The following is a 144,179-nucleotide window of genomic DNA, read 5'->3' on the forward strand; positions in this document are numbered from 1 at the left end:
GAAGTTCTAATTGTTGGTTAAGTTCGGAGCTCGAGCCCAGCCTCAGGTTCAAGCCCCCTTCGAGGACAGCAAGCCAAGTTTGTTTACCATTATCTATTAAGACTGAATGGGCAGGCGAACTCATGAAATGTAATTTGCTCACAGATTGCTTTTATGGTAAGAAACTCAGATCCTTCAGCCACTTGTTGAGTCTCTCTATAGAATCTCATCTCTGATGATGATTTCACAATGATTTACCAAGCCTGTGGCAGTGTCTAGGGGTGACGTCTACCTGGCCACCCTGGATGCCACTCCAAAATTGTATTTGCTACTGGCAGTTTGATATTGATTGACATCTGACTTCACCTCTTGTAGAAAGAAGCTTTTATTTTGACATTTGGCGACAGTGTAGTGCAGTTTTGAAATAACAAGAGAATACTCTGGTTTGGCGAAGGAGATATTTAAAGTCAGTTACACCTTTAGCCTTGGGTTTAGGATTCCTCAACAACTTTTCACTGTGAAAATTAGGCTCCATTAACAGATAACAACAGAGGGTTGGAAATTAACAGAGGCTTTGGAAAAATGACAACAAGATGAACAAAAATGCCCTCCAAATTCAAGATAAAAGGGGAAAAACGACCCCTATAATCAATAATTACTGCGACAGTCGCAATCTAAATAAGATGATGAACCGATGTTGATAACAGCATTACAGTTACATTCATTTTTGATTTTCATGTTTAATGTTACAAGAGAATCAGTGTGAAATCTTGAGTCATTCAAAAACGTTTTGATACATTATAATATCTGACAGTAATAGCTCATTTAGAATATAAATTAAGGGCAATAATCAGCATTAATGGGAGTGTGCATATGTTTTATATTGATGACATCTGATCCACATCAGTTTAAAAACACTTCTGGTGCTGCTTTGTTTTTAATTAAATGTAAGTGTTATACTTAGTTTTTTGTCATTTTCATCATTTATATTTTATAATTAATATCCTCTATATACATTTAGATTTGACACATTTTTCTAAACTCTCAAAACAGATAACACAGTAATCCGAACACTTTATAACTGTCTTAAACAGACTGAACAGAAGTTTTTATTCATTTCATACAAATTTGAAATCATACTAATCATTTTCTCCAAACACAAGCTACGTTTACATGGAAACATCGGATTGAATTTGTTCAGATTTGTTCAGTGTAGTGTTTACATGAAGATCATCTGATTGATGTGCGTGTTTATTTGACAAGCTTCAAATCTGTTAACAATTTAATCTGTTAACATGCGCACACTGCACAAGTGTTCAACTAAATAAAGACAAACCGCTAAAAGGGTGTTTAAAAGCACATGTTGTGTTTATTTGATTTTACAAATGGCAGGGAAAAAAAACACAGTTCCAGTTTATAAAGGCAGAGTCTCGTGCCAATGTATCGTGTAAGCACGAGCGCCTCGCATGCGCTTTTACAAATTGCGCCTGTGTTTTTTAATGTGCGCCTTGTTAGTAAATCACCTGAAGAAATTTCCACTCCCGCTATTTTGCTCTGTTTAGTAAATCTGGCCCAGCTTTTTGTCCTCTGAAACCTAGCTCATGTCTATTCATCTGACACATTCAAAATATTTCGCTTTGGCCCATTGCTGGGCTTGACCCCTTAATCGCTGCTTCCAGTTATATTTATAAATGTGATTGTTGAGTGCATATTTGTAGTCCTCCTTGTACAACTTCAACTCCAAACAGTTAAGAATTGAATATTGAGAACTTTCAGGTGGACAATCAAGTTTTAAAAGGAACATGAGCATTATTGATATGGTGGTGTAGAACAACATCACCAGCCACGAAGAAAGCGGCCTGTGGAGATCTTGAGGAGCTTGTCAAACATGGATTCAACCTTCTTACATTTTTCCCCTATAATGGAAACCAAGCAAGAATGTAGTGTAGATAAAATGCAGCGCAGATGAAATTCTCTTTCAGATGTAAATGAAATCAAGATTTTTTTATTTTGTTTAGATATACAGTACATAACACAATGTATGTATAAACAAAACTCCCTGTTAAAGAACTTTGCAATAAACATGTATATTCATTTGTGCATCTACAGCTGAATATGAAGAGTTTGGTTCCAAAATGAGATTACTCCGTTTTAAAATTGTTTCAAAAATCATGTTTTTATTATGTTATCATGTTTTTATTGTTTTTTATTGCGTTAGTTAGCTGTATTTTTTTAGTTATAATGGCTTAAATCAAAAGAAACCAATTGCAGTTTGATTGGTATTAATTGCAATGCACAATAAAAAACATGATATTTGAAGATATTTTGGAACCAAACTCTTTATATGTTTTATAATCAATAGAGAACACACCTACAGAACTGATGTTAATATTTAATTATAAAACGGTCAGTTCTGGTCCTTGATTCTGATTGGCTGAGCCGAGTTCTAAGGCGTTATAAAATACTCCGATTTATAACGGCTGACAGCCTTAATATCACTTTATTGACTTTATTTCATGAAACCTTGCTACGCATATGTAATAACCATTTTATAAAAGCAATAAGCCCCGTGAAGCAGTGAGTTACAGTGCACTTTATAACAGCTGAGGGGGTTTTAATGTCGTGCCACAACACCCTTAGCTGTTATAAAATGCACTGTAACTCACTGCTTCACACGGCTTATTGCTTTAATTCAACGTCATTTGCGATGTACAGCTTTCACACCTGAAAGAGAGGCTTATACACACTTTCTGTGCGTACGTTCATTCTATGAATAAAGAAGAACATCTTAGAGGGCCAGCGGGATGGATCTGAGGAGGGACAGTAGAGAGAGATAAGAGGAAGCAAAACAGACCCACAGACGCAGTGATCAGCTTTGTTGAGCTATTTTTTTTATAATAATTAGTGGAGGCCAATTTTTACATTGTGATTACTGTGCGTGTGTGTTAAGCGCAGGAGTGGAAGCGGATGTCTGACAAGATGGTTTGATGAAACAACAACGTTACAGATCTTTTTTTTAAGTGACCCGGGGCCGGGCCAGGCCTAGCCACAACCACCCCGCCCCCTGCTTCCTTGATCCATGGTCTACAGCAGGGGTTTTCAAACTTTATGATGCCAAGGACCCCCAAATATGATTAACCTTTTGTGAGGGACCCCCTTTTCTAAAATATATAAATCTATATTTTTTCTGTGTAAAGAAACGTTTAAAATATGTTAGATAAATAGTAAATAGGATATTATAAAGACAACACATTGTTTCTAAACCTGTTTCTAAAGTCCTAAAAAAGAAACGATAGTGAGAAAAACTCGCTAGAAAGATTCAAATATAAACGATTCTATCAATAGCAAAAGAAGAAGATAAACACTGTGGACTTTTATCATTGTTCTGGGGGACCCCTGGGGGCCCTCGGACCCCAGTTTGAAAACCCATGGTCTACAGAAACACCGTTCTGTGCGTTATTGTTTTGGGGTGTTTAGGAAACCTTTGGTCAGCCAATAATAATCTAAATGTGATGCAGAAGGGGATGTTTTAACAGCCAAATAGAAGCCTTCTTCTATATTCATTTGGGGCGGTGGAATAGCTTGAATAATCCACTTGAATAGATTTGGGCCGTATGACAGTATATTGCAGTGCAGCACCCTTCTATAATAGTAAAAAAAACAAAGCGACTGAGATTTGACTGGACAGTTGGAATATCACAGCATAAGTTTGTCATGGGAATGGATTTAAAGAAGAGGAATGTGTTGACTCTCTCCATCATTGAGCTGTACAATGTATATACTGTACTGTATACCTGTATATATCCTCATATAATATGATATATGTTACGTTGAGTTCAAGCATTGTTAGTCTGTTAGAATGATTTACTGGTCTGTGTGTTTGCTGTCATTTAGTCTTCAGTGGTTTGTGTCGTGTCTTCAATCAAGTCAAGTGATTATTTCTTTCTTCTCTCTAGCTGTGCATTTTATTCAGTCAGGTGAAATACAGAGTATTTTATGAAGTGAAAAGGACACATTATCTTCTGCGTAATCCATGTCATTTTATTCCATTGTGTTAGATACAGCACATGATTCAAGAAGCAGATAGTAAAGAGGCAATGCTTACTGACTTCGAAACCTTATTTCTGTACATAAGCCATCATCTCTCGTCACACTGTTGCTCATAGAGGCTGTGTTATTGTTTTAAAATATCACTCTTTATTGTCTTTTCAGTGTTTTTATCAAAAACAAAAATGCAGGCAGAGGTAAGAAAAAGTTCCATACGATATCAGGGGGAGGCGGGGAAGGACGGTGACTGACAGGAGCATCACTGGGTGGTTTCGCTTGTACTAACAAAGCCATCATCAGATCTGCTGTGTTTGCATTCACAGAATTTCAAGATAAACAGGTCGAATCCCAACAGCAGTTTTTCAGCATGACCTTCATCGGTACAGTTTCACCTGGCGTTCGTAAGAGAGGACCAGTGGATCATGTTCACACACAACTGTCATTCTGCTCCTGATGACATCACCACTGCGCTTCCCAATCAAGAAAAACTTGCTTTGTTCTCCTGACCGGTTTCTAATGATTTCTAATCTAACGGTCAGACTAAGCGAGATAATAGGAAACAAAAATGCTCTAAAGCACTAAGACTATTCTCTATGAGCATGGATATGATATAAATATTATAGTCATGTGAAAACTAAGCAAATACCAAAAGATAATAGCTAATGATTACTTACATTCAGAATATGAGACGCATTCAGTTTGTTCATTTGGACTTATATTCACGCATTATATTCAACTCAGATCTTCATTCATTACATACAGACACGAGAAAGAACAAGTGATGATATAAGACAAAGAGGACATCGAATATATTTCAACTATTACAGGTTGTTAGTAATAAATTTGCATAATCGCACCGAATGAATGATATTATTATTATTATTTGCAAGCGCAGGACTTCTGTAAGGCAATACGACAGGCTTTAAGCCACAACCAGCGAGTTTTCACAAGAGGCATATCTCATGCTGTTAGTTACTGCACCAAATGGCCTTCTGTCAAATCACCATGATGTTTGGCTTCAGTGTAACTGTGCAGTTCCACAGGCTTTGACATATCACCAAAAAACACCGTACTTATAAAAAAATGACACATTTACAATACAACAATACAAATGATGTGTGGTTCATCCTGATCTTTGATTCCTCTGACATAACTAGAAGAATCATAACGGCGTACACATATAATGTATCAAAAAGCAAAATAAAATGAGACATCAAGATAAAATCGAACTCAATTCTACAGCAAAATATATTAGATGTGTTTCATTTAAAAAAATAAATTCAAATCAGACAAAACAATGCTACAGAGGACAATGGGATCAAATCATAATGAAAGGACTTGCTATTTTCAGCCATTAAGACAACGGTTTATCGTGTCACTGTACAGCGATATGACCTGATTTCTTCCATAGCAAGGCATTGTTCAGACAGGCAGGAGAATGGCATGTTTGGCATACTCAAGTCTAGTTGCAGTATTAACAATCAAACACCCGCCGGATTTGAAATGGGATTTTGGGATGCTAGCCTGAATTGTCTGGTTGAGTTCTTTATGTCGTTTTTCCTCATTTGCCACTTGACCTTTACATAAAGTAGCCATACAAAGTAGTGCAAGGATTTCCATCGACTCGCTTACTCTCTACATAATCAATGCGACGTGGCGATAAATAGCTAAGGCGCGAGCGGTTTGTCTTATCTGATATGGTGAAACGACAATGAACAGCAGGCACGTACAGCTTCCATTGCTAAAGCAACCAATGACGACAACTTTACCAGAGTTTCTCAATTCCAGTCCCCCCCCACCAGAAGGCTCTAGATGTCTGTCTGTATGAAAGCTTGTTAGTGAGTTAAATAGGGAGCCTAACTAACATTCCGAAAGGAAGTGTTTCATTGAGAGAGACATCTAAAATATTCAGAGAACTGGAGTTGAGAAAAATGGATCCCATTTCATTACCCGCTACAAAGATTTGTGTCATGAACGAAGCCCAGATCTGTTCTGCCGTCTGTGGCTTTCTAACCTCGTTCTACAGAAGCTGAGCGACAGAATTCAGTGAAATAAGCGACCCGTTGTAAACTCGGAGAAAGCGTAAACAGTTTTTCGGGGAATGGCATGGACATGGGTGTGGAATGTTTGGCAGATGCTATCCGTGTGTGTGTGAGCGGTGTAGCATGTCTGCGGACATGTGATAGTGGCTGTACGTTCTGGAATCATCAATATCCTTTCTAATACCATCGGGGCAGTGTCGTGTAGCATGGGATGGTCCTCGTATCAGTCTGTCGGGGCCTGCGGCCTCAATTCGGCCCCAGGATGCCTGTAACAGAGTTGGGGAAACTCATGCTGGGCGGCGGCATGTTGGGGTTCATCGGAGACGTGGCGCCCGAGCTTTCGTGCCCCCCGCGGCTCTGGGGATCTCTTCGTCCGCTGTACTGGCCGATAAACGAGCCGTCCTCATTGAACTGGATGTCAACACTGTCTCCGTAGTCAGCTAGACTGTCATTACTGCTGTGCTTGCTCTCGCAGATGGACGGCTGAATGATGGAGCGCTTGTCCTCATTATCACTGATGACAGAGAGACAGAAGGACGTTACTCTCTCTAGTGAGTAAAGTGAGCCAAAGATCAATCAATGTGTGCCCGTCTTACCTCTCCAGAGACCTGTGTGCACGTGAGAGCGTGAGAGATGTTAGACGGGAGAGAGAGAGAGATCACTAGCGTGTCAGTAAACACACACACACACACTCTGTGACAGCAGACACACTGTTGACTTGTTTTGAGAAAATGAAACCCAATTCAGCATCATTACGATACGTTGCAATTTTATGACAACTAACCACACAAATTGTCATGACATCACATGAATTATTATTTCACAAAAAAAACATGTCTGATCATTCTAAACAAGAACATTATTTTTAACAAATAACATTAGTTTCTTATTTCTTTTAATATTTTAATTTGGCTGCTTGACATTGCTGAGGTCAGGTGGTACAAACCGGGAGCTCACATGTTGTAATAACCAGTTCTTGGAGCATGTGAATGCTTTTTCTATTCCAACCACAAAGAAAAATCAATCAAATGTACTATTTAACCGACCTAAAACATGTTTAGAAACATTACGTTTAGAGGCATGATGGAAAGATATTTATGTTTCCGTCCATCAGATGAGACGTTAAACCGAGGTCCTGACTCTCTGTGGTCATTAAAAATCCCAGGATGTCTTTCGAATAAGAGTAGGGGTGTAACCCCGGCATTCCGGGCCAAATTCACCCATTCGCCTCTACACATCATGGCCTCCTAATCATCCCCACATGAACTCATTGGCTTGGTAACTCTGTCTCTTCTCCACCAATAAGTGTGGTGGGCGTTCTGGCGCAATATGGCTGCCATCGCATCATCCAGGTGGATGCTGCACATTGGTGGTGCTTGAGGAGATTCCCCCTTCCATGTAAAGCGCTTTGAGTGTCTAGAAAAGCACTATATAAATGTAACAAATTATTATTAATTATTATTGCTGCACTTCTGTGCTTAATGCGAGACAGCAAATGCACATTTTGAGGAATGTTAAGAAACTCACTGGGTCTATGATAAGCGCTCAGTACCAGTGTCAATGACTTTCATTTAGACGGGTCAAGATCAAGACAAATCCTGTCTGTCAGAATTACTCATATGAAAAGTCCAAAACATCTAATTGTCCTGTGATACATTAATAGCAAGCGATAGCAAGACTATTTTCTAGAAATTTGTGTAAAAATGGTGTAAGGTATAGGCTTAAGTAAAATAACACAATTCACTGGTATTATTCATTACTGATAGTTTTTTTTTTTAAATGGTAATGTTTTAGAAGGAAGCTTCAAATACTGATTCTGCTCAGAGTGAAGCGATTTTCATCAGGTTTTTACCTCGGCTTGAAACCAATGAACCTTCTTAAGCTTAATCACTGCAACCGGCAACATACAACATGCCACAGGACACGTCAGGATTCCAACCCAAAGCAAAACAAAGAACACGTGACACAATGAACCAAACCCATGACAAGAGCATCAGGACGTGAGACACAGAGAGGTAGACTGGATCTTGACAATCCAGGGTCATGACGTGATGGACTGACCTGTACTCTCCAAATGCATCGTCCTTCATTGTGCGAGCTCCGGGCTCGGCCTGACATTCTTCTTTCTCTTTCACTGGAACACAACAAAGAACGTTTTTTCAAAATCCATAATGCACACCGAACCGCTCCAGAAGATTCAGTAGCACAGATCATTTTTCATTCTTAAAAACGTGTTTGTGCGTAGAAAGGATATGTACTAACTAAGCTCTTTCAAAGGTTTATGTTCAGCCCACTGTCATGTGGCACTTGACATGAAATGAACATCTGTCACACCGAAGGCCCATTTCAAACAAACTAGTCAAGATTATCGTGAAAAATATCTATAAAATGTGAAGTGGTGTGTGCGTGTTACCTGAATACTTTCCTCCTTTGCTCCTCTTGATGAAACACAGAATAAGGAGAACCAGCAGAAGGAGAACCACGGCTGAGATGAGTCCAATGAACCAGGCTTGAGTCGCAAAACCACTGGCCACTTCCCCCATCACTGAGAAACACACGTCACATGAGAAAAACATGCAGTACACAAGTGTGAAAAACCACAGAGCGAACTGCTCTCAGTCCTTTTCTCAATAAATAAATACAAATGAATTACAAACCTCTATCCCAATCTCTGTTTAAAGTATTGATACCCAACATATTTAAACCAAAATAAAATCCTCAATCATTCTTATACGTTGGAGAACTGGCCCTCTCAGCTCAGTCTGATTTCTCACAAGGTGGTTTTGGTATCTCACAGGAAGACTGCACACATTGACTTAGTCAAGGGGTTTTATTATATACATAAACATTTTCTAGTTTCTCTGTTCTCTTTTTGCGTGTAAAGCTGCTTTGAAACAATGCAATATAGTAAAAAAGTGAAACATAAATGTGGCATTGAATGGCTCTCTACCTGGTTTGATAGTCTGAAATGTCCATTCATGTGTAGTGTTTCCAGATTGGATCTGAAGGTGATATGAAGTTTCCGGCTGAAGACCCTGGAGCTGAAAAAACGCCGTGCTGGAGTTCACCTGCTCTGACTCCTCCCACTCACTTCCGCTCACTGTCATTAGAACATACACAGAGAAACAAACACTGGTGAGATGAAACACCACCACATCTGTCTGTATCCGATGGAGCACCTCCCACATAGATTATAAGATTACACAACACAGTGTTTTCTCAACAGACTGATGTTATGTCTGTTAAGAAATGACTTTGCTCTCATGGGTAAAAAACGGATTTAAAGGCACTAAAGGTCGGAAAACAATAGCACGGCACAGTGCTGATGGGAGTTGTAGTTTTGCCTGTTTTTACACTGTGCGTAGATGAGACTCACAAGTTATGATCATTGATGACTTTGGGTTTTATAACGTTTACGTATTAACCTTACTAAAATGCTCCGGACCATTGGAGCCCTTCAGCGAGAAAAAAGCTACATCACGCCGAGTAGGATGGAGTGTTATTGTTTTGGGAGCCTGTCAAGTTGTGTTTCAATCTTGACAGAGAATAAGTAATATGGAGAAGGGAATTCAAAAGGAAAGTGTTCTCTACTGCGAGAAACTGAATGTCAATGACATATGGACAAATACACAACGCTTTTGAATGCTGGATTTTGACATTCTAAGATTTGTCCCTTTTACGACATTTGGACTTGATACCTCATGACAGGGGTGTTTGCGTGATCAACTGCTTTCCTGTAGCTCAGTGATTAGGGCATAGCACTAGCAACGCCAAGATCATGGGTTCGATCGCAGGGATTGCACACACTCAATGTAAACAACTGTATAGTATCACGGAATGTAAGTCGCTTTGGATAGAAACATCTGCCAAATACATAAATGTCAATGTAATGGTCTCGGGGCTGATGTTACCATAGTAACAAGGTCACTAAGGTGCCTGATCTTTTGCATATTTGAACTATGCACATTGTTCAACCACACAAAATAAAGTTTTAGTTTTTATTTTATTGTCAGGCACAGTTAAGTAGGCTATGACATTTTCCGCTTGGAATTTGTGTATTGTTACGTTACGATAATATTTCTGATCATGCTTGTACTGTTCTGTATGTTTAAATGTGTATGTGATAGCTGTGATGCTGATTCTTTGTTATGAGTGTCAATCCACCCCTATTGTTGGTATGTTCCGCTAGGTTTGGGCGGGAAGAATGATATGCTAGCATAAAAGTTTGTGGGAAGGAGGCCATGTGCGGCCAAGGTGCTGCTGCATGTGAAGTCCCACGCTGATATTATGTCTGAAGGGAAATGACTGTGTGGAGGCTAGGTCTAATGCTGTAGCTCAGGGGTGTCAAACTCAGTTCCTGGAGGGCCGCAGCTCTGCACAGCTTAGCTCCAACCAGCTCTAAACCACACCTGCTTGGAAGTTTCTAGTAATCCTGAAGATGTTGATTAGCTGAATCAGGTGTGTTTGATTAGGGTTGGAGCTACAAAACGTTGTGCGTTTAATTCAACTTTTTAACCACTGAACACCAGTACACCGCAACATGAACATAAACTTATGTGTTCACTGAACTTAGCTCACTGAACAGAGTAGACACAGAGAGAGGCGGTCCTGCACTGGGAAAGCAAAAACTCACTCTTGCTGGGCAGTAGAAGTGAAGCAGAATGTATCACTAATTCGCTTTTTGAAAAACAAGTCGCCAAACAAAAAAGCCAAAACAGAAAAGTTGCTAAATTTAGCGACAAATTGCCAAGTTGGCAACACTGAGTATGTGCACTATTTAGGGGGCAAACTTCAAGCATAAAAGTGGGTGGTTATGTCTTACATCAATGACAAAGTGAGGCGATATCATTCATTTCAATACAGAGCAGGCGACACGAGCAACAGTGACCGTTGGCGACAGGAAGTGGGCGTATCTAGTGACACGACAAAGTTGAGATTTGCTCAACTCTACGCAAATGATGAGTGACTTTCGGGAGCGACTACCAATAGGAGTAAAGCAGCGGAGCTCACGTCATCCGTCTTTCGTCAGCTACTGTAGGGTTTGTTTGTAAATGTTACTAGAGCAACCAAAGCTAGGAACGCCTTCTAACCACCTCGTAGCAACAGACTAGTGACACACAGCGACACAGACTCTGGCGGTCTGAACGCACCTTTAAAGAGTAACTATTACTTTTATACTATTATAGTCTATAAAATTGCATTTCATGCAGTGTGTAATGTTGCTGTGTGTGAATGTAAGCAGTCTGCCAAGCTGTAAAGCGAATAATAAAGTTATTGGCTTGGGAAAAAAAGGAGTCGACTCTGAATCAAACGAGTGAGTTGTCTGTTGTTCTAATTTCAGTTCCGGGTCAGATTTGCTCAGTGGTGTAAAGTAACGAATTACAAATACTCAAATTACTTTAACTGAGTAGTTTTTTTCAGGAAATGTACTTTTTAAAGTAGTTTAAAAACAGTGTACTTTTACTTGAGTACATTTTTAGTGCTGTATCTGTCACGGCCTGGGTCTGGTCGGGGTATTATCTGCACGTGGGTTGTGTTGTTGTTGTCGAGCACGTGGAAGACCGCCGGCTGACCGCGTGCTCGGTGTCTGCGTATTTCACCCCGCCCTCGTGTCTCCTTAGGCTTTCCCGCACTGGAGATTTTCCCCTCCGCACCTACATGCCTGCAGACACGTTACTCATTAACACTCGTTTCCGTAATTACCCCTCACCTGACAACCTTTTCAGTCTCATTATGTTTCCCCTTATATTCCTTCTGTGTCTCTTGTCTGTTGTCTGATCGTTGCTTGTGATAGCCAGTTTCAGACTGCCCCAGACGCTGCGGCTCGTCTGAAGAAGTGTTTTCTCTTAGTCGTGTCTTAGTCTTAGTTACAGTCTTGTCTCGTCAAGTATAGTCATTTATCCTCTCCTGTTACCTCGTCTGTATTCTTCCTGTTTCCCGGCAGCTCTCGTTGGCGCTCATCTCGACCTTTTTGGATCTCAGGCAGCTACTCGCTGGAGGAATCCGGATTTCCTTCCTCATCATTGTCGTCCTCCAGACTATCTGCACGGGTCCCGGTCCGAGTGAGGTCCCCAGATGATTCCCTCCACATCCTATCGTCGGAGACCTATCCTCTGTTAGGGTCGCCGTGTTCAACCCCTCTGGGGAACCCAAGTTCTCACCACCGCGGACAGCACGTTCGCGGTTGGGTTTTTTCCTCTACTGACTTGCTGCCTGTTGTTAAATAAAAGCCTTCGGATTTCACCGCACTTGGGTCATCCTGTGTTTCTGTCATGACAGTATCGGTACTTTTCCTCACATTGTCGTCGCTAATTTATATGTTTAATTTTCATGTGATTGGCTAAGGAGAATAATCAGTCCCGTCACGTGACCCCGTCCACTCAAATCGCGTATAGAAAACTTGCGTCACACAGATTTCAAGACATCTGCCGCCAATTTAGTTTAATCATGGAGGAGGAACGTGTGCGGCAGGCAGGGCGCGTATCAAACGGCGGTTTTGCGCACTTGAAAGTCACTGCGGGAAAGGGACACAATACGAAGGCTTGTCTGAGATATGGAGAAATACTGAGTTCCTGTATCACTCCGCTCGCCAAGTTTCATCCAAACGGCTATATCATGAGGTAAAATTGTCCATCTCTCTCCAAAGTCTCTACACTAAGTGCTCTGCCCTTATACAGTAAGTGAGTAGGGAACATAATGCGATTGGAACGCATGCGAAGCAGTTTTGCAAACTGTGCATTACCAGTTATAATGTTGTAAATAACGTTCAGTTTCTTGCACAGTTTGATCAACTCGCTTAAATAAGACGTCATTAATACATCGAAAGAAGCTGCAGGGATTACTTTTATGTTGCCTCTATCTGTATTTTGAACTTTTAAAGACATGAAGCATGAAAACCCATGGACCACAACTCCAGGTAAAAATCTTTATTGTTCTACCTAAGAAATAATGTCACATACATCTTGGATGGCTTGAGGTTGAGTTATTGATCAGCCAGCTCCTCTACAGATATGACTGTTAATGCTCATCCAATGCAGTTTAGGTTACAAATGTTTTGCATTTTTTGCATGCAGTACTTTGGGCTCTTGTGTATTAATTTCTGCATTGTGGGGCCAAGTACACATGATTGAACAGTGTTGGAAGTGCATAAATAATTTTACATGGAAAACTGAGCTCATAATAGACAGACAGACAGAACAACACATTGAATGGTTATTTTGTCTGAGTTGTATCAAGTTATGCTTTATCAGTAAGGTAAAGATGTGTTTTGTTATAAGTAGCTATTTTCTATATAAATCTCCAAATTTGATTATTAATAATTATTCTTAACTCAATAAATAACACCGCCTAAAAAGTAACGAGTAACTAGTACTTTGAGAAGAGTAATTTTTACTTTTACTCAATTACTTTTTTAACACCAGTACTTTTACTTGTAATTAAGTACAATTTCAGCAATGTAACAGTACTTGTACTTAAGTACAAATTTCCAGTACTCTTTCCACCACTGGATTTGCGTAATGCCGCCTACGTTCCATTTGCGACGCAGTATGCAGTAGACCAATCACAGCAGAGTAGACCATCTGACCAATCTGATCAGAGTAGGCTGACAGAAAGGAGGGGATTAGACAGATGAATCACAGAACGTATCATTTGAGTCAGTTAAGAAGTGAGGTAATAATAACTGCCTATAATTATAAAATGAATGTTTTTTTACACGGTGTATGTACGTAAACTTGTTGTTGGACACTCCATAAAGCAAAGTAGTGCCTTCAAAATCACAAAATATTTACTCTTTAAAGGGCAAACACACAAAGCAGAGCTTTTCAGTCAGAGAATAAAAACAGGGTGGAAAAAGGGCACTTTGTATGTAAAAAGGAAGTCCTGAAACGTGTTGGCTAGGTATTGCCCTCACGTGTTACTGGACTCAATCTGAATAAAACTCACTGTTTCTCTGGTAACGGAAGCTAAAGGCGACGTTTCGTTGTCTGTCTCCGGGCACCCAGCTGAGGTTGACGGTCTTCACACCAGTCAATATGTAGAGTATAGATGGGGGTTCTGGAGAAGAAAAAGTGCCAGACTAAACTAAATATTACAAGCTCGTTTAACAGTCCAAAGCTGAAAATATATATCACATATGCAGCGTTACCTCCATCCAGCATGGTTTCACCCTCTTTCTTTATGAATTCTCCAGCACCAGCACTGTTCTGAGCCCTCAGGTAAAACCGATAGCGACTCTGTGGATTGAGACGGCCCACTCTATATTCAGTAACAACGGGCAGATAGATGATGGACTCCTCCGGCTTTACATTTGAATTTTCATCCACAACTGACAGGGATGGAAGAGAAACAAGTCTTAACAAATAATTGAATTAAATGGACAACAACATTAATGTTTTTTTTACCATATAACAAACACACATAAATAAATAAAAGAAACAACACAGTACAGCCTACATATACAACATTAATGTTTTAACATATCTTGTTGACGCGTATATAACATATCATAGTGGAATTAGTGACATGATTAGTGCCCTTGTCAGTAGGGATATCACTATTATTGAATATATTAGACAATTAATCTTCAACCAGATTGCATAACTGTAACCTGTCTCATTCAACCTGTCTACCTGGCAAGAGTGTCACAAGAGCATTTACTGTAGTAACAGAGGCCTCTACGCTAATATCAGTTTGTTCTGTCTCTCATGTCTCGTCCTCTGTGTCCCTGAGAGCACCAGATAGTGTGTCCAAAAGGGGGAGTCGATGGCCAGACAAATTCTCGCCACAAGCTTTTAGATGACATTTTATTACACTTAGACTTTAATGATCTTTTATTTCAGCCAATTCTTAAAGTCACCATGAAATCAAACAGGAAAAAAAGTGTTTTACACAGTAATGCAGTGGTTATAAAGTGGTTATAAAGCAAAATAACGCCCGCCCTATATTTCTATCTAATTTCAGAAGCCGTTTCAGGCAGATACATGTCACGATCAGAGGTGGACGAAGTACACAACTTCCTTACTTGAGTGAAAGTACAGATACTACTGGTCAATATTACTCCACTACAAGTAAAAGTTGTAAAGACAGATTCTTACTTGAGTAAAAGTACAGAAGTACGTGCTTTTAAAAGTACTCAAGTATTAAAAGTAAATTTCCTTTATGTCAGCTGTGCATTGTTTTATTGTCGTATACCTTATGCCTCTGAAGCAACCTACTGAATACACCGAGTAGCTCACAGTATCAGTTGTATTAAAGGAGTAGTTCACTTCAAAATTTGCCCCCATTGACTTTCCATAGTAATTTTTATTCCTACTATGGAAAGTCAATGGGGGCAAATTTTGCAGTGAGGAACTCCTTTAAGAGCTTTATATGTTTAGCACATATATGTTTAGTTTAGATATAATCCTGTATGATCATTTAGCCTAATTATCCTCATTAGCCCCCTAGGCCTATGTATTTATGAGCAGTGTTCTTTTATTTTGTATATTCCCTTTACCAGTTTTAGCAGCAATTTACCAGTAAGTAGTAAGGTTCTTGTAAATAGTAAAGTGTAGAAGCCATGTGTTTGTTGGATTTATTACCATTTGTATTACCATAATTTAACTACAAACATAAACTATAGCTAGTATAATGAAACTATGGTATGTTAGTTGCTGTGGTTTTACTAAAGATTATTAATTGGAGTATGGTTCCTATATTTAGAAAATGGTAAATTTGTGGATACTGTGGTTTTACTGCAAATACCATCCCTGCTGAAAAAAACAATGACTTTTTTAATTAGAATGAGATTTTTAAATTAAATTCCTCTTTGTAGTGTGTTTTGGGTTTTATTCCAATAGGATTTACCATCCCAGCAATAGAATCCATCACATACAACTAGACAACAAGTATCCATAGTACAATTCCCATTATAACCATTAAATCCATTACATTTTATGTTGTATTTTGGGCAGGGTTCTATTGTTTTTATACAGATATACAGGAATACTTCAACTATAGTTACTTCAGTAAAAACATCATTCATTTTCCAAATCGCTTTAAATGATATAACAGCAGATCAGAAGTTAACACGCACGTGTAGCTCAAGGTGTATGTGATGCTTATTTACCGTTTAGCCGTTATGCCGATCATTTTCATGACAATGTTTCTATGATCTTTGACTGATCGTAACTCACAGATGATTACACCACACTTTAACATGTGCCTTTTTCCTCTTTTAATGTTCTATTTGCCTTTTCAGAGCGCTATCAACGATGTAGCAGCGTCTACGTTTACATTAGTTTAGCGGGGAAGATCCCAGAGTTGCCAGATTTGCGTTAAAAAAATCTGCCAAATGGCCATTCAAAGCTGCCGGAAAACCGCGAGCTTAGAAAAACTGAAATACTTGGCAACAGTAAAAGGTCCTGGCAGATCGCAAGCCAGATAAATTGCGCACACAGGAAAACCCGCTGCATAGAAACCATTTTCTACTTTTGGACCTTTTTATAAATGTATTGGAGTAAAAAGTATGATATTTGTCTTTCAAATGTAGTGAAGTTAAAGTACAAGTACTCAGAAAAAATAATACTCAAGTAAAGTACAGATACTCAAAAAGTGTACTTAAGTACAGTACTCAGGCAAATTTACTTCGTTACTGTCCACCTCTGGTCACGATACAGAAAAGAATTCAATCGCAACTTCCGTTTCATGGTAACTTTAAGATGAATTATTCTACCTATTTATTTATTGATTTGCAGCGCTGTTGTGTTAACAAGCCAGCGGAGAACTGGCTCTCCTGCTGGAGTCTGGCTTCTACCAAGTTTTTTTCTTCTCTGTACAGTATATACTGTACATCATTGGAGTTTTGGTTCATTTGTCACTATTTCCCACTGTTGGCTTTGCACTGGGAGCCTGCTGACATCAGGTTTAGGGTTTTATACTTAAATATTGCTCTTTACATTATAGTCTGACTAAAATCATTTAGACTCAAAACAACTTTTTTAGAGTAACGTTAATAGTGAAATTATTGCAAATTCTCTTTTGTGGAGTTAACCCATCTCAAAAGTGTTTTGGTCGAGCAGGGATTGGAATGGGTCATGTGACTCACTCTCATGGTACCGGAGCAGGTAATTTGTCAGCACTCCATTGGGTTTGTGAGGAGCTTCCCAGTTTAGGGTGATCTCTGTCTCAGACGGACTGTCAAAGGTCAGATGGGAAGGTGGTCCAGGAGCTACAAACCAAAACAACACAGATACACATATTTACATATTTTTAAAACTGACTCCTGACTACAGCTGTTACAGTACTGGCTGATGACGGCCGATGTGTTCTCAACATCTCAACCCAATCTGATCTCATGAGAAAACTTAAAGCAACACTTTGTAGTTTTTCGACCTTAAAATATTGTCTCCACGATGATTTCAGAGGTAGAACCACTCTTAACCGGATGAATTCTACTTCCGCTGCTACCTGAGCTGCCTCTACAGGGACTACAGATGAAATTTAGCTCTGTAGCTAATTCTGGTGCAGTCACTGACTGTCTATTGTCCCTTCTAAATAAATAAATTAATAATAATAACCGGACAAATTCTACTGCCGCTGCTACCTGAGCTGCCTCATAGCAGCTACAAGCACACTCTGTAAGTTCTGTGTTGGGGTCAGTACACACAGCCCCACCCATCCCCTGCCTGCGGAAGAGTGCCACATGGTTTCCAATTGACTTTTCTGCATTCGCCGGTTCCATCAGCTTAGTAAACAAATTCACGTGTATTGCGCTGCCCACGGAGAAGCTTATACAGCCACATTATTTACAACACTGGTAACAAACAATTGTAACAGACAAATGGGAGAACCGTGAGCAAAAGTTATAAAGTGTTGCTTTAAGTATGTCAATTTGCGCTAGAACTATTGCAGGTCCTCCACTAACTACACCCGTAAACAGATCACACGAATACCTACAAATGACACCTAACCAATTGGCTAAAATGTAAATGAGTTTGGAATCCCTTGGGACTGTGTTGCCGCACTGTAACAATAAAATGTTGTCTAAAGAATGGATGGGGACAGTAGGTTTGCTGTGCTATTTTTGGTTGTGGAGAGCATTGGCCAAGCAGACCCAGTTACGAATACTTCATTGAGTGCAGTCACTGTTAGGTCACAGCGTTTATAAAATGCCTGTGAATGTACAGCAACTAGTAATGGGAATGTGTTTTTCCTGACCTCCCTCTGGCGTGCTGAAGTGATGCGGCTCTGAGTGCGGTCCCTCGCCTTTGCTGTTGAATGCCGCCACTGTCAGAGTATAGTTAGTGTAGAAGTGCAGGCCGCTCACAACCTCCTCCACTTTATTTCCATAAACCTTCACCACTCTCCTGTTGTCGTCTCTGTCATGCTCTCTGCTCTTCGACAGAAGCGAACGCTTTTCAAGCCATCTGTGGACGTGACTTCTGGGATGCTTTCTTCTCAGATGGATCTCAAGAGATAAAATTGAGCTGTGAATATCGAAAGCTGGATGATTGCCATCCGATTGAGGTTTATGGGATTTTGTACCTTGTAGCCCAGCAAGTGTCCCCGCACAGATTCCCTGCTGACCGGACTCCATCTCACTCTGATGGTGCCACTTTTGTTTGATGCCAGTTCTACCATCACCACAGACGGAGCATCCAGAGGTGCTGAAAGAGATGGAGAACATCAATACAGGCCCACAATGAATGTTCAAATAAAGTGGACTGCTGTGGCGAGCAGGGCTGGTGACGCCTGTGACTCACACATCCTTTCCATATTTTATGACCGTTGTGGGATGGCACATGTAAATTTGATTTGTTTTTTATTCATGGCAGTGGATGTACACGTACAAACTTTAGTTTAAGCTATCATTCGTACAAACTTTAGTTTGTCTTGTCTGTGGAAGAATGGCTCAAGTCAACATCTTGGTTATTTCCTTGTATTTACAGTACCTTTTCGTTCCAATGTCTTTTATGTGGATAAAAAGCTAAGCATTGCAGAAGCTCCTCTAACCCTACATCACCCGAACCCTTAGAGGTGTAATCCTCTATAACAAGGTGAACGCGATGCTTTGTATCTAAAGATAAGTTACTTCCGTCATGACCAACGGCAAACCAGCCTGGACCACTCCATACTAGGGCTGTATTCAAAATATCGATATGGCGATACATCGTCATGAGCTCCTGACGATGCGCGTATCGATACATCTGCCTCCGTATCGATTCTCCAGCACTTTTGAAATTAGCCAATTATTACGCAAAAATATTGTGTAACAATTATTAGTGGTATAAGGAAAAAAAAAAGATTAATCGCACATAACACAGGGCAGTTGTGGCCTAATGGTTAGAGAGTCGGACTCGTGACCAGAAGGTTGCCGGTTCGATTCCCAGGGCCGGCGGGTAACAACTGAGGTGCCCTTGAGCAAGGCACCTTACCCCTACTTGCTCCCCGGGCGCTGCAGTGATAGCTGCCCACTGCTCCGGGGGTACGTGTGTTCACTACTCTCTGGATGGGTTAAATGCAGAGGTCACATTTCGTTGCCTTGTACCTTCGTACATGTGCAATGACTATAAATTGAATCTAAAATCTAAAAAATCTAAAAAAAAATCGGAGTTTATCCGTGATCCGTACAGATCGCCCCTCATGATTCTATAGTCACGTGACCCTCATGTGATCATGAAGAGCGCGTGCTCTCACCTTCTCTCTGCATCCGTGAGCGCAGTAAACATGAAAGCGCATTCTCGTATCATTCACTTAAATGGATGCGTTTAAGGCGAAGTGTAAAGCGAGTGTCATGTAGGCGCTCATTCAACACACACATGACGCAGCATTGCTTCTGCCTCATCCACTATAAAACTATTGCACGCGATTAAAATCAATGAAACTCCCGCCGCTGGAGGGATGCAGTGACGCGCCGCTCGCTCATAATACATGAAAAGTAAGACGTGGAAGAGCGACAGTAAATGTGCATGTGATTGAAAGTGTAGCAAAGACCTGCTTAAATCTTACAGCACCCATACATTAATAATATTATATCTAGAAATCTGACATCTAGAAAGAAATACGTCATCTATTTCAATTCAACACTTATTTAATTAAATCTGTTTACTCTGACTGCACGTCAATGCATATATTCATATTTATTCGTTAGACATATAGTCTACTGTATTTGTAAAACACATGCACACATATGACGTAGCCTAGAAACCCTGTTGTAGAAACAAGTGTCTCTGTATAAGGACTTGATCTTTTGCAACTTCATACTCATTCTCAATGCTACTTTATGCAATGATTTGTCAGATTAACTGATAAGTAGTTATGAATGGCACTTTTCTGCAAGTATATTTTGCTGTAAATCTGTCGCATGATAAATGTAATAAAAAAATTGACTAGTATCGGGACACGTATCGCATCGTGGCCTTGTATCGGGATGCGCATCGTATCGTAAAGTTGTTGGCGATACACAGCCCTACTCCATACTGTTCCGTTCTGGTGTTTAGAGCAGGACAAAGGAAGAAGGACAGTCTGACGGAGATAGGACAGAACTCACTGTCTTCTCCCGAGTGGCCGAGCTTTGCCACCGGTTCGGGTCCTTCGCCGATGTCGTTGACTGCCTCAACTTTGATCTCAAAGGGAACGAAGGTGCCTGTGTCGTTCACTACGAAGGGAGGGCCGGAGACGAAGCTCTCCTTCCAGTGGGGACCCATGCCTGAAGCTTTTCGCCAAGACACCTTGTATTTGAATCCGGGCCCGTTGAACTGCCGCCGCTCCAGTTTCTTTCAAAGACAAAAGTTGTGTCAACAGTCACGTCTTCATTCACTTGGAATCATTTCTTTTGTGCCGCAGGTCACCTTCCACGTGATGATCATGCTGTTCGGATCTGTGGATACACTCGTCACGTTCTTGGGATTCACGTCGGGCTCTGTACAGAGGATAACAAACAGTTCATCACCATATCTTAGTGGCGTGAATAAGAAAAGATTATTTATGACCGGAGGGGTCTTGGAAAATAAAAACCGTGCGGCAGTCTACATTCAAAGACGTTATTGGAGATTTATGAAAGTCATTTGTGTTTCTCTCTATCATTAGAGTACAGCAAGATGAGCTCACCAGCAGCGGGAGTGCTGTAGGGTTCTGAGGGTAGACTGCCGTCGCTGGTTCCTATGGCATTAACAGCTCGCACCCGGAAGCTATACTTGCAGTACGGCTGCAGATGAATCTCGAGGTGTTTGACGTCTTGAGAAACTCTCTCGTACTCCTTCCACGTGCCTTCGGCTGCATTCTCGTCCTCCATCATCTCTATGACAAACTCTGAGGGACGGCAGAGAAGACTGCCGGTGTTCACACACGCACACATACTGTAGTGGCACACTGTAGGAGAGTTGCTTACCTGAAACAGGACTGTTGTTTTCATTTCCTGCCGTCCACGAGAGAGTGACGCTACGCTGCTTCTTCTCCAACATCACCACTGAGGCAGGAGCATCTGGTTTATCTGAGGAAAATCAAAGGCATTGATATCGTTGAGAAGAGATTCAGCAGCAGCACTTGTCAGCAGCAGCGTGAGTGTCGGCGGCTTTACCCTGCACTGTGATGGAGCTGTTGGCATTGACAGAATGCCATTCAGTGCTGATCTCACAGCTGTAGACACCTGAATCATCCATCTGAACGTCCGTCACCTTCAGAGAGCCCTCTACATCATCTTGACTGTACCTGCAGTCACAACACATGACAAATGCATCTGTACACAATACAATCAGTTTCAGTTTATATTACCCGATACTTGAGGTCAACTACTTTTTCTTCTTTTAAATCTAAAGATGATAGAGTATAAAACTGTTTTGCTAAAGATGGTCCGAGTCATTGGCCTGGTGGGTATCTGAGTCTGTTAATAGTCTGAACTGTATTAGATGTTCTTACTTGTCATGGTTGGCAGATGCCGAGATCTTATGTCCGTCCTTCTTCCACTGAATTGCGGGAGATTTTAACCGCTTGTCCCAACTGTATTTGCACTGTATAAGAGCGTCCATTCCACGAATAACCTGCAGGTCCTGGGGAGGAGCCACGATTTTTGTTAAGTCTGGAAAAACAGAAAGCCAGCATGAAACCACTTTCACTTCCATCCTGTGAAAACCTCAGGTGTGTTGCAGTTGTATTCATGGATTGGGTTCGTGACGGAGATCCCACGCATGCTCACTGGGGGACTGCTGATGTCAGGTTTAGGGCTTTACTCTTCAATATTGATTAATATAAAAAAAAACTGTTTAATATATCTAAAGTATATCTACCTCATCTTTTGTAAGACTTGCAATAATACCATGAGTAATATTTGTAATATTACATCGTACACAATGCCTACAGTGTATATGTGTGTACGTATGTGTATCGTAAATGTGTATGTATTTGTTTTGTTTTTCTTCCCTTCTCTATTATTATATTACTTATTCATATGATTAATTATATCATTATTACATAAATAGATTTTTCTTTCTTTAAAGTGGCTCTTTTGGTCGTCCCTACACAGCGTCACATAATAAGCCACACATTTAGAGAGAGAAAGCATTTCTTCCTGTCACATCACAATAACAATATAACGTGCTCGAGTCTGATCATCACTAGTCTGATGAGTACGATCCTTCATCTGTTTCCCCAGTAAACATTATGTTCAGCTAGGTCTTGTTTACTCCAAGTTTTTATAATCCCCTAGTTTTGTTCAGTTCTTTGGAGTTTATGTGAAAGGTGTTGTATGTGTTATAAAGTTCAGGATCTCCTCCAATGGTGATGACGTGTCACTTACTGAATACTCGCAGCTCAGCCCTGATGGTCAGTTTACTGTCTCTCACTGAGCAGTTGTAAACACCAGACTCTTCTTCACTCACATTACTGATCTTCAGATTTCCATTGATCATCTGGGACATTTTAGGATTAGACAGAGCCAGACTTGAGTCTGAATTCTTCCTGCAAACACAAGCACGCACACACACACACACACACACACACACACACACACACACACACACACACACACACACAAACAAACAGCAGGTTAAGGTGTGCCACATGCATTACTGTTGCTCTGCTTGATCTCTTTAACCTCGATGGAAAAGTTCAGCCAAAGTGACAGTTCCCTCATCGTTCATACGGCCTCGTGCCATCCCAGATGTCTATGACTTGAACACAAAGATAATCTCATTTGTGTCCCATCATAACAAAATATCTGACAACTAGTGTGACGAGACAAGAGTCCGGTTTCAATGTTTCAGTTTAGGGCTTGTACGTGTTGGGCTTCATAAGGTTTTAAATCTGAAAAACTCAAGGTTTTTACTTATAATTAAGTCATTTGGATTACTTTAACTCTTTCTCCACCAGTGCAACCATTTTTGATCTTTTTCACTAAACTTTTATGGCGCTCAGAATATTTTCTTTCATCAATATAAGAACATACAAAATATCACAAGAGAGAACAGAGTCTCCGCTTCCTTTGTTCTTTTTGATCTCTTCCTGAATGTGGCACGTTTTCTTAAGAATACAAAGTTCTAAGTAAAATTTGTATTTTTGTCAAAGACTTCGTCCAGATCAGTTTTGTACTGATGATCAAAACATAGAGCAGTAGTTTGTTTTTGGATGTGTAAACGCGGTACTCTTTCACTAGATGTATAACAGCACCCCCTACTGCATAACAGATAAACATGGACAGCTGGATAAAAACTCTTTATGAATGAAAGAAAAACTTGTCAATGGATGCTGGTCATCAGCATCGTTATTCCTCCCATGTTTTTATATTTTCTTTTTTTTTTAAACGTAGTATGTGCTTTTATAACACTATACTTTGTATTACATGACCTGTGCATCAAATTACAACAAAAAATAGTTAACACTAATGTGAGGGTGTTTTTTATACAGCGTCTATGGAAGTCACGGTAAATTTGACATCACTCTCTCTTTTGACTGCCGTCATCAGACTCTCTCATTTTTTGTCGTTGAGTGTTTCTATTGCTATTTGAGCAAATGAGAATGCAAAACATATATCTGTGGTAGTCTACCGTTCACCGCAACCACGAGGACCTCCGCTGCTGAGAAACCTGGAAACGTGAAAAGGGTCCATTGAAGGGAACCTTTGTGTGTTCTTGTGAATGACGGGGCAAGAGTTAATGATGGATGTTTCATGCTTTACCACTTTAGAGATAAAAAACAAAGCGATGCATACTTTTATAAAAAAAACTTGTGTTCAGCTGAGGAAAGGAACACACCCGGGATGAGTAAATAATGAAGCATTCCTTTAAACTATCCAATATCTTAAACTTAGGCATTTCAATAAAGTCCAAAATGTTCTTGTCTTGTTTGCGTTTCACTGCCACGTGCAGACAGTCCACATAACGCACATCTGAACTGGTTGTTTATTGCATTAGCAGTGCCATGGCTTTGATTTCCAGTAAACACACAAACTAAACAAATAAACACCTCTGAATTGACTGTAAGTCACTGTGGTTAAAGCAAGAGCGTTGCTAGACCTAGAGCTCTACTGGGGCACAGGCCCCCATTACTTTAAAAAGCTGCTGTGTGCAAGAAGTATGCAACAGAATGCACTGTACAAACTTCCCTTGCTTAAACCACTATTCCTACAGTTAACAACTAACAAGATTGCATGCACTGCATGGAAATAATTCAAGCAGAGAGATTTTTTTCTTGCACATCTGCATTCATTCTACATTCTACAATGATAACAATCAATAATTACATCTTTTCATGAATTTACAATTACATTATTTCAAGATACCAGTCATTTTATGACTCCAACTAATATAAAGAGCATATTCTATCTTAAAAAACACAATATTTTCCGGTTTCACAGTCAAGTCCAAACAAAGTTTCCTCATTTTTTAACCAACTGTAAATTGTAAATTGTTCAAACTTAAAATGTATACTGGGGCACAGCAGATTTATACTGGGGCACATGCCCCAGTAAAAGGGGTCTAGCGACGACCCTGGTTAAAAGTGTCTGTAAATACATGGCTCTTCATGGATTTCACGTGACGTCACACAGTGGTGGGAATGCCATTCGTAGGACAGCAACATGCGTCTATCTGAGATAACAGCAAATCTCAAAGAAACAAGTTCATGTTTTACAATATCCTCGTAGTACGGACCCTGCAAGGTCCCTGTTGGAGACATGCACTGCTAATCCATGGCCACAGGTTTGTTATTCGTTCCCTCGGTTTATTTCTGAAATCTGAACAAATTTCAACCGTGCTCCCGCTTTTGATTCCTTACAAATGTAATACAATATTTCAGGGCCAGTTTGTTTTGGATGTTTATGTAAAATACAGAATTCATTTACTTTACAGAAAGTTATGAAACATTTTAAAACACACTTCAAAGTAAAATCTAATATCAACAATAATATCAAGAAAAGTAATAAATAGGCTAATTATTATTTTTGCCATAATCGTGGAGGCCTAAAATGTGTATTTTGTGAACGTTTTTCTGTTTCAATATTAAAAAATGGTGAGTTGAGGTAATAGATTACTGTATAGTTCACATGGACTTTACTGCGTGGACAATAAAACCTAATCAATGTTACAATAAATAGCAGAACATCTAAAAGCCAGGACAGAAAACACTTATCGCTTCTGCTTCAATGTTTCTCGCGCGGTGGAGCTCACCCACAATAACTCGCGTGTTTTTATTATTGATTGATTGTGAAATTTTATGAACATAAGGTGAAATGCCCATACCATTAACAAATTGTTATAATTAATAAACAAACAGGGAATTAATAAAAATCGGATTAATAGCCTACATGATTGTTTCTTTACTTAATATTGAAATTATTCATTATAAAATGTTCTTATTTCTTTAATGTAGTTTCAATAAATTCCTATCTATAATCTAATTCTATAGATGTTGTCACTGTCAGATGCAGAGAATCTGGCTTATTACAAAAACTCCAACTGGTCCAAAACGCGGCAGCTCGAGTTCTCACACGTACAAAAAAGTATGAACATATTAGCCCGGTTCTGTCAACCTTGCATGGTTACCTATAAAGCATCGCGTTAACTTTAAAATCTTGCTTATTACCTATAAAGCCCTACATGGTTTAGCTCCTCAGTACTTGAATGAACTCCTTTTGTATTACAGTCCTTCACGTGCATTACGCTCTCAGGCGTCCTGTCAGTTGGTAATACCTAGAATTTCAAAATCAAGTGCAGGTGGTAGATCCTTTTCCTATCTAGCGCCTAAACTTTGGAATAGTCTTCCCTGCACTGTCCGGGAGGCAGACACACTCTGTCAGTTTAAATCTAGACTAAAGACGCATCTTTTTAATCTTGCATACACTACTCTTCCATAATATAAATCTTCAGAGGGTTTAGGCTGCATTAGTTAGATCAACCGGAACCAAAAACACAACTGATGTACTTGTTGCATCACAGAGTGCAGACAGTAATCTACTCTCAGCCAGTCTTGTCTCATTGTCCAAGGTTCCACAGCGAGCAGGATGCAGTTCAATGGCCTGACCTGATGTATAGAGCAGAGAATGGGAAGTGGGGACCGACAAGAGCGATGATAGAGCTGGATAAAGAAGGACGCGGTCACTTGACACTGCTTCATATACAACATTTCAAATGCTATTAGATATTAATGATAATCTTAAATTTATTAATAAGTTTATTTATTTTATTTAGTCTTGTTGTGCAAGCTCTGTGAGCATGTGCAGAGGCAGCAGCTTTTTCCAGAGGGGAACTGGAATCCCCTGGTGGGCCTGGTGTCTCCTGAGTTTTTTTCTCCATTAGAGTTTTGGGTTCCTCGCCACCGTTTGCACACTGTTTTGCACTATTTGCCTGGTGGGGGGGCTGCTTTAGAATTTTAAAGTTTTACTTAATTAATATTGCATATAGGAATTTATAGTCTGTTTAATATTTGACTTGTGTTCTCTCTCCTTTATCTTAAATGTGTGCTCTCACGTGTGTGTGTGTGTGTGTGTGTGTGTGGTGTTGTGCGTGTGTGTGTGTGTGTGTGTGTGTGTGTGTGTGTGTGTGTGTGTGTGTGTGTGTGTGTGTGTGTGTGTGTGCGTGTGTATGTGCATGCGTGTCTGAGCGTGTGTGTGTGTGTGTGTGTGCGCGTCCATGTGTGTTAGTACGTGTGCATATTGTGTGTGTGGAGTGTTTTGTATGTGGGTATGTCTGTCTTCTGTGTTTTCACCTTTTTCTTGTTTTTACAGGTACAACTTTAATTGTTTTGCTTATAGTCACTATGTCTTATGTACAGCTGCTTTGTAACAATTTAAATTGTAAAAAGCGCTATATAAATAAAGTTGAGTTGAGTTGATATATTACATTTTTTAATTTCAAGGTAAATATTAGTGTGTAGCCTCATGTGCAAAACTGTGGGAATAGATGGTGAAAACGTGAGCACAACTGATGTATTTGTGTATACGGATTTCAAAAATTCATGTTACGGTTTACAAAACTAAGCATGGATTGGAGCATGGATTGGAAACTTGTGGGTATGGTTTATTAATCCATGGACACGATTTGTTAAACTGAGGGAACGAATTACAAAACTGTGTCCCTGGATCTGTGTGTCCTCATGAGCTCTGTAATACGGCGAGGCTGCGCTAGGACCTAAAGATGACGTCACGTGTCTGAAACTTATGAATGACCATCACAGCTGTGAGTGCTGCCACCTAGTGGAGCGTTTCACCCGCTGTCAATCAATCACCTCTCTCCCAGCGTGCACGAACCTCACCACATCTCAAGAGGAAAAATAATATTTACATTCACAGCTATGCGTTTATCAAAACAACTTCAAATGGAAGCAATGTTCTACACTTGCGTTACTAGTATCATACACCCATTCATTCATTTAATAATAAGTATCAAACAACGAAGACTCTGTTTGTGAATAATTGCCTCTATAGAAATATATGTTTGTGCTCACCAGTCCACCTTGGGCCTCGGGGAACCAAATGTTCTGCACTCAAGTTCAGCGGTGGTTCCCGCCATTTTCTTGTACACCCACTCATCCACTGTCAGGATCTGAGGAGGAAGCTCTGACGGACGACAGGTGAAGCGGCATATTATTACATGACATATACTATTAACATTTCATTCATCAAATATCAATCTGAAAACATGAGCTGCTCCTTACAAAAACGGCAAAATATATTCATCTATGAAATGTGATAAATAGATTCGCCTGTACTGAGAATAAAACTAAAGCTCACCGACGACATAGACGTGTGTGTTGATGAGGATGTGGCCGTGTTTGTTGGTGGCTTCACACTGGTACACGGCTGTATCGTTGTACTGAGCGTCATTCAGAATCAGAGTACCAGAACTTACACGCCGCCTCTGAGGCAAATCTACAGACATGTGACGGAATCAACGGAGTTTAGTGTGTACAATACATTCAGTTCTGTAAAACACACACACACACACACTCATATAACATACATTCAACACAAAAGTAATCCCTGCCCCTTGTGACGTTAAATAAGCATCTTATAAAGCGAGTCAATTGATCTGTGCAAGAATCTGAACGCTATTATCACATCTTCGGGTGAATCCAACATTCATGTGCCCCACGCACTTATAGGGCAGATCCTTTGTATAGTAAGAGTTCTGGGGGAGATGAACAGCTGTTTTTCGTAAATATAGCCGTTATTCATAATGAATGCAGTTATAAAAACAACACCGTTTTCCCCTTATCTGAGACAACCGTTCACGTGGTGTACCCTTCCTACAGTTAGCCTACTTTCAAGGGCACAAAACGCGTTTTAGAACACGACCTATCGCGTGCGCAAACCGATTGCCTGTGGCTGCGCAATGCATTGCTGATTATAACGTTGTAAATTACATTAAGTTTCTTGGACTGACCGATCAAATCGCTTTATAAGACGTAAAACATTATGAGCCGCGGGAATTACTTTCGTATTGAATGTAGCAGCGTTTTGGGCTTTTAAAGATGTGGCGTCTCAGGAGGACGTGCATTTAAAGCACACCGTTCTTAAAGTCTCGCCACTTATTTGAAATGTTAAGGCAGGCCAGGAAAAGATGATTGACGGGCAACGTTTGGCCCGCGGACCGCCAGTTGACTAGCCCTGCTGTAGAGTATGTACATGCAATTCCTTATACCCTGCGTTTTATAAATACTTTTATATTGGAAAAAATGGCAAAACATTTGCGCACTGTCATTTAAGACACATTATTATAATAATTTACAGTATACATTTTTTTTATTCTAAGCATTTTCAAATATTCCTCTAATTCAAGGGCGTGCAATTAATCCCAAGGGGCCACATGAGAAATGGGACTGTAGTGGAGGGCTGAACCACAAGGGTAAACTTAAAACTTCAAAAAATTCAAAAATCATGTTTTTTATTATGTTATCATGTTTTTATTGTTTTTTTTAGCTGTATTAGTTATTATGGCTTAAATAAAAAACCAACTGCACTTTGATTGCTATTAATTGGAATGCACAAAAAACATACATGATTTTTGATTGTTTTATAAAATGGAGTTATCTCATTTTGGAACCAAACTCTTATGACGGGAACCAATTCACACTCTGTGTCACTCCGCCCTTACTACAAAACTAGTAACGTGTGTTAACAGAGTAAACAGGGTGGGTCTTGGGGTTGACTCTGGGACTTTGTGTACACACTTGTAAGTGATGCGATGTCTGGTGGTCTGTTAAAGCAGACCTTTGGCAGGGTCTCTCTTACGTCCACAAGATTCAAAGCATGCAGTGGTAACTCAAATGTAGACCCAGATGATATGAGACACTGGCGAGCAATTCTCAGCTGCCTTTTGTTTCCAAAATGTTTGAAAAAGAAGCTTTAAATCAGTTACTCTTATTTTTATGCGAGCATTGTATAATTGAAATGTTTCAGTGTGGTTTTACAACAGCCCGCCCACGGCACAGTATCAGACTCACTAAAAGTCATCAATGATTTTTGGCTTAAGACAGAGGAGATGAGCTCATGTTCCTATCGCTTGATTTGAGTTCTGCCTTTAACATGGACATCCTTATTTCCCATCTAACATTTGATAGGTTTGAAAGTGCGTTCCTGAAATGGTTTCAGTCATATTTAAATCACAGGGATTTTTCAGTTAATTGTCAAACCTCAACCGCGGGGAAAAGACATCTTCTTGCATGGTTAGATTGTTTCTATTACACATTTTTTTGCTTATATTTGCTTCCGTTGGGTACTATTTTTTAGAAAGCATGGATTGTCATTGTCCAGTGTTACACCGATGACACCCCTCTGGACTTCATCGATCTCACAGGATACACTATTAACTTTGTCTTTAAGCTGGCGTTCCTGCAGCAGCTCTGGCTCGATTACAATCTGCGCAAAAAGCGGTGGAGACTCGTAAAGAAGGTTAAAAGAAACATTTAAATCCCTAACTCCAGTACTAGCCAAAACACTGGCAACATTTTAGTGTTTGTTTATGAATCAATTTAAATGACCAGTCTCTAATGCAGGAGGACCGTAGCCTTCCAGGAGCATCTCTATAATCCCTTCAGAACATTGCACTCAAAACTTGAGAAAACTGTTCTGGTGTTGCTTAGGACAGATGATCTCCAAAACAAACAAAAAAGGATTGATTATTTGCAGTCATACAGCCAAAAGTGTGCAATGAGCTGTCTTCATCCATCAGGTCTGCTAAATCTCTACCGGTGTTTAATCGCCTGTTGAAAACTCATTTTATGTTGGAAGCTTTTAATGTCTAACTGTGTTTGTGTGATGTAAATGATGTTCATTTTTACTTCTGTAAAGCTCCCTGGTCAACCTTGGTTGTTTTATCTGTGCTATATACAGTAAATAAACAAGACAAGATGGCAAAAGATAAGTCAGGACTAGTGAAAGTGAGTGTTGTTTCTGCTGTTACACTAGAATGACATTTAGAGGAGTTTACTGAACTGTAAAGGGGGTCAGACACCGGAAACTCCGGGTCACGCCATACAAACATTGTTTTCTACAGTACAGTACACACACTGGCTCCGCCATGTCCACTACAACTCAGAATCGGCCGTGCCACGCTTTAAAAACCTTCTCAGGGTCGGTTCCACATTTGTGGGATGATCTGCCCGCTGCTACAAGATCAGCAGATTCTGTGGCCATCTTTAAGAACCGTCTGAAAACACATCTCTTCCGTCAACACCTGACTGATCAGTTCTGACTTCTATCTCTTTTCTACTCTTTCTATATAAAAAATAAAATAAAATACTTATCTCTCTATACTGTGGTAGGCTATATGAGACCCGTTTTCTTTTATTGCACTTATGCTTTTTGTTGTCCTTATGCTGTTCCAATTACTTCCATTGTTTCCCTCATCTGTAAGTCGCTTTGCATAAAAGCATCTGCTAAATGACTCAATGTAAATGTAAAAACAGCTGTGTTAAAACAACAAAATACATTTTGTGTTTAGTTAAGGACAACACATTAAGTGAACTCATCTCTGTGTTATTTCTTTCGACAAACCACTTTTAGCCAGGGATGGGCTTTACTGGTCCTGGAGAGTTTAGCTCCAACACACCTGAAACTGAATTTACACATTAAAATACGGCCAATGGAAACACGTCAATTTCACAAAAACTCCCATATTTCGCAAAAAGCTTTTCACACTCGCTTGAGGTGTTTTTTCAGTCAATACAAAAAAGGCATATATCACAAAACTGCAATGGAAACACTTTTTGTCGCATTTACAAATCATGCGGGGTGTAAAGTCACATGACCATTCGCAGTGTGTTTGGCCAGAACATTTGGAAAGATAGGATGTAAGGAATTCACATTAAAGCCGGCATGAAATTAAAAATGTTATTTTTAATCTTATTGTTTTACACGGTGGTGCAGATTTAGTATGAATTATGTATTAGTGCACATCATTGTTTTGAATCAAAAACGTTAATCTCCTACCTCTCTTCACTTCTTGTCACGAGGAATAGCGCGAGGGTGGGGATTCAATGACTGACTGAATGCAAACTGGTTTACGAGTCCATTTTGTTGGCAACGATCCAACTTTAGACGATCCAATCAGAACTAGATGAACAAAATCAAGTCCCGCCCTACATTTTTTTCTCATTTCAGAAGTTGTTTCACTCGGATATACTGTATGTCACGATATGGGAAAAAAAGACAATCGCTACTTGCGTTTCATACCGACTTTAAGGCCGCTTTCACATCTAGTTCGATTATAGGATGACCCAAATGCAGAAAAACGAAGGTGTGCAGTATGGAGATTTATTAGCAACATTGAGTTAAATATATAGGGAAATATAGACATGTATCTTCCCTCTTTCATCATAATAGGTGGAACTGTGCACCTCTAACCTAAAAAGAACTATGGCCAGAATGATTTATCGTGAGAAGAAATATAACATAACATCGTTTAATGGAAATATCTTTTAATTGACATTTAGAAAATATCATTCAAGTTTTGTGCAAATCTGTAACGGAAACCTGACTCTCCAGGACCAGAAATGCCCATCTCTGCTTTCAACACAACTTGTATTGTCCCTTTCATTTATTTCACATAAAATCAACACAATAATAACACATGATGTTTTTATTAACAAAGTTCGGGAGAAGCCGGAGCATATAATTAAGACCGGCTGGTTCGTTATCAGCAATCACGACTCTACCCTATCAGCTCAAGCGGACCAGCACATAAATAGACCAGGAATCCTACCTGAAACCATCTCTAAAGGATTACACATCCCACCACCTCCCCGGCTCCTCCACTTGAGCTCTTGTTGATAGCAGGACTCCGGGGGGTGAGTTCTGGGTTCGGCCGTTTCAGAGCTCGGTGCACTCGCCCCTATTGGGGGGAGAGAGCGTACCGGGTTCGGAAGGAACCAGCGAGCTCAGAGCCCGCTCCCGGACAGCACGCCAAATACGCATACCTTTACTACCCCTGCTATTTTTATTATCTGCACAGGTGAACTCGTGAAATAGGCCCGGTTTCACAGACAGGCCTTAGTTTAAGCCCGGACTAACCCTTAGTGAAATTATGATATTTAAACCACTTTTATAAAAATTCCCTAGTTAAAAACATTACTGGTGTGCCTCTTGAGACAAAACAATGGCACTGACATACTTTAAAATGTTTTAAGGTGAGTTATTTTCAGTTAAGACTGCTCAAACATCAGTTTTAGTCTGGGATTAGCCATAAACCTTGTCTGTGAAACCGGGCATTTATGTGTTAAATAGCCTAGAACGGACAATGTGTTAATATTACATCAATTTTATATATTTATCTGTTTGGGATTAACAGGGCATTAGAAAATGCTTTAACCGATAAAGGAAAACAATAACGGATTTTCTTGATATAGAGCCTATTCGTTAAATAACGTAGAAATCATTGGAAGTTTAATAGAACTTTGCTTAAAAGTGAGGCTTTCTGTAAATCGATCATTTTAATGATTAAAGAAGTAAAAAATAGGTCAGAATTGTCTCCAACTGGGAATGGGTCAATTTTAATATTAAAAGATTGGCAATTATATAAGGGAAACATATTGCATATCATAGAAAATCAAGACTGGTATCAATAATAACAAGATTAAATTTGGCATTAAAACCTATTTTGATTTAAAAGAGCAGGAGGAATTTCAACTTCTTCAATCTGAACTGACTTTTACACAGAAAAGGAAAATGGGGCTTTTATACGCTCTAGAGCCAGGTGGATTGAAGAGGTGAAAAATTATTAATATTTATTTAATTTAGAGAAACATAGGCAGTCTTTAAACAAAAAACTTAATATTAATAATCACATAAATGAAGATAAGAAAATGATTGATTATTACATTTATTCTTTCTTCTAAATTTTCTGAGAGAGATTGTGATCTTTTCTTATCCTTCTTGAAAGATAAAGTTTCTATTATAGATGGTGATTTTAGTAAAATTATGGAAGCTGATATTAGTTTTGCAGAATTAGATTGAGCTATTACACAGATGTCCAACGGTAAGTCCCGGGTTTTGATGGTATCACTGTGGAAGTATATAAACAATTTTGGCCTGAAATAAAAACTCTAGTGTGTGAAGCATTAAAAGAGTGTATTGACAAAATTGAATTATCGCCGTCAATGAAACATGGTTTAATTATTTTAATTCCAAAGCCAAATAAGGATAAACTGCTATTAGATAGTTGGAGACCGATAACTCTTTTGTCCAATGATTACAAATTGCTTTCTCATGTGTTTGCAAATAGACTTAAAAAACGCATTGGTACAATTGTTAGTGAAACTCAATCAGCCTTTATTAAAGGAAGAAATATTCACAATCATACCAGACTTCAACTTGATATGCTCGATTATAATTATTTAATTACCAAGTCAAGTTTACTTCTATTTCTAGACTTTTTCAAGGCGTTTGATACGCTCGGACATCATTTTTTGTCATTAAGTCATCAGAAATGTTTGGTTTTGGACCGGTGTTTCGTAAAGTAATTTACATGTTTTATAATGATGTTTCTAGTAGTATTTCCCTAAACTTAGGTCCGTCACCCAGAATTCTAATTAAATGAGGGCTCCACCAGGGATAGCCCTATTTCACCTTTACTTTTTATCTAGCAGTGGAATTAATGTCTATATTCATAAAAAGGTTTTAAAATAGTATTGGTATTGATATTCTTGGTAAGACTTTTACCATAAGTCAATTTGCAGATGATACTGTTTTATTTCTCAGGAATAAAGAGGTGCTTCCTTTTGTTATTGACAAAATGTCTACCTTTTCTAAGGCATCGGCTCTGACTTTAAATCTTAAAAAATGTTAAATGATGGCTATCCTATAAAAGAAATTGTCAAATATTTAGGCGTTATGATTACCAAAGATTTGAAAATAGATAACATTTAAATGTTGATGAACAGCCGGTTTGAGTATAAATGAAGTTTTCAATTAATTGCCTACTCTCAGTTTTTTTTGTCGCTTGCTCCGGTTTCGTGTTTTGGCATTTTAAAGCAGTACTTACACCTGGTTAGGATCCACCAGCGAGAAATGCGAATACTTGTAATGTTTCCCCGGTCTTAAGATTTTGTTCAGGAGTGTATATGTGGCGAGGGGGGGGCGTAGTTCAGCGAGGTCTGCAGCGGGAGAGAGAGCTGGGAGACGAGCGGCGAGTAAGTGGGTCAAGTGCAAATGACGAACACCTCCGTCTCGTTTCAGTAAGGGCATGGAGAGACCGCATTTAAGGACCGTGACAACAGAGTGGGATTGAGAGAGAGACAGACTGCTTTCTGGCCTTTGTGTAGAAACCCTGAGGAACCGAAGGAGCGATCTTGGAAGAAGCAACTATCGAAAGACTGTTATATACTTCCGATTTAAAGGGGGTGCTAAGTGAACACCCTTATCTGTTAAGTTTTGTATCTATTTTGATCTTAATAAAGCCAGTAGCAGTACAGCCAACCTCGTCCTCTTCCTTCCTATCTATTGAACTCGTTACAGTATATAATTGGATATTAACCAAAATTGAGAAAATTCCTCCTTTTGTTTTGAAGGATATTCAGTTTTTTCAAGGGTGATCTAAATTCCTCAATATTTGATGTTATAAACGTGGTTTTATTGTTGGGTAAATATCATATTCACATATGCAAGTAGAGAAAATGTAAACCATCATTTAATTTGTTTAAGAGCTATAATTATTGTAAGAAACCAAATAGAAAATATCTAAGTTTATGTGCCTCTCTCTCTAAATGTATATTATTTTAGTGTATTAGTGTTTGTTTGTTCTTCAGTTGTTAGTCTAAATTCCTGCTCCTCTAAAATGTAATAAAAAATATATAATTTGATTTTTTTTTATGTGTACAGTATTAACTATGTCATTCATATCTGTGGCCAGTGTGTTGCGCGAGTGACGTGTGAATAAATGAAGTGAGGTATTGGATGAAGCACCTGTGTAAGGGTCACCGTTGATCCTCCAGGTGATGTTTGGTGTGGGGACGCCCTCCGCCTGACAGTCCAGTCGTATGGTCTCTCCAGGGGCGTACAGGCGATCCTCTGGTTTCTTGGTCCAGTATGGAGCAGCTGAAAATGTGTCGAATAATCAAATGACAAAACCTTCTGTAAGGTTTGTAAAAACTGCTATGGGTTGATGGTGCATGTGAATGTCGTACCCTCTACTGTCACAGTGTAGTAATGCGTGACGGAGCCCTGACTGTTTCTGGCAGTGCAGGCATACTCGCCGTCATCCGCCTCGGACACGTTCTCAATCTGAAGCCAGCGGTTGAAGTTCAGTAGCTTGGCTCGTGTGGGAGAGAGAGGGCCATCCTTTCGCTCCCAGTGCACGGATGGTGTCGGCCTTAAGCCAAAGAAGGAAAAAAGAACACCCAAACAAATCATCAGAAGCCAAAATCTCACTCATTCCTCCTCTCAGACAGTGCCATAGCAGATTCAGCGCCTCTGCCATAATGTATCATTTATAAACGTGAAAAGAGCAATGCAAACAAATGCTGCTGGAGAACGACGGCCAATCCCACGTATCTCTTTTCCCTTTTTTTGTTTCTGTTAAGCTGCCGTGCAATGATATGAAAAGCACCATCAAGCAGAAATACAGTGAAATGACATGATGATATTAATGTATGATATTTATGAGCTCATTGACTCAAAATAATGTGACCTTTGCATGTGAACAAAGAAAGAAACATCTTAACTATTAAAAGTGATAGTTTACCCCAAAATGAAAATTCACTCAGATTGTAAATGTCACTTGTCATTTCAAACCAGTATGACTTTCTTCCGCAGAACACAAAAGAAGATATTTTGAAGAAAGTTGGTAACTGAACAGCACCGGCACCCGTTCACTTCTAATGTATATGAACACAAAACCAATGCAAGTGAATTGGGGCCAGTTAACAATATTTTTCGAAATATATTTTAATTGAGTTCTGCAGAAGAAAGTCATACGGGTTTGAAAAGACAAGAAGGTAAATAATGACAGAATGTTCAGTTTTGGGGAACCTATCACTTTAAAGGCGGGTCAACTTACTGCTAAAAGATGCTAAAAGACGTTGTGATGTCATCCGTTCATAATGCTGATAGATCATAGGATCTGAATTTCTTAAAGCAAAAACTTCTTAAAGTTTGTGTGTGTGTATTTCCTTAGAATGATGAAATTTTGACTTGAGAGTACAGACATCCATTTTGTGTTGTATTTCATTTCTTATTTCCTTATCCTTTTTATTCTTTATTATTATTATTCTGCTATATATTTACTTTATTAGTTATAGATTATATTCATTTCTTATTAGTTATTATATTCTATATTACTTTTCTTAATGCTATATTCTACATTCTGTTGGATGCTGCATGTGTATTGTCTTCACAAGTAGTGATGAGTTTGCAGTGGTCTCATACTCAAGGTTCATAATAATGTCACCAGACAATGTTGTGAAGCAGTAATTTTCCACTGTCTATGTTGGTATAATAACACCTGCTCAATGTGTTTCTAGTCAGATGAAGTCGGACAAAGAGAAATTACCATTCTAACTCTGTCTAGGACTCTAGTTAGACGGAGATAGAGTGAACTAGAGTCCTAGACAGAGTTAGAACTTTGAACTACAGTAACCTTTGTTCATTTTTCTTTTTGTTTGAACTGCCTGCTGTTCTTCCCCTCTGACATCCAAGTCTGCCGGATAGTCAGATCTATCAGTTTTGGCGTATGAACAAGATGTAACAACACTACGGTATCATTTTGATCAAAAACATCACAGCTTTAGAGATGTGACCACGAGTGTGTGACAGAAAAAATCACTTTTTGTGTGTAAATGTGTACATCATTTGAGTCACTTTTCAAGAGTTGCTTAAAGTTGCCAAATAAATCTTAATTAATAGCTCAATTTGTGTATAGGTACATTTTGAAGAAAAGTGTCAAGGATTGGCAGAAGAGAACCCAAATGCAGGCAGGCGGTGAAGGGGTTAACAAACAAGATGAAACAGGAACAGGGAGCACATGGAACGTCAAGCAGACATCAACCACGGGTAAGCTCGGCAAACGTACACACTCAACGCAATGACCGACACAGGACAATGACACATGAGGGTATTATATAGGGAAGACAGACAAAGGATAACGACACGGGGCAGGTGTGGGTAATTAAACACTCAGGGAAAGATAACGAGGAAACGAGAGGAATGGGGCCAATGACAAGACACTGGAGAGAACGTATATTATTGTCAAAAGGACAATAATATGTCTCTCTCCACACATAACCAAAAGCTTTGCCATGGCTCTGCTACAGGACCAAGAAAAACATGACTAAGGAAGCAGAGCCATGACAAAAAGTTGCAACACAATTGTATGAAGTTAAATCAGTAGCTTAACTTCAGAGCATGTCGATTTTAAATTTAGGAACAAGTATTTGTACTTGTAGACTAAGATGTGCACTCAAAGCCTGATTGTGAAAACTAAAAAAACTGAAGTTAAAATGTGCTACTCGTGGACAAAAATCACAAATCTGTGTTCTGAATTTGAAGTTGCAGATACAATGTGTAAACTGGCATTCACAAAAATACTGTCATGGCTCTGCTTCATTTAAGTCATGTCTTTCTTGGTCCAGTAGCAGAGCCATGACAAAGCCTTTGGTTATGTGTGGAGAGAAAAATATTATTGTCCTTTTGACAATAATATACGTTCTCTCCAGTGCCTCGTCTCTGTTTCCTGCCATCTCGTTTCCTTGTTATCCTTCCCTGAGTGTTTCATTACCCACACCTGCCCTGTGTCGTTATCCCTCGTTTGTCTCCCCTTTAAATACCCTCTTGTTTCTTTGTCTTGTGCGTGTGGATTGTACTCTGTACTATGTTTGTAATGCGTGTACTTCGTTCCTTGTGTGCCTTGTTCGTTCTGTTCCTGCTCCCCGTCAAGTGTTGGTAATTGTTTAGTTTATTCTTTTATTTTGATCGTGTTCTGTCTTGTCCCCCTCGTGGGAAGTTTTTTTGTTTTATGGTTGTTGTTTTTTCTCAGTTTAGTTTTTTCCCCATTGTGGGTGTTTTTGTTTCTGTCTTGTTTTCAATAAATATTTGTTAACCCCTTCACGTCTGCCTGCGCTTGGGTTCTCTGCACCTCAACCCTGACAAATACACTGACAGATACAAATATATAGCACATATTTACACTGATTCTTACTGTTTTTAATGTTGTTCATATATTTATGTGGTGCTTTAAGACAAACCATGTGCCCATTTACAATTTTAAACAATTGCTGAGTATCTTCTTCATAAAACTGCAGTTTACCAATGGCCATGGATATTTTTATAAACAGAGTTTTTCCTTTTTCGTTTGAAAAAAACCAGCTTCCACATGAAAATGCAAAAACATGCTATAAAGCGCTGTCAAAATTACGCCAAACCAACAGGTGGCGACATAACCCTAACCATAAATCTGTGTTGGCCAATCAGAAGCCTGGAATCTGACGTCAAACACATTCCAACGTCATACGCCAAATCTACGGTTTCACTGTCTGCACAACAACACTGAAACCAGAGTTTCTACAAATCTTGACCCTGGAAGGAGTTTTCAAAAAAGTTCAGTTTCATTGACCAAGTACTGCATTTGCGTGTAGACAAACGGCCAAACCGCAAACACACTGGTTTTGAAAATACCTGTGTTCATGTTCAGTTTAAAAAAACTGCTCCAGTTAATGACGTCATACACCTGTAACCAATCACATCAACTCATTTGACCAGTGCCGTCGCAAGGGCTGTGCAAAGTGTGCTAGTTCACACGGCCTCGTGCCTCCACATGGCCTTGCGCCTGCCCGGCTGTGAGGGGTCTAATGAGTCGGCTCCTTTAAGATCCAACTTCAATTTGTCTTTTTTTTTTAAAGAACACATGAAAGAATAGAAGACATTTTCGCCATGAAAACTCAAAGAACTAATTAAATGTTGTTTTGATGTGCGTGCATCTGCTGGTATACTGCTGACATTCTCCCGTTCCTCCCATGCTGTGTGCACATGCAACGCAACAGCAAGTGCATGGAGTGCGCTTTAGAAATTTCTAGTTAGAAAACAAGATGAGTAAAAGTCTTGCATATCTTGCAGTATCGGTAGTTAAATGGCCATTTTTAATGTTATCAGTATCAACTGATAATAAAATGTAGGCCGATATATTACAGCTGATAAATCATAAATTATTTCCTCTGGTTACGCTTCTTCATCTACACGCTGCTCACAGTTAAAATACAGTACCATACTGTTTTTCTGTAGTGATCATTCACTTACTGCTATTAACAAAACATTGCTGATGTAGGTACAGTAAGTAGATATTTATGATTGTGTAAATTATAGGAACAAAAGCATATTGTTTGAATCAGACTGCTGTCTGAATGCTTTCTGTCTTCTGGAAGAACATCTGGAATTTGTTTATTAAATAAAAAATACACCAGAAAAATTTGAAGGTCAATGAATCGTTAACTAGTGTAAAGTAGGCTTGGTACATGATTTTCAGGGGGGGAAAAGTGGGGGCAAACTAATGGATACCCTGTTTTCTGCAGTCAATGTTTTCAAATAAAAGCAGTTGTCCACTTTTTGCCTTTTGTTTCAGTCTTAGGGAATTTTATATTAATATTTAGATACTGTATATAGGCCAATATACCAGTTATCGGCTTACAATGTTAAAGAATTATCGGTTATCGTTATTGGCCAAAATTTAAATATCGGTGCATCCCTAATTTGAATGCATTTTAACAGTCTGCCCGAGATACAACTGTATGCTGCTGTTTTGCGTATTGTTATTTTTTATATAAAGGTTTTAAGTTTGTTCTATATTTGCACGCTACAAAAAAAGAATATTAGGCTAATCTGGATATTTTAAGATTTTGTATAATTACATTGACATAATTTAAGTGATACATGCTGCTTACTAATAGTTTTAAAACATTGGTAAGTTTGCGTGAATTTTAAAAGCGAGACTGTGATTCATGCACATGCACGAAAGTTGCATTCGTTAATATAGCAACAGAATCACTGCACGTTTTCTTTTTTTTTGGCAAATCATCATAAATCATGAAACCTACTCAAAAACCATTCTCTCCTCCAGAGGGCCTCACACCCCTCTTGCGTCGACCCTGCATTTGACCCCTGTGGATCACCAGTTTATGGCATAAATATGCAAAGATGCCCCATTGATTCGGGCTGAAACAGTCGCTGCATTGCTGTGTCAGGTCTCAGTTCCCTTTCTGTCGGTCTCTCGACATTGTGTCGAACCGACAGATGGGGTTTGACTTGAGAACCTATCATCTTCTGACTAATTTTGAAAAGGCCAATAAAATTGGCGAATTAAATTTGCATGCCGGACTCCGCCCCGGATATCCGAGTATAAAAGGTAGATGGCGTGCTGCATTCATTCACCTTTTGTTCTTTGGAGCCTTCGCATCTCATGACAAGACTCACTCAAATTGCCAGATTCTTATGACGTGGTGCAGCGGATTGTCCCTCGGCAGTGACTTCCCCTGTTCTCATGGGTGCAACACTCTCGTAGAGGAGGGGGACGGATACGACGTCTGCCTCAAGTGCTTCGGCACGCAGAGGCAACATTCGTGGATACGTCCTGCCCGCACTGCGGGCGGATGACGATCCAGACATTGCGGTCATGGGTGGCTGTGTTCTTATGGACCCAGCCACCACCTCGTCTGCTTCCTGTCCCATGATAGCAGCGGCTTCGGCCCTGCCATGTGCCACGGCGAGCAGTGAGAGCGATATGGGGATTATCGTGAGCGCTAATCCGTCAACCACAGGCTTGCGGACCGTTCGCGCCCCGTCTCACTAGTCTGACCATTCCCAAAGAGACGGTTCCATCTTGTTCCTCAGCCACGTATTCAGAAACGATGTGTGATGAAGATGAGAGGTCGAAGGCAGCATCGGAGGCCGACCCACTGGTGTCCAACTCCATCGCTTCGGCCCCGGTACCATTTTTTCCCGGAAGTGCATGAGGAAGTTTAGTAAGACCTGGAACACCCCCCTCTCGGCACGTTCCCGTCAAACTAGCTTCGTCGTCCATACTTCCCTCGAGGGGGGGCAGCTAGGGGCTACGTCGACTTGCCCCAGGTGGAGCGTGCAGTCACGGTGCTTTATGCCCGCAGACGGCGGCCACCTGGGGAGGTCAACTCTGCCTCCCGCCCAAGCTTTCGGCATCTCTGGTTTCGAGGGCTTACAATGCCGCGGGCCAAGCTGCCTCCGCTCTGCACACCATGGCTATCCTGCAGGCCGAGGTGTTGAAGAGCTCCTCGAGGGTAAGACCGATCTTGTAAGGACTTGTGCAGGAACTCCGCTTCGCCACCGACCTCGCCCTACGGGCGACCATGGTGACATCTGCTCCTCAGCAGCACTGGACCTCTTCGACGCCGAATCCGGCTCCGGTGTCCCCTACCCAGGCGGCCCCATGGGAGAAGACGTCGAGGAGGAGACTACCGTCCCATCACAAGCCGCCGCAGAGTGGCCCTGACGGGACAAGTCCAGGGAGATCGAGACCACATCGGGCCTGACCCCAGCCATTCCATCGCTGGTCGGTCGGTCTGGGATGGTTCCTGCCCCGTCCCAGCACGTGCTGGGCCCTTTCTGGGGCCTTGCGCCCATGTTCTGGGAGTTTTGTCTCTCTTCCTCAGGGTTTTTCTTCAGCCACTCTCACCCTCCAGAGGACAGTTTTCGTCAACTCTACATTGCGTCATGGCGAGATGCAATATCGGGCATACACTCCAGCAGCCCTCAGCACTCTCAGTTCGACGGTGTGCTGAGCTGCATTATCGGTAAGTCAGCAGAGCCGCTCTCCTCCCGGGGGGCCCCCTCCCCACGGCGAGGGAGCCGCACTGCTAGCCATCGAACCACCCTCCGGGGATTGATGAAGCAGATCGAACCTAGGGAGGGCGATCTGTCTCGGCTATGCGATCCAATTCGGCAGACACCCGCCTAAGCATGCGAGGTAGGAGCTCCCGTGCATTGGGCTGGGGTCGCCACCCTTTTTGTGAAGGAAGCGATGGGGCCGAGATGTTCTGCGGGTTTTACAGCCCGTACTTCATTGTCCCCAAGCGGGGGGTTGCGCCCCATTTAGATCTGCATACCCTGAACAGGCACTTGCACAAGCTGCCGTTCAGGATGTTCACACAGAGGCGCACCCTGACGTCTGTTAGATGTCAGGACTGGTTCATGGCAAACGACCTGAAGGACATGTACTTTTATGTCTCGCGAAGGACGGCATATCAGTACAGGGTCCTCCCCTTCGGTCTGTCCCTGTCTCCATGAGTCTTCAGGAAGCTCGTGGAAGCCGCCCTCGCTCCCCCAAGGGAGAGAAGCGTGCTCATACTCAACTATCTCGATAACTGGCTCATCTTGGCACACTCACGAGATCTGTTGTATACAGACAGGGACCTGGTGTTTCGGCACCTAGATCGTTTGGGATTACGGGTCAACCGGGAAAAGTGCAAGCTCTCCCACGTGCACAAGCAACAGCCAGCGGTCCCCCTGAAACTATTTCAGAGGCTCCTGGGACACATGGCGTCCTCAGCAGGGGTGATCCCCTTCGAGTTGATGCACATGAGACCGCTCCATCACTGGCTACAGAGTCGAGTTCCCTGGAGAGCTGCACACCAGCAGCAGGCGTGTAGTCACGCGTCTCTGCCGATGCACTCTAACCCCTTGGTCTTCAATGACCTTTTAAGGGACGCGTGTCATGTCGAATCCACCCCCTGCACAGTACAGCTCATTGGGTGCAGTTCGGGCGGGCGCAGGTATACCTGTTCGCCTCCCTGGACACCACCCATTGCCCGCTACGGTACTTCGTGCCCGAGGCCCCCCTCGGCATGGATGCCCTAGCGCACAGCTGGCCTCGGAGCAAGCGGAAGTACGCCTTCCCCCCAGTCAGCCTCATTGCACAGCTCCTGTGCAAGGTCAGGGCAGAGGAGCATCAAGTGCTACGAGTTGCGCCGTACTGGCCCAACCGCATTTGGTTCTCAGAGCTAATGCTCCTGACGACAGCTCCCCCTGGCCAATTCCCCTGAAGAAGGACCTTCTTTCGCAGGGGAAGGGCACGTTGTGGCATCCGAGCCAGACCTCTGGAACCTCCATGTCTGGCTCCTGGATGGAACAAGGAGATCCTGGCCTACCTATCCTGGTGGTGGTTGAGATCAACACTAAGGCTAGGGCCCCTGCCACTAGGCGGCTGTACACCTTTAAGTGGCATCTCTTCTCGAGGAGAAGACCCGCGGAGTTGCTCGATCAGGAACGGGTTGTCCTTCCTACAAGAGAGACTCGAGAGTAATCTTTCCCCTTCCACACTGAAGTGTATGTAGCCGCCATTGCCGCTCATCACGAACCAGTTGCTGGAAAGTCTCTGGGACAGCACGACCTGATCATTATGTTCCTAAGGGGCGCGAGAAGGCGGAATCCGCCTCGTCCGCTCTCCGTACCCTCTCGGGACCCCTTCGAGCCCCTGGGATATGCCGCTCTTTCTCTTACGATGAAGACGGCTCCCCTGGTGGCGCTCACCTCCATCAAGAGGGTAGGGCATCTACAAGCATTCTCTGTGTCCACTGATTGCCTAGAGTTCGGGGCTGGAGACTCTCATGCTATCCTGAGATCCCAGCCCAGCTACGTGCCCAAAGTTCCCACCACTCCCCTTCGGGACCAGGTGGTGAACTTGCAGGCGCTCCCTACTGGGGAGGAAGACTCAACCCCATCCGTGTTGTGTCCAGTACGCACGCTGCGCCTCTACTTGGACCCCACGCAGAACTTTAGGAGCTCTGAGCAGCTCTTTGTCTGTTTTGGAGGTTAGCAATAGGGGAGAGCTGTCTCCAAACAGAGATTGGCGTACTGGATCGTGGACGCTGTCGCTACGGCGTACCAATCCCAGGCCGCCCGTGCCCGCTGGCGGTGAGGACACTCCACCTGGGGAGTAGCCTCCTCGTGGGCACTGGCGCAGGGCGCTGCTCTGGCAGACATCTGCAAGGCTGCGAGTTGGGCTATGCCCAATACCTTCGAGAGGTTCTACAGCCTCCGCGTGGAACCGGTGTGAGCCTGAGACTTGCCAACAGGTGAGACGGCTACCAAACCGCTCTAGTTGGTTCAGAACGCAGCAGCACGCCTCATCTTCCAACAGCCCAAAAGGGCTCATATGACACCCCTTTTCATCTCTCTCCACTGGCTACCGGTTGAAGCCCGTATCAGATTCAAGTCACTAATGCTTGCCTACAGGACTATCACTGGATCTGCACCGACATACTTTTACACCCTCCTACACTCCTACACCCCATCAAGATCCCTGCGTTCAGAAATCCAGCGGCATCTTGTATTGCCTTCTCATAAGGGCAGTAAATCGCTTTCCCGCTCTTTCTCCTTCACAACTCCTTCCTGGTGGAACATTCTTCCTAACTCGGTCCAGGCAACCACATCTCTCACAACATTCAAAAAACTACTTAAAACCCATCTCTTCTGTGAATACTTGACAGAAACTAACCCTCTCTCTTTCGCTCAACAGGTATTGGTCTGGCTTTTGTTGAAACCAGTAAATTTGTATTGGATTATTGTACAGTATTGTAACTTTGTAACCTATTGCATTATTGCTCCTGTATGACATATCGCTTATTGCTCCTTAAACTCTTTGTAAGTCGCTTTGGATAAAAGCGTCCGCTAAATGCCTAAATGTAAATGTACAGAATTCACTATTATTCTCATCCGCTGTTTCAGTGGGGTGTTATCCACCAGGGTGGGCCCCGAGCAGGCTCTGGTCATAGAACAAGAATTGTATACTCTCTTGTGTAAAGGGGCAGTAGAGTTTGTTCCACCACACAGGAGAGAAGCGGGTTTTCACAGCCGCTATTTCATTGTCCTAGAGAAGGACGGAGGTCTGTGTCCCGTTTTGTTCTTGAGACAGCTGCCCTGCTCTGTTATGTGGCTCGAGTTCAAAATGCTGACATTGAAACAAATCGTGACACAAATCAGATCCAAGGACTGGTTTGTCTCGACTGATTTCAAGGATGCATACTTTCGTGTCTTCATCCTTCCACATCACAGGGAGTTCCTGAGGTTCGCTTTTGGGGACATAGCGTACCAATAAAAGGCTCTTTATCACCGTGCACATTCACAAAATGTGTGGATTCAGCCCTGGCTTCCCTGCATATAGGGGCACTTGCATTTGGATTATATAGACGATTGCCTCACAATCATTGTTCTTGCCCATATGAGAGTGCTGATGCTGCGGATGAATCCCAAGAAGAGTGTGCTTTCTCCTGTCCAGAGAACCACTTTTCTGAAGGTGGTATGGGATTCCACAATGATGGAGGCACGTATTTCTCCTTTCAATGTGAGCCAATAATAAAGAATAAAGCTTTATAAAGCATTATAATTCACATACTGTAACTATGTGTTCAGATGTGTATAAAGACCTTACATAATGAAGCATTATGTTTTATTACTGTAATAAGCTCAATAAAACGGGAAGGAAGGAGGCGGGAACCGGCGAACAATCAAAAGACTTTAATCAAAATAAATAAACAATAAATCCAGCAGTAAAACAGGCCGGCAGCCCCTCGCGGACGACTGGCGGCCACACGAACATAAACAAAACTTAAATATCCGGGACCAGTCCTCTCTCGCCGTCTACTCCTGTCGCTCAACTTTTTATGCTTCCGATCTCCTCGGAAGGCCGGTGTGGCGCCCAGCTGACGCTCATTATTAATCACATCACCGGCCTCGCTTCCTCCTCCCATGGCTCTCGTCACGCCTCCCTCGTCACAATTACCTTAGGAAGAGCTATTTCTATCTACATACACCGTGGGTCAGTTTGCATAGAATTCACTATGTTGTTTCTACAGTTGTTTTCTACAAAAAAACATAATTTTGTTTCAAATTTCAGTGAAACCGTCATACTTATACTACTCTATACCATGTATTATTTTGTCAGGTACAGGCATGCTCAGGCTTTTTAAGTTTTCACATTGGGTCTGCGAGTGCACATTTTGTTCTCAATTCAATTCAAGTTCTCAATTTAAAATCTACAAGCTCTCAAGTTTAGCTACTGCTTTACCTTCATACAATTGCATCAATGCATCAAAGTTGGCATCAATGGATATGTTCATATATGTGAGCCAGTCTATGAAATCCAGTTTTATAATCTAGATATGACATCAAGAGCAACAAAGTTTGATTTCATCATCAATTTCATTCTGATTTCAATCTTTGACATTAGTCGGTATAACAGATGTCAATCTTATATTTTTACAGAATGTTCTTTACATTATGTAGAATGATTTTATGTAGAAATCACAAAAAAGGCCAGCTGGGTTGTCAAATGCATGTTTGTAATTGATGAAGAGTTACAGGTATGACACGTGGAATGATCACATTGTTAATTGTGTTGTGTTTGAAACTGGCAGGGTGAGACAAGCGTGTGGTTTGTTTTGTGAACTCACAGTCCATCAGGGATGCACTCCAGCGTCAGAGTTTGACCTTTGAGGATCAGGTAAGAAATATGACCTCCCGCTGGCTGCTTCATCTGCGGCCCACGATTTTCCACCACTGAGTTTGCTGTGAAAACAAAACCATGCGGCAAATATTATAATGCAGTTTTGAGTCCATAGTTATTTTAGTATTCATGTCTATAAATTGGCACTTCCGGTCAAAACGCAGGGTAACATTTTTCATGACAAAAATTCTTGAGAAATTATTTCTGCACAGGTTTGAAAATTGAGTGTTATAAAAGATAAAAAATATGTAGGAAACCACATAAAAATCATGTAAAATAACTAAATCCATTGCAATACTAAACAGGACAAAACATATTGTGAAGGAAAAAACATATATATTATTGTCACGATCCCAGTCCATGTTTCCCCTGTGTTTGTGGACTTTTCTGTCTCTTCCTGTTCTGTGTCATGTTTTGTAGTCCTTTGTAGTTTTTAGTGTTAATTAGTTCCTCCAGGTGTGTCTTGTTATATTGTTAGTTTCTATGTATTTAAGCCCTAGTGTTTCCTTTGTTTGGGGTCAGTCTTTGTTTCATGCTTTGTTTTTGTGCCTCCTTCGTTCTGTGGATTACCTTGGTTTGTCTTTGTTTGTTTCATTAAATTCAAAACCGCACTTGGATCTGCTTCTCTGCCTGGATTACTCACCGTTACAATTATATTGTGCACTCATAGTTCCAAACATTAGTCGTTTTGGTGTAATGTCCTTCAGAAGATTTAAGAATACATAAATGTTTTTCAGGAAATTAAACACATTTTTTACAGCAAAACCATTTTCAGAGGTTTACACCCACCTGACTTTAAACGAATCTAGTTGACTTTGTGGGCAGCACTGGATGTTTCTATCTATTGTAATAGTGATGTATGAGTCTCTTGATTGTCCTCAATGTAAAAAGAGGAATCTCAACATCATAGTTACTGCTGGACATGAGCCAAATATCCAGAAATGCTGAAAAAGCAAAGACTGTGGAGGACCTGGGTGATTGTTTTGAAGATCAGTAGACAGTCTAATGACTCATGACAAACAAGAAACCCTTAAACAACTATGACTAAACATAAAAACTGTCATTGGTTGTTTAGGTAACCTCATACAGTATTAAGAATCAGGGGCATGTAAACTTTTGCCCTGGGCTATTTTTTAGAAATTATGTTATTATTCTTTAATGTGAACTATATGTTATCATTTCTTTAGTGAAATAACTTGCTCAGGGCAGGACTAAATTAAAAATAAACCTTAATTTTCAAAAATCCTCTTATTTTTCCAAAAGTTTAAGCTTTTTCCAGATTCTGCAAGGGGTGTGTAAACTTTTGAGCACAACTGTAATTCAACATGAAATCAGTACACCTTCTGGAGTCATTGTCCGGCAGCGGCCCTATCGAGTCCCAGAAACCCAGTGGCAGGCTATTTTCAAGAGGAGGTTCAGCGGATGCTTTAGCTGGGGGTAATTGAAGCATCACGTAGCTCGTGGTCCAGCCCTGTCGTAATGGTCCCCATGCAAGACTGCACCCTCCGATTTTGCAAAGACTTCCGAAAACTCAACGAAGTCTCCTCTTTCGATGGCTACTGCTGGATCGACTAGGAAGAGCCAGGTACATCACCTTAGATCTTACCAAAGACTACTGGCAGGTGCCCCTGAGTCAAAAGAAAAAACAGCGTTCAGTACACCTAGCGGCCACTGGCAATACTGTGTCCTCCCGTTCGGCCTGCACGGGGCACCTTCCAACGTATGATGGAGATCCTGTTACGGCCCCATCTAAGTAATCATCCGCTGGCAGGACCATCTTGTGCTACTTCGGAAGGTGCTGAAATGGTCAAACGGACACTTCCGGGGCCGGGTTGGGTGCAGTTTTGTCCTAGATCCAGGAAGGAGAATAATACCCAATAATCTACATCAGTCTGAAGCTCATGGCCGCAGAGACAAGGTATGCCACATTCGAAAAAGAGGCAGAGATAACGAGGCAGGATCAGTGTCGCCATGGAAACCAGTCACAGAGCTCACCCAATCAGAGTGTGTTGATCATCTGCAGCTGAAGCCTGTTAGGAGCAGGGCTTTTAAGCAGCACCTAAACAAAGCCAAGTGAGCTAGTTCTCCCAACACATATTTGAAAAATATGAAAAGTTTTCAGAGAAGACAGAAATAAAAATATATGCTGTGGGAAAAGGCAACATATCCACTACTAAAATTTAAATGGATGATTTAGAAGGAATAATAAGGAATTCATGTGAACTTCAATCCTGTTGAAAAATCATCTCCGGGTGACACCTCAGGAAGCTGCTTGAGAAACTCATGAGAGCACATTTCTGCACATTCACAGAATATGATCGAATATAACATGTCATTTAATCATTCTCATAGTCGCATCAGTGATATTGTGATATTCCATCAGGTTAAGAAATCATAATTGGTAAAGCATTCTGTCATGGCTTCAATGGGCAGGAAACACAAATTCTGACCAAATTTGCAGAAACAATGTAAATGTAATAAAGATAATTGACACTGACCGTTTGACTGAATATCTGATGTGTATGTCTAATGGTTTTTGTCTAATGTAAAAAAGCATTTATAAGTGAGTGTATGTGCTTTGAAAAAGTGCTGGATTCACTGGCGGGACATCTGGTGTCCCTCCCACATTTCTAATGAAGTTTATTACAGTGTTACTCTTCAGAAAAGTGTTTGAGAAACACACGTGATACTCACACTGCATGACAGTGAAGGCTATGGGTTCTTTAGGCAGGATAATGCTGGCGTTAATGTAGTGAGCATTGCAGGTGTAGTCGTCTCTGCTGTCAGTGAGCAGTAAGTTGGCGAAGTACAGGTTTCCATCCAGTGCCGTAGTTACACGCTCGCTCAGGAGAATGTGACGCCAGTCTGCCAGTCAAACAGAGAAATGTCATTCATTTCAATTCACTTTGATGCTGCGACTGCAGTAAGGTTTGTTGGAAGACGTACGTTTGTCCATCCAGTGTATTTTCGGAGTGATGGAGCTCTTTGGCGGATTGCAGGCAAGCATCGTGCTCGCTCCCTCCTCAAACTGCAACTTTTTCTGACCCTTCTCTTTGGCCAAGGTTGGCACCGCTGTAAAGAAACAGCACATTCATCATCAATCAACATGAAATCAACATTTACTTGATAAATACACAACTCATCATCAAAAGCCTGCTAATAACTTGAAAAGCACCCTCAGTATCTTTGCAAACTGTTGTCAGATCATGATCCATTGTGCACACTGCGGTCGCAAAACTCTGGTCTGTTATCAGTTCCCAGAATATCGAAGACTTTAGTTTTTTTACTTGGCTTCTGAACTCTGGAACAGCCACCTTTCAAACTAGACTAAATACTCCAGAATTCACCTAATCCACATTTTAAGAGCAGTGTTCATTCTCGCAGTAGTTGCAGCAGTGTTACACTAATATGCAAGAGGATCACTGGCCCTCCCGGTTGAGTCTGGTTTTTCTCCAGATTTCTGTCAGTGTGTATGGTGAAGCACACATGATCGGCACAGCACAGGCAGAGAACCGCAGAAGTGAAGCCCCCCTATTCCAGTTTTTGTCTTGGTGTGCGATGAGTGATGATAAAAATAGTAAGTTACCAGTGCCTTGAATTTACAGCTAATTATTCAAAAGATAAAAGCAAAATATGAGTAATTAGTCTTGCTAACTCATGAGCTAACATGTAATAAGTTAGCTTACGCAACCTTTCTCAAATCTAGCGCGTGTTCCCACGGGACTCAGCCACTACCTCGTCTGCTTCCCATTCCGTGACAGCAGTGGCCATGGCGAGCAGCGAGGGTGATATGAGGATTACAGTGTGTGCTAATCCGTCAGCCACCGGCTCGCGGACCGTTCGCACCTCGTCTCGCTCACCTGACTGTTCCCCATGAGATGCAGTGCAGCGCTTATGCAGGAACTCCGCGCCGTCACCGACCTCGCTCTATGGGTGACCAAGGTGACCACGTGGGCCCTGGGTCGGGCGATGTCCACACTTGTGGTCCAGGAGAGACACCTCAAGCTGAACGTTGCACAGATGAGTAATGCCGAGAAAGTCCGCTCTCTCGACGCACCCATGTCGCAAGGGGGGGCTGTTCGGTATTGTGTCGAGCAGCAGTTCTCGACAGCAAAGAAGCAGACAGAAGCTATCAAGCATATCCTCACCCTCCGCGATTCGGCCGCCCTCCGGCCGTCGAGATCTCGTGCACCATCTGCTTCCCAGCAGCCCTGGTCCTCTTCGACGCCCTCCGGCTCCGGTGCCCCCTCTCAGGCAGCCCCCCGGAAGAAGACATCGAAGAGGAGACCACCACCCCGTCAGCAGCCGTGGCGGAAGCCGAAGCGGCCCTCATGGGAAGACCCCAGGGACATTGAGAATACCATCGAGCCCGACCCCAGCCATTCCATTGTTGGTTGGTCGATCCAGGACGGTTCCTGCCCCGTCCCAGCAGCCCACTTTTAAGAGTTTCCTCTCTCTCTGGGTGTTTATCACAGCCGCTCTCACCCTCTACATGACGGTGTTTGGCAACTCGACGTTGCGTCACGGCGAGACCCAATTTCGAGGATAATCAGCAGCCCTCAGCACTCTCAATCGACGGTGCGTTGTGCTACATCATCGTCTGGGTTTTTATCACAGCTGCTCTCACCCTCTACACGACGGTGTTCGGCAACTCGACGTTGCGACGAGACCCAATGTCGAGGATAATCTACAGCCCTCAGCACTCTCAATCGACGGTGCGGTGTGCTACATCATCACCAGGCAGGTAAATCAGCAGAGCCGAGGGATCCGCACTGCCACCCATCGAACCACCCCCTGGGAGGTCGATGAAGCAGAACGTACCCCTAGCCTCCCTGTCTCGGTCCCTGGGAGGCTGACAAGAGCTTCCCAAACCGTCACGGTGACTACGGGATACGATCAGTCTCGGCTACGCGATCCAACTCCCCAGACGCCCGCCCAAGTTTCGGGGCATCCTCTCAAACCTTAGTCAGAGGCAAGGATGCTCCCGTGCTTGGGGCCGAGGTCGCCACCCCTCTGGAGAGGAAGCGATCGTGCTCATCCCTCTAGCCGAGATGTTCAACGGGTTTTACAGCCCGTACTTCATCGTCCCCAAAAAAGCCGGGGTTGCTAGATCTGCGTACCCTGAACAGGCACATACTCAAGCTGCCGTTCAGGATGCTCACGCAGAAGCGCATCCTGGCATCTATCAGATGTCAAGATTGGTTCATGGCAATCGACCTGAAGGATGCTTACTTTCATATCTCGATTTTCCCTCGTCATCGACCGTTCCTACGGTTCGCTTTCGAGGGTCGGGCATATTAGTACAGAGTCCTCCCTTTCAGTCTGTCCCTTTCCCCATGAGTCTTCACGAAGATCGTGGAAGCCGCCCTCACTCCCCTCAGGGAGAGAGGTGTGCGGGTACTAAACTATCTCGAAGACTGGCTCATCTTGACACACTCGCGAGATCTGTTATGTACACACAAGGACCTAGTGCTTCGGCACCTAGATCGATTGGGACCACAGGTCAACCGATAAAAGAGCAAGCTCTCCCATGTGCAGAAAATCCTCTTTCTTGGTATGGAACTCAACTCTGTCTCCATTACAGCGTGACTGACTACAGAGCACGCTCAGTCAGTGTTGAAATGCTTGGAATATTTCAAGCAGTCAGCGGTCCCCCTGAAACAATTTCAGAGGCTCCTGGGCACATGGCATCCTCGGCGGGGGTGATACCCCTCAGGTTGATGCACATGAGACCGCTCCAACACTGGCTACAGAGTCGAGTTCCCTGGACATCGTGGCACATCGGCAGCAGGCGGATGGTGATTACGCCTCTCTGCCGATGCACCCTAACCCCTTGGTCTTCAATGACCTTTCTACAAACAGGGGTCCCTCTCGGGCAGGTCACGGGGCGCGTCGTGGTGACGACAGACGCCTCCCTGCAGGGTTGGGGTGCCGTGTGCAACGGGCACGCAGTGTCGGGGCGATGGACTATCAACTGCCTAGAGTTGTTGGTGCTACCTGCACTGAAGGGGCTACAACCTCTCGTGCAGAACAAGCACGTACTGGTCTGGTCGGACAGCACAACTTCCGTAGCATATATCAACCACCAGGGTGGTGTTCGCTCACGGCAGCTAACACGACTCGCCCGACACCTCCTCCTGTGGAGTCCGCAGGTGATCAGCTCCCTGCGAGCCACACATATCCCAGGCGACCTGAACCAGACAGCTGATGCACTCTCTCGTCAGTTGACGCCTCGCGGAGAGTGGCGACTCCACCCCCGCGCAGTCCAGCTCATTCGGGTACAGTTCGGGCGAGCTCAGGTAGACCTGTTTGCCTCCCTGGACACCACCCATTGCCCGCTAGGGTACTCCCCGTCCGAGGTCCCCCTTGGCATGGATGCTCTAGCACACAGCTGGCCGTGGGACAAGCGGAAGTACGCCTTCACCCCAGTGAGCCTCATTGCACAGATCCGGTGCAAAGGGAAGAGGAGCATCAAGTGCTACTAGTTGCACCGTACTGGCCCAACCGGACTTGGTTCTCGGAGCTAATGCTCTTGACGACAGCTCCCCCCTGGCCAATCCCCCTGATGAAGGACCTGCTTTCCCAGGTGAAGGGCACGTTATGGCATCCCAGGCCAGACCTCTGGAACCTCCATGTCTGGTCCCTGGACGGGACGAGGAGACCCTGAGTGGCCTATCCCCTGCAGCGGTTAAGACCATCACTCAGGCTAGGGCCCTGGCCACTAGGCGGCTATACGCCTGTAAGTGGTGCCTCTTCTCATCCTGGTGCTCTTCTCGAAAAGAAGACGCACGGAGTTGCTCGATCGGGAATGTGCTGTCCTTCCAGATACTCGAGAGTAATCTCTCCCCTTCCACACTGAACGTGTATGTAGCCGCCATTGCCGCTCATGGGCAGTCGTGGTCTAATAGTTAGAGAGTCGGACTCATGACCAGAAGGTTGCCGGTTCGATCCTCAGGGAGGGTAACGACTGAGGTGCCCTTGAGCAAGGCACCTTACCCCTACTTGCTCCCGGGCGCTGCAGTGATAGCTGCCCACTGCTCCGGGTGTACGTGTGTTCACTACTCACTGGATGGGTTAAATGCAGAGGTCACATTTCGGGTATGGGTCACCATATCTGACTAATAGGTAACTTTCACTTATCATGACCCAGTTGCTGGTAAATCTCTAGGACAGCACAACCTGATCATTTGGTTCCTAAGGGGCGTGAGAAGGCTACCGCCTCATCCGCGCTCCGTACCCTCTCGCGACCTTGATGCGGTCCGGGCGGGCCTCAAGAGGCCTCCCTTCGAGCCCTTCGGAGATGCCGCTCTTTCTCACCTCACAATGAAGACGGCTCTCCTGATGGTGCTCAAGAGGGTAGGCGACCTGCAAGTATTCTCCGTGTCCACAGATTGCCTAGAACTTGGGCCCGGTGATTCTCAAGCTATCCTGAGACCCCTGCCCGGCTACGTGCCCAAAGTCCCACCACTTCCCCTAGACACCAGGTGGTGAACTTACAGGCTCTCCCCACCGGGGAGGAAGACCCAACCCCATCCATGTTGTGTCCAGTATTCGCATTGCGCTTCTACTTGGACCACACACAGAGACTCAGGATCTCTGAGCAGCTCTTTGTCTGTTTTGGAGATCAGCAGAGGGCTGCCTCAAACAGTGACTGGCGCATCATGATTGGTTCCCACCTTGGTAACCCATGACCTTCCCTAGGTGGACCTCCACCTCGCGGTTAACTCCTTCAGTCCGCACATTCCTCCCATGAGTTCTCCCCTAAACGGCGGGACCATGTTGGTATCTCCACTAAACTCCTCCCTACGGTAGGAAGTGGTCTCTGTAGCGCATCCCTCCTTTGATGAAGTAGCGCTTACCCAGTGGCCTTACGGTACCGGGCGGCTTCTCGCTGTTAGAGAAACAAGGCCACCGCCCGTGAGGGCCAAAGGCAGGGGCCTTCCCACCTTCAAAAGAAGCTCTGGGACCCCTTACCTATCCACTGGTAGGGTACAATTTCGCGGTAGCGCTCACGGCTGACACGCCCTGGCCAGTCACCGTCGCTTCACTAGAGATTGTGACGGGCACAGTGTTGTGGCGTTTTCCATAGGAACCCCATCTGTCGGCTCGACACAACGTCGAGAGACCGACAGAAAGGGAAGGTCTTGGTTACGGATGTAACCTCAGTTCCCTGATGGAGGGAACGAGACGTTGTGTCCCTTATGCCACAACGCGTGCTGCCCGTTGCAGCAGTCGTGAGAGGTCTCAGGCTCCTCAGAACAAAGGTGAATGAATGAAGCACGCCGTCTCCCTTTTATACCCGGATATCCGGGGGCGGAGTCTGGCATGCAAATTTCATTCGCCAATTTCATTGGCCTTTTCTAAACTAGTCAGAAGTTGATAGGTTCTCAAGAGCGAACCCCATATGTCGGCTCGACACAACATCTCGTTCCCTCCATCAGGGAACTGAGGTTACATCTGTAACCAAGACGTTTTGTTTAAAAAAAAATTTGAGAAGTGCCCTTTTTTCCACTTGAGCCCCTGCCCCTTAATATGTTTGTGCCCGTCCCTGACTGGGAGACTGCTGATATTGCTATTATTTTATTGCAATATCTTCAGGTTTATTGTAATTTTAAGTTTCTAGTACTGACAATAAACATATTATTAACCATGTTTATTGAAATCACGTTGATACCCCACACATTATAATATTCAATTCAATTCAATTCAATTTTATTTATATAGCGCTTTTCACAATGTGCATTGTTCCAAAGCAGCTTTACAGGAGCAAATAAGAAAAACACAGAAAGGTAAAACACAGCACAGTGCATGGTGTTTATAGACCAAGCAAGATCATTATAATAAATAATATCTAATAAATAAATGAATAAATAAATAAATGCAGTCTCCCGGTGAGCAAGCCAACACTGCACTGCTCTGCTGTGGCGAGGAACCCAAACTCCAATGATGAATAAATGGAGAAAAAAAAACCTCGGGAGAAACCAGGCTCAGCCGGGAGGGCCAGATCTCCTCTGACGTGTCATAGCTGCACTCAGTGACCCCGACCAAAGCCACCGAGCAACGTCCACGAAGAACAGGGAGAGCCCACGAGCCGCGACCCAGGAAGCCCCACCCACCGAAACCATGCAGGTCCAACCCGGTCCCATTCCGCGATCAACAACAGACAACAGAGGAACAACCAGGGAAAAGTAGTAATGGCATAATTAACTTTATTCCTCTGTTGTCCGACATCGACCACAAAACAAGACCAACCAGACCAGACCCACACAGTCCCAACAAATAAAACGCCCCGAACCACAACCAACAAGCCCCCCCACTCCCCACAACACCCACCCAGCTACCTCCAATAATATGATATCATATAAATAATACACACATTATAATACTGTAAGTAACAAAATGAAAGTATGCATGATATTTCGGATGATACTATGGATACTGTAATATTGAAATGAATCAATTGTAATAAGGTTAGTCTAACTGCAGCGTAGAAGTGATTTAATAAATCCAAAAGAAGGTCAAATCTGAACCAACTCTGTCTGACCTTTCTTTAAAGAACTTACACTCTGTTATCAGGTGCACCAGGTTAGAGACGGCTGTTCCCAGATCATTTTTCGCGTGGCAGCGATATGTTCCCTGATAGAAGCTGAGCTCCTCTGTCCTGTTTGCCGTCAGGGTTCCAGAGTCCTGCAGATCCTCACCGAACTGTCTCCCATCTTTAACCCATCGAAATCTGTCCGTGTGAAAGAGTCAGAGACAGATAGACAGAGACTTTGAGAAGACGCTTACATGTGCACAGACAATGAGATTGTTTCCAGCAATCAGACTGCAGACTTGATTATTACTCATGATTATTTGCTATAATGTGCAGCAGAAATGATGAAGTCACATACAGTCCTGGCCACTGAGCAGCAGAACACGGGCGATGGTGTGATCAGTTTTTTTTGGGGGGGGGGTGATACAGTGATATTAGCTCTTTCCCCGTCATTAACAAGTTTTTTTTCAAACCAAAATTGAGGTCCCCAGGGGCAAAAAAGCTAATAAATTGTACAGAACAATATTTTTTACAAATCTAAAAATGCAAAAAGTGTTCTATGATCTTTAGGTTTAGGGATAGGGGATAGAATATACAGTTTGTACAGTATAAAAACATTACGCCTATGGACTGTCCCCACAGGGATAGTCAACCAAAGCCGTGCGTGTGTGTGTGTTGTGAAAATGATCAAGGATGATAATCACAATGCTTGGCTGGCAACTTTATAAAAAAAGCTGGTGAAAAAAAAAGAAAAGACTGAGTTAAATAGACATCTTATATAGAGCAGGTGTTTTATATATGGAGACATGAGAACTGGAATGAACAAATACTGATAGGGAGCTGTCAGGATTATGGACTTGTGTGGGCCACTAGAGGCCGCCATTGAGATTTGTGTTTAGGTTTCTTCTGGTAGGATTATAGAAGGTGTTGTCCACTAGAGGCCACCATTGAGTAGTTGTTCAGTTTTTTGCTGCCTTTGTTATTTGTTATTGTTTTCACCTGTGCCTTGTTTTCTTCATGTGTACTTAAAGGCGCAGTTCTTGATTAACAGCGGCCACTAGCGTTGTATTATAGATTTGCAACGAATCGCTCACACCAAACACGACGGTGGCCACCACAGTACAAAAAGATGTCGTTCTCATGTTGACGCAGGGAAGAGATTTTGCGGGCATTAGAAAGACTGTAGAAAGAGCAATGTCTTATGTATTACATAAAATAAAAGGTTTGTGGATTTTAATTTTAAAACGAAGGATAAAAGTCAGGCAGGAGCTAGGACCTGTGCTAATATTATAAAGACTTTACAGCAGAGAGAGACTTTGGAGAGAAAGATCGTCTAAAAATCACCCCCGAGGATGCTTTGATTCAGATCAGTACGTGAGTAACACCAAGATATGTTGTTGTTGTAATGTTAGCTGTGTGACGGAGCAGTTTTGAGCGTAATTGTTTTTCTGGAACCGCTTTAATATTGTACTCGTCCAGATACTGGAGAGCGAGCGAGAGCGCGTTTTACTCTTTTACTCAATGATGAATAAACTTTCAGTAAATCCTCGGGTCACATGCGTTCCGCACCGGAGAGCACAATCCGTACGGATTACGGATCATCCCGCGATCCGTTTCACCACAATACCGCAGCGGAGAGGAAGAGGAAACGCGCGTTGTAGAGTTGTTTGTCCATTTAGGGCTGCTGTACAAAACATGGCGGCGAATTCAATGTATGTAGGGCTGCTCTCTGTTTAGATATAAACAGCTTATTCTAAGGTATTACAAACATAATGGTTCATTACGTAAGGTCCTTATACACCTCTGAAGAAATAGTTTTGTATATTATATTGCATTTCTGTCAATAGATCCTCCTAAAAATGCAGTATTGTTCCTTTAAGTGGCTCTGTGGAGGAGCCTACCTCTTCGCTCGAAGACATGACCAGCAAATCGTGCACTATTTTCTCTAATACATTAGAAGCTGTCGCACCTATGAAGTCATAAAAGATTAATGAGAAAAACGTAGCACCATGGTACAATAGCACCACTCGCGCCCTTAAAAGAGAAACACGTAAACTGGAGCGCAAATGGAAACAAACCCAATTAGAGGTCTTTAAAATTGCATGGAAAGAGAGTGCAAACTGTTATAAAAAGGCACTAAAAGCAGCAAAGGCTGAGCACCTCCGTAACCTCATAGAAACTAACAGAAACAATCCAAGGTTTTTATTTAGTACAGTTGCTAAATTAACAAATAAACAGACTTCACCTGACCTGGGTATTCCGCCACACCTTGGTAGCAATGAATTGAATTTTTTTACAGAGAAAATCGAAAACATACGAGACAAAATAGTAAAAACTCAACCTCCAAGTCTGTCCTATGAATTAGTACCAACCATCGCCCCAACAGAAAGGCTACAGTGTTTTTCACCTATAAAACAGGAAGATTTAATTAAACTTATTGCAACATCTAAACCTACAACTTGCTTATTAGACCTCATACCAACTAAATTATTAAAAGAGTTATTACACGTTGCAATTGAGCCCATTTATAACATTATCAACTCGTCAATTCATCTAAGCAATGTCCCAGGACCCTTTAAGCTGGCCGTCATTAAGCCTCTTATCAAGAAACCAAACTTAGACCCCAATGAACTAGGAAACTATAGACCGATTTCAAATCTCCCTTACCTGTCTAAAAAACTAGAAAAAGTCATGTCCACTCAGTTGTGCTCTTTCTTACAAAATAATGACATACACGAAAAATTCCAGTCAGGCTTTAGACCGCATCATAGTACTGAAACTGCGCTCGTTAAAATTACAAACGACCTGCTTATAGCATCAGATAAAGGTAACATCTCACTCCTAGTCCTGCATGACCTTAGTGCTGCGTTCGATACTGTAGACCATAAAATACTTCTAGATCGCTTACACAATTATACCGGTATTCAGGGACAGGCACTACAATGGTTCAGATCTTACTTATCAGACAGACATCAATTTGTCCATTTAAATTAGGAATCATCAAATCTAACGCAAGTAAATTATGGATTACCTCAGGATCGGTTTTAGGACCCTTGCTATTCTCCATATACATGCTGCCCCTTGGAAACATTATTAGAAAACATGGAATTAGCTTCCGTTGTTATGCAGATGATACTCCGCTATATATCTCATCAAGACCAGATGATTCCTTCCAACTATCCAAATTGGCAGAGTGCATCGAAGATATAAAACATTGGATGACTTGTAATTTCCTTCTTTTAAATTCTAATAAAACAGAAATATTACTTATTGGACCAAAGACACGTGAGCAGAATATTTCGGATTATAGCCTGCAAGTTGAAGGCTGCACTTTTACTCCAACAAATACAGTTAAAGACCTAGGCATTATATTAGAGAGCAACCTGTCAGGAAGGCGTGGAAGAACCCAGATGCAGGCAGCCGTGAAGGGGTTAACAAAACAAATTACAAACTAAAATACCCCCTAGGGGGTGTCAAAACCGAGAACAGAACTGGGATACAAAACTTGAAACAAAAGACTTGCCACATTGGGGAAAAACGTAAAACAAGAACAGCAAAAACTAAACTAAAGTGCAGTGTTGTAGTCGAGACCAGCTCATTTGAGTCCGAGTCAAGTCCGAGTCCAGAGTAGGTCGAGTTCGAGTCAAGACCGAGTCCAGAGTAGGTTGAGTTCGAGTCAAGACCGAGTCCAGAGAGGGTCGAGTCCGAGTCAAGTCCGAGTCCTAGGACAAGAGATCTGAGACGAGACCTACAGTATAGAAATCTTCAAGAATATGTTAAATGTTTGGTGGAAACAATAAAACTGTTTGTGTCCTGTTGTGTTACACAAGGTTAGCATAACATCAATCAGCTAGCTCATAGAGTTCTCAGTGCATTAAATATACTGTACCATGGCATGTGCACTGTGTTTTATTTACTTAGACTGATATTAGTTTAAAAATATTATTAGTTGAGGGTAAAAAAGGCCACATAGTAAGTGTTGTAAAGGTAATTTTATTACAATTATGACTTCCCCCTGACCAAAGATATGTCCAAAAGACGTCTTTTCTGCATCTTTCGATGTTGAAAAATACGTCCCTTTATTGGCCCATTATTACGTTTTCTGAACGTCTGATATTGATGTACAGGGGACCTTGGTACAATGTAAAAACTGGTTCAAATCTGGAGTTTATCAGACTACTTTCAGTTTTCACATGGAAATAAATGAAATGAGCCTCTGTGAAATGAGTTTTGTACCCACAATAATAACCATTATTGTGATCAGTGTTTGCTTTAGTTGGGCTCTTGATCCTTGACTTTTGTTAAATTAATTTGTTCAGGGCATGTAATAGTGTTATAAAAACACTTGTGCACTGTGACATGCTTTTACAAAAGTTGGGGTTGTTCTCATGGAAATTGTCAGGCTGTAATAAAATGTATTAGTTTTAAACATTATTGATCAATTGATGACTGGTCTGAGTGCTCTGGCTAGTCAATGCACAAGTATTGAGAGAAAATAAACAAACATATTTCACTGACATCAACCCTCATCATACAACCCTCAACAATGATGACAATCGTCAAAATAATTCAGAAAAACAGATCACCCAGCATGCATTGCAGCATGAAGCTTTCTTTTGTTGATTGTCACCATTGTTGAGTTTCATATGCAGATTCTTGATGTCATTGTGTGTTAAAGTGGTTTAACAGATTGCGAATATGTTAATTCCTAAAAAATCACAGTATATCAAACTACAGATCCTCAGAGCTGACACATTAATAAAACAAACCCAATTATTAACAGTGATCTAAACAATTTCAAAATGCACGCATTACCATTCTGTAGTAGTCATCTCTTTGCTACAACTAATTTATTTTAACACACAGTTATGGCTGAAGGAAACCTAATTTAACATTAAAATAGAAGAGCCAAGAGCTCAACTAAAGCTAAAAAAGATCACAACAATGGTGATTTTTGCAGGTACAAAAGTGATACTGATTCAATGCAATGAACATTGACAAATCATCCATTTTTAACCTTGATTCAATGGTTGCTTGCTATCTTACTGCACTCAAATCATTCAGCTCAGTTTTTTTCAAAGAGTCTCACTTAATTTATTTCCATGTGTAAACTCAAAATTTCAAGCAGTTTTTACTTTGTACAGACTGGACATCAATATTAGACAATCGGAGACGCCATGAAAAGCTATAGAAACAACTTTCATTTTTGGCCCATAAAGGGATGTCTTTTCAATGTATTTAATATTTTTGATGGGACTCGAGTGGACTCGGGCATAAGTCCAATTCCGAACATGTACGAGTCGAGACCGAGTCAAAATGCACACAAGTCCATGACAAGACCAAGACCATTAAAATAGGGTCTCGAGACCGAGTTCAAGACCGAGTCCGAGTCTCGAGACTTCAACACTGCTAAAGTGCACGACCAAATGTCTTAAACGAAAACACGGCAGGGTAAAACACAAAACTCACAGTCCAGGGATAAGGCAGGGAACAGGCACAAGTACATAAACGCACGTACAGGGTACACGGTTCATACACATCCACATACAATGACCGAGCACAGGACAATGAAACAAGAGGACATTAAGTAGGGAACACAAACGAGGGATAATGACACAGGGCAGGTGGGAAACATAAGACACAGCAGGGAGGCAATACATGAAACGAGAGGGGCGGGGCTAATGACAAGACACGAGAAAACACATGGAGTGTCAAAAAATAAACACCCCATGGCTTTCTCACATTAAACACAAGGCTTTGCCATGACTCTGCCACAAGACCAAGAAATCCATGACAAGATAAAGCAGAGTCGTGACAGCAACCTGTCATTTAAAAATCACATCTCAAATGTCACAAAAACAGCCTTCTTCCACCTTAGAAATGTTGCCAAATTGCGAAATATTTTATGTGTGGCTGACGCAGAGAAGCTTATTCATGCATTTGTGACCTCAAGACTTGACTACTGTAATGCACTGCTTAGTGGTTGTCCTGCAGCATCAATAAACAAACTACAGTTAGTTCAGAATGCAGCTGCCAGAGTTCTAACCAGGTCCAGAAAATACTATCACATAACCCCAATGTTATCAACCCTTCACTGGTTACCCATTAAGTATCGTATTGACTTTAAAGTTCTTTTAATTACTTATAAAGCCTTAAACGGTTTAGCCCCTACCTACATAACAGAGCTTCTATCACATTATAACCCATCACGCTCTTTAAGATCTCATAACTCCAGACTTTTGATAACACCTAGAATAACTAAATCCACCAAAGGGGGCGGAGCTTTCTCATACTGTATGTAGCACCTAAACTCTGAAATAGCCTCCCCGATACTATTCTAGGGTCAGACACACTCTCCAAATTTAAATCTAGATTAAAGACACATCTTTTCAGCCAAGCATTCACTTAATGCATAATATGCTAAATAAACCACCGGGAGACTCATTTATTAGACATTATTTACTAGAATAATCGTGCTTGTTCTATGAACACCATGCACTGTGCTGTGTTTTACTGTTTTTACGTTTTTCAGTTTGTATTCTTTTCTCCTGTAAAGCTGCTTTGGAACAATGAACATTGTGAAAAGCGCTATATAAATAAAATTGAATTGAATTGAACATCTAATGTGCTTTTACCTTCTCTACCTTTAGTATTTCTCGTTGTAAGCTTTAGCTTTGTTAGCTTATCAGTTTTTTTTTTGTCTAAGAATGCTGAGTTTTTTGTTTTGTACTCCACTTTTGCCACTCTTCTGTTTATTTTGTGTGGGGGCACTATTGTTTTTGTGAAGATCCTTGCCTTTTCTTTTAGTGGACTATTGCTTACAGTACTTCAGTGGATTTATATTTATTGGACTTCCTTAACTCGTTTCTGCATCTGGGTTCCTTAACTCTCTCTTAGTCCAGCCTGAGCCTCATTGCTGACAGAACACACTTTGCACAGTTTTAGGTTCCATGGAAAAAAGCTTTACGGGACTTTGGTGTGCCACATTGAGATATCGAGTCATATTTAAAGATGGAAATGAATTAATACATTTTAATGTGTACTCCCAGCGACAAAAAATAAATATACATCATTTCCACCCAACAGAAACCCTTTGTTTCAAAAATATTTATAATACAGAAAGGCGAGATAGTGGTTTTAGAGAAGTAATGTCATTTTTGTTTAATATGGGGAATGCCGTCCCCTCTTATCCCCCCTCAAGTCGAGGCCTGAGTTCATATAAACATATGACAGTGCTCATTGAATCTGAAAACATCACTGGCAGAGCTGGCAGGGGTTTTGTTTTCTTCGAACTTTCATGAAACTTTAGACTTGAAATCACTCACTTTAACGTCTACAGTGTTGCAATAATGGCCAGCTAAACAAATGAATCGAAATTAAATCTGACTCACTTGGGTTTGGGGTTTCCGCTGGCTTCACAGTTCAGATTGATATCATCCAGAGAGAAAGCTGTGTGGGACACCGGCTGGCTTGTGATCTTTGGAGGTTGTTTGACTGGGACAACAAACATTCATTAGCATGAATACATGAGAGCAATCCTCACTGTGTTATGAAGCCTTTTTAGCCGTTCAGCATGTCTCAAATATCATACACTGTAGAGTATACATGTATCATTTAAAGACACATTGATGTAGAGACACTGTTAGAGGAAGATGATGCACTTACGGTCATTATATTTGTCTAAGGGCAGCACAACGGGAGAGAGAGAGAGAGAGAGAGAGAGTCATGCATCTGTTACTGTACAGTATAAGTCATGAGTTACAGGAATAAAGCAGCTTGTGTTTGTAAGTGAAATGTGCCACTGAAGAGATGCTCATGATGTTTACAACAAACACAATTGTACTTCACTCACTGGCTATATTTGATTTCATTTTCATTTTTACATCTATGCCTTTAATCCAAAGGAACATACAGTGAATTCAGATATTCAACTAAACTTGTAATTGTTATAACATGAGTTAATGTTCTAGTTAACATAAACTAACAATGAACAATTATTCGACAGCATATATTCATCTTACTTCACGTGAATTTACTGTTTGACATTTTTTTAAAATCTAAAGTTTGTAACTGTTGACATTAGTTAATGCAGAGTAAACTAACCTGAATAGTTGTATGGGCATCAACAAGGATCGTTCATTGTTAGTTTTTGTTAGTCATTTGCATGCTGGAGTTAATATTTTAAGTGATGAACTATAAACCATATGGTAGGGTCAGGTTTAGGGTTAGTCGCCCGTATCATTCACTGTCACTACTAGAGTGAGTACATGGAACATGTGTAAGAAAGACTTTATGCATTTATGTGTCCTCTGTGAAAGAAGGTGAGTAAATAAAAGCATCGTGTTCATTGTTGACTTCAATGTGTGTGTGAGGTGACAGACGGGTGAACGATGAGCTTCTTACAGTCAGGAGGAATTTGGATGTAAGCGACTATCCGTCCCACAAAGAGAAAGAGGAGCGGCAGATGAAGAAACGGCTGACGGTGCACCGGAGACATTGTGTATGACACCAGCAGCCGCCGCTCTCTCGTACATTAACACGCACACACCACTGGAACGCTGAAAAACACAACATCATTTACAACATGAGAAGCCACACTGAACAACTTGTTCTGTTTTATCTCCACCTGTGCATTTATCTGTCCCTATGATTGAATATGATTCAGAATGAATACTTGAGGAAAACAAAAGAAGAACCCAGAGAATTGACCCAATGAATGCAGAACACACACACACAAGCATGGCGGCAGGAGGGTAAGATTATTGGATTATCTTGAAGAGAAAGTGCTCGTCTTTGAGCTGAAGGCTAATGGCTTTGATGGCTCTGTCTCTGGCCTTTAAGAGATAAACCTTCAATCTGATCTTTTCCGATTGAACGTCAATCCAAATGATCTCACGTACACACACACACATTAGACATCAGACCAAAGTCAAAAATATGAACATCTTTGCCTAACACTTTCTATGAAACGTGCAAAAATGTTATGTATAAAACAAACAGTGTCACATGTCAATGACACACGATGGCTCATAAATTTGACATTTGTAAACGATGCAGGTACTGCTGGGGGAAATAATGGCGTACGGGACAGACATGACAGCTGTGTCCTGATCACCTCCCCCCCAAACCCCATAATTACACTCCTGTCCCCTGTTACTGCCCCCTCTATTTGCCCTCCCATTCTCTATTGTTGTCAATTCCCATGTGCTCGTGTCGTCACACACACACGCACGCACACACACAGTTCATCACTTTTGGGGTTCACTGCACACTGGGTTACAAACAAAATAACACATCTGTCTAGACACACAAATGTTGGGTTTTTCACAGCCATGATGATTCTTACACCGTATAAACTGTATGTTGTATCCTGTAACACTCACACAACCCCTGAAACAAACCATTACAAGAACCTTTCAGTTTTACATTTCCACATAAACATCATTTACTATCATAAGTAATCACGGGGACTGCTGACCGCTGATTCACACAATGTAGATAATCTCAAATTTTACCATTGTGGCAACATTAGGTCCTCCTTCACACACACACTTTACATGTCAGGCATGTGTGCATGAGTGTTTGCATTCCTGTAGCCCTTACTCCAGGTCCATGCCTGTGTCTGCTCTTGTGTCAGCTGTGTGTGCGTGTGTCTTCATCAGCATATGACAGTGACTGAACGTGTGTGTGTGTGTGTGTGCGTGTGTGTGTTGAAATATTGAACAGGGGCAGCTGTGCTGTTGAGACACATTAATGGATGAAAACGGAGGAGGGGACATAAATCAGAGCCCTCCCACAAACCCCGCCCCTAAACCACATGAGACCTAAAAACATGAAATACTAATAAATGTCTCAATCTCTGCATATGTAAATGTAAGCTTTAGCATAAGTTCTGCTGGGACTCATGACCTATAGATCGAGCTAATCACCTTCCCACACTTGAATATATAAGATATGTGTTCATTCATGTTTGCGTTTGCAGATGCGTTGATGCCGAAATTCATGCCCATCCTCCGCAACAAACCACGGTCAGTCACTGTCTATTGATCTTCAATTTCAGGGAGGAAGTCCTTAAGAATCTACGACCCTCGTGATTCAAGCTACAGACAGGGGGCTTTGCCAAATTTCCATTTGCTGGTCAGTTGTTAAATTAATGTCATTGCAATGTCATCTTGTCTTTCTGGTACTATTATTAGTTTCATTGTTTTTGATATTTAAGATTAAGATTTTTTTTAAAGATTTTTCACATTTTACAAAACAAATCCCCATGCCGGCACAATTACAAAACTAGATACAGCGCATATGTACACGTACATTAAGATATACATCAAAGTATGAACATACATACAGTAAAAAAAGTATATATATAGTTTCCGCTAACATCTCAGCTAGTTAAGCCACTTCCGCTCTCATAGGGCTGCGGTTATTTGTTACCAAGTGATAAGAATATGTTTACTAAAAAAAGTTCAAATTTCAGCGAACTGACAGCACTGCCGCTGAGCATGGTTGAGTGCCTCTGTGATCATGCCTCAAGTAAGTGCAAAAGTTTATGCAGTTTTTTATTATATTTGTGGGTGTATCTTAAAATGGGTAGACCGAAGCCTTTCCGCTTTTTGCTTGTTGATGTATGATGAAGTGTTTGGATAATTTGACTGACGTCGTTGACCGTAATCCGAGGTGCATCTTGAGTGAAAACTTCATCGTTCCCAAATGGACGTTACGCGCACCGGTTGTAACTAAGCGGACTGAGACAAAACGCGGAAGCGATCGTGCATAGAGTCTATTAGGAAGAAAATCAATAGTAGCACCTTACTAGACAAGAAGTTCACCTTGTTGGAGACCACTGATTTAGATGTTCAAAAAAGGCCTCTTAAATCTTTAAGAAGTTCTTAGGGTAACCAGCTAATTCACATCTAATATTTTCCATATGTAACAACAAGGGGATCCTGGGGAAAATCAGTCTTAAGTACCTTGGAATAAAAACAAAACACTTCAGACCAGAATTTACATATAATAACCAGAATAAATGAGCAAGTGTACCCTCATTGGACTTGCATTTGATGCACAAAAGAGAAACAGAGGGATACTTAGAATGCAGCTTGGAACGAGTAGTGCAATCTATGCAATCTATCAACAACTTTGTATTGAATCAGCTGGAAATTAGAGCTGATGGAGCAAGAGCTAATGCTTTGAAAAGCTTCTGTCCAAGTGTCTTCTGAAATATCTATAGATCTTTTACCCAAGACATTTTCAAGAAATGTGTTGAAGGAGTTGCTAAAACATTAAACTAACCTAAAAACCAGACCCTTTGTGGCAAGATCAAAGTCATGCATCAACAGAAATATTCAGGGGGCTTGTGAGTTTCAAAACCAGGGAAATTATTTTGAACATATTTCTGTACTTGTAAATAGCTGAAACAGTGAGAGGAAGGTCATCCAAATGTTTATCCAAAAAGTTGAGCAAAGGAAGCAAATATTTTGTCAATGGATCCCCTAAGGATGTCATCTTATTTTTCTTCCCATAATGAAAAGGTTTTATCAAACTGTGAGGGAGAAAAGGCATGGTTGGAGGCTATAGGGGCAATAGTGCAGGTCTTAGGGAGTTTAAAAACATTTCTAATTTTGAACCAAATCTTAAGTGAGTTCACAACAATGGGGTTTGATTTTTTTAAATGTTCCAATTGATTTGTTATTTGCAAAAAGCGGCGCAGGGAGATTAGATTGGGGAACGCAGCAAGCCAAGCAGGGATGGTAACTCCGTCAATACATCGAGGCCCTTGCATTAGCAGCCCAATAATAGTGTTGAAAACAACGACGGCTAAGCCTCCTATGGCTTTTGTTTTGCAAATATGTTAGTAAGATTTATGACGGGCTCTGAAATTCAAAATAAATGGCATGATCAGTGTGTCAAGATCAATAAATCTAGGTTAGGTAACCATTTCAATTCAAATCATTGCTAACTGAAGTACTCGCCAAATCTGTATATCATTCTTCAGATTATCTATTATGACTTTGTCATTTGTTTCATATAAACTTTTATGATGTCTGGGAACATTCTGGCTATCTTATTTGTGAACTATGACACAGAGACACACTGACATGTTCATTGACATGAGAGATGAACTAAGGATTAAGTTACAGGATTTTGCATGCATTCCATGATGTTGAACATATTCTTTAGGGTAATGCACTCACTGTATTAAGATACAGTATATGGAGAAATACAGGAAAGTGTGTGGCAAGAAGCGTCTCCGACAGCAGACACATTGTGTAACGTCACACATGCTCAGACTGGGACACAGCTCACTGGATCAGCTGTCTTCCTTCTTTTCACTCTTCCTTCAGATTTTGTATTTTTCTTCTAATGTTTTCTTTATTTATGCAGTGTTTATCATGAATAATTGATCTGTGTCCTCTTTCTTTTTAAATCAAGTGTCCAAATCAGTGGCAGGCCTGTTTTTACTCCTCCATCCGACGTTCAGTCTGCTGCCAGTTACATTTCCAAACGAAATACATACTTTACATGCAATCAATTTGCAGCGGAAAACACAGACCTCACCTGCTATTTTTCTCATTCGATATTCCAGTTTTGTCCCAAATGGCATGCTATAAACTATACGCTGTGTACGTCTATCATCTAGTGTACGAATTGAAGAAGGTTAGTATCATCTCCAATGGAAAGCAGTTTCCCAGACGAGGGCAAGTGACGTCAGACACATAACACAATTCATGTCCTCTGGCGGCTAATGTCCGAGCTAGAGTCCATAAAAACAGATCAGTCTGTACATTCTATATACCCTCTTAATGTAACAAAGCATCCTAGACTACTCTTTCATCTTAACTCTGCCCTTTCACGTTTTAGAACAGTTTTATATGTAGGAACAAGTAATACCATATTATGATCTGAAGTACCCAAAGGTGGTTTACCAAATGACTTATAAGCACCTTTAATCCATAGCACAGATCCAAACATTTATCCTTACCTGTTGGGCAAGTCACATACTGATTAAAATGGCCTAACGATTTCTCCAATGTACAATTCTCCAAGAATAAAACCGGCTGCGTCAGGAGATGCAGATTACAGTTCGTGCACCACGCGTTCAATCTTCCTTACCGCATTATCCTCGTTTGCTCGGTAAACATGTAAACAACTGTGACAAACAGCTGGGGAAACTCCTGGGGCAAATACTGAGGTCTTAATGCCACAGTCAGTAACTCAATGTCTTTCATGCCACCTCCTTGCACTTTACCAGCTACCATCCCGGTCCATACAAACAGGCACTCCGAAATCATCCAGTCATAGGCTCGAATCTGATACCCCTTCAGAGAGCCAAGTCTCCGTGAGCGCCATCACGCAAACGTTCATGCTGGAATTTCATAGCTTGAAGCTCATCCGTCTTTGTCCGTAAAGTCTGGACATTAGCCAATTTTGCTAATTGTAGGAAGAGGAATTTTAAAAGGACTTTTTTCAGTCTCTGACGAACACCTCCTTTTCGCCCTCTCTTCGGTATTTTTTTTTGTTGAATAATTTGGTCCAGAGCAATTTTGATTTTGCTTGAAAGACGAATAACTTCCCAGGTGATTCAAACAAACACAGATCAAAGTCAATAAAACAATTACCCCACTTTCTCCATTTACTCCTCTTCAAATTTCTTCAAGGAATCTCCACATCGAACAGTGTTGAGGAAAAAAGTCTTTAAAAGAAAGAAGGAAACAAAGAAACAAAGCACGCTGACAGCTGTAGCTGCGAGTCGCCGCATGCGCAACGCCTTCAAATACTGTACGATACTAGTATGTACTGTAGTAACCCGTATTATAACTGTATTATTACTAAACGTATTTAATGTAAACCACAGTATATTGAAGTGTTGAAGTGTATGAAATTGAGCAGCATCTAGTAGTGAGGTTGGGAATTGCAACCAATGACTGACTCATGCAGTCATGCAAAACATTCTTTGATGCCGCACAAGCCCTCAGAAAGGATTTTAGCATTATAAAAATGTCCCACCTTCAGCCAGGGCTGGATTGGTAATCAGGCATAACGGGCATTTTCCCGGCCCATACATCTCATATACTACTATTTTAAACTGGTAAATTGATTTGGGTGTATATTTTTCTGGCGATGCAATGCATTTGTCAAAAAAACAAAAAACAGACAGACCAGCCCATGAGACACTTAATCAGCAGCCCATTGGCTCTTTTTTTTAACGGACATCCGGCTGGCCCAATCACACAATTCCCTGGCCTTTGTGAGACTGCAGCATCAGTGTGCCATGTGCGTCAAAATAGTCAGAAACCTCATGAAGAAAAGCAAATGAGGCGCAGAGATATTACACGACACCGGCTGTTTTGCGGACGTTTTATGCAGCAGCTAAACCTTCATCAGGTCTCGTGACTGAGGCTGATGATGGTCGTGGCCATAGAAACACCAGCGCGCAGAGAGATGATTGGGAAATAGGGGAGGGAGAATATAAAGCCTGCCCAGCAGTAAGCAGAACTGCTTTCAAAACTGCTCTTTCTCTCCTTCATTTTAAATGTGTGCTTCTCTGTGATAACCACACTGTGCGTGCGTGTGGGAAGGGTAAACCCTACGGTATGGGGACAAAATGTCCCCACAAAGATGGCAAGATCCAAAATCCTTGTCCTTGTGGGGACATTTTTTGGTCCCCATGAGGAAACAAGCTTATAAATCATACAGAATTCACTTTTGTGAAAATCTAAAAGAGCAGACAGTTGTGTGTGATTGTTAGGTGTAGGGAATATGATATACAGTTTGTACAGTATAAAAACCATTGCGTCTATGGAATGTCCCCATAAAACATGGAAACCCAACATGTGTGTGTGTGTGTGTTTACATGTATAACTTTAATGTTTTGCTTTTAGTCGATATGTTTCATGTAAATTGTGAAAATTGAATGAAAATTGTAAAAAGCGCTATCTAAATAAAGTTGAGTGGACTTGATTCTGCTTGATAAAACTAAGCTCAAAAACGCACGTGATTGATGGCGATATCACCGCAATAAAACCATTGCACTTTTTGCTCTGCGACTACATAAGTTTGTAACATTTATGAGCGTGGATGTGGTTAGTTACCAGACTAGAACATCGCTGACACTAGTTTATACATTGTGCACTTTCAGCTAGTTCTTTCATGTCGTCCCTGCGGAGTGATTTTTAACTGCTCTGCGGCTCTGATAGGTTGCTTTACTTAAATTGAGAACATTGTTGTTAACCACCATTCATCAACATTAACAGTGAGTTTTGTTCATTATTTATTATAGGCTCTATAGGGTCAATAGTGTGGCTGCAAGAAAATGAATATCGAAATGAAATCGAGACATCCAAAAGACCGTATTTGGTTCTTTATTTCACTTTTAGAAGATTCATTTCCTATATGGTGTTGTTATACCAACGCAGCTTTGCGTGGCACTTTATGGGATAATAATTCTGGATCTGACTGCATTATGTGGTATACTCTCTGGTTCTGCCTTTCTGAACCAGGTTAGTGATAGCTGAGATAGCTTCATCAGAAGAGAAAGTTTTAATAAATGACATTTTTTAGAAGTATTTAATGTGTCAGCTCTCACTCTTTACTACTTAATATATGGCTGTAGTGATTTTATGGAATAGGAGTTGGGATTCATATACTGTATAAGGGTGTTAGTATTTGTGATCGTATTTTTTTTTGTCTCAGGCCAGCCCTGCTTTCAGCTCTCTCTCTCTATGCCCTATAGCTGTGATCTCACTTCCTAAACAGTGACATCATTTAATCAGCTCTGATGTCATCAGACACAGGCGGCTCCCAGACTTAATGAGGTTCTCAACGGACCCCTGCCATGATAACTTAATAAGCGTGACCGCTGCGTACAAAAGCCGAGGATTCACACATTCATCCCTCGTGTGTTTTCTATTCAGCCGTCTCCTCATGAATGTGAGCATCTCTATTAGAGCCCAACATTGACATGTCAGCCTGTCACAACTCTGAGCTGAAGAGCCCTCTCAGTGTCAGATGAAAGATTTCTGAGCGCGTGATGATATATTAAACACTCCATGTTTTCACAAACATCACTAATGGATTTCCATCTGGCTTTAATGGACGCTTGACTGTTTAATGCTCTTACACCCACGATACAATGCAGAAAGATCCGGAAACTAAACTCAGGCAAGGTTTTTTGCATTTTATATGGACTGTTTGTTGTGGCCAATGATGACAAAGCATACATTGTTTCTCAAGAAATGATTGGCTTATGTTTCACTGTAGTGTTGTGAATCATCTGTCTCTGACACACATCAGCACTTCACATCCAGAAGATTCACACGAGCACCACTGAGCTCTTTGTCTCCACACACACGCACGCACGCACGCACACACACACACACACACACACACGCACACGCACACGCGCACACAAACACACACGCTGGGATTCCTTGTTTTATTGGTCTTTCCACAGACATCATGATACTGTAACCATCACTTACCCTAAGCATAAAACCTTTAACACACTCTTCTTTTTACTTCTTGAATGTAATGATTCACTGTGAGCCGGTTGAAAATCGATTATACTGTGTTACCATTCAAGCCGGTTGAGATGTTATTTGAATCGCAATACCTGTTTTGAACAGCAGGGGCCGCTGTGTTTACTGCAAACTTGGAAAACGTGGATATCTGATATGTTTTAAATGTAAAAAAATCAGACTTGTATTATTCATTTTTTATTTGATTTTGATTTTGTTTTAAAATTGCAATTTAGTTTTGTTATTTGACATACAATATATTTTTGTTTGACAGAGACGTGTGTAGCATTTGAGAAATAGTAAAAGGGCAGTTGTTCGTTTCTAATTTGTCGCAACTCATTTTGTAAAAGCAAAGCGTGAATGAATGGTATCGTGAGATCAGTATTGTGAATCGCATCGCATTGTGAGCTGAGTGAATCGTTACATCCCTACTGAAACATTCATTCTGTTACACTAAACTAACTCACATACTACATTTACACAAACAACAAAAAGTCTGCCTGGGTTTTCCTTTCATTGATTTTTCATCTAAATGAAATCGCCTTTCCAAGCAAGAATAGCCATAACTTTTCCATTAAACTGACAGAGAAACAGAAAAGGGTGTGATGGAGCTGTAAACTGCAGTAATGGAGTCTGTGTAAAAGAGGCTTTAACAGAACACAATCAAGTGGATCCCACAGTGATCCTTCATACAGTCCAGTCCAGAAGTATATTGTGAGATAAAGTATGGCTGTCATGATGATACTGAAGGAGGAGATGCCCGTGTGAGTGCTGCTTTGACAGACACACCTCAGATTAGATGTCTGCAGTTCGTCTGCATTATCTGAGAACAAAACACTTACACTGATGTATTTTATGATGTGTTTTCAGTGCAGACGTCTCAAACCTGTGTTTTAGCCTGGAACAAGACTGGAAAATGTGTAAATCACATCTCTTCTCTGAATGACGTATGTCTGGGTCTGAGGGCAGGACTACATTGAGTGTCCAATCACTGTCCAACAGTCCTTTCAGTCAGATAAAGCTCACAATAGGACAGAAAATGCCCTCATAACTTTTCTTTCTGAATGGATTCTGTAAGTGTATTCACCTCCCCGTGACACACTGTTTCAGACTGTGTGTGTGTGTGTGTGTCTCCTCCCTCATCTTGTCACCATAGTAACATTCAGACTCCAGCAGCACAGCCCATTTCCTCCCATCCCCCACCCCATCCTGCTCTCTCTCTCTCTCTCTCCTCACGGTGTTATTGTTTGAGAGGCGATGCTTTTTTGGGCAACGTTGACTTTCAGTCACAGAACCAGGCATCTATGCATTTTACACAAACAAACACACGCCAGCAGTTCTGTGGTGGGTTAGCATTAGCTTGCATCATCACAGGTGTGAAGGTTCTGTTGGCCCAGTCGTATGATGTGTAATTGTGTCCTTTTAAAGATGGGGTATCATGCTATGTCATGCATTCTGACTTCTTTACACTGTTAAACGTGCTCGCTTCTCATGCTTAACATGGTCAACTTGTTAAAAATCGAGTTGGACGTATGACATAGTATTTCTGTACTTGATACACTCCCCCAGCACTCCAACTTGTTTCGGAAAGTTTTTTATATAATTCTGGATCCCTGTGTCTCACCATATCTATATTTCAGCTGTTGATTGAGTTGTGTCTGTGTTTATGCTGTATTTTTGGGTTCGTGCTGTGTTGTTCAGTGTGATCAGGACATCTTCACCTCTCCACATCTCATATCACATGCCGTAGTGTCCAAACATGACGCAATACCTTAAATATATGACTAGATTTACATCCGCTCTGAGAAAAATTCAAAGAGGTTTGACAAAAAATGACACACAAGTCAGAGGCATGACCGCTGTAGTCAAAAACGACCAAAATTCCTAACTGATAAAACTCTACTACTCAATGTTTGACTGGTTTTCATGTCAGCAGCGTCTTCAATACTTTTTGTATATTCCAAGAAAACCCATACTCCCTGATAGTCCAGTAGTTTATGTTTATACAGCATTTTAATCCTTAAAAACAAAAGTGCAACGAACTTGACAAATCATTCAAAGCTAGAGAACAAGATTCAAGTTGAATAAACAAATCCTTTAACAGCAGGACAAGACTTCAGTCTGAAGTTAATGACCAAGTACTCTTCACAGACTACACTAAACATACTATTCCTCTTTCACCTCAAGGCAATCGCTTTGCATGCTCTTTTCAAAGAAGAATAACTCATTAGATTTTACTCTACAGTGAAGACCACTAACCAGTTTAATTTTTTTAAGGTTTGCCTTTATAAGGAAAAAACTGTGTAAAGTGTGCTTCTGCTGGATTTGTGATGGTACATGCTGTTCTGTGGGAATTTTGTCAGGATTTTTAGCCGTACAGTCATACACTGCACACTCTTTCTCAGAAAAACACTATTCATCTGAGGAAATGAAAGAAAAGGAACAAAACAAGGACTTCATTCTGCCACATGAAGTAAATGAATAGAGAGAGAGAGAGAGACAAAGGTCAGATGAAGAGTGAGGCAATGAGGAAAAAATGAAATCGGGTGACCTTTGACTTCTTCCTCTCTTCGTCTTTGTCCTCTGTGATGTACAGATGACAGTTTGTACTTCCACAACATCCTCAGTACTACAGGAATAGATATCACTCTGCGACCTGTTGAAGGTCCTTTAATCAACCGTTTTAACCTGTTTCACAAGCTCGAGCACACACCTCCCACAGACACAATATACACACAATCTGCAGGATTCCATTGGATGTGTACAGCGGATGCTAAACAATATTTGGCCGAGCCGAGCAATCGTAGGAAGAATAAAATCTCTACAGTCCTGCAGAGAAATGATTTGTTTCTGAGCCACTAAAAAAACACCATTTTGTCACTCTGTACACCAAAGTAAGTAAGTAAGTAAAGTTTATTTATATAGCACATTTAAATACAGCAGAGCTGTCCAAAGTGCTTCACAGAGTCAACTAAACAACCACAATTATAAACATGAGGACAATAATACACAAATTGCAGAATAATTAAAAAGAAAATAAACAACAAAATATATATACATTTAAAATGCCAGGGAGTAAAGGTGAGTTTTCAGTTTAGATTTAAAAACAAAAACAGAAGGTGCGAGGCGGATATCCAGAGGCAGCTGATTCCAGAGACGTGGGGCAGCAACTGAAAAGGCTCTATCCCCTCTAGTTTTTAAACAGGAACGGGGACCGATAAGAGAGCCTTGTCGGAGGATCTTTAATGCCAAGCGGATGTCAGTGGGTTAAGAAGATCCTTAAGATAAGATGGGGCCTGATCATTTAGAGATTTAAAAACGAAAAATAAAATCTTAAACTGAACCCTAAACTGGACCGGAAGCCAATGAAGGAAAGCTAAGATTGGGGTGACGTGATCATATTTCTTTGACCTGGTCAACAGCCTTGCAGCCGCATTTCTGGAGTCGTGCTAAAGATGACTTGGGGAGACCCATGTAAAACGAATTACAATCATCTAATCGAGAGGTAATAAAAGCGTGCATCACCTTCTCCAAGTCTTGAAAAGACAGAAATGACTTGATTTTAGAAATGGTCCGTAATTGATAAAAACTGTTTTTGACAACAGAGTTAATTTGTTTGGTTAGGCACAGTTCTGAGTCTAAAATAACATCAAGGTCTCTAACATGGAAAGAAACTGAGTAGGAATGATCGCTAAGCTCCTTAATAAGAACGTCTCTTCATTTCGGAGGACCAAAAACAATTATTTCAGTTTTGTCTCCGTTAAGTTGGAGAAAATTATTTGATAACCATGTCTTAATGTCCCAGAGACAGTCCAAGAGCGGTTGCATGGAGTCACCAGCTTTCAGAGGCAGATATAATTGTGTATCATCAGCATGTAAATGAAACGCAACCTTTGCAGTCAGTAACAGAGACAGAATTTTGGAAATGCTGTTTTGTTCTCATTCATTCAGGAGTCAGCTGTGGTTCGGTCAGCCGGTCATTGCACAAAGTTAACATCGAGCCAAACCTTGTGCTCACAGGCAGTACATGTGACATTTCTCTACTGAACAAAAGCTAAGGTTTATCCAAAATGTTGCTAGTTGTTATCCCTCGGCTGCACGTGAACCAGTGTTGTTTTTCTGGCAAATGACGCAGGAATTTTTCTTTTTGTTCCAATAGGATACCGTCTCCTCTGTGCGGGAGCATTCGTCGCCACCATTTGCCGGAAAAACAAGAATCAGGTTCACGTGCAGCCGAGGGATAACGGAAACTACAACATTAAAGCTCTGTCAATATGGATAATTCTCTTGAACAAACGCATCGATTGGCTTCAGAAGACCACGGAGCTGTGTCGAGCCGATCTTTGGTCCATGGATGCACTTTTTGGAGCTTCAAAAAATCTCTTGGAAGTAAAATGATACGTGGTATTATAACCCTGACTGCATTATTCTTCAAGAAGAAAGTCATATTCAGTCAGGATGCCTCAAGGGGGAGAAAAACATGAGGAAATTTTGTTTTGCCTCTGAAATATCTCTTTAAGTAGCAAAACTGTTTATATTTTATAAGACCAAAACATCCCATATATCCTCAACTGATCATTTGTAACAGCTAAAGGTCCAAGCTGTATTATCTAAGAGCAATTAAGCAGAAAAGCACATAAAAATAAACAAACATGGCAACACAACAAAATAGCACTCTGTGAAGCAGCTTTCCGAGCAAACAAAACACAGCATGTCTGCCAGCGGACAAAACGAGACTATAACTGAGAAAGAGTAGATACAAAATCGGTTATATAAAAGCATAATTTAAATCCAATATGCCTTAGTGACAGCCTAATCTCAGTTAGCCAAACAGTAACGTATTATCTGAGCTTCTTCTTTTTTCTTACAGACCAGCATTTAAGGTGATTATCTGAGCTTGACACAACTCACTAGTTTTACTTGTGAGTTTCGTCTCCCATGTTACTCCTCTCGTGAACGCTTAAGTTTCAGCAGCTAAACAGGCCCGAACAGGATGTGCATGCTGTGGTATTGCGGCTGCGTGTGTGCACGTAGTCTAGTCGCAGCATCGCAGGTAAAGGAGAGGGGGGGTTGAGATCGTATTCTACAGTACAAATAACACATTATACAAGTTTTGTACACATTTTTAATGGTGCTTCGTCAAATTCCACGTTAATTTTATAGTAAAATAATAATAGTATTATAATAAAGAAAATGTCTTTCTGGTTGGGGGGACAGTGGGGTGGCCAGTGTTTTTTGGGGGGCGCCACTGGACATGAAGAAGAGGAGCAATAACAACCCGCTGTAATAAAATGATGTGTAACATTAAACTGACTCACAGTACCCGGATGTTTGTGTGTTATTAGTTTTGAGAAATCATTGTCAAAGAATAACAGATGTTGGAATGTCATGACTGGCCAATCAGAATCAAGAATTCCACAGTGCCATGAAATAAAATTGTCATGGTTCTGCCACAAGACCAAGAACAACATGACAAGATGTGGCAGAGTCATGACAGAACCTCATGTTTTATGTGGAGAGAGGCATTCTCGCCCTGTTGGTCTTCAATATGCTATCTCCGGTCTTGTCTCTGTTCCCGCCCTCTCGTTACCTTGTTATTGCTTGTAATGATTTCATCCCCCACAGCTGTTCCCTCTTGATTTGTCCCCTTATTTAATGCCCCTGTGTCTTCTGTCTTGTGCTGGATCATTGTCAGTATTTGGAGAGTTTGCTGTGTTGTCCAGTTTAGTTAGTTGTAGTTTAAGTCTAGTATTGTATTTAGTCTTGTCTAGTTTAGTGTAGTTAGTCTATGGTCCTGTTACCTCTTGTTTATTCCCTTGCTGTTTTGTTGTGTTACCCCCACGTGGGTTTTTGTTTCATGTTTTGTATTTATAATTAAAGTTTGTTTGTTAACCCCTTACCCGCTGTCTGCACTTGGGTCCCCTGTCCATGTTTCCCTGTTCAGCGTTCATGACAAAATGGTATAAGTCATGGGATGATGGAGCTAAGGATTCTTTGCCGTGCCCCTGTGTTTGTTTGTTTAAATTCACTGTATTTAAATATTCTTTTATGAAATTAAAAATGCTAGTCATTACATCATAATATAGATTAGTGTACCTTGAATTGTTATTTGAATTACTAGAGTGGATTTGACAGAGTTTTACAGTTTAAAATATAATTCACACTGGCCCAATAAATTCATTTTATATATTCTAATCTGTTTTGGAAATAGATTAAAAAACAATGTCAAAATTGTATTGCATTTGGCTCGCAATTGTGTGGTTTATATTGAAGATGTTGTGTTTTAATTCAAATCCTTTGCCATTGATGTCGTCAGCATTTGAGAATCTGCAGGGTTATTCTATTTTCACAAAGTTGGACCTTCGCAATGCTTATCATTTGGTCCGCATGAGGGAGTGGGATGAATGAAAAACCGCATTTAATACCCCCAGGGGGCATTTTGAGTGTTTGGTCATGCCGTTTGGGTTGTCCAATGCCCCCGCGAGTTTCCAGGCTATGGTTAATGACGTGCTGAGGGACATGGTGGCTCATTTCATTTATGTCTACCTGGACAACATTTTGATTTTTTTCTCAGTCTTTCCAGGAACACGTTCAGCATGTCAGACTAGTGCTTCAGAGGCTGTTAGAGAATGGGCATTTTGTCAAGGCATTTTCATGCACAGTCTGTTCCTTTCTTAGGGTACATCGTGTCGTCCGAGGGAGAACGCATGGATCCCAACAAGGTTAAGGCTGTGGTAAATTGGCAAACATCTGATTCCCGCAAGGCCCTAGGTTTCTGGGCTTTGCCAATTTCTACCTGTGTTTTATTCGAAATTACATCCAGCTAGCCGCCCCTCTGACTGCTTTAACCTCCACCAAAACGACGTTCAGGTGGTGGAGACCGCGTTTTCCAAACTCAAGAGTTGCATCGTTTCAGCTCCGCTGTCTGTTCATTCGAGACCCTGGTCCCATATTTCGCTAGATTTCGTTATGGGACTCCCGGTGGACGTGGTCTCTGACAGGGGGCCTCAGTTTATCTCCAAAATTTGGGGGCTACGGTTAGTCTTTCTTCCGGGTACCACCCCCAGAGTAACGGTCAGACGGAAAAGGCTAACCAAGATTTTGAGTGCATGTGTTTGGTATCCCAGAACCCATCCTCGTGGAGTCAGCAACTGTCGGTTGTGGAGTACGCGCACAATTCGTTACCAGTGTCGTCTACGGGCCTATCCCCATTTGAGGCTAGTTTAGTTTACAAGCCACCTGCTTTTCAGAGTTTGGAATCCGAAGTCGGGGTCCTCTCTGCCCACGCCTTTGTCCAGAGGTGCGTCCGCACCTGGAGCAAGGCTAGACAGTTGTAAGGTCGGAGCAAAGATGTCCCGACCACAGATTATTCTTCTCCTGAGAAACAAAGAACATTTGTAAGCACAGTGGGGAACCTAGGCCAAAAGGGCACCCCTTCCTGAAAGAACAACGCATCAAAGATCATCTTCTCGGGAAAAGGACAGCGAGCATATCTCAGTACAGTGAGAGACCTGAGCCAAAAGAACACCTTCCTTTGAGAAACAACAGACTCCCTCCAGTACAGCAAACTCCCTACTGAGATAACATCTACATCTCAAACAATGCGGCGCGAGACTCTAAGCGACATTGAGAATCGGATGAAGGAGTGTAATTTAGATTAAAACAGAGGAATCAGACATCCACACAATTATTAATGATAAAAGTTAAATGTAAACTAAATGAGAAGTCAAGATATTATTAAATTGGAGTCAGATAAAATAGAGGTAATTAAATGAAATATGCTTTCAATCAAATACTGTTTCACTAAACAAAGGAAGACAAAAACACGTGTGAAGCCTTCTCCACGCCTCTGGATACCGTCATTGGACCAGCGGGTGGTGCCTTACACAGTCTATCCTCCAGGTGAGGTCACGCACCACGGCCCAAGCCGATCGCCACCGGTCTAAGCCTCCCGTCTACGTCGTTGGTCAAAAAGTGCGGCTTTCATCCAAGAACATTCCTCTCCGTACCGTTTGTAACAAACTTGTTCCTAAATTCATTGGCCCAGTTACTGTCACCAAAAAGATTAGTCCGGTGGCAGTCTGCCTCAAACTTCCTCCATCGTACAGGAGAATTCATCCCCTTTTTCATGTTTCCAAATTAAAAACAGTATTTTTTGCTACCGTTAATCCGCCTGCCCCAGTTCCCCCACCGCCTTGACTCGTAGATGGGGAACTTGCTTATTCAGTAAAACGTATTCTGGACTCTAGGCGGAGGGGACGCAGATTTCAATACTTGGTGGACTGGGAAGGTTACGGTCCTGAGGAGAGGAGTTGGGTTCCTGCCAGAGACATATTGGATCATTCGATTATTGATGATTACAATCAACAGGTAAGTTCCCTGGGAAGCGGCACTCCTAGGGGAAGGGGTACTGTCATGGTTCATGGATCCATGTGTTCATTCCTGCTTGTTTGTCTCATGTCTGTTGCTGGTTAGCATTGCCCTAGCAACCAGGGTGCTGATTACCAATCAGCTTGGCGGCACCTGTTGTGCATTTCCGGCAAATCCCCATGCTCATTGTCAGATCGTTGTTCACTGATGTTTATCGTCACTCTTGTTTCTTGCCAGATCTGTCCAGGAGTTGTCTGGGATTCTTATCCTACGGAGGAATACCAAAGTGCCGTTTGGATCTCCCTTTGGTGGTTGGACTGGTTCAGTTTACCATTGGATCTCTGCATCTGGAATCTACTCACCTTGTCAACATCCATTCATTGTCTTGCCTTTGCTCACTTTTTTATAATAAACTTTATTACACTTGCTATTGGATTTTGTGTTCTCTTCACCGTGACAGGTTTGTGTGATGTGGTGATAGACACAATCAGTACAAGTCGCAGACCTGTGTTTTATGTTTCTCTATAGCTTTGTTTGAAATGCTGTAAAAGTCTGAGGGAGCTCAAGGGCTGCCGGTGTTTGTAAAATTTTTGTGTCCATTCACATTCGCTATTATCAATGTGGCTGCAGCTATTTATCAATGTATATTATTATGACAAAAGCTCATTGTTTCTTGCATGTTTTATGGCAGAACTTAATGGCATTGTGTCATATTTAATATCTCTCACGGTCCGGCTTAGTTTGCCCATGCGTATACTATGCATTATTCTTTCAATTCATGGTGTTTTCGACTTATTTTTTTTCAAATACATGAATTTATATTGCATATGTCGACACATTAGTTTATTCATTTTAACTGATTGTATGTGTATATCCATGTACATAAAAGATTAGATCCGGTTAATATTTAACAAGGAATTCAATTACTTATAAAGGGAAAAACAATGAATTTCATGAACTTGAAGTGCTTGAATTTTTAAGTCTTTTCACTTTATGTTTGATATTTTGAGAGTCAGCATGACCCACTGACAGAGAACAGTTGCTTGCTCCGCCCATTCCATTCTCACAGCTCTCCACCACTATTTAAGGTGCATTTTTTCTAAAGAAATCTCAGGTGAAATTGAGCTGAAATAGGAGGGTTAATTGTCCTTTAGCAGATAAAATACGGCAATTCACAGATAACATCAGCCAATCTTGCTCTAATCATTTAATACACATGCTATAATATCATGTTTTTCTATAATAGAACGTTTTGTATAATTTCAAATATAAAAATGTAATAACTATATATCAATACTGTTATAATAGGCTGTGTGTGTGTGTAATAATATTTTTATAATTGGTATTAATCGTTACAAATATTCTAGAAACATATTATTATACACCAGACTGTTGTTTAGTATTATGGGAAGCCATAACAGTAAATAAACTATGCATGTAACATAGAAACAGGTTAAGAGAGGTCCTAAAGGAGCTTACAAAGTGAATAGATCATGAATTGTACATTAACATTCCTGAGAGAAAGTGTGTGAGATTTTAGCCAGATCTCTCCTCGTAGCATGAGACAACACATCACAGAATGACATCTCTCCTCTGAGCCTCTCAGCACAGGACCACTTCCTTCCTATACAGTGTTTTACCTTCCATCATAGCTGAAGTCTACAGCAGTCTTTCTTTGACATCTGATTATATGATAGCACACACTCGCAGGAAGTTGTGAAAAATTTCTACATGTAAGCCAGACACACACGCACCATCACACACACAAACACATGTATGGTTTATTCTCTCCGTGGGGACAGTCCATAGGCGTAATGAGTTGTATACTGTACAAACTGTATATTCTACCCCTTATCCCTAACCCAACCCCTTAAACCTAAAGATCGTAGAAAACTTTTTGCATTTTTAGATTTTCAAAAAATATTGTTCTGTACAATTTATAAGCTTTTGTGCCCATGAGGACCTCAATTTTGGTCCCAACAGTGACACAGGTCCCCATGTGTTGGTGTGCATTCAGGTTTAGGTCCCCACTAACATATAAAAACCAAGTCCACACACACACACACACACACACACACACACACACACGTGTTGGGTTTCCATGTTTTTTGGGGACATTCCATAGACGCAATGGTTTTTATACTGTACAAACTGTATATCATATTCCCTACCCCTAACCCTAACAATCACACACAATGTCTGCTCTTTTACATTTTCAAAAAAGTGAATTTTGTATGATTTATAAGCTTGTTTCCTCATGGGGACCAAAAAATGTCCCCACAAGGACAAGGATTTTGCCATCTTTGTGGGGACTTTTGTCCCCATACCGTAGGGTTTACCAGGTGCACACACACACAAACACACACATGATAATAAACCACAGCTTAAGAACATTGAGGTTTACCCACCAGGTCAAAACTGATTCATTCATTTCACACAGACATGAGTTATTTCATCATTTTTTGATATTTATATTGTCTGTTGACAAAATGTACTATCATCTGAAAGTAAACACCCAGATGAATTGTGACTTGTAATAAAACCTGCTAGTTTCTTCAGTCATTTTCTTGTAGGTTTTTGAATGAATATTCTCTTAGTTGCAATGCAGCGTCACACACAAGGCCACACAATCTTTACTCGACACCTGATCATCACTAAGGTATCTCACTCACACACAATTACTCACGCACACGCCCGCCCGCCCAGAAAGACTTCTGCTGTGATACAGTCTGTGACCAAATGACCGAAGGCTCCCTATAGATCTTACCTTTGCAGATCTTGTGAAGGTCTTGGGCAGAATCCAGTTCCTCTCTGTCGTTCAGTATGGTGACACGCCTTATTTTGTGTTTCTTCTCTGCCTTTCTCTCTGTTCATGCCACCCAATGGATGAACCCCTCATGGATGCTGCAGTGAAGGAAGAACACACCCTTTCTGCCTCTCTCACCAGCAGTCTGCCCACTCCTCCCTCTGGCACCTCTGATTGGCTGCTATGCAGAGATGACATCATCTCTTTCTTTTTCTTTCAGTAACTCCCTGCCCCTCCCTTTCTTTCTCTTGCCTAAGCCACAATGGAGAGGTTCTTGCTTTTCATTTGTCCATATAGCCCTCACACAGAGACAGATACCTTCAGCTCTTCACATCCATATGCTGATCATATTCCACCTCAGAACCAATAGAAAGCGTCACCGTATCTTCATTATCCACATTCAACAAAAACTCATTCTCATTCAAAAAAAAAAAAACATTGGATGACAGTAATGAGAATAAACGATTATGCACAAGATAAGAATAGAATGCAGCAATACATGTTTTCTACATATTTAAGAAATTCCTTCTTTCTTGATCTACTGACACCACATCACAATATTTTGTTTTCTGCAAAGCAAAAACATTCTTATGTAAAATGCACTGTGAACAAGAGAGCTGCACCCCCCCCCCCAGCCTGAGCAGTGGTACCGGTGAAGACCATCAGGAGCAGATGGGGAGGGTGTGTGTGTGTGTGTGCGTGTGTGTGTGTGTGTGTGTGTGTGTGAGGGGGGGGTGATGGGTTTAGCTTTTGTCATGGTGACGACACACATGTGCTGACCATCAAACGGAGCTGCCTGCCATAAGATCTCTGCTCTGGTCTCTCGATCTGAAACTGAGTTTAAATGCCCTCACTATATTTGTCTTTTTCTTACGGTAAAAAAAAAAAACATTCAACTAGACGATGCAATCAATCTACTGTACAGTGTTATATTACCATGTCTGAATTATTATAATTTTTTGTTACAGTGAAAAACTAAATAAATTGACGTAAGAACCAAAATGACATCTAATATTTAATCTTGTGAAGTTTAGTGGTGGTCCAGCCAGCAAATGTTACAGTGAGGACAACATTGGCATTTGTAGCACTGAGGGAAATCTTTTCTGTCATAACTTCTTTGAACCTTTATGTTTAGTTGTAAATCTTGTGTCAGGGGTGTGGTGGACAGAACCCAGGTGCAGACAGCAGTGAAGGGGTTAACAAATATATTTATTAAATAAAAACAAAAACCCACGAGGGGGTAAAACAAAAACTAAAGAAAACCACAAAACTAACCAACAGGGATAAGGAACACGAACCAGGGCAGGGATTACATGAACGTGGAACGAAGAACGAACCGACAAGGGAAAAGGAGAAACTGGGGCTATAAATAGGGGACACTAACAAGGGAAGTAACGAGGGCCAGGTGAGGGGAATAAAACACTGAATGGGAACAATGACGGGGAGCGATGACGAGGAAACAAGGGGCGGGGCCAAGGCACGAGACAAGAAGACGCGTGGCGCAATGTCATAACAAACAGCCACGTGTCTCCACATAAGACATGGCACTGTCATGACGCTGTCCTCAAAACTAAGAAACTCTGGACAAGAGGGACAGGATCATCATATCTTGCCTGTATACAAAGTAGACTATGTCTCCCTCAGGCCCTGCCCCGCCCCGCCCCTTCCTGTAAATGGCCTATTAGTTTACAGTAAGAGTGACTCAGCATACATGCACTGAATATTTATAGATGAAGGATTTTTATGGTCTGAATTGAAACGCTTCATTATTTTTGTTTTGGTATGATGCTTTCTAACAGATGAGATTACATGAATTTTTTCATTAATCTTTTAAAAGGCTTGGCTTGTTTAAGATGGATTTAGTTCAGTTATGTTAATACTGAAAACAATTTCATTCAGCAACATAAAACGTCCCTGGTTCCCTGAGAAGGGAACGAGATGCTGTGTCACCATGGCAACTCTAGGGGAACGCCTCTGCATGACTACGTCTGAAGCACGTGTTTCAAAACATTCAATTGCAAATTTATACGTCATAGGCAGATATGGACCAGTAAGATATTTTAACAAGAGCTGTGGTACTTTGCATTAATAAAGGTCGTTGTCGGAAACCTACGGCAGGCAAGGGCTAAATCCTTGTCATCTGTCCTTATTCTGCTTGATCTCTCTGTTGCTTTTGACACTGTGAACCACCAGATCCTGCAGTCCACTCGCTCCAAACTGGGCATCTCTGGAACTGCACTCAACTGGTTTGACTCTTATCTCACAAGCAGATTCTTTAAGGTATCCTGGAGAAGCGAGACATCCAGATCTCACCAGCTGACAACTGGAGTTCTTGCTCCTCTCCTCTTTTCTAAATATACCACCTCCCTGGGTCCAATAATTAGGGCACATGGGTTCTCATCATTTTTATGCAGATGACATGCAGCATTATTTCTTTTTTCAGCAAGATGACCCCACCATCTCTGCCCATATCTCTGCCTGTCTTCTGGACATATCTTCTTGGATGAAAGAGCATCACCTACAACCCAACCTTTCCAAGACAGAACTCCTGGTTATACTGACCCACCCAAAAATTTGAACACCACCTTTCCGTCAGCTCTGGTCCTCAACTATAACACCCACCAAGTCTGCGAGGAACCTGGGGGTGATATTCGACGACCAGCTGAAATTCACCTCTTACATCGCAGAAACCACTCGAACTTGCAGGTATGTGCTCTACATCATCACAGCGAGGCACCAAATTGCTTGCATAAAACCTTTACTCATTCAAAACAGCTCAAAACATACCTGTTCCGAATTAATTTGACTAACCAATAACGGACCTTCTTCCAAACCTAGTACCTCCCTATTCAGATCTGATATTCCTGTAAATCGCCCGTTGAAACCCCTCCTTAAAAGCTAAGTCATTTACATTTACGCATTTGGCAGACGGTTTTATCTAAAGCGACTTACATTGCATTATCCTATACATTTGTTTAACGACATGCTCTTACCACTGAGCTACAGGAAAGCGTCATTGAATTATGGAGTTTCAGGTCTAGCCCAGGTGTTTGAAGGTCGCAGGGCCTAAGCAACCTCCCCCGCGGGAGGTGCGCTGCCGTAAGTCCAGATGTCTGTTGGATTCTCTACTGCCCCGAGAATATATGGGTGATGGTGTTTTAGGTGCATACCCTGCCCCCGGGTGTCCTACGGGCCAATGCAATGAGGGCAATAAGTGTGTCAGAAAAAGTTCCTTTGTTTCTCTTGCCACCTTATTTGCACAGCTCTGACAGTATGGCTAATTTGCACCTAATATCTGAACTTAGTTACAGACAGAGAATGATGCATGCTATAATATTATAACATACCTCATCAGATAGGGAATTAGGAGAGGATCATTTTGATTCATTCAGATGTATGAATACTGCGACGACGGAGGCGTGACGAGAGCCGTGGGAGGAGCAAGCGAGGCCGGTGATGCGATTGATAATGAGCGTCAGCTGGGCGCCACCGGCCTCGTATCTCCCACGGAGGAGATCGGAAGCATAAAAGGCTGAGCGGCAGGAGCATACAGCGAGAGAGGACCGGGCTCGGACATTAGTTAAGTTTTGTTTATGTTTGTGTTGCCGGCAGTCATCCGCGAGGGGCTGCCGGCTTGTTACTTTTGTATTTTTGGTGTATTTATTTTTGATAAAATGTTTTGAATGTTCGCCGGTTCCCGCCTCCTTCCTTCCATTGTATTGAGCTTTATTACAGTGGTGCCGAAACCCGGGAGTAAGGAGGGACATGCTGTCAAAGAGTCCTCGCCGCTGAGGGGGATCGCGGTGCCGAAGAGTTCGGGCAGCGCGGACGAGAGAAGTCTGCGAGCGGCTGCCCGAGGCGGTGGTGCTGGGGCGTGTGGCCGGACATGGCAAAGACCTCGCGCTGTGTCCTGGGTCTGAGGTGGGGTGGCTGCCGTCCGCGAGGGAGTGGAGAGGTCAGCCCCGCTTGCCGTGGGGCGGAGCCTGCTAACGTCCGCCGGATCGGGGAGGAGCAGGAAGCGGGGGACCTGCTGCTGGCTGACCTCGGTCGGAGGAGCCACCGCCGGCCGCCAGGACCTCGCTGCCATGCCCCTGGGTCTGAGGTGGGGTGGCTGCCTTCCGGGAGGGATCGGTGGAGTCAGCCCCGCTTGCCATGGGCCGGAGCCTGCTGCCATCCTCCGCATAGGGGAGGAGCAGGAAGCGGGGGACTTCCTGCCGGCTGCCCTCATCCGGAGGAGCCATCGCCGGCCGCCAGGGGGCGGAGGAGGAGCGTCCAGTACCACTGCATGGCACCACGAGGAAGAGCCTCTCGGCTGGTTGAGGACCGAGCGACAGCGTGTCGGGGAACCGGACTAATTTTTTTTTCTTCTCTCCCCTCTCCCGCCCCTGGTGCTTCCGTCTCCGTTCTCTCGTCTCGTCGGTCCATACCCCCAGGCGCTGGGGCCATTGGGACTGGGGGGGGAGTAGGCACAGTCCTGTGGGTACCCCCTGGCCTGTGAGGGGCGATGGGGGTATGTGACGAGGGAGGCGTGACGAGAGCCGTGGGAAGAGCAAGCGAGGCCGGTGATGCGATTGATAATGAGCGTCAGCTGGGCGCCACCGGCCTCGTATCTCCCATGGAGGAGATCGGAAGCATAAAAGGCAGAGCGGCAGGAGCATACGGTGTGCGAGGACCGGGCCCGGACATTAGTTAAGTTTTGTTTGTTTGTTACTTTTGTATTTTTGGTGTATTTATTTTTGATTAAATGTTTTGAATGTTCGCCGGTTCCCGCCTCCTTCCTTCTGTTTTATTGAGCTTTATTACAAATACAAACAAATCCTGAATCAAACTTGAATATCTACAGGTGGCAAGAGTGCCAATATACATCAAGGATATTTACATACATTTACAGAAAAGGGCAGTTTAGTGACCAAATTTTGAGAAAGTCTTTGTCAAGACAAGTCAACTTTATTTATATAGCACTTTTTACAATTTTCATTGCTCAACAGTGCTTGCACAACAAGGCTAAATAAAAAAATAAACTTAGTAATTAGGTAATTTGTAGGTTTAAGATTATCATTAATAATTTATTAGCAGTTGAAATTTTGCAGTGAAGACGTGTCAAGTCACTGCGTCCTTCTTTATCCAGCTCTATCATCTCAGCTCTTGTCAGTTCGCCACTTCCCATTCTCTGCTCTACCATCAGGTCTGGGCATGAACTGCATCCTGCTCGCTGTGGTAACCTTGTAACAATGAGACAAGACTGGCTGAGAGTAGAGTACTGTTCTGCACTCTTTGTTGCAACAAGTACATCAGTTGTGTTCCTGGTTCCGGTTGATCTAACTAATGCAGCCTAAACCCTCAGAGGATTTATATTATGGAAGTGTTGTGTATGCAAGATTAAAAAGATGCGTCTTTAATCTAGATTTAAACTGACAGAGTGTGTCTGCCTCCCGGACAGTGCAGGGAAGACTATTCCAAAGTTTAGGCGCTAGATAGGAAAAGGATCTACCACCTGCACTTGATTTTGAAATTCTAGGTATTACCAACTGACAGGACGCCTGAGAGCGTAATGCACGTGAAGGACTGTAATACAAGAGGAGTTCACTCAAGTACTGAGGAGCTAAACCATGTAGGGCTTTATAGGTAATAAGCAAGATTTTAAAGTTAACGCGATGCTTTATAGGTAACCAGTGCAAGGTTAACAGAACTGGGATAATATGTTCATACTTTTTTGTACATGTAAGAACTCGAGCTGCCGCGTTTTGGACCAGTTGGAGTTTTTGTAATAAGCCTGCAGGGCAACCACCTAACATTACAGTAATCTAGTCTTGATGTCATGAATACATGAATTAACTTCTCTGCATCTGACATTGACTGCATATGACGTAGTTTAGATATATTCTTAAGATGGAAAAATGCAGTTTTACAGGTGTTGGCAACATGGGTCTCAAATGACAGATTACTATCGAATAGAATGCCAAGATTCTTTGCTGACGATGAGGGTTTTATGGAACATCCGTCAATAGTTAAGCAGTATTCTTGGTTGTTACTTATAGCAGTTTTAGGTCCAATAAGTAACACTTCCGTTTTGTCCGAGTTCAGTAATAAAAAGTTGTTACTCATCCAGTTTTTTATATCGATTATGCATTCCATTATTCGATGGAACTGTTGTGTTTCATGAGGCTTCAAGGAAATATAAAGTTGAGTATCATCAGCATAACAGTGAAAGCTAACTCTGTGTCGCTTTATTATATCTCCTAGAGGTAGCATGTGTAATGCGAAGAGCAGAGGCCCTAAGACTGAGCCCTGTGGTACACCGTACTGGACTTGCGATTTGCGTGACACCTCATTGGTTATTGCTACAAATTGAAAATGGTCGGATAAATAAGATTTAAACCATTTCAAAGCTATTCCCTTAATGCAGACGTAATTTCGAATCTATGTTGGAGTGTGCTGTGGTCAATGGTGTCGAATGCAGCACTAAGGTCTAGCAGCACCAATAACTACAACCTCGGTCAGACGCCAATAGTAGATCATTTGTAACTCTGATCAAAGCAGTCTCTGTACTGTGACATGCTCTAAATCCAGACTGGAATTCTTCATTGATGTGATTCCTTTGGAGGAAGGAGCATAATTGAGTTGAAACTACTTTTTCCAGAACTTTAGATATGAAAGGTAGGTTTGATATACATCTGTAGTTAACTAGTTGTCGAGGGTCAAGTTTTTTTTTACAAGGGGCCTTATAACAGCCACCTTATATGCTTTAGGCACATGTCCTAATGTCAGAGATGAGTTAATAATACTGAGAAGAGGATCTATAATTTCTGGGAGCATCTCTTTCAGTAGATTTGTTGGTATAGGGTCTAGCATGCATGTTGTTGATTTAGATGATCTAATGATTTTAGACAGCTCATCGTGATCTACGGTATAAAATAATTGCATTTTCTCCTTAACCCTTTAGGCAGCAGGGTTTTTTGGAAAACATGCTGGATTTTATTCTCTACCTCTAGCAACAGCTCTCCTATGGACACTACCACCACGTTCACCCCTGCCACCCCCATCTCCGTTAGGCAAAGGGTCGAAATGATTGCTCGTTTGTGCTTCGTGAACATTCGCGCCTTGCACGGCGGCACCATTGCGCTGCACAGCTGTAACGGGAGACGCGCGGTGATTAGACGACCGATCGTGATTTCCAAAAGGCAAATATTCCCCCTCAGAGTCAGAATCGGATTCGCAACACACCCTCGCGGTACAACCTTTTATTAGCAATTTGGAAATTTTCTCTCACAAATCTCACAATTTACTCGGACGCTCTGAGCTGAACTGCTTCCGCTTCAATGACACATGATAGCTCACTTGCTCTGCTATTTGCTCGAACACTTTGAATGGGAACATGACATCATTTTGGTCTAGAATCGAAGTACTACATGTCTGCCATCTAGTGGTATGGAATACAAATGAGATATTACACCATATTAGGATCTACAGCCTATTTTATGAAGTATGACGTCTTGTCACAATTCTGCGACTTTGGCGCTTAGAGGGTTAAGGGCGCTGTAGTTAGTTTGTTCAGCGGGTTTCACTTCTGATTGCATTGTTATATTTTTTTCTATAATATCTTGGATTTTACTTGTGAAGTAGTTCATAAATTCATCACTGCTATGCTAATATACAGGATCAGAAGTCGCTGACGATTTATTTTTTGTTAATTTAGCCACCGTGTTAAATAAAAACCTAGTGTTGTGCTGGTTTTCTTCTATTAGTCATGAAAAGTAGGCGGCTCTAGAAGTTTTTAGGGCTTTCCTGTATTTTCGAATACTATCCTTGCATGCTGCACGAAATACCTCTAATTTAGTTTTCTTAAAGTTGCGCTCCATTTTTCGGGCCGCTTTCTTTAGAGCCTGAGTGTGTTCATTATACCACGGTGTTGGGCTGCTATATCTTTAATATTCTTTAAGCGCAGAGGAGCAACTGTGTCTAGCGTTTCCGAGAAAATTGAGTTAAAAATTTAAATGGTAATGTCAAGATCTTCAACGTTATTACTCATGCTAGGGAACTGAGACAATTCAGGCAGATCTTCGAGAAACGCACCTTTGGTAATCCAAGTTATTGTTCTACCATATTTGTAACAATGAGTTTTATTTGCAGCCATAGGCCAGTGAAGCAAACATAATACCAGATAATTATCCGAAATGTCTTCACTCTGCTGAAGGATTTTAACATCGTCCACATTTATACCTTAAGACAGTATTAAATCTAAAGTATGATTACGAAGGTGAGTGGGTCCTGACACATGTTGACTAACGCCCATGGAGTTAAGAGTGTCTTTGAAAGCCATTCCTAAGGCATCTGTAACGTTATCTACATGGATTTTAAAGTCACCAACGACAAGGACTCTATCTGCGGCCAGTACTAGTTCTGATAAGAACCCACCAAATTCTTTAATAAAATCTGTGGTGCCCTGGAGGCCTATATACAATAGCTAGAATACATTTTTAAAATGTTTTATCCTTAGTATTAAGTGTTGTTACATGAACTGCCATGACTTCAAAAGAATTGTATTTGGACTTCTGAGAAATGCTAAAAGTGTTATTGTAAATTGCAGCGACCTTTTAGACGAGGCTCATGTTTATAATAATAATCTTGGGGGACAGATTCATTTGAAGTAATATAATCATCTGGTTTCAGCCATGTTTCTGTCAAACAGAGCATGTCTATTTTATGATCTGTTATCATATCGTTAACAAAAAGTGCTTTATTAGAGAGAGATCTATTATTTAGCAATCCGAGTCGTAACATTTGATTATCTGTATTTTTGTCAGGGATACTTCCTGCATGTCAGATTCTACCTCTCTCCCTGCACGTTCAGCATCCCCTGATTATTGATTCTCCACACCTGCATCTGCCAACCAGCACCCTATAAATATCCACCTCTCTCACACTCCAGTGTCTGGTCTCGTTATGGATTTACCCATTACACGCTGGACTCTGCTACCTTCATTTGTCTCCCCAGCAGTCTACTACTACTACTACTACTACTACTACTACTACTACTACTACTGCTCCTCCTCCTCCTCCTCCTCCTACTCCTACTCCTACTCCTACTCTGTGAGATTTACTAAAGACCTGTTGTACCTCACCGTGTTTACCCTGGATTATCATTAAAACTATTGAATTCACCTGCTCTCTCTATCTCTGGTTCCTCTCTGGATGCTAAAAGAAGACCAGACCATCACATAATGGAACAGCCAACAGCCATCTCGTTTACGGAGTTTGTGAGAGCGCTGTTTGTGTGTGGATTGTCCAATGCAAAACCGCGTAAAGAATGTCTCAAAATCCAAATGCACAGAACAGGATGAATGGACGCGCGTTGCAGGATACACAAATGCACAATTTCTCATTGGTATGCGCAAAATGATTATACATGAACACAAAATAAACACTGTATTCGCAAATCTGTCTCTATTTGTACAAATCGCCTCATGTTTATTACAATCTAAATTTCACAGATGCAAATCATACGGCATTCGTTTGTGAATAGTAAAATACAAGTGTAACTTGTATCACGTTCACGGATGACTGTGCATGCATTTGTTAATCATTTTGAGATTAAATTCATCCCATACATCTGCCGCAAATTTAGTTTAATCATGGAGGAGGACGAACATATGCGGCAGGCAGGGCGCATATCAAACGGCGGTTTTGCGCACTTGAAAGTCACTGCGGGAAAGGGCCACAATACGAAGGCTCGTCTGAGATATGGAGAAATATTGAGTTCCTGTATCACTCCGTTCACCAAGTTTCATCCAAACGGCTATATCATGAGGTAAAATTGTGCATCTCTCTCCAAAGTCTCTACACTAATTGCTCTGCCCTTATACAGTAAGTGAGTAGGGAACATAATGCGATTGGAACGCATGCGAAACAGTTTTGCAAACTGTGCATTACCAGTTATAATGTTGTAAATAACGTTCAGTTTCTTGCACAGTTTGATCAACTCGCTTAAATAAAACGTCATTAATACATCGAAAGAAGCCGCAGGGATAACTTTTATGTTGCCTCTATCTGTATTTTGAACTTTTAAAGACATGAAGCATGAAAACCCATGGACCACAACTCCAGGTAAAAATCTTTATTGTTCTACCTAAGAAATAATGTCACATACATCTTGGATGGCTTGAGGTTGAGTTATTGATCAGCCAGCTCCTCTACAGATATGACTGTTAATGCTCATCCAATGCAGTTTAGGTTACAAATGTTTTGCATTTTTTGCATGCAGTACTTTGGGCTCTTGTGTATTAATTTCTGCATTGTGGGGCCAAGTACACATGATTGAACAGTGTTGGAAGTGCATAAATAATTTTACCTGGAAAACTGAGCTCATAATAGACAGACAGACAGAACAACACATTGAATGGTTATTTTGTCTGAGTTGTATCAAGTTATGCTTTATCAGTAAGGCAAAGATGTGTTTTGTTAAAAGTAGCTATTTTCTATATAAATCTCAAAATTTGATTATTAATAATTATTCTTAATTCATTAAACAACACCGCATAAAACGTAACGAGTAACTAGTACTCTTGAGTAGTTTTTGAGAAGAGTAATTTTTACTTGTACTCAATTACTTTTTTAACACCAGTACAGTTTCAGCAATGTAACAGTACTTGTACTTAAATACAAATTTCCAGTACTCTTTCCACCACTGCCGACGTGAATAACAATCTTACTGAATTAATGATTGCCTTAGCCACGAATTAAAATTTGACTTGATGTCAGGCGCTCTGGCTCCCGCCATGTGGGAGTCAGGGTCGGGCCATTCTACGACACTTTTCAATATTTTAGATGAGCAGTAATGATACATCTTCACCTAACAAAATGGCTATTTACAGTCCTGCTGTTCGCGCCCCCAAATTTTTTAGCACCAACCGGCACTGCACACACATCTTTACAGTCAAGACCAACAACTTTACAAAAAAAAACTTTTGGAGTATACTCTAGTGTTAGACAATGTTCTGATCGGGCATTCTGTAGCTGTTCAACAAATCCAAACCAGTTCAAAACAAACAAGTTTTTTCAGCGAGTAAATGAAAACAGAATTTCCATTTTTGGGTGAACTGTCACTTTAAGTATTCATTTAAGACTGCATCGAGGGCACAAATGGGGCTTCCACAAGCAAACTTCTGAGTGCTAAAATGACACCTGTTACCTGTTCCTCGTACTCGTCCCCATCATCCATTACCTCTTTAGCCAGATATTTCTCTTAAAAAAAGTCAACAATCTTACAAATGTCTCCATTAATGTTTCAGAAGAGATCTCACCAGTGTCTTAAAATGAGCTCCTGATTTGTCAAGTCTGTCAGATAAAATGTTATTTAAGTTTTTTCTTGATATGAATTTAAACATTTGTCATCAAATTTACTATTAGGTCACGTGTTCCATGAGTGTGGTGAATTATTGGCAGTGAAATGTCTCCATCTGCTGGTTTGTTTGTGTCATCATCATTTTAATGCATTCACGCCCTTACGAAAATTAACCATTGTTTTACACGGGTTAAAAAAAACATGGTTACTACACTTTTACCACAAAAACATAGCCATGTTATTTTTTTGTAAGGGACATATGCATCTATCTATATCATCCAAATGTTTTTATTAAATGTTAAACAGTAAATTGCCATGGATGAATACTTGTGGATATAGTAGTAATTTCCAGTAAATGTAGTACTTGAATTTGAGAACTAGCGAATGACCATTTTTAGCAGTCATAACAGACCTTGGACTGACGAATCATATCGACATATTCCACAGAGAGACGTGCAATAATAACGAGGTATGAAACGATACTTTCATGATTTCTGCATTTACTCTCATTATTATTAAAGCATGCTGGGCAGTGGAAATCCCCGGAGCACTTTGTGTAATGCAGCACAAATCGACGACGACAACACGACGCTTTCAACAGGAAACCGAAAGTGTTTCACTTCATACGTTTACTTTCGCTTTTAAACGTGATGACATTCCGCTGCGAGTTGATCTAAGCTTTCATTTCTTCTACCCTGTGTGCTGCTGCTGTCTATGTGAATTTATGTCATCCGACGGTGTTTTAGAGCGATGGAAGACCTGTCCAAACACATGAGACTGAGAGAATGGCTCATAGCTCAGATAGACAGTGGGAAATACCCTGGACTGAGCTGGGAAAACCGCGAGAAGAGCATGTTCAAAATTCCCTGGAAGCATGCTGCCAAACAGGACTACAGACAGAACCAGGACGCGGCGCTCTTTAAGGTGCATCTCTCTCTCTCTCTCTCTCTCTCTCTCTCTCTGTCTCTGTGGACATGTTCTATTACTGGCTGATTGCACATTCATTGAAATTCTGAACTGTGTCTCAGGCATGGGCCATGTACAAAGGTAAATTTCAGGAGGGCAAAGACAAAGCAGATCCTTCCACGTGGAAAACCCGCTTGCGTTGTGCCCTCAACAAGAGCACAGATTTCCAGGAGGTTCCAGAACGCAGTCAGCTGGACATCTCTGAACCCTACAAGGTGTACCGGATCCTGGACGACACTGGACGAGTGGCAGGTACAGCTTTATAAAGACCTCGGCTTCTGTTCATCTGAATTCTTTCACATGTATGCACGTTTCATTTTTAAGCCTCTGTTGCTTTAGAATAAATGTCAGACAAGAAACATTACATTCAAAAGTACATTGGCAAATGTTGTTTTTTGCAAACTTTGTTTTGGATTTCAAACATTTAACTTGTTACGTAAATACGTACTTGCTCGTTCCCTTCTTTAGACATGTGTGTAAATGAGGAGGTAATAGAGGACGGGGCTCTGAGAGAAACACATCTGCCAATGCAGGTACAGTCACATGACAAGTCTTGTGGAAATCCCCAAGTGCACTCTTCATTCGGTTTCACTTTCGCCTCTTGGACACATTTCAGAAGCTGAAGGTGTTTTCTGTTCATTATTCTTATGCTTTATTCCTCACCTTCAACAGGTCAGCTCACTGGGCGAGTCAAACAGAGGATGGACGGGTTAGTCTTTCTTTGAGGTCAAACACTAATGTGTATAACGTGTAAAAAACGCATAGCCACGCAGGGCAAACGTTTCACCCTTTGTGTGTGTGTGCAGAGAGAACAGCCAACAGCCAGTCGTATGCCTGTACGCCCGGAATACACTCCAATGGCCATTCTCAGTTTGTTCCTTCAACATATCTATCTCAAGTGCCCTTGTCTGGTACGAGAACAGGCTATTTTGTCACTGTTTAAGATTCACACACTTTCAAATATTTGCATATTACAGTTTACACCAGGGGTGGCAAACTCAATTCCTGAAGGGCCACAGCTCTGCGCAGTTAAGACCCAACCCACACCTGTTTCTAGAGCTGAGGCCCTCCAGGAATTGAGTTTGACACCCCTGGTGTAAACTGTAATATGCAAATATTTGAAAGTGTGTGAATCTTAAACAGTGACAAAATAGCCTGTTCTCGTACCAGACAAGGGCACTTGAGATAGATATGTTGAAGGAACAAACTGAGAATGGCCATTGGAGTGTATTCCGGGCGTACAGGCATACGACTGGCTGTTGGCTGTTCTCTCTGCGCACACACACACACACCCTTGTTTACATGATAAAAGCAAGTGGCATCTTTTTAGTAAATCTTAAAGTGTCCTACAAAACAAAATCTGGTTGCACATATGCACAGCAACTTGCATTTCATAGCTGCGCTAAGTCCAATTCAGAATAATTGTTTTGAATTTAGATGTATAGTCTAGCGTACGATGTGCCTTAAAAGTGTTTATATTTAGTGGCAGTAAGATTTGCTTTTTAGAAATGAGAACTTTTGACTTTAGTTGATTTCAGTGTACATCGGTGTCCAAAAGTGATTCAGGATTTGGATTAGTGTTGTGTGTGTTTGCAGACTGCCGTCTGGAGGTGCGTCTGTTTTATCACGGTGACCTGGTGCACAGCACCGTATCTGCCTCTCAAGACGGCTGCTTCATCCTGCAGGGCTGTGCTCCACTTGGGAATGAGCGCATCTACGGGCCGTGTCAAGCCAAGAAAGTCTTCTTCCCCGGTCCGGACATTGTGCCCCTGTCCCCAGGCATCACTGAGGCAATGAGCCGTCTGCTGCCCCACCTGGAGAAGGGCGTGCTGGTGTGGGTGGCTCCAGATGGCGTCTTCATCAAACGCTTCTGCCAGGGCCGGGTGTACTGGGACGGTCCGCTGGCCGAACACAGAGAGAATCCCAACAAGCTAGAGAGAGAGAGGACCTGCAAGCTGCTAGATATGACCATCTTTTCACAAGGTGCAGAAGTGCAGGGGCGCCTGTGTTTTATAGCCGAATTCTTTTGGGTGATTTTCCATCGCCACTCACAATCTTGGCTGCATGCGTTCTCTGCAGAGTTACAGAATCACCGGCAGGGCACGGGACCCAAGCCGCGATATGTGGTGGACCTGTGCTTTGGAGAGGAGTTCCCTGACACCAGTCAACCAAAGAGCAAAAAGCTCATCACTGCACAGGTAAGTGTTCAAGTGTTTCTGTACTCAACAGTTCAGGATTAACTGCTTTAACCTGTGTGCCATGAAAGTGTTGCAGAAGTATAACGGCGGCAGATTGTAACGTCAAGCGTAAAGTAGGATACTACACTGACAGATTAGACGTGATTAATGAATATAAATAATTGCAATTATCTTCTGAACCATGAAACCATAAAATAAACCATGACATAAAATATGTCAAGTACATATGTGCGACATATTTTGGATAAAAGCGTCACACATGTCTATGATGAGCGTCAGCTATCAGTCTATGAAACAGGCTGCGTCGCTGCCCAATCAGGCGATGACTTTGTGTTTGTGCACGAATCTGAGAAACAGATTCAGACAGGCTTCATAGATAGCGTAATGGAATTCTATTTACATTATAAACAGCAATTGTCTTTTACAAAATTGTGCTCCAACCAGTTTCTCGGCCGAACAAAGGTTTTACGGTTGTGAAGCGACTAGAGGATTAGTAATTCATGACAGAATTTTCATTCTGAAGGTCTTTGCACATATACAGTCCGAAATTGTCTTATGCGTTTTTCGTATTTGGCTCTTGTTTGTACGGTGTCTCTGAATGGTTAAAAAAGGCCACTCAAAATGCTTGACGGATGCGAAAAACGCAGAAAATCGAACCCGGTCCGAATTTATTATGACGGACGAAAATATTGGAGGCAGTGTGTAAATGTGAAATCTTATTTTCTCTTGTATATTTAGTGTTGCTCTTTAATAAAGGGAAAGTACTTATTATCTGAATACCCGGTTAATCGATGGAAAATCAGTAGAATACTCGATTACTAAAATAATCGATAGCTGCAGCCCTAATTAAAAGTAAATGTCCTTTATGTCAGTTGTGCATTGTTTTATTGTCGTATACCTTATGCCTCTGAAGCAACCTACTGAATACACAGAGTAGCTCACAGTATCAGTTGTATTAAAGGAGTAGTAGTAATTTTTATTCCTGCTATGGAAAGTCAATGGGGGCAAATTTTGCAATGAGCAACTCCTTTAAGAGCTTTATATGTTTAGCACATGTATGTTTAGTTTAGATATAATCCATTTAGCCTAATTATCCTAATTATTTTATATTCCCTTAACCAGTTTTAGCAGCAATTTACCAGTAAGTAGTAAGGTTCTTGTAAATAGTCAAGTGTAGAAGCCATGTGTTTGTTGGATTTATTACCATTTGTATTACCATAATTTAACTACAAACATAAACTAGAGCTAGTATAATGAAACTATGGTATGTTTAGTTGCTGTGGTTATACTAAAGATTATTAATTGGAGTATGGTTCCTATATATAGAAAATGGTAAATTTGTGGATACTGTGGTTTTACTGCAAATACCATCCCTGCTGAAAAAAAAACAATGAATTTTTGAATTAGAATGAGATTTTTAAATTAAATTCCTCTTTGTAGTGTGTTTTGGGTTTTATTCCAATAGGATTTACCATCCCATCAATAGAATCCATCACATACAGGTAGACAACAAGTATCCATAGTACAATTCCCATTATAACCATTAAATCCATTACATTTTCTGTTGTATTTTGGGCAGGGTTCTATTGTTTTTATTTCAACAGGAATACTTCAACTATAGTTACTTCAGTAAAAACATCATTCATTTTCCAAATCGCTTTAAATGATATAGCAGCAGATCAGAAGTTAACACACACGTGTAGCTCAAGGTGTATATGTGATGCTTATTTACCGTTTAGCCGTTATGCCGATCATTTTCATGACAATGTTTCTACGATCTTTGACTGATCGTAACCCACAGATGATTACACCACACTTTAACATGTGCCTTTTTCGTATTTTAATGTTCTATTTGCCTTTTTAGAGCGCTATCAATGATGTAGCAGCACCTACGTTTACATTAGTTTAGCGGGGAAGATCCCAGAGTTGCCAGATTTGCGTTAAAAAAATCTTCCAAATGGCCATTCACAGCTTGCCGGAAAACCGCGAGCATAGAAAAACTGAAATACTTGGCAACAGTAAAAGGTCCTGGAAGATCGCAAGCCAGATAAATTGCGCACACAGGAAACCCCGCTGCATAGAAACCATTTTCTACTTTTGGACCTTTTTATAAATGTAGTGGAGTAAAAAGTATGATATTTGTCTTTCAAATGTAGTGAAGTTAAAGTACAAGTACTCAGAAAAAATAATACTCAAGTAAAGTACAGATACTCAAAAAGTGTACTTAAGTACTGTACTCATGTAAATTTACTTAGTTTCTGTCCACCTCTGAGTGTGGGACAAGGCTTAAGCCCTCTCCGGGAAACCGCCCCAAAAAGTTTAAGGCTGTTTTGTTGTTAAACTGAATTGAGTCTGAGGAGCATCACACATGTACTAAATATAAAACAACATGCGACCATTACAGAGGACTGCAAGATTTGAAAACAAATCATGAATTGTTATTATTCAGTGCTCTAGACTAACACTTCAGCGAGGTTGCACCAGCCCTTAATTTAGCAGTGCCAGAATCATGGTGTGAGGCAAGAAAAAAGTGTTTAATACATGAATAAATCAATCCCAAATTAATAGAAATAATTGTTTATGATATAATGATTGTTGATTTTATTGCTAATACATTTCAACACAAAGTGTAAAGTGTATTTAAAGCACATCTTTAACAACTAAATTATTGTATGCTACTTTTTTCTTTATCTTAACAACTCAATAAGGAGAACACGATTCCTTTATATCAGTGAGTGTTTTGGGCCCGTCCTTTGTTGATTGATGAAGATTATAAACAGCGATCTTTATTATGCTGCTGCCCCTTTAAGAGCGAGTATACAGATCTAATGCTGCCTTCACGTGCTCTCGGAAATTTGATCTTTCCCACTTCAACCCGGAAATAATGGATGATGATCCTTCCGCTTCATCATCAATAGAATTAAATGCTTCTCTTCCACGGCACCCGAGCATAATATGTTTTTGGGTGGCTAGGACATTTAATGCGCTTCTCCTTAAGCCACTTTTTGGTTGCCTTGGCAATATGTTTTGCGTCTTTGTCATGTTAAAGGCTCATCCATGACCCATCTTCAGTGACCTAGTTAAGGGGAGGAGGTTCTCGTCCAAGATTTTACGGTACATTGGCCCGTCCCTCAGCCCCTCAATGCGGTGAAGTCATCCTGTATACCTGTAGCAGAGAAAAAGCCCTAAAGCATAATGTTTCCAACACTGTGCTTCTCTGTAGGGATGGTGTTCTTGGGGTCAAAGTCAGCATTTCTCTCCCTCCAAACACAGGAGTCCATTTTGGTCTCACAGCAGTGCCAGCACTTTCGCCAAAGCCTTTTCTGAATCATCTTGATGTTCATTGTCAAACTTAAGACGAGCCAGGCGGGCCTTCTTGGGCAGGAGGACCTTGCGGGTGCTTCAGGATTTCAGTCTACTGTGGTATAGCGTGTTACCAATGGTTTGCTTGCTAACTGTGTTCCCAACTGTCTTGAAATCATTAACAGGCTTCTTCCGTGTAGTTCTGGGCTGATCTTTAACATTTCTCATGATCATCTTTACCCCATTGGGGACATCTTGCAGGGAGCTCCAGACCAAAGGCATTTGATAGTTATTTTGTATTTCTTCTATTTACAAATAATCGCACCAACAGTTGTCTCCTTCTCACCAAGCTTCTGTCTGTAGCCTAGTCAAGGTTTGTGCAGGTCTACAATCTTGTCGCTGACATCCTTTTAAAACCTATTTGGTCTGGACCATGGTGGTGGAGAGGTTGAACTGGAAGATACAGATTCTGTTGGCAGGCATCTTTTATATACATAAGCTGATTTAGGAGTACTTTCTTAAAGTGACAGGACTAATCTGTGGTCCATATAGGCACATAACCAATCTGTGGAGCCAGAATTCTTGCTAGTTGGTAGGGGATCAAATTCTTATTTCACTGACTGAAATGCAAATCAATTTATAACCTTTATATAACATTTTTTCCCCTGATTTTTTTTTATATTCTGTGTCTATCAGTTAAAATAAACCCACCATAAAAATTATAGACCCTTCATTTGTTTGTAAGTAGGCAAACTTACAAAATCAGCAGGGGATCAAATACTTATTTCCCGCACTGTATATAAAATGATGGAACATTCAATATCACTAAAACACTCAATGACTTCAGGTTACTCTGCACAATGAATCTTTTTCTTACATCCTTTTTTTGTTAGCGGTTGATCATGATGAACTTTGTGAATGCGGTGCTGTCATGATTCTGCCTCATCATGTCATGTGTTTCTTGGTCTTGTGGCAGAACCTCATGTTTAGTGTAGAGAGAGACATGGCATTGTTTGTTTTGACATGTCATGCACTCTCTCTGGTCTCGTCTTTGTCCCCGCCCCCTCGTTTCCTCATTATTGCTTGTTAATTATTTCATGCCCAACACCTGTTCCCCTCTTGATTTGAGCCCTTATTTAATGCCCCGGTGTTTTCTGTCTGGTGCTGGTTCATTTTGATTCGTGTGGTGTAGTTACTGTGTCTTGTTCAGTTCAGTTCATTTCAGTTTAGTTTAGTTTAGTCTAGTCCAGTTTAGGGTTGTTCCGATAGACGATACTATCGTGTATCGACGATCCTCAGACCTATCGGCGATAGCTGATTCCCTAGACCACATGTGTCAAATACAAGGCCCGCGGGCCAAATCCGGCCCGCCCCCTCATTTTATGTGGCCCGCGAGAGTTTACAAATTATTGTAGTGTTATTATACATTTTATGTCCACGACCTGAAAATGCAACTCAACTTTATTACCTGCGCGATGACGACATCTAGCCAGTAGGTGGCAGTGTCCGTATATAATAATAATAAGCCCCTCCAGTGCGATCAGGTTGTTTCTTGTTTCACACTGGAGGGGCTTATTTCGGGATAACAGCCGGATGCTTGTACATTATCCCGCTTATTACGCGGGATACTTGCCACATGAGAAAAAAACTTGACATGAAATGTGAATTTGAAATATTTTATTAGCTCATTTTTACTGAAAGTAGACCTAACAGGAAAAGCTGTTTACTTTCGGTTTTCAGGTAAGAAACAACGTTCAAATGTCACGAACATTCAATTTGGTTTAATAATTTGTAAATATAATGTCATATATGTTATTAAAAGACATATTTATTTTTAATTTGTCAAAAAAAACCTGTCAAAATGATTTGTTGCGTCAGGGTTACCCTGTGTTATTAGTTTTGAGAGGTTATCTGGGAATAACGAACCTGCAAATGTCGCGACTGACCAATCAGAATCAAGCATTCCAACGAGCGGTGTAATAAGTGAGTGATATGATATATATATATATATATATATATTAATTAGACACATCGTGTCAAACAAAGAAAAATTGATGCAGAGGGGAGGCTATTTCAAGAGGGATGGGAAAGCAAATACATGTTTGTGCTTAATGGAAACAAGCCTGTGTGTCGTCTTTGCCAGGAGGCCATCCCTGTTAAAAAAACCCAGCATATGCTTGTTTGGTATGTTTTGATGCTGGTTTGTGCTGGTTTAGTTGGTCTTTAGCTGGTCATGTGCGGTCCATAGCTGGTTTAAGATGGTCCAACCAGCATCAAAACATACCTAACCCAGCTTATACTGTTTTTTTCAACAGGGGTGGCTGTGCTCAAAGAATACAGTACAATTTACGTCGGCACTTCGAAACCAAACACGGAGCAAAGTATGCTAACCTTAGCCACCTAGAAAAGCAACAAAAGGTACAAGACTTGAAAAAAAACTTACATTTTTGGCAGAATTTGTTTGCAAATGCTTCTGCAAGAAGTGATGCAGCCGTGAAAGCCAGCTTTATTGTGGCTGAAGAAATCGCCCGAGTTACCAAGTGTTTTTCAGAAGGTACATTTTTAAAGCAGTGTATGCTGAAGATATGTGAGCAAGTGTGCCCTGACCACAAAGGCCTTTAAAAATGTTAGCTTGTCAAGAAACACTATGCAGACCGACTATGTGTTTATACAGAAACATATCATTTATTTTTTTAATAAACTGTACAATAGTTGTACACTTGAATACACTTTATTTTACTGGTCTTTTACTGTCAAAACTAGGTATTAATTGAGTTATTACCAAAAGGAGTAATTAAATGCAGATGTAATTATGCAGTGTGATAAAAGAGTGGATACATTTATATAGTCTTACAGTTACAACCGGCCCTTTGAGAGCAACCATAATACTGATGTGGCCCGGGATGAAATCGAGTTTGACACCCCTGCCCTAGACGATAGTTGGCTGTTTGCCAATATATGTTGCAAATCAATATTACAAACGCGCATTGCGCATTTCTTCATGCAAGAGAGCTTCGAATGCACGCGGCTTCTATCTTGAATTTTGGAGGGCATTTTGCTCACCTCGATGTCATTGTTTTTCCAAAGTCTCTATTCATTTTCTCTGTAAATACACTGATGTAAACATATTGTATGTTAGCAGTGTTTCCCATAGGATTTTGTCAGACATTTGGCGCTTGTGAAGTCACGAACTAATTAGCTAATTAACTAATGAATATGTGACATTACAAACTAATTAGCATATTTGTGACGTCATCACGTCGTGTTAGTGTTAGCACTTTTTTTGACAAGAAAAAGTTGACAAAAGCGCTTTTTTAGTAAAAAAAAAAATGCTCGCAGCGTTTGGTTACAAATAGCAGCCGAACGCCATGACTTTGCGCACTAAGGCAGCCCAGAGAAACATAGGCAGCGTAACGGAAGTCTTTTGAATTATATACAGAGAGCGTCTTTGCAATAACTAATTACATATTTAAACACTACAATACTCATTTCTCGATAGAAATGCAATCAGAAGTTGCTGAAAGTGAAAATTAAACTTACATTTATACAAAACTATCCTCCAACGGGCGTTTTGACCTCCATTTCATTTTATCGAGCTTGAACCTTTTCAACCTATCACGTTACTCGCATGTTGTTATGGAAACGACAGATCTCTGTCATTGGTTAGCTGTGAAAAAGGAGTTTGACGTAGGGTGTTTTTTTCAGAAAAGTTGAACTTTTTTCAACCTCAAGAGACACTCTGAGCTGCAGAAAAAGACGCCGGTGCTGGCGTTTAAAAAAGTGCTCAGGACGTTTTTTGAAAACACTGTTTATTCCATAGGATTATAATGTAAAACAGACGCTAGCAGCTTCAAAAAAGAAGTCAAGTCTGAACACGGCTGTATTACGAAGGCTTCTTTGATTTTAAATGCAAGTGACAGTTAAATACAAGAGGCCGAGGGCTCGCGCACACACGGAAGATGAGGACGCGCACACGGCCACGCTCCACTCACACCAAACAAGTCAGGAAGGAGAGAAGACGCATAAGCGCTGTTTATCCACTAGTTATTCTATCACTGATACTGTCATTAGCACGGATGGATAAAAAAAATGTGACTCCAAATATGCCTGGGCGGACCGCCCAAGTAAATGCATTGTGTGGGAAACGCTGGTTAGGAATCTCTGTTATCGAATGAATTACATGTTGTCTGTGGTGCCTGACGTTAACTTGCACAATGGAAAATTGTTCAGGAATCCTGAACCCAAGACCCAATCCTGAACCCATCTCTCAATCAGCGTATGTAACTGCACTGCTCTGCTGCCGAACCTGAAAATAAAGGCTTCTTTCAACGACAAGAGGTAAAATCCGATGGCAATCAACATCAGTAGCGAATCAAATTTTGGGGTGGCACCCAGCGTGGCCAATTGGATGTCAGACAGACCCGTGTATGGTGGTGGCGTCACTTGCTGATCCAGGAACAGTGATCCTTGGCAGTTGTATTTCCAGTTTTCAGCTTTAGAAAACAGCGACGCCACACCACCAGGCTACTGAGAAATGTAGTTCAACTAGTAACGTCACTACTTGTAGCGACGCTACCGCCCAACACTTCGCTCAACGCCCCACGTTCTGGCAGCGGCAGAGCAACAGGATCTCAATCATTTCACAGTAAATCAGTGGAGGTGAAGATACCACTAGACACAAACTTATTATGAAGTTAAAGATATCTCCATATTCTAAAGTAAAATTATATCTTAAATATGTCTTGAGTTACAAGCATGCCAAATTAAAAGAAAAATACCACAGGAAGTGAACTGTCACCATCAAGGATTGCAAAATACTACAGATTCAACTGATAGATCACAGTCTCTGATTTAAAACAAAGAATGACTTTTATCTTTTGAAGGTTTGCTCAGTTTTTTGTTCCCATTATTTGACTTATAATAGTTTGATCCCATCTTGAAAACTCAATTAATATTCTTCCTTCATCATTTCAATACTTTTTGTCCAGAAAATGAATGATCGACATCTTTCAGCTAAAACTGTTTGATTTAACACAGTATGACCCACTAGCAAATCAACTAAGAAATGAAATCAATTTAAATGGATGCCATTCAACTAACACAGTGCACATTTAGAAATATGCTTGTTACTTTTAAAAAAGCTCATTAGCAGGATAGTAAAATACGCTTATGAAGAATTAGACTATCTTCTAAACATGTTCTTATCTTACTCCCAGAGTTCCAAGGTCATTGAATCCCTGATCTCCTGATTTCAACCCATCAGATGTTATGATTCAGTGAGCTGATCATGAAACGCCAAAGCAGTGATTGGTTGATGTCTTGTGTGTGTGTAATTCACACAGCAGTTCTTTGACTTACCAGTGGAGGGCGTGATGGAAGGACATCCGTGTGAGTGAAACTTCTCTGTCGGTCTCTGTGTGCAGGTGATTCCTCTGTTTGCTGTGGAGTGTCTAGAGAGCCACGATCCATCTAAGAGTGTGGACGTGAAGCCTTCACCCTCACATAGGAGCTGTATGCAAAGCCATGCATAGCCACGCTTTATCACAACAGAAACCTTTCATCATCAAACAAAGTCTTTATTCTAACTATAATGAGGATACTGACAGAATTCTAAACAAATGAGAGTTGGTTTGGTCTTGTTGTACGACTTCATTAAGTTATTTCAGAAAGGAAACACGTGTAAACATGAGGTTATAATATAACATGCTTATTGTAAAATGCACACGTGTGAACATTTTTGTACTATGTGATAAAATCAAAATGTCTTAATCATGCATTGGTTTTTATTCTTGTGTTGGTTTGATTAAGATGCAAAAAATTGAATTGCACTCGTCCCACATAAATCTATAAAGCCTTTCTTTTATTTCTAGCGAACATTGTATAACAGTTTCACAACTTTAAAAATATACACTTTTAGAGCTATAACATTTATAAAGAAAAAACAACAAATGTTATTGAAAAACCACAACAACAAAAATAAAAGAGAAAAAATAAAGTGATAGAGTGTGCTTGATCAACAGTAGATATACCCGTATCTGAGATCTCCATATTTATTCCCTGCTTTCCATCACACAGAAACATGGAAGGGAAAACCACAGATCACCAGAGGAGCTTTCTGATAGCACCGTCACACACCGAGACACCAAGCCCAGGGCGGCGCGTCCGTGGAATTCCCAGCTGGGGTGTGGGGTCGATAGTGTCTTTTCCCTCGGTGAGAAAAGACTGGAGAATAATGCTAAAGTGAGCTAGCATATGGACCCCACACTGAAAGCTTGGCTGAAGGCCGCTAATACATTCATAAACGTTGTGTTGCGTAAATAACAGCAGACTTCTATCTTCTTTTATCTGTTGTCATAACACTGATTGAAAAGACATACCCTGCAGAAGAAGGCTGGAGATTAGCATAAGTAAAAGGTGCATGGCATCACAGATAAGTGATTTTTGATTGTCTCAATTTGGGCTTTCCCAGCCTGTCATTTAACGCTTGTTTAACAATAAGGAACTATTTAACCAAGGGGTGTGTGAGGTTACAAAGAATTAACCAGTTGCAAATCTTCGTCACCTTCTCGCTCCTGCTTACTGCTTTCTTTCCTGCTTACAACCATGAGGTAAACTGGGGCTAGTTTCGCTCCCTGACTGGAGCTCGGGAGCAGACCAGTGTCTTTTGCGCTCTCTCGGCAGAACAGGGGGAGAAGTCAGGGCCAGAGGGAGAGGGGGAGGTGCCGGGGGAGGGGGCATCCTCTCTGCTGTTTCTGAGCAAGGAAGCACCCCCACTTGCGAACGCTGCACCTGGCTGCCGAAGTGCGCAAACTGCGGAGTGGGTGTTGGAGTCAGTGCCAGACACACGTCACCTGTGCTGAGCTGACGACACTGCAGGCCGTACAGCTGGGCGCTTCGCTGAGGACTGCATGAAGACCAGCCTTGATCCCGTACAAAAAATGGATATTCAGCTAAGACTGTGAGTAGCTCCTGCCGGAACAAACATGAACAGCTGGGTTTTTTGGAATACTACCCAAGACAACACTTCACGGTCAAAACACTTAATAATTGAAAAACATTCAGCACAAACAAAAACTTTATTTAGATAGTACTTTTTCTCCATTGACAATTAAACATTTTAAAGGGGTCATATGGTGTGAACACGTGTTTTTCTGTGTCTTTGGTGTGTTATAATTTGCCCATGCATGTATTAGACACGTAAAATTGCAGAAATGATAGTGTGGGAACAAATTATGCATTCTATGTAAAAGCGAATGCTCACCCAGACCTGCCTGAAACGCCTCGTGTAACCACACCCCCACAAATCTACATCAGTTGGTGGTATGATTTGACTAAGACTGCCCAAATGTATACGCATGTAAGGTGGGCGTACCTGTCAGTACAATTGAAGAGGAACCTGATGTTCCAAATATGGTAAGAGGCGTTACATTTCCCTCACACAATTGCAGTATTCCACCAATCACTACGCACTGGTTAACTGGCCAATCATAGCACACCTCGCTTTTCAGAGCCATGAGCTTTGTCAAAAATCTGCGCGTTTCAGAGAGGCGGGGCAAAGAGGGGATACAAACATGCACGGTATGTGGTTTTTGACCCTTAAATCCTGTATACACATTGTATTACATCTAAAACAAACCATAATATTTGTTTTGGCCGAGTCATATGACCCCTTTTAATAAATTATCCATCTGTTGGTGGTGGTGGTGGAGTCAGCCACATTTTCAGATCAAGGCTGTTTTCACACTGGTTTGCTTACTTGCTTCCGATGTGAGAAATGCATCATACTATAGTACAAATGGTACTCCATCAAAAGCCTTAACAGCCTTTACAGCAACCAAATAAATTCTCACATGAATCTGGGTTTTCACCTAATGCTTAGGGCATTACAATAGTATCTCACTTGTAAGGAAAAAAGTACTTCACTTATGGATGAAAAGGTGAATAGTCTTAACCCACTACATCCTTTGGATATTTAACCACTAGCCTTCATCATAACATTACAAATAACATATATCATTCAAGGCTTCGACCTTTTCTAGTTATGTCAAATGCTCCTGCAGATAGAAGCATAATTATTCAATCAAGCTGACTCAGTATCTCCTCAATAGGCAGTTAAACAGATGTTTCACTATTTATGCATCCTCATGTTGTTCTGCAGCTGTCTCACTTATTTCCTTTAAAAGGATAATTCACCCAAACATGAAAATTCTGTCATCAGCACTGCACTGACACAAAACCAAAATCAAAATATCTTGTATTTGATGGAGGGTAACTGATTTATTACCAGCATTAGAATTATTGAGTAAACTAACAATTTAAGCCTTGACCAAACAGGAAAAATTGGTTAACATCAACCTAAAATGTAGATTTAACTAAAACAGAGAAAATGAAACGTTGTTCTGCTGGGCTCACCTGAGTGTTGCGGTCTGTGAGCAGAACCTGCAGATGGTTGAAGCCGTGGGTGGGTCCAGGTGAGATTAACAGAATAGTGCAGGTGCTCAGGTGAAACTCAGGCAAGGTGTCAACACTGCGTAAGAAATCCTCTGTCTTTAACTCCTCCACCCTCTTGAGACGGCCACCGGCCAGTTCAATAAGGGAACCTTTGGCAAAATGAGGTAGGACTGCAGAGGCGGGTGGGTCGGGGCCAGTGAGCACAGCGACGACAGGGCAGTACTGTCCCACGGAGGTATCCCATTCTGTCTCAGCCCCATGGCTGTTGTGCTGGCTGTGTGGGGAGGGCTGAGATTTTCTCGGAGGGAAGGAAGGGCTAAGCTGTGGGTATGCCTGAGGGTTCTGATGAGCAGTAGGACAGAGGGAGCCTAGGGCATAGTAGATTTGAGCTCCAGCCTGCGAGGCACTTCCACTGTAATAGTCCTGAGAAGCAATTGTCTTTCCTGCCTTTGCATCTGACAAGGGTGGCACCAGAGCTTTCTGTGTTCTCCGAGGGTCCCTGTCTCGTGGTGAGGAATGTGCACTTGTGCTTTCTTGCACCTGGATGCCTTTCCCAGTGCTCTGTCTAGATGTGTCCTCTTGTCTTCTCCTGCCATTAGCACTGGAGCCATCCAAGCTGGTCATGATACCATTTCCATCGTCATTGCACAAGGGTGCTCTCCTGCTAGACCCGCTGTCTGGGCCATCCACACCATTGGGCCTTCTACTGTGGTACCTGAGCCCGCTGTCAGGGATGGTGTCGTGGGGATAGACTGTTGGCCGAGGATAAATGTAAGAGGAGAAGTGGGAGCTGTAGTCTCGTCGATTGTGGCTGTAGGGCCACATCTCCACGGACTCACTCATGTAGACGTTCTTGAACGTGGGCACTGAGATAAGTGGCTGCAAGTTTAGGGGAGGGACATCGCCACGGAGCCAGCGGGAATGGTGGGAAACAGGGTGATCCAATCCTCCCTCCATTCCCCGTCCACACATCGTGTCTCTCCAGGATGCAGAGAGCGACCCTCGCCTCTCACCCACTTGGATCGGCAGGTATGAGTGGTGCATGGAGGGGGCATAGGACACCTGCCAAGGCAACGATGGTGGAAGGGGAGGCAGAGGAGGTGGCTGAAGATCTGCACTTTCCCTGTGACCCTCGGTGGAGCGACGAGGCCTTCGGCTTCGGAGAGGGGCAGGGGGTTTGAAGTCATTCTCTGGGGCCGGCTGATCCGACAAGCCCTGTCGGGACTCGCGCTTCTTGGGGGGAAGACACTCTTTGCTGCGGTCTGGGCTTGGATTCATGGGGCAGTCCCCGGGCCTGCTGGGCCAGACTAGGTTACATGGGCAGCTGAGGAGAATGAGGGGCCAGGAGAGACACACGTTCTTTTGCTGAACAACATCACGCACACCACTTGTCAAACACAGCCACGTTCAGAACCACGTTCATTAACCTGAGATGAAAGAAAGAGCAAACCATTATTGTCTCGTACTGGCTATACCACGGCTTTTCAATTGAGCTTCCAGTCTCTCTACATTTCCTAAAGGCTCAAACAGTCATGACAGGGGTGGTCAGTATGTAATTGTGTGGCTCTGAAATACTGTAAAACAATGGGTAGAAACACTGATTTTTAAAGTGAGCATAACTCGTGAGATTGCAACAAATGCAGCATGTCTGGCTTTCGTGGCGCACATTATTTCATGATATCACTGGAACATACTGTATCTTGATTTAGTAAAGTTGATTTCTGTGTGTAAACAATTTGTATTATATTTGTTTATCGTCTTTGTTCCGTCATATTTCTCCTTCAAAAAACGTCTAGTTTTAAATAACCCTCTCTAAAAATTGTGTTTTTTGTCAGGGCCATAAATTGGCCAACCGACAGCCGATTCAGACATACTCCGTGTGCTGTGTGTATGCCTTGCGTATTTTTTCACGTGCCCATATTAACGGTGCTGTGCGGTACGTCAGTGTAGCGATCAAGTCTATTTTTGCTGTACAGCATGGACTGTTTTAAAGTGATAGCACACGTATCATGCTCAAAAGGAACACGAATTGACACAGAAATGCAGTAATTTCACAATAAATGCATATACAGGTGCTGGTCGTATAATTAGAATATCATCAAAAAGTTGATTTATTTCACTAATTCCATTCAAAAAGTGAAACTTGTATATTATATTCATTCATTACACACAGACTGATATATTTCAAATGTTTATTTCTTTTAATTTGATGATTATAACTGACAACTAATGAAAATCCCAAATTCAGTATCTCAGAAAATTAGAATATTACTTAAGACCAATACAAAGAAAGGATTTTTAGAAATCTTGGCCAACTGAAAAGTATGAACATGAAAAGTATGAGCATGTACAGCACTCAATACTTAGTTGGGGCTCCTTTTGCCTGAATTACTGCAGCAATGCGGCGTGGCATGGAGTCGATCAGTCTGTGGCACTGCTCAGGTGTTATGAGAGCCCAGGTTGCTCTGATAGTGGCCTTCAGCTCTTCTGCATTGTTGGGTCTGGCATATCGCATCTTCCTCTTCACAATACCCCATAGATTTTCTATGGGGTTAAGGTCAGGCGAGTTTGCTGGCCAATTAAGAACAGGGATACCATGGTCCTTAAACCAGGTACTGGTAGCTTTGGCACTGTGTGCAGGTGCCAAGTCCTGTTGGAAAATGAAATCTGCATCTCCATAAAGTTGGTCAGCAGCAGGAAGCATCAGAAGCGTCTCGCCTGGGCTAAAGACAAAAAGGACTGGACTGCTGCTGAGTGGTCCAAAGTTATGTTCTCTGATGAAAGTAAATTTTGCATTTCCTTTGGAAATCAGGGTCCCAGAGTCTGGAGGAAGAGAGGAGAGGCACAGAATCCACGTTGCTTGAGGTCCAGTGTAAAGTTTCCACAGTCAGTGATGGTTTGGGGTGCCATGTCATCTGCTGGTGTTGGTCCACTGTGTTTTCTGAGGTCCAAGGTCAACGCAGCCGTATACCAGGAAGTTTTAGAGCACTTCATGCTTCCTGCTGCTGACCAACTTTATGGAGATGCAGATTTCATTTTCCAACAGGACTTGGCACCTGCACACAGTGCCAAAGCTACCAGTACCTGGTTTAAGGACCATGGTATCCCTGTTCTTAATTGGCCAGCAAACTCGCCTGACCTTAACCCCATAGAAAATCTATGGGGTATTGTGAAGAGGAAGATGCGATATGCCAGACCCAACAATGCAGAAGAGCTGAAGGCCACTATCAGAGCAACCTGGCCTCTCATAACACCTGAGCAGTGCCACAGACTGATCGACTCCATGCCACGCCGCATTGCTGCAGTAATTCAGGCAAAAGGAGCCCCAACTAAGTATTGAGTGCTGTACATGCTCATACTTTTCATGTTCATACTTTTCAGTTGGCCAAGATTTCTAAAAATCCTTTCTTTGTATTGGTCTTAAGTAATATTCTAATTTTCTGAGATACTGAATTTGGGATTTTCATTAGTTGTCAGTTATAATCATCAAATTAAAAGAAATAAACATTTGAAATATATCAGTCTGTGTGTAATGAATGAATATAATATACAAGTTTCACTTTTTGAATGGAATTAGTGAAATAAATCAACTTTTTGATGATATTCTAATCATATGACCAGCACCTGTAAATGAAGTTTACTACTTTTTCTGTATGTTATTTGTTTAATTAAGCAATAAAAGCAGATAAAAATGTTGCGTAGTACAAATATTCTACGGTGTTTATATTGCGTAAGGAAGGTGCTTCTATGCAGTGACAAGCAGGTGGTCCAGAAAGTACAAGACAGCAGCGCGATGGATGACACTCAGCTAATTATTGAGGTAGAGAAATACAAAGTGATTTATGACCTCCACAGGACTGTTTTTCTAAAAGAAAAGGCATGGGAGGCAGTTTCATCGGCCACTGGAATGGATGGTAAGTTATTTTGAAACTCTTTTAATAGGCTAAGCTAATATCACTTCACATAAGCATCAAGTATTTTGAAGAACCATCCTAACCTCAAAACTACAGATAAAATATCATTTAAATATTACCTTCATTTCCGCTATTGTGTTTAGTCCTGAAAAGGTCTATAATTGTATTTCTGTGTTGTCCTACACTTAATTCAAAGTCATGTTTTTTAATCTGGATACATCATGGAAGTTTACGGTGGATGCTGTTATATATAAAGGGTATGGACGTGTTGTCACTTTACCACGTGAGCACGCCAGAGCGCGCCCCCGTGAGGGGCAAAACATTCAGCAAAATGACTGAAACGTGATTCCGTGCAACATTTCAGTTTCCAGGAACACTTGATTCCATCGTAAGTCATAGGATCACCGTCGAGTTCAGCTGCTTGTAATTTCAGCAAATAATTGCGTGTTTTAGTCCCGGTTTCTTTGTTTCTCCTATTTTCCTCAGCCATTTTGCTGCGTGTTTTACCACTCAGGGGAACATGTCCTGGCGCTCAAGGGGGGCGTGTGCCGGCGTGTTCACGTGGGAAAGTGACGTCAATGCATACCCTCAGTACAGTATATCTATCAACCACTCTCACTAACCAACAGAGAATGATGAATCGAAACGTACGTTTCGATTAATCATATATCAGAAATACCCATTGTTACCCATCGTTGACTGAATCACACAGAAGATGCGGACCGCTAGTACGCTACAAACGTAGTATGTGTGGAAGCACAATGGTGCATGATGGATCTGTACTGCATACGCACCGCCTACGCACTGCACACGGAGTATGTGTGAATGCATGTATAACATCCATATGATTATCGCCACACTGCTGATGCGCTACAAGTGAACACATAAAACACATAGGCTACTGAAACCTTTTATCCTATGGCAGGAGATGCTAGAGTATTTGCCATGATTTATTAAGATGCAAACCCTTTTCATTGGAAACATGATGTGGGGGAGTTTCTCTAATGTCACTCCGAAGGCTCTAAATTAGACGCTTATATCTGACTGCGCTGTGCTGCCAGCACATCTGCTCTCCTTCTCAACGCCTCTGTCTACCACACTGTCTGCACGGACTGAACCCGATACCCTGCTGCTGTCTCCATGGAAACTGAGTCCATACATCTACAGTGACCATACAAGGTTGAGAGTTTGGGTTATATAGGGATGCTCCTGGGAAACGTATTGTGCAATACAGCTGAGGAAAATAAAGCGATACAATCGACGAGTTACAATAGTTTGTGCACTTTGACCTCACAGGCGAGTTGATGTAGAGCCGTTCGATCACTGACTTCTTCACAAGCAAATGAGTTTGTATGTATGACCAGTCACGTACATGTAGCATGTAAACAAACAATGAAAGTATACATGAAACATGTACTACACATTCCAAACATGGAAATCTTAAGAATCATGAGGTTAAATAGAAGCGTGTTACTCCGAGGCTCACAAACAAACACACACACAAATGACATTGCCTTATCTGTCTGTTTTTTAACACTATATGGAATTGTGCTCGATACAAGACAAACAACAACAACAAAACTAGACAGGAGTTTAGTTGTTTTATGATTACAATTACAGCACACGTTGATCACACTGCAAATTTCTTCCGGATATAAAGAGTTTCTGAAATACATTTGACTCACACAAGCCTGTCCCCCTGTTTAAAAAAAAATATATGTACTGTATGATATTTGTTGAAACTGATTATCTTATCCATCTGGCACACCGCTCCCTCCGACGGCTCCAACTAACAGACACTTTTCATTCATGATGAATCATCTCCTCAAGAGCTGATAAAACACAACAGACTTTAACTGTGATGTACACTAACACTGCAGTGACCTTACACGAGTCTTACCAAAACGCCTCTAGAATAAGCCGCAAACTTTCCAACATAGCGCAAAGCACATGCACAGATTTAACAAGAATGTCAGTTCTCCAAACGCGAGCGGATGGTGATCAAAGGCATGCTGACCTGATGTGACTGACCTTGCTGGTGTGCGATGAGCAGATGCGATCCGTGTGACGCCACTCACTCCTGCATCTCTTCAACACACACGCACGCACGCACGCCGCAGACACGGGGTGTGCAGGTACAGCAGACAAACTGTAGACTCACAACATATCGAAAAGGCAGCGAGGCGCGTTATGAAAAAGTGTGCGAGTGTGTGTTTGTGTGTGCGCAGGGCTGAGGAAATGAGTAATATCGTGCAGTGTGAGGCACGTCTGCTACGCAACAACACAGGCAGACCAGTTGCTGTTATCGCCCACTCGCCTTACTCACTGCGAAAGGGATCAACACACACTCCCATCACCCTCTCTTTCTCTCTCACACACACACTCACACACACACACACACACAACTCTGAACATATGCATTTACACACGTAACAAGCATGTAGATCTGAGAGATATGTTACACTGTAAGCTGTCGTCAGGGCTGGAAATACAATTCTGGGATCTGTTGTGTAAAATGCAATGCAACCTGTAAAAAGTATCACATCAAAAATGAGATCCTCATTTATTTTACAGTACATTTTATTTGACAATACACTCCCAGCCAGTGTAACGTCACACTGTGTTACATGGAGAAAATAAACAGATTCGACCATTGACTGACATTCTATTATAACAAGACAAGACTAGTGACAATGGGACAAGAGCAGCAAAAAACACCACATTACAATTACTACATACCATCAGATTATTTGTGTGAAAAGACTCCTGGAAATGCGCACGTTTGAATCAGTAGCATATGAGTAAAAGCAACTGAGAGATCAACTTATTGAGAGAGAACGAATGCTAGAGAAGAAAGTTGAAAGGGCAAAATCAGTATAAGTTGACTTGAGTAGGAGAGAAAATGTTGAAGACGCATCCTACACAAACCCTCCATCTCCGAGTCAGCGCTGTTATAGAAACCTCTGAGTCAAAGCAAAACTGTACACACACACACACACACAGCTCGTGTCCAGCAGATGCGGTGTCAGCGTTCTCTTTGAAGACATGTATCTAGAGGAGAATACCGGCACAAGCTTTAAATAGACTCTTGTTTGAAGGAGACTGGATTGAATTGCACATCACCGAACAAGAACTGCTGGACTAAAAAGCTTTTCATGCCATTTCATGACAGTTCCGGCTGGCTGGGATTCATTTGTAAAAATTGAGAATGTTTTAGAGCAAAACTCATTTAAAGTGTCCTGGACACACTCCTTTTCATATCTCATCAAATAAACTTGAACATATCAACAGAGAGCCCATAAAAATAGAAATGCTTCTGAATGTGAGATTAACATCGTCCCTTGACTACAACAATAAAACAAACATACCTGCAGTTTCGGCACAGTAAAAATTAAAAGCCAGTGTACAGTATTTCATGGCTTTGCTGGAAAAAATAGGCCCGAAACTGTAATGAAAAGCCCAAAACGTGTTTATGAAACAGCAGAAAGAAGAATCCTTTGAATGAAAACTGTTTTGTAATGACTCCAGGAGATTCATGTATGTGAGTCAGTACAGCACGTGAGTTTCTGCTGACTGATACAGAATCCATGTCTGTTTTTGGACACGAGTAAGCCATCCTGTAGTTTCAGCATTCATTCAGATATTATTATGTGTTTAATGGGACTTTCCATCACAAGCACTCAAGCTGTCTGTGACCAGAAACGAGACACAGAAAATAGAGATTCTTATCTGAAAGAAAACAAGATGTTCAGATATTATTTAGAAAGGCCACATGTACGCATGCACGCAACCCCGTTTGTGAGTGCAGTAACACAGCAGAGTTTGTGTTCCACGTTCATGACAAAATCCTGTCTTTATGTTTTTCTGACCCAAACAACTGTGACTTTCCATGTTGATGACGAGCCCATCAATATTTCCTTCTATATTCACTTGAAATCTGCTAGAAATACACTAGCGTATAGATGAAGAACACAATCCAAGTTTTGATGATGTATGAGACAGTTTAAGATGTTGAATGACGTTGTAAAGTATAGAACTAGAATAGAGTACAACGCACCATACTAAAGGAAAGATAAATTCAGATGCTGTGTGGTGTGTGAGTCAGTTTTCTTGTATGCAGCACTTCTCTGGGCCGATCGGGTTTCTGGCCTCTGAAATCTTTATGATTCAGCACAATTCTGCAGGAGACCATCGGAGGTGAAGGTGAGGAGAGAGAGAGAGCAGAAACACTCGCTGTGTGTGGAAAGGTTGCAAAACGCGAATGCAAACGACATTTCTCCCCCCCCGAGTTTAGCTTCATCTTCAGTCAGACACACCAGCTAAATCAACATGCCGTGCCCAAGCATTCAATCCTTCACGTGGTAAATGACATCCTGATCCGCTTTATGGCCGGCCCGTGGCATAGGACGCAAAATGACCGGAGGGGCGCCAGACGCCGTTATAATTCATCATCTTAAGCTGTTAATTATATGCATGTGTAACGGCGATCAGTTAGTGTGAGAGCTGTGCAGGTAAACCTCACTCCCCGACTTCAAGAGGAGCTCCGCCGACTGACGCTATAGTGGCCGTGGCCTCCGTGGCCAGAGCGCCTGCTTCCTATGCCGGACTGATCGCCGGCTCAAATCCTGCTCATAGCAGGTTCAGATAAGACCAGTTAACTTTACACATGTCAACACAGGCAGTCTATGTATTCGTTTTGCCAAACACAAAACATTTATACAAAAGCGGACTTAAAATTAAAAAAAAAAATTATCTGAGAAAAGTAGGAAACATACAAAATGGCAATACAGAGGCACAAATTATAAGTCAATGTCAGCCATTTATGTTTACAAACTATATTAAAATAGCTCATTCAGAACCACTGGAAACAGAACTGCTTTCAACTTGTTTCAAAGTGTGTTTACTGGCACTGTGACAAGCCCATGCCATTTATTTCAACAAATCCCAAACAATACAACTTTTATCTGTGTCCTAAAGCATTTGCACAGAGGGTGACAAAATGTTTAAAGTAACTTTCTCATTAACCTTAATCTAAATAATATAATAATCAAATATTCGTTTTATGAGCTCTAATATTCAAATACAGTATTATTAAGAAAACAATCCATTTGAACAAAGTTGTTATTCATTTACTTACTTCCTATGTGTGTTTATCAAAATTTATATTTAAAATAAATATGAATTTTGCTTCTAAAATGTCATTTTCAGATATTTTTATTTTTCTATTTATCTGCTTATTTTGTATTGGAGGGGCACAATCTAAAATCTTGCCTAGGACCAACAGAGGGTGGGCCGGCCCTGATGAGTGATATACATACATACTACATCTATAGCATGCATCAGACAGTACTGTCACACACCATAAACCTAATAATATTACACATGTGGGAATTGTTTTTTTAAACAGTTACATTTATGTTTTTCATGTTTATTGTTTATTAAAAAATGTATTAAATGTTTTATTACAGTACAGTGTATTATATTATAAAGAAAACACTGCTGTCTATCACATCTATTTCATCTGTTCTTTTTTAGTAGAAAAAAATGGAGAAAATAACTTAAGAACAGAAACGCACTTTTATATCTGTATCAGAGGTATTCAATTAAAGTTCCAAGAGGTCCGGACTTAAGATTCTCTTCCAAACGGAGGTCTGGACAATATGATTTTAAAAAAATTAATCAATATTTAATCAATTTAGCCCACTTGGATATATATATATACTGTATAATAGTTTGATATCCACAGTATGTATGTATTGTAGGCTCTGTGGCATAGGGGAATGCCCTCTTAATAGAAGTCTGATCATTAATATTTATAAATAAAACAACTACTGACAACATACAAACAACAAATGTAATGTAACAATTCATCATGAACAGAAAATAAATTTACTTAGTAAATTAGCCTTTCCATGCCATTCATACCAGAACTACTTCTATCTTTAAATCATTTAGAACGTTGTTCATTATAAAAGGTGACCCTGCTTGTGAAAACCCAGCAAAACTCGTTTTCCTGTTTTCTACATAAAATCATCCAACAGAATATTCTGTGAAAATATAACAACAATACATTCAACATTGACTGAATAATGCCATTTCAAAGATCGAAATCTTAGTGAAATTAATGCTTGAAATTAATATTTGATTATCTAATAATTAAGATGATGAGGCTTTAGCCTGGGTTTTCACGGGGTCACAAATGTGTACATGCTGATCAATAATGCTAATGCTAAATGTAGATCATAAAAACGCCATGGTTCATAAAATATCACAAATCTGGTTGAAAGGTTGGAGACATATAGCAAACAGTAAACAGACTGACTGATACAAATGCTTAAATATTTGCTGCATTTTGTTTACTGTTGTGTGTCCATTCCCCTGCTCTGTGTGTCTGCACTACTGTTGTTAAAATAAGCACGTGTCTGCTGCTCTTCATGCGGCGCGTCTTTAGCGGGAGAGAAGCAGCGCGCGCGGAGCGGAAAGGGGTCAAATGAAGCGCGTCCGGCACTAGATAAAGATATTACAGGATATAGCGGCAAAAGATCAATTACATAAATGTTCCTGAGAGCGCGTGTGATGTCCCTTACGGAACAAAAATATATGGGAATATACTGCAAAATACAATTCGATATATTACACAATACATTTCCATATATTGGAAGCTGGTGCTAATATTTTTCAATATACAGCAATATATGCATTGACAATATATGGTTGTATATTGAACATATAAAGACAAAAATAAATCTAATATTCATCACATTTGATCTTTTATTGAGTATATATTGCACATAGATGTTCCCATATAAATGTGATTGTATATTATACACATATATGGACACATTTACAGAATGAGTTAAAGCAGATTTCTAATTCCCAGCATGCTTTGCTTCTGACTGCTAAAGGAGAGTAAAAATGTTTAAATGTAGGTGTTATTTCAGTCTTTTTGCTGAATATTAATATAGGGGGAGATCTGTTAGTGTTTAATGTTGTATTACTTTGAAATTTAGAAGGGTTTCTGGTGCGTGTAAATTCGTGGGATTACCGCGGTGTTGAAGTTGCGCATGTGGTAAGGATAACGATTGGCCAAACATCATTAAGATGATATATTACTTTATTTGGCAGTGCGTTTTTTAGTGCAGTGATTGTCTGTTTACTAAGTGCTTTAGTATCAGGTGTGCTTATGACATTGTAAATTTGCTGTTTTAAAATATTAAACATATTTATTGTAACTGGTATAAGAATGATATATTTCCATATATGTGTGTGTGAATATATGGCATGAGTAAATATAATATGTTCAATATATTTATACACATCCAGTAACACATAAAATATATTACTGTTTATAACATTACATATATTGTGACATATAAGTAAATATGTTGTCATATATTTTTCAATATATGAAAAGCGGAAATTCCTTATTCAATATATTGTAACATATTTTTACAATATATTATTCTGCATATTTTATAATATACCATTGTGCCGTTTAATATATTTTTAATTCATATATTAGTAAATATATTTTCTTTCCATAAGGAAAATTCTTTCTCAATTTAAACAACCAAAATAGTCAAATGTTTTAAATGGTTTATTAGCAAGGCCGGATTATCCAATGGGCATTATGGGTACATGGGTGCTTGGGGCCCAAGCAAGGGGGAGAAAATTTCATGCCTCTCTGGCCCGCACACACGCAAGTGCGCACACAAAACTGTGTTTCTAACGTATGCAAGTCTGTCTCTTGATTTAGTTACTTTTACGAGCCCTTTAGCAGCTTCTGTTCAGGAGAAGCACAAAGCGACAAATCTAGTGACTTTCCGATAAACCTTAGCTTTCATTCAATGGGAAAATGTCGCCAGTGCTGTCTCGCGAGCGCAAGGTCTCTCTTTCCCCGCGCAGGGATCATCAGCACATTCCGCAGGTGACTCCTGAATGAAATGAGTACAAAACAGCGTTTCCAATTCCAACCACCTGTCACGGTTTGAATATATAAACACATTTCATCTGTAAATATGCACATGGTTACCTAGACAGAGGCTGTGTGATAGAATATAGCCAAAATCGCCGCTTTTTATGGTGATTGCACTTTTACACCCCCACTAGAAGCCTACGCTCCAGCAATCAGAATCTCCCTTTAATCCCTAAATCCAGACTGAAATTTAGAGGAGACCGAGCTTTCTCTGTGGCTGGCCCTCTGTTGTGGAACAATCTGCCACTCGAGATCAGAGTGGCACCCTCTCTTTTCATTTTTAAATCTCGTTTAAAAACATATTTGTTTGATCTGGCCTACCACTAATCCACTTTTCATGCATTTTTTACCATGTATTTTTATTCCTATTACTGCGTTTTTTGTATGCTGTTCTGTTTTTCCTCTGGTTTTATTACTGTTTATGTGGTTTTAGATTTCCATTCTAATGTACAGCACTTTGGTCAGTCTTGTGGCTGTTTTAAATGTGTTCTATAAATAAATTAACTTGAACTTGATTTGTTAGATGTCGCGTTATAAATCAGAACTGACAATCAAGCGCAGATTAACAGTGGAGCACAAAAATGGAAAATACAAAGGTTAAAAGAACAACGTGACTAAGATAGCAGCAGGAGAACTGGCAGCTGGCATTGGCTAACATCGGTGCTGCGGTTGAAACAACTGTAGCGGGATCCTTAGCTGTGGCAGCAGTTAGCTCATCATGTCATCGGGAATATTTCAGGGAGTTATTCCACAATGACACGCTTCTTATACAGGTTGATTTTTAATTATGGCTTTGTTTTATACACGGTTTTTGTACTGCACAGTGGTTTGTGTCTCAGTAAAGATCCACCGAGGCATTTTTAGGGGGCGTTTATATTTTGAGTATACTTGTATAAAACTGGAGTTTGTGCTCTCGTGGTGTTTGCCATTGCAAAGTAACCCGGAATGTAGAGGAAACTATCATGATCATGTCCTTCTTGTTCAGAGTTTTCTAGTTTTGTGGACAGGGTCATGACAGTACCGCGTCTTGTGTGGAGACACATGGCTGTTTGTTAGGACATTGCGCAACGTGTTCTCCTGTCTCGTGCTTTGTCCCCTCCCTCTCGTTCCCGGTAATCTCCCCATCAGTGTTTCATTCCTGTCACCTGCCCATCACCCTCCCTTTGCAATCATCCCTCGTTAGTGTTCCCCTTTATTAAGCCCCAGTTCCCTCTGTAATGTGCTAGTTCATTTTGACATGTTCCATGTTTCATGTTTGCCATGTTCCTGCTTAGATCTTGTAAGCCTGTTTAATACCCTGTTTTGTTCTTATTTGCCCACTTGCTGGAAGTGTTTGTTTGCCCTTTTGATCTACCCTTAGTTCCTGGTTTATTTTCTGTTTGCCCCCTCATGGGTTTTTGTTTTGTTTAATACGGGTCTTTAATTTTAACCCTTTAACTGTCTGCGTCTCGGTTTTGCCTGAAATTCCTGACAGGAAACACTGTAGTATTTGATGTGTGTGTATCCGAGTGCGATTGCTCTGACGCCCCTCACAGTGTTGGTTTGTTTCTCAGGCTCAACTTGATTCTATTGAACCCTGGTGTGTTTGCATTCATTCTACATCTTCACGAACATGCAGAACACGGGTCAATTTATTGTGTTTTTTAATGGCTTGATGCTAGCTTTCTGCTGCTTGCAAACAGACTATTTATCAGGACTATTTTTAAATCTAGAAAGATTGTGTTACCATTCATTTTCCGCTCTGATTCCACTCGCAACGCGCAAAACAATGCAGGCTCACTCTTGCTCAAATCTAAGGTAAATTACCAACGCTATCATTTCTTACACGTGTTTTAATGAAGTAAATACATTGTAATCGGCTAAAGCACATGCGCAGGGTTCAGTACCCTCATGCGCACCTGAGTTCGCGTGAAAGCTTTTACATTAGCGGCTTTTCATGCAAACCGTGCTCCGTTCCGACCTAAACTGCAAGCGTGAAAGGCACCTGAAAGCCACCTAAGGGGGGGGCCTCACCCAAAGAGAAGCCTAGGTGCCACTAACCACCTTAATCCGCCCCTGCTGACAATAGAAACTGAAAATATTTCAATGAGAACGGCTTTGTAAATATAGAATACCCTCATGGTTGTCTTTAAAATCTCAAAAGGTAAGAGTTTTTTTTACATGTATTTGGTGGTGTTTCTTCGCCAACAATGAATTTTATATTGATATAACTTTGATCAGGTCTAACTGCCTTACTTTACTGATTTTTAGCCTTTGTTATTAGAAAATCCAGAGTGCTTTGACATTTATTGCAAAATGTTTACTTACACAGACTCGTAACATATAGGCTAAATCTGCTGCACCTTCGCATATTATTGCGTGTCTATATGTGTACATAATGCAGAATGTGTACATATGGTCTATAATGTGTATTGATAACTGTAAGTATGTCTAATAGTACACTGTGTGTACTGAGTATGTGTATATTGCACACTGTCATCTGTAGAAGTCTGTAAGTATGTAAATAGTACTGTCTATATGTAAACTGTTTCTGAACTTTCTGGAGCACGCTCTCAAGAGTTTCACTCACCAAGGCACTTGTGCTGTGGTGATGTGACAATAAAAGTGATTTGATTTGATTTAAAGAAGTATACCTATTATATTTGTTAATGCCGTTTAACACATTACACGCTTACATAAGAACATCAGTCGCGAGGTGCTTGTTACACAAATAAAGTTTAACAAATGGACAAATTACTCTTATAGTATAATCATTGACAAAGTCTGCCATTTTATTCTTGGAAAAATGAAGATGTTTATAAGAAAATATTTGGGAATTACACTCAAGAATATTCTTAAGAACATCCTATCCTTTATCTTAATAAAGTTCTTATATTTTCTCTTCACAACAGTTTTGTGAATCCAGCGTGTTTGTGTGTGAGTTATGGAACTGAATTGGTAGAGGTGTGCTAGTGTGTGCTTGTAGTGAGTTACAGTATGCTGGGAAATGTCTTGATATTATTGCTGCTGGTCCAGGAAAGCATTGTTGCAATCATGTGGTGTAAATCTTGTATGATGGAGGATGTGTACAGGTGTTGATATTGTCCTTCAGGTTGTGATCATAGTTTGTAACTTGGCAATGTAATCCTGTATAACATAGAGGTGTTTCCTACATGTAGGACCCTACATCAAATGGGCTAAATCAAAACTTTATTGTGCGCACGTGTGTATGGGGGGGGTCTACAAGACACCTGTGCCCAAGGGCCACTGAATTCTTAATCCGGGACTGTATATTAGGCTATGTCTCGCAGTCCGGGTGAAACGAAGCAAAGGTCCAGATCCGACCTGCGGTCCACCTATTGAGGATGACTGATACAGTATATATTATGGTGTTTATTATAGTCAAATGATCGTCTCCTGTTGTATAGGAAATGAGTAAATAAGTGTACATCGGGTCAGATAATTACTATGAATAGATGTAGGGAATAAGGTTTTCGGATATCACAATAAAATAGTAGATACCCTATGTAGTGCACTATATAGGAGCTTTTAGGTTAACATGAACATGACGTGCAGGTGTGTTTGGTAAGGGTTGGAACACTGGACGTCCAGGACAGCAGTTAACCATGCTTGGGCTTGGTTACACAGGTCAGAGAATGTCAAGTTACAAGCACACAACAAATCAACACAGTATGACACACCCAAAAGCATTAACCCTTTCATGTGTGAATCAGTCAGGATTTTACTTTTTTATCTTTCTTAGGGCATGAAAGATATGATGAAATCTTTTTTACACACACCTCACTCTGTTCTCGCCCTCATGTCCCATGTGTATCTCAATGTGTCTCAGATAGCTTCTGTATGGCGGCCTACAAAAAATAGATGCCTGCGGCACATCATAACAAAGGCCATGCGCTCATAACCACACAGTTTAGTTCCCAACCCCAAGAACGAGAGCCGAGAGCACAATGTCACCATGCTGTCACAGAAGACTAGAACAAAAACATGTTCTCTGCAGTGCAATACCATTTGAACAGGTTTAAATCAAAATGTCATTATTAAAGTATCAGAACCTCTTCAATGACCCAATGAGAGGAAAGAATGTGTGTGTGTGTGTGTGTGTGTGTGTGTGTGCGTGCGTGCGTGCGTGCGTGTGTGTGTGTGTGTGTGCGTGCATGTGTGTGTACTTATACATATGGTTTACGAGGACACAGATGTGTGTAATGATAATGTAAACTCTGTCCTCATAAACAAATGGTTTACAAAATGTTTTTTTTCAATAAAAGAATGCTGAAAGTGTTAAAGGGGTAGGTTAGGGAACAGAATATACAGTTTGTACAGTATAAAAATCATAACGTCTATGAAGTGTCCTCGTAAACCACATATGCAAACGATGTAGAGCATTGTTAATCCTGTGACAGTCCAGGCTAAAGCAGGATTAGGTGAGTTCTGACTGAAGGGCTCGGTGTGAGCGCTGGGTTAGCCCGCTCGCTGGTAAAAATAGGGCTGCAGCATATAAACCAGTATAAATTAAAAATATGTCTTGTTTAATTTCATCCCGGACTGCAAAGTCTTCCTGCATTCACAGATGGGTTGCAGTTGAGCCATTTCAGCCCAAAAGAAGAATTCTGTCATTGTTTCCTCACTTTCATATCATGTCTCAGCTATATGGGTTTCTTCTTCAGAACACAAAAGAAGATATTTGGAAGAATGTTTGTAAGTAAACAACATTACACAAATCCACTGAGACATTTCTCAAAATATCTTCTTTTGTGTTCCACTGAAGAAAGAGTCACTCACAGGTTGTAAGGTTAATAAATGATGACATTATAATGCACAAGCTCATGTGACAGGCTGTGATCCTCTGTCCATTGTTTAAAAGCAGCATGTGAGTTTTACACACTTTCAAACATTTAAAAACTGATCGCTGGGTTTGTCAGAGAACATGTGTGGGAATGTTGTCTTTGATGGTGGAATAAAAATAAAAAAGCATCTAAACAATCGGAATGGGTCTTAGGGTGTGTAATACAACCAATATCTGGTACGGGAGGTTTGGGGAAAACCCAAATGTTTCACTTGAAGCTCAAACATTAAAAAAGCAATCAAACGTGATGTAAAAGTCCACGAATGAACGAAGACATTTGACTGCTTGAAATGATGGTATGGATCTTTGATATTTACCTGTAACTACGGTCATGGCTGTTGAAAGACCACAAAACTGGTTCATACAGATGTTATTCAAGTTGCTGTTGTACACGTGTATGTGTGTGTCAATCTCAATCGTGACGACGTTTCACCTGTCTTTCCATTGACATTAAAGAAAAGACTATTGAACGGTGTTTCTTCTGTAAAATGATCGTAAATAATAATCATGAGATTTTCGGTAAACAGTGTAGGAAGGTTTTAAAACGTTCATTTTGAATTATTGTGTAAAAAAACAAGATAGTAGCAAATATAAGCCTGTTCAATGTTCAGTCGGTTGCTTGTCTCCTACACACGCATTTACATATTTTCACTGTTAACAAATTAGTTTTACATTCTTTTAAACCCATCTTTCTGTCTTTCAATTATTTAGTCATTGTGTTTCTGCGTTGACAAATGTGGGTAGTATTTTGTCAGAAAACTACTCTTTAGTTTCAGTTTCTGCACGATGACAGTCATATGTGGACACGTGAGTCAAATGTGCAATTTATAACCTTAATATTTCAGTGAACCGCAACTCTTCTGCTATGAGAACTATGAGATATTTTGTTTTATCAATCTTAATGATGGTAAAGAGATTTATCCACATGCGTTCACATTTATTCACATATTATACCTGAAGCACACGTTTTGATTTTGAATTCTGTAAAATACAACCAGATTATGTACAAATGCAATATTTCTTTGGACTCGTGATTCGTTTACAAATAAATGAGAAATATTCTTCATACTGTACACTTTTGAACAAAGTTTGAAGTTTTTCAAGGTCTTCACCCACCTGAAACTGATCAAACGCAAGGAGAAGGGATGTACTGAACAAACTGCTATGCTTTCCATCATTTTTAATGTCTAGTAGTGTAAAGCAGCTATGAAACAATTTGTGTTGAATAAAATGCTATAGAAAAAGGTGACTTGAATATCCAGCAACACCCCGTCACTTAAATGAAAAACACATCTACACTTTGCAATGAGGTCTCAATCATTACCATCAACGAACAAGTCACACGCCATCCTTATTAGTCTGTGTTAATGTTAGCTATACTTTATTTTTATTAACTCATGTTAACTAATAAAAATGTTCAAACTTGCATAATATGTTTATTAGGGCCAGATTTACTAACAACTTGCAGAAGCGCAAACGCCTTTTTGGCGTTAAAAAACTACTGTGGGTATTTACTAAAGACACGGAGTGAAAATGAGCGCTGAAAATGTGTGGACACAGCTGTTTTTGCGACTGACCTTATTGCATGTGCATTTGTAGGAGTTTCCTCTTCGGACGCAAACTTTACGGGTGGAGAGTATTTAAATGAATCACACAACGGCATATACTAAGGTTTGCGCTCATCATTTATTTAAGCATGTCTTAAACCTTCCACTAGTCAGGCGCGGATGAGCTCTAACGTCACCTGAATCCGCTGTTAATAATAAATCACCCATCTCTTCATGTGAGCTGCTCAGATGGAGAGATGGGGATCTGCGCCGCGTGTAAGTTTGAATTCTGTCATTTTAAATATAGTAGATGAATGAGCAAGACCTCTTCAAGAGCTTATTTTGAGCATACGACTTCTAAATTGTTTTTGGTTGCTTTCTGGACCGTGTATAGCGTTTGTCAACACGGTAATTTCTCCCAGTCAACTCAGACAGAGTAGACGCTCTCCCACCTGGAGACAGAGCGATCGCAAGCAAGGCGACTGCGAATGGACTCAAGGTCTCCTAGATTCTGTAACCCAAATGTTGACAGGTATTGTTAAACACAGATAAACAGCCATTGTGCTTAATTCATTGAACCTGAAAAGAGGATTCATTCATCAGTGCAGGGGAGAGTGACAGCGTGATACCATTCCCCTCACAAGTTCACACAGTTTGACGAGAGACTGTACAGTACCTGGAAAAATAAGGTTTTAAACATGTTTTAGATAGTGATGATATTTTCATCATTAATAATTGATCTTATCCTCCGCAATTAATCACAATGTTCATTTACAGCAATTGATCCTCCCGACCCGCAGATTATCAGCATCACCCCCTGTGCTTATTTCCGCAAGGTTTAGTAGATTGTGTTGGTCATTATGGGATTGAGATATTGCGCCTGTGTTTTTTATTGTGCGCCTTGATGGTAAATCACCCACAGACATTTACACTCCCATCTGCGCTTTTTAGAAGTTGTGCTGTCGTGCTATTTTGCCCTTTTAAGTAAATCTGGCCATTAGAGTGTGAATCAGTTCATTAGTATTAGTCCATGTTAATGAATGTTAACAAATGAAAACTTGTTGAAAATATTATCAAAAATCCTCCAGTCATTGTAAAACGTGCTCAGACGTTTGATTTATCTCACATGGTGTTTTTTAATGATGTGTTTACTAACATTCTGTACATTGAGCGTACGTTGTGTTGTCATAGTCATAGTTTGTGTTCTGAAGGTCTTACAGTTGTGGAACCGTGTAGAATTAATGACAGAATTTTCGCTCTTCTGTGAACTACCCAGCAAGTGGTTCCCGCAGACAGGTCTAAACAAACCCACAGATCGCATTAAAACATCATCTACAGACTGAGCGTTGAACTAACTTCAGTCTGTTATTACACACTCACACACCAACTTGCTTTTGCTCTCTGCCTCATCTTCATGCATGTGTGTGTGTGTTTATGAACACTTCTGTAAAAATAGACATCTTAAAGAGGCAGTAGCCACCTGACAATCACACACAGCAAACTGACAGAGAAAAAATGAAACCAGAAAGGCAGATAACAGCCAATATCCTATTTAATACAAATATCCACAGCCATCATGAACAGGTTTAGCTGTCGTTTTTAATTATAGACCAAATATATCTTTATACAGTACATATTATCTATTTACAGTGAAATAACCTTTCTATCAGGTTTACACCTCGGAAAACTGTGCTTCAATGAGACGTTACGTTAACCTGTATTACATAAGAACAGTACTGGTTATGATAAAGTAATATGCATTGTGTACTTAAAATATACATTTAGAAAGGAAAAAACTGTCCGTTTAGAGGTTGAGGCAAATAAATAAACGCTGTTATGTGCCTGAATAAATAGGATGCCATTAGCTAGTGTGCCTTGTGCCCTTCCATAACCTTGATGTGTGTGTGTGTGTGTGTGTGTGTGTGTGTGTGTGTGTGTGTGTGTGTGTGTGTGTGTGTGTGTGTGTGTGTGTGTTTCGCTCTCACACAGAGAAGTGAGAGCCATCATCACTCCTGACATCATGACAAAAGGGTTTTTCAGACCAAACTTCACAGTGCTAAAACGGCACACGTATGTTCAGAAAAGATGGAAAATCACTGCTGCCTGATGGTTTGTGTTGGAATGAGGAGTTTTGTATTATTATCACACACACACACACACACACACACACACACACACACACACACACACACACACACAGTTAGGGTCATTCCACAATTAACTTTAACTTGACTTTAAATAAGGAATTGAAAACAAGACCAAGTGGAATCACTCAGCTTCTCTAACGTATGAACAACTGGCGGAGAGTAACATGCTCAGCTTTTCAGACATACTGGAATACAAGTTAAAGTTTGTGTGTAGTCCAAGAAGCCAAGAAGATTTACTATGAAAAAAACATCCATCGTATTTCACATGATTAAAAAATGACAGGTCACCACTGATTTACTGAAAAAGTCTTTCATAAACTAACGTAAAATGTGAAAAACTGCTTTCATTCAATTCAGACCTTTCAAAGACTAAATCAATTGGACTTTATTAGATTAAATTAAAGAAAGTCCATTTGAAAAACAGAATCTTAAATCCTATAACAACAGACTTATTACAGTTTAAAACCAGCGAACGCTCGTGACACATCTCTGGCGTTCTCTCAGTTTCTTCTATTCTGGTACATGACAAGAACATTATTCCTATGCTTTACATGAAAAGCTGGCAAGAGACACACATTGACCCACACATTGATAGTTCTGTTATTTCTCTAGCACATGCACACACACACACACACACGCACGCACGCACACACACATGTCTGGTTTATTATCTCCGCACACACACACACACACACGAAAGTGTCCTACCTCTCTGGGTGTGATTTTCTGGAGTGACACGCACTGAATGATGCTCTGTAGTTTCTGTCTCTTTTTTAATCTTCTCTTCAGCTAGTCTATCTAGTCTTCTGGCTTTTCCCTCTCTCACCCACTTCAAGTGCTCTCTCGTTCACTCTCTCTCTCTTCACACACACACACACACGCACACACACACACACACGCACACGCACACTCCCCTTTGTGACCCCCCTCTCTCGCTGTGGGTGTATAATTAGACTCAGTCCTGTCGTGATACAGCTTTTGCTCGTTGTGGAGCGTCTGTGAGCTGTTGGACGTGCTGGCAGGAAGCCGAGCAGCTTTGCTCATTAACCTCTTAGGGGCTGGGAGACGTCCCATTGGTCACTTCCTCCTCTCATCTCAGCTATGGACTGCCGTGATTGGCTGCTGCACCACATGCTGCCTGACAGCAGCTCATGCCATTGGCTTGCCACGTGTGCACATTTACCACAAACTACATCGAATGATAATGATGTTTTTCAAGTTTTGTAGTGAAGTACTGTCAAGAGTCTGATCTCTCGGCCAAAAATAATGTCCAGCTTTGGTCAGTTGACGTCTTTGATTTTTTTTTCAAATCTACAACTACAGATGTATTAAACACGTTGGATTCATGTTGCATAGTTTTTCTTGAGGTATATATTGAACCTCAGTAGAATTTAAGGAGGCTTGGCAAAAACATACACAACATGAGCAAAGTTCATAAATACGTAGCTCAGGAGTATGTCTATGAAATATCACCACAACCGTGGATCACCAAATATTCAAACAGATACAATTGTAGTCAGTGTAGATTTTATTTCCTATAAGCTTTTTTCATGCATTTTTATGTGTTCAAATGAGACCCATATCCTCCAAAACGCATGGTTGGCTTTTCCGCTAAATGATTTTATCCAATAAATGCAAATATTGTAAAAATATACCCCCAGGACATCACTTTTGGACACTACTTTATTTTTTTATGTGTAAAACTGAGATGAAGGTGCTTGACATTGATTATTGCATTGAAAATCATAATCGAGAGCTTGATTTTAGTAATGGAATGGTTCTCTGATGACATGACATGAATGGCTTTTTATGTAACAATATGCAATCTACATAGTCTCCTGGATACCATGCATGTTTTTCAGTGATGAGTGATTTGTCCGTCCACACTGAAGACGACAGTGCTGCATGGCTTTATGTGAGCTTAGGTTGGTCAGGACATCTAGTTTTCACTAATTTATGCAATGGCACATGAGAGAGAAAACACACACACACGCGCGCACGCACACGCACACACACACACAGTGTCACATGCTGTGTGTGCTTCATCTCGTGAGCAGTAGATATACTCCCATTTCCTCTTTATCTCAAACACTTCTATTACAACACACCCCTACTCATTCCTTGTCCACTGCAAATGTTCCTTCACAGGGAGTGATCAAAGTGAAACTAACATTAAACTTTCCTAGAGGACATGTCTGTTTACAGTAATCTATCCTGCCAGTTACTGGGCTTAAGCATATTTACACCAACCAAATAGTAGTAAGTGCTATAGAACTGGTCTCAGGTACACACAGGGACCAGAGGAGATCAGGAGGTTAGTTATAAGACAGTTTATTTACAAAGATCCATGAGTAAACATCCACAGGTATATGTCCACAAGTTAACATCCACAGGTAAGTAAATACAGTTATCACACCCACAAGTAAACATCCACAGGTATATATGACAACTGGATCAGAACTAGTGTTAACAACTACATACAACAACTAGACAATAGTAGCTTTACAACATTAAGACCTGACAATGAACTGTGGTGTGGCATGAGTAGGCTATATATAGAGTCCAGTAATGTGAATCAGGTGCGGGTGAAATCAAAGGTGGCTGACGGCATGCAATGAATTATGGGAAATGTACAGATGATACTCAACCAGAATAATCCTTCCGCCGTTGCTGTCTCTGCGGTGGTACTTCTTTAATGTATGTGTGACGAAGTGGTATGGGAACACTAACAAGATCAATGTAGCAGACTACGCCACCCTGTTACCAGGAAACTAAATAAATCACAAAGGGAGCACACAGGTTCACTAGTGTAATGAATGGGTTCCAAGACGTGGATATCGGAAAATACAAAACTTTATTAGGCACAGTTAATAAATATGTTTTAAAAAGGCTACATAGCATCAACCCAAGAAGCACACATCACACTCATACACACAGCTTAAACAGGAGAGCAAGGCTTACCACAGGCAGGTAAGCTAGCGACTAAGTATGACAGTTCTATATCACAAAATCGTATCACCGCGCACACACACGCACGCGCACACACACGCACGCGCACGCACACACACACGCGCACACACACACGCACGCACGCACGCACACACACACACACACACACACACACACACACACAAACACACACACACGGTAGGGTCAAACATCAATCCACAGCACTCAGTGAGGTAAGGACCACCACCACGCAAAGCTAGCTGCCTGCCCCGGGGCCACAGCTCCTCCCAGCCAACATGTATATGTGGGCCCCATATGGTTTATAGTGGGGCTACATAGGTATCAAGTGGGCATGGTCCCAATATGTGCATCTTATATGGGGCCCGCTCGGTTAAGCTAAATAGGTCACACACGGGCTAACAAAAATGGGCTCCCTATATAGGTCCCATATGGGTCATTTATGGGAAATAAGAGTATGGGTGCCAAATGAAGTCCACATGTAGGGCCCTCGTGGACAACCCATATTGATCTCACATGGGCAAACACAATCAATCTCATATAGGCTGCCCATGTGGGCCCAAGGTAGTACTCGCATGGTTGATCTGTATATGGGTTCTGAATGGGTAAACACATATGGGTTCCTCATGGCCAACCCATATGAGTCACACATGACCAAACACAATCAGTCCCATATAGGCTGCCCACATAGGCCCAAGGTAGGACTCACATGGTTGATCTGTATATGGGTTCTGAATGGGTAAACACATATTGGACCCTAATGGCCAACCCATATGCATCACACATGAGCAAACACAATCAGTCCCATATAGGCTGCCCACATGGGCCCAAGTTAGGACTCACATAGGTGATCTCTAAATGGGTTCTAAGTCAGAAAACACATATTGGGCCCTCATGGACAACCCATATGGGTCTCACATGAGCAAACACCATCAGTCCCATATAGGCTGCCCACATGGGCCCAAGGTAAGACTCATATGGTTGATCTGTATATGGGTTCTGAATGGGTAACCACATATGGGGACCTCATGGCCAACCCATATGAGTCAAACATGAGCAAACATAATCAGTCTCATATAGGCTGCCCATATGGGCCCAAGGAAGGGCTCACATAAGTGATCTCTATATGGGTTCTGATTGGGAAAACACATATTGGACCCTAATGGCCAACCCATATGGATCGCACATGAGCAAACACAATCAGTCCCATACAGGCTGCCCACATGGGCCCAAGGTAAGACTCACATAGGTGATCTCTAAATGGGTTCTAAGTCGTAAAACACATATTGGGCCCTCATGGACAACCCATATGAGTCTCACATGAGCAAACACAATCAGTCCCATATTGGCTGCCCACATGGGCCCAAGGTAAGACTCACATAGGTGATCTCTAAATGGGTTCTAAGTCGGAAAACACATATTGGGCCCTCATGGACAACCCATACAGGTCTCACATGGGCAAACACAATCAATCCCATATAGGTTGATCACATGGGCTCAAGGTAGGATCCACATAGGTAATCTATATGGTTTCTGAAAGGAGAAACACAAACACTGCATAAATGAAAAATATGTTTCCATGAATAATCTTTTACAATTTATTTGGGACCTTCCCATTTTTACTAAAAGTTATTTTTATATTATTTTTAATAACTGAAGCTGTCAGTCAGTTCAAAACACTCACTAAGTGTGAAAACTCATGTTTAAACTAATTAAACTGTCAAAACTGCACAACAAATCTTTTATTTACATTGTGTCTCCACTTTTGTTATACTCAGAGGATTTCATAGAGTGCAGAACTCATTCTGCGTTTTGAGAGATACTGGGCAGATTCTCACTATGGCAGCCACCCTGCCATAGTCAGTCGACGCCCCTGACTTAACACCTCTATCATGTTTATGAGTGCACCATCAGGGATAGATTGAACAACCATGGTGTTCATGGAGTTGCAAGGAGACAGGCACTGCTCGCCAAACAGAACATTGCTATCCGCCTAAAGATCATGTGGACAATGTGGTCCAAAAATGTTTTTTGGACATATGGGCTACAATTCTTCAAAGTCATTGACTGAACGTTAGTTGCAGGTACAGTATATTGCTGTACAAAGGAAGTCACATCCAGATAAGGGGCGCCTGGGCACATTTTGAAACCTAAAGCCTGGTTCGATTGACTAGTCACTAGTGTGAGACTGTGTGAGCACTCACAACCGCACTCCGGAACAGTTCTCTTACTGTGCCCTGGCCTGGTTGGAAGAGGTGGGCTCGAGCGCAGTTTGGTTTCGGAAAGGGGTAGTGTGAGTGTAAACCATGTTGTAAATTATGCCACTGTTTATATTCCTCCCTGAAGTTCAGCTGTCACTATAAAAAATGACAATCGTGCTTTGGCACAGTTGAGAGCAACCGGGCCAAGTGTGAGCATGCTGTTAAAGAGTTCACTTTTGCCACTAACAGACATAATACTGGATCCTTTTTCTCAAAAAAAGAAAAGAAATATAAACTATTATCTCATTTTTAAATTGGGTGCTCTCTGCTTTCAGTATTTATCTGAACGACTGATAATGTTTTGGGTTACATTTATGCAAACATATAGAAAATCCTTAAGGGTTCACAAACATTTAAGCACCACTAGTGCATATGTCTTTTCTTTACTTTTACTTATTGCATTACTTATACACATGCACGTACATGCACAAGAAGCATATACATACAGTATGCATATGGTATATAGACCTTGCTAATGAACACTTTTATTGCCATGTGACCATATATTTCTGACAGAAAGTGAAAGGTGGGAAGATTGGAGAGCACCAGTTTACTTTAAGAACCGTTTTTGTCTCATCCAAGTAAAAGTTTAACATATCGTATGTAACTGTAAATAAAGTATTTTTACTGAACATACATAGCCTATATAATTAGATTACTTTTGTGTCAGTTTACTTCTTACTACCAGGTATGTGTAATTTATTGGGTAAATGTGTAACATGTATGCAACACTGTGAGTCATGACATTTACAGTAGTTCCTCTGTATGTCTACATAGTGGAATGACAATTAAATGACAATAAAGTTTTAAAGCAAAACAATAAAGCAATAAGCTAATTATAAACTTGACATGACTTTAACTAATGGTTGAAATCTAAGATCTGAAATTTAAGTTCTAAGATTAAAACAATATTTATGATGCTGGTGATTTACCAACGGATAAAACTAAATAATCTAAATAAGCAAATAATAACTTGAATTTGTAGCTTTTAATGTCAATCAGGTTTAACCTGGTGTAATTTCAATTTAACTGTTTAGTTTGTTTATTTTAGTATACTTCATCTTACAGGACAGTGACCTCAAAGCACACTAAATTCTTATTTGATTAAAAAGTTAAATAAAAAAATCCTCACACCAGAACTGTAGTCTCTATGGCCTATAGATAAGAGGTAAATCTTCCACCTACAGTATACTGTATTTGTTCTAATCATAGACTTTAAAAACGTTTATACTCAGATACTTTTATTATAGTTTACTTTTAATTTGCTTTTTTGAGGATCACTATTGCTATTCCACTATCGCGCCATTTAGCGTCATTTTGGCGGTATATTTATCAGGAGGAGAGCTCCAGCAAGCTGCAACATCCCAGTTATGTGGAACGCAGCACGTAAGTACATATTTTATATATGATGTAATTGTTTCAATAATCCGTATAGTATAATATTGCTAAGCAATGGAACTAATTGGATTAGACTTTGAAAGTGCAATGTAAAGTAAAGCTGCACATTAACAAGTGAAGCCATCTTTAATGTTACAAGGCGCGGATAAACAGGTCAAGTAGTTAAGTTAGAATACAAAACGTTTGTTTATCATGAGAATATATTTCCTTATTTTATCATTCTTTATCAGTTAGCCCTCGCCATCAGGGACGGGGTTCCCCTCGGTTGAGATCGTGATGTCGTTCCCATCCCATAGCTCGTCTGAAATCATGAGAATTGCGGGGATCCGCCTCGTTTACAATCGTATTACATTTGATATCTTATTGTGTGCACTGTTTAGACAGATATGTTCACACAGTGCAAGCTGTTTAAACAAAGACATCCACTCCACTTATAATAAAAACTAGTAAGTAATTTAGCACTGTTATAGTTGTCTACCCTGGCTGCATTTTAGGCAAAAGCAGCATTTTTACTACTGAACAATAACACTCCACCTAAAGGATTATTAGGAACACCATACTATACGGTTGGGGTTTGAAAAACCCCCCTTTTCCGCCCCTTTCAGAAAAAAAACTGCCCCTTAATTCTACGTGGCATTGATTCAACAAGGTGCTGAAAGCATTCTTTAGAAATGTTGGCCCATATTGATAGGATAGCATCTTGCAGTTGATGGAGATTTGTGGGATGCACATCCAGGGCACGAAGCTCCCGTTCCACCACATCCCAAAGATGTTCTATCGGGTTGAGATCTGGTGACTGTGGGGGCCATTCTAGTACAGTGAACTCATTGTCATGTTCAAGAAACCAATTTGAAATGATTCGAGCTTTGTGACATGGTGCATTATCCTGCTGGAAGTAGCCATTAGAGGATGGGTACATGGTGGTCATAAAGGGATGGACATGGTCAGAAACAATGCTCAGGTAGGCCGTGGCATTTAAACGATGCCCAATTGGCACTAAGGGGCCTAAAGTGTGCCAAGAAAACATCCCCCACACCATTACACCACCACCACCAGCCTGCACAGTGGTAACAAGGCATGATGGATCCATGTTCTCATTCTGTTTACGCCAAATTCTGACTCTACCATTTGAATGTCTCAACAGAAATCGAGACTCATCAGACCAGGCAACATTTTTCCAGTCTTCAACTGTCCAATTTTGGTGAGCTCGTGCAAATTGTAGCCTCTTTTTCCTATTTGTAGTGGAGATGAGTGGTACCCGGTGGGGTCTTCTGCTGTTGTAGCCCATCTGCCTCAAGGTTGTGCGTGTTGTGGCTTCACAAATGCTTTGCTGCATACCTCGGTTGTAACGAGTGGTTATTTCAGTCAAAGTTGCTCTTCTATCAGCTTGAATCAGTCGGCCCATTCTCCTCTGACCTCTAGCATCAACAAGGCATTTTCGCCCACAGGACTGCCGCATACTGGATGTTTTTCCCTTTTCACACCATTCTTTGTAAACCCTAGAAATGGTTGTGCGTGAAAATCCCAGTAACTGAGCAGATTGTGAAATACTCAGACCGGCCCGTCTGGCACCAACAACCATGCCACGCTCAAAATTGCTTAAATCACCTTTCTTTCCCATTCTGACATTCAGTTTGGAGTTCAGGAGATTGTCTTGACCAGGACCACACCCCTAAATGCATTGAAGCAACTGCCATGTGATTGGTTGATTAGATAATTGCATTAATGAGAAATTGAACAGGTGTTCCTAATAATCCTTTAGGTGAGTGTATGTGACCTTGCATGTGAAACCTGAAGTCTCATGCAGTTTTTAAATGAGAATCAATGTTTGATTTAATCCATTAATTCACTATGATTTCAATCTTTGATATGCCCTTAGTTAATATTAAAGACAACAAAATATATCAATAATGAAGTTATATTTTCACAATGTTCTTATTAGGGATTATTTAAATGGTAAATCACAAAAAAATGACTTTAGCTCGGTTTTCACAGTCAGTATCAAAAACTGTTGACTCATATTTTTGTCCCATTTCTGTTTTTCTGTTTTATACCATGTGAGTGATTTGAATTTTGAAATATAAAGTTTCCCTACATGTATTAAATAAGACAGGACATGCATCCTATAGGGATACAGAAGCTTTATTCAACAATAATCAAGCACTGACCTCAAAACTATTCAAGGACTGTAACCTGGCCAGAGTATGCACACAATTACAGTTTTTTTCAACTGCTTACACACATTTTCAAAAAGCTGCCTCTTTTTTTCAAAACTTTACACACAAATCCAAGAATTGCACACGCAAAATGCCTCACATCTCTTTCAAAATGAAGCACTACATTAAAAATATCACAAACACATTTCAAAAGCAAACATTTGTCTTCTGTTGCAAACACTTTTACCGTAATGTTATATTTTTGGATATATCATGTACACACAGTTATTCAAAACCTAAAGCTCTTAGTTCATGAGCTCCTCTGTACATTTCTGTACAAGATTGAAAGAAATTGGCAGAGAGATGTTTAAAATTCACTGTAAAAACAAAAGCCAAACTTTTTATTTCTTGTGTTTATTTATGTTTTTGCTGGTTGTGAATACAGTATTACTGTACACGGTACGGGAAAAAAAATTCTGGAGGACACAATGTATTGTTGAGGGGCTCACAGCATTTATGTTCGCAAAAATTGTGGCATCATTACAGTAAGCATATGGTTGCTTATATTTCACGAATTCTAAAAGCATTATTGGCCAAAACCAAATTCACGATAGCTGTCTCTTGCTCTTCAGTGAACATGAAACCTTCACCTTTCCACTCTGTAGAAGATTCAGGAACAGTGTGAGTGTGTACCATAAACTGTAACATAATATACTATTTTATACAATAAGGTCAGAATGTCTTCTTACAGTCGGCTGTACTGCTGTACAGTGTGATACCTCACCAGACTGTGACCAATGCAGTGCACCGTAGTAAATGAATGCAAGGGTACTACTGTAAAATACTGTACATGTATTATAGCCTACTGTTTGTGTACATTAGATCATGTGTACATAACAGTAGATTGTTACATACCTGTTCTCATTTCTAAAGGTTCGAATTATACCTGCCATTATAAATCGACTCAAATTGGGCTGACTTTCTGTACAGCCTCTCTTGTTGTTACAGTAAAGCGTGGTTTATCACATGATCAATGACTGTGACCCTGATCTCATTCGAGACCACACTTCTTGTTCCTAGTCTTCCTCCTCTTCTTCCGACTCGTCCTCTAATTCGAACTCTGCCCCGTCCTCTGGCTCTCCCTCCAACTCCCCTTACTCTGTCTACATTGTTTGCATCCATTGTTCAAAACCTATAACTTGACCCTTGGCCTATTTATAGGCCTCTTCTAAAGTCATGATTGGTTGGTGTTAAGTAAAGCAATGTGTGTTTGCACATGTGAGGAGTTAGTGTGAGGCACTGAAGAATTAGTGTGGCATTTTGATTGGTTGTGTTTGAAAAAGGAAATCAATATACTTCCTGTAAGATTTTTGTGTGTTACATAGAGAATTGTGTGTTGTGTTTTGCAAAAAGTGTTTTATGAAACTGAAAACTGAGTCAAAGGTCGAGAATTAGTGTATGGTTTTGCCGATTTGGTGTGTGGTTCTGGTGTTTGAGTGTCAGGTTTCAGAAATTGTGTGACAAGTAGGGATGGGCGATATGGCCCTAAAACTCTATCACGATAATTCCTGGTATTTTTGCGATAACGATAAAAATGACGATATATCCATAATGCCATCCACCGCTGTTTTTGCGTCAAGTGATAGTAGCTGCATTTAGTCTAGACCCTCAGAAAAACAAATATTATCAAAAAGTAAAACTACCCCAAACAAACAGCTCCTAAAATATACCTACAGTATTTTTGTAAATATAAAATTAATAGTGAGATTCGACTTCAAAAGGTTGTGGTAAAGAAAAGTTAAATGAACTAAAGTTCAATAAACACATCATGTCATACCTAAAACTGTATATATTCTATTGTTGGGGGAAACGATCGATCGCATCACGCTGTCAATCACTCTCTCTTGAACTGTGTGAACCTTCTCTTCTCACAGCAACATACACTGAATCTGTCTATGACTCGCGCTACAGAAAGAGAACAGAAAATGCGGATAAAAGAAATCTAATAAATAATCCAGCTTTTATACGCTCATAAACGTATTTAAAATAACGTAATACAAACTCGCATGTACTGTATGTAAACAGGCAGCAGTGCTGTGGCCTGTGTCGCTATGAAACACATGTGGGCGCGACTGCGCACGGGACGCTCCGTTCATCCTGTATTAACAGGCAAGAAATCATATTAAACAATTTGGCACGCGCGCATAACATCTAACGAATGTTTAAATAAATACTTTTAGCCAAACTAAATGTTGTGGTGTAACGCATTATGACTATCAACGAATACTTAACAAAGAATTAAATAAACGAAAGTGAAACTAAACATAACTCGATGCATCTACAGTGCCAACCTAAACGAGATTTAGAGCTCGTTTTTAGTGCAAACTCTTTCTCAGCTTCACGTCCGCCCTCCGCTATACCCGTTTTCCTTCACATATGAGCTGTGAATGGGTCTCACAAAGAAATACGTCATCAACTAGAATTTATCGTTTATATCGCGGGAAGACTAATTCCTATCGTGTGGGGAATTTCTACCGGTATATCGCAAACGATATAATATGCCCATCCCTAGTGACAGACTGTTAAACCAGGCCTACATAATCTACAGAAAATGCTGAATAAGTCATTTTTTAGGTTTTTTGTTTTATAATAAAGTGCACTGGCTGAATTTTTTTACACCTAGTTCTGTCCAGACATTCATTCATTGACTTCAAAATTTGCAATATGATTTAAGACAAACAAGTTCAAGTTGCAGTGCAAAAATCAGTTTACAAGTAAAAACAGAGTTACAGTAAAATAATGAAAGTTCTACTCAACTCTCAACTCAACTTTATTTATATAGCGCTTTTTACAATTTTCATTGTTACAAAGCAGCTGTACATAAGACATATTGACTATAAGCAAAACAATTCAAAGTTGTACCTGAAAACAAGAAAAGGTGAAAACACAGAAGACAGACATACCCACATACAAAACACTCCACACACACAATATGCACACGTACTAACACACATAGACATAGACACACACACACGGACGCGCACGCACGCACCACACACGTACACAAACAAGTAGCACACACAGTGAGAGCACACATTTAAGATAAAGGAGAGAGAAGCACAGGTCAAATATACAGACTATAAATTCCTATATGCAATATTAATTAAGTAAAACTTTAAAATTCTAAAGCAGCCCCCCCGGCCAGGCAAAAGTATGCAAACGGTGGCGAGGAACCCAAAACTCTAATGCGAGAAAAAAAACCTCAGGAGAACCCAGGCCCAACCAGGGGATTCCAGTTCCCCTCTGGCAAAAGCTGCTGCCTCTGCACAAGCTCCACAGTGCTTGCACAACAAGGCTAAATAAAAATAAATAAACTTACTAATAAGGTAAATTATAGTTTAAGATTATCATTAATAATCTAATAGCATTTGAATTTTGTGGTGAAGACTGTCAGGTGACCGCGTCCTTCTTTATCCAGCTCTATCATCTCAGCTCTTGTCAGGTCTCCGCTCTACCATCAGGTCGGCCATGAACTGCATCCTGCTCGCTGTGGTAACCTTGGAACAATGAGACAAGACTGGCTGAGAGTAGAGTACTGTTCTGACTCTTTGATGCAACAAGTACATCAGTTGTGTTTTTGGTTCCGGTTGATCTAATTAATGCAGCCTAAACCCTCAGAGGATTTAAATTATGGAAGTGTAGTGTATGCAAGATTAAAAAGATGCGTCTTAGTCTAGATTTAAACTGACAGAGTGTGTCTGCCTCCCGGACAGTGCAGGGAAGACTATTCCAAAGTTTAGGCGCTAGATAGGAAAAGGATCTACCACCTGCACTTGATTTTGAAATTCTAGGTATTACCAACTGACAGGACGCCTGAGAGCGTAATGCACGTGAAGGACTGTAATACAAAAGGAGTTCATTCAAGTACTGAGGAGCTAAACATGTAAGGCTTTATAGGTAATAAGCAAGATTTTAAAGTTAACGCAATGCTTT

The 144,179-nt window shown here is 41.1% G+C and overlaps 3 protein-coding genes across 8 annotated transcripts; 1 reads left to right on the forward strand and 2 right to left on the reverse strand.

The window, feature by feature from the left end:
- Positions 1 to 3,938: 3,938 nt before the first annotated feature.
- On the reverse strand, positions 3,939 to 84,853 carry l1camb (L1 cell adhesion molecule, paralog b). 3 transcript variants are annotated; one of them, XM_057363116.1, is made up of 29 exons: positions 84,681 to 84,852; positions 65,430 to 65,584; positions 64,692 to 64,706; positions 64,418 to 64,520; positions 57,055 to 57,224; positions 50,438 to 50,563; positions 50,186 to 50,356; positions 47,439 to 47,553; positions 36,159 to 36,343; positions 35,938 to 36,069; positions 28,270 to 28,407; positions 27,984 to 28,095; positions 22,843 to 23,003; positions 21,966 to 22,125; positions 21,628 to 21,758; positions 21,439 to 21,540; positions 21,159 to 21,359; positions 20,900 to 20,970; positions 20,599 to 20,824; positions 18,594 to 18,715; positions 18,267 to 18,516; positions 17,155 to 17,277; positions 14,215 to 14,394; positions 14,013 to 14,123; positions 9,019 to 9,168; positions 8,482 to 8,613; positions 8,130 to 8,202; positions 6,665 to 6,676; positions 3,940 to 6,582 (listed from the first exon to the last, which is right to left on the reverse strand). In XM_057363116.1, exons 2-29 carry the CDS (start codon positions 65,521 to 65,523, stop codon positions 6,315 to 6,317), a joined length of 3,834 nt encoding a protein of 1,277 aa, XP_057219099.1. In that variant the 5' UTR covers positions 65,524 to 65,584; positions 84,681 to 84,852; the 3' UTR covers positions 3,940 to 6,314. The 3 variants fall into 3 exon arrangements, with proteins under 3 accessions (XP_057219101.1, XP_057219099.1, XP_057219100.1); XM_057363118.1 differs by lacking the exon at positions 64,692 to 64,706 and having other exon boundaries at positions 3,939 to 6,582; positions 84,681 to 84,853; XM_057363117.1 differs by lacking the exon at positions 6,665 to 6,676.
- An 11,578-nt stretch (positions 84,854 to 96,431) lies between these two features.
- irf10 (interferon regulatory factor 10) lies at positions 96,432 to 108,301 on the forward strand. 2 transcript variants are annotated; one of them, XM_057319117.1, is made up of 8 exons: positions 96,432 to 96,984; positions 97,089 to 97,278; positions 97,495 to 97,559; positions 97,699 to 97,735; positions 98,623 to 99,009; positions 99,106 to 99,224; positions 104,843 to 104,945; positions 107,951 to 108,063. In XM_057319117.1, the coding sequence occupies exons 1-7, from the start codon at positions 96,811 to 96,813 to the stop codon at positions 104,915 to 104,917; spliced, it is 1,047 nt and encodes a 348-aa protein (XP_057175100.1). In that variant the 5' UTR covers positions 96,432 to 96,810; the 3' UTR covers positions 104,918 to 104,945; positions 107,951 to 108,063. The 2 variants fall into 2 exon arrangements, with proteins under 2 accessions (XP_057175100.1, XP_057175099.1); XM_057319116.1 differs by lacking the exon at positions 104,843 to 104,945 and having other exon boundaries at positions 96,460 to 96,984; positions 107,951 to 108,301.
- A 121-nt stretch (positions 108,302 to 108,422) lies between these two features.
- On the reverse strand, positions 108,423 to 132,384 carry zmp:0000000926 (uncharacterized). 3 transcript variants are annotated; one of them, XM_057319113.1, is made up of 3 exons: positions 132,113 to 132,384; positions 110,940 to 112,405; positions 108,423 to 109,496 (listed from the first exon to the last, which is right to left on the reverse strand). In XM_057319113.1, exons 2-3 carry the CDS (start codon positions 112,254 to 112,256, stop codon positions 109,104 to 109,106), a joined length of 1,710 nt encoding a protein of 569 aa, XP_057175096.1. In that variant the 5' UTR covers positions 112,257 to 112,405; positions 132,113 to 132,384; the 3' UTR covers positions 108,423 to 109,103. The 3 variants fall into 3 exon arrangements, with proteins under 3 accessions (XP_057175096.1, XP_057175097.1, XP_057175098.1); XM_057319114.1 differs by lacking the exon at positions 132,113 to 132,384 and adding an exon at positions 116,924 to 117,274; XM_057319115.1 differs by lacking the exon at positions 132,113 to 132,384 and adding an exon at positions 116,910 to 117,274.
- Positions 132,385 to 144,179: the final 11,795 nt, after the last annotated feature.

The sequence above is a fragment of the Triplophysa rosa genome, linkage group LG21 (assembly GCF_024868665.1).
Source record: "Triplophysa rosa linkage group LG21, Trosa_1v2, whole genome shotgun sequence".
NCBI lineage: Eukaryota > Metazoa > Chordata > Actinopteri > Cypriniformes > Nemacheilidae > Triplophysa > Triplophysa rosa.

Coding starts and splice junctions, on each gene's coding strand:
- zmp:0000000926 (XM_057319113.1), bottom strand. CDS start 112,256: ATGAATCCAAGCCCAGACCGCAGCAAAGAGTGTCTTCCCCCCAAGAAG. Junction 109,497..110,939: donor TCACAGACCGCAACACTCAG/GTGAGCCCAGCA, acceptor TTGTTCCGGCAG/GAGCTACTCACAGTCTTAGC.
- irf10 (XM_057319116.1), top strand. CDS start 96,811: ATGGAAGACCTGTCCAAACACATGAGACTGAGAGAATGGCTCATAGCT. Junction 97,279..97,494: donor CGACACTGGACGAGTGGCAG/GTACAGCTTTAT, acceptor TCCCTTCTTTAG/ACATGTGTGTAAATGAGGAG. Junction 97,560..97,698: donor AAACACATCTGCCAATGCAG/GTACAGTCACAT, acceptor CACCTTCAACAG/GTCAGCTCACTGGGCGAGTC.
- l1camb (XM_057363116.1), bottom strand. CDS start 65,523: ATGTCTCCGGTGCACCGTCAGCCGTTTCTTCATCTGCCGCTCCTCTTT. Junction 14,395..17,154: donor CCTGCTCCGGTACCATGAGA/GTGAGTCACATG, acceptor CATCCCTGTCAG/TTGTGGATGAAAATTCAAAT. Junction 8,203..8,481: donor CAAAGGAGGAAAGTATTCAG/GTAACACGCACA, acceptor GTTGTGTTCCAG/TGAAAGAGAAAGAAGAATGT.